Here is a 123,735-nt window from a genome sequence, read left to right on the forward strand (position 1 = left end):
AGCACACCACATCAGTGCCTCAGGGGCCACCCAGGTACCCAAGCCTTGGAGTTGGGGACCAGACCCCCCCTCTCACAACCAGGCACACCACCAGCACCAAGGAGCATGCCAAAAACATCACCTCCATGTGGGTGGACCACCATAGCTACCACAGTAACCACGGCTGCTGTGAAAGAGGCTAGATGCCACAACCTCCACGCAGATGGTCTGCCAGCCACTGGAGTGCATTTACACATGGGGAGTCACCAGTAGAGATAAAGAAAAAAAGAGGATGTCTCTTTCCATAAAGCCCATTTCAGAGTGATGGAAGAAGCATCTGTTCTGTGATAACATTGGGGGACCTGATCACACCTCTCAGCATTGGACAGATCATGAAGGCAACAAATCAACAGAGTAACCATTATTCTTTCAGAAGGAGAGAAGAAATGTAGGGTAATTGTGGGGGGAGGGGAAGGCAGATGGGGAGATATTAGACAAGGGGCATAAAGAATAATTATGATTTGTAACAATATATTTGCTAGTAATATTGATTTGATCAACATATCTCAATGTTGAACCCCCAAAATATGTATAATCAAGTTTGATTCAATTAAAAAAAAAAATCAGAGAAACAAAGCATAGCCAGGAGCCCTCCAGGGTGCACATACATAGTACAGATACAATCCAACCAAATAGCAGAAGAGGGCTCAGAAAATCAGAGAAAGGTAGAGAGAATTTTAGCAGCTTCCGGACTTCCAGTCACTGTGCAGCGTGGCAATGAATCTTACCACTCTTATGAATCCTCCGTCAGGGGCAACCTGCTCAAGCAAGGTCTTCACTGTGTAGGACTGGCCTTCCCACCTCTGCTAGTCACCATCAGGGCAAGCCGCTGCCAGCCAGAAAGAGCATGCTTCTCACAGGGTGAGAGGAGTTTAAGCTGTAGTTGTCTGGCAGTCTCTTCAAAGAGAAAGAAAAGGGGATAAAAGGAGAGTAAAAGAGAATAAAGCATTGCCTTGTCAGAATTTAGGCCGGGAGCTCCAGGAGAGACTGACCAGCAGCAGAGACATGGGAGCAAAATAGTCCCAATGGACACTTTCCTCTTGCAGCTAGAGTTTTCTCTGGCACCCAAAGCTTTCCAATTTTCTCTAGTGACTAAATTAGGCTCTTGGACTCCAAACTCATAGAAATGAACAATGTACCCAGCAGTAAGCAAGCAACGCTTTATTAAGAGAGGAGATAGACTTATGCATAAGGGGGATAGTGACAGTACCTAGCCCCCTGAGGGGAGCTGTTCAGGGTCTTTTATAGGGAAAGGAGTTAAGGGGTGCAGGCCAGCATCACTGGAGGTGGTCCATTCTGTTCTTCCTGGTTGCGTCATGGGTGCATGCTGAGTGGGTCCAAGATGGCAGTGGTGTTCATCATTGTCACACCAGGAGGGTCATTGTAGCAGTCACCTTGAAACTCTGTGCACAGTTGGGAATTCCTAAAGGGGTCTCAAGGTCAATCTGTAACTTTTACAATTACAGTAAGCAAGCATTGGGGAGGGGTTTTGCAACTCAGTAAATATCTGTTTCCTCTCTTATCTCAGTCTGTTTTGTCAGGGCAGCCCATGGGGTAATAATTTGCCCTGAGGGGTCTCATGACTGAGGAGTGGAAAAGTAACAAAGTGTCCTCTGCAGGGAAAATGGAGTCAGTTTGGTTCACAGGCCTAGCCTTACTCTGTTTCAATACCATGCTGCTGTAAAAAACAAAAGGAGGACATGCTCTATTGATGGCATCCAGGACATACCACTCCCATATGAGACTGTAGAGACAAGGATATGTCACCCCAAAATATGCCTCATTGGCATAAGAATTTGGGCCTGTTATTTTGAGAAACTGTAGACACAGGAGAAGCTCTGAAAAGTTACCCTTTTGTAAGAGAAATTTCCAGCTATAGAGGAAATCTCCATTTGTAAGTGTCTCCTTCTCTGCACCAGGAAGAGAAGGACAGCGGAATCACTAGAGACTCTCAGTCAGTGGAAAAAGCACAGAGACCTCACCCTTGTCTTACTGTGCTCTCCTGGCCATTTTGCCACACCAGGCCTTTCCCCACCCCTTCTTTCCTTGTTTCAGCAAACAATGGTATTTACACCAGATGTCTAAAACAACTCTTTTAAGATCTATTCTAGAGATTTACTCATTTCTCTGGTTATCTCCATGTATACAGGAGGCACGTATGTTAATAAACTTCTATTCGTTTCTCTCTTATTAATCTGTCTTTCATTAAAGGGCCTGTCACAACTAAGAACTATAGAGGGTAGAGAGAACATTATTTTTCCTCCTCTACATTATATACTGAAATGAAAATATTTTTAAGCCATATTGTTAAATTTAAAAAGCAAATTGCAGAACAATGTGTATAATATGCCACTTTTTGTGAAAAGGAGGGGGAGGAATAAATATGTTTGTGTAAAGAAACTCTTAAATGATAAACTGCAAAAGTTTTTTCTTTTGGACAGGGATAGAGGAGAGGGCTGTTTAAGTAGATAGTATGGGAGCCAGACTTGCCACTGTATACTCTACATTGTTAAGTTCCAAATCACACGAGTGCAATACCTACTCAAGAGACTGACAAACAAAATAAAAAACAAAACTCTCAAGCAGCACCTCTGCTCCTCTGCCTGCCTGTGAGAGGAAGTGCAATGTGTTGGCCAGGAGCAAAGCTCAGCCTCAGGCAGGCCTGGGTTGATCCCAAGCCTCCACTTAACAGCTTTTTGACTCTAGGAAAGTTACATATCCTCTGAGTCTCAATTCCTCCTCTGTAATTTGGGAATGACAACTCTCAAACCAACCTTTCTGGATGCATATTAAGTGTGATAATGTTTGTAATGGTCTTTGTCTGGCTAGGCTAAGCCTGGAATCCTCACAGTGCCAATTGTCTAGCTCTTTTTCCCTGTTCATGACGCCAATTGTAAAGCTAGGCGACCACGCTAGTTGTCGGGCTCTTTTGCTTGCTAGTAATCCTGCACTGACTGGGCCGATGGTTGAGCTAGGGCTGGGTCTGGACCTCCCAGACCCCTCAAGCCCATTCACAGACTGGGTCACAAACCCTTCACATGCCAGGCTGGGTCACCAGACCCCTTCACAAAGGTCTATGAGCTAGGTAACTGGCCAAAAGGTCCTTGGAAGCCATAGGTTTGGAAAAACATGGCCACACTTACTGTGGCTGCCCCAGGCAGTAAATGCCAGCCAACGTGGTGGTGCCATGCAGGTGCACTTACACCCCCGCCCATGCACAATGTTTACTGAACCACCCCCAACCGGCCCTGAGGCGAGGGGAGCCTGATTAAATTATTCTATTTTCCCAACAGTCTTAATGCAGTATTTTTCATAAAATGAGCTGCTGGTATTTTATACATACATGCATACACACATATTCATCTGTATTGTTAACACCCATGAATATGTATCTACATGTGTGCGTATAATTAACACACTGTATTGAAATGATCAAATGATCTGTTTGTATCTATTTCTCTCTGCCTCAACTCTCCCTACCTGCATCCCCAAACAGTAGGTTCCTATGATTTATTCATATTTTTATCTCTGGTACTGGTACGTTGTGGGTGCTCAAGAAGTTTGTTAAACTGTTGATGAACTAAGCATGACCAATTTGAAGGCTGAATGAAGGTCAAGGTCTGTGCCCATGGCCTTCTCAGTGCTCTTCCTAGTAAGCAGTTCCTCTAAGTGTTTGCACTTAGGAAGCTTCAGATCCAAACTACACAGAAATTTGCCTCTCACACTTGGCTTATATCTTGGGGGAGCCCAGATTTTGATAAACAGCACAAATAGACAAGGCTCAGAGGTTTCTTTGGATTCGTTTTAAAGGAAAAATCCAGCTTCAACTAGGCAGAAATCTATTCCTTATCTCCTTCCAGTAGCATTTTAGTTTAACATTGAAGCTGGGTCTTCTGAGTCCTTTGTGGTACAGTAAAGCCTGATTATCTCAGCAGGACAAAATCACTTGCTCCTGAGAGCTTGCCTTTGACATCCATTGCCAGGCAGTGCAAATACCCCTTCCTTCTGGGCACTAAAATGACAAAGTTTTAGATGTTGCTACCAGTTTCTGGCCCACTTTGCCTCTCTGCATTAAGGTGTGATGCACTGGCCTCTTGTGTGCTGCCTCGGACAAAGCTGCCTTTTAAAACATATTTTGGGTTTATAATTTTTCTGTGTGCTTGATTTAGCCATCAGACTGATCTCCAGATACTGGGGTATTATTTTATATAGAAATAGATTTATTTTATACAGAAATAGAAATTGATAAAGACCCTTTACATATCCATTTGATATGTTTAAAAGAATTCTTTACTAAAGAATATATTTACAATAAGATTCCCTAAAAAAAGAAAACTGCCCACTTGAAATGTCTTATTAACCTGAATTTTAATCTTGTTGATGTATCTGATACTAAAGCAGAATCTCTGATGTGTTTACATGTGTTGGTGTGTGAGTGATACCCTGGGGGATGATTCTCTAGTGAACATGTAAATCTTTATGTGAATTTTGTTGCCATCAGCACTGTCATTGAGAAGTCATCTGATCCATTCCTTTACTGCTCCTCTAATTCTTAAGAACATGTTCTCTTAGTTTTGCCAATATGCATAGCATAAGATGGGAAAAATGTTCAGACACAAGCAGCCCACCTTTTCCTGTTATGACAGGGACACTTGAATTCACGTTAAAGAACGTAGAGATCTTTTCTAAAGGAGGGTCTTGTTCACAGCCGCTCTGGGAAAATCCATGATCTTACCTTGATTAGAAGTGGTGTTTGTCTTCCAGACATCTGCCACGCCTACGGCCTGGACTCCTGGAAGATTTTTAAACATGTCTAAGAGAAGTATAGTGCATACCACACAGCATTGTCTGCCAGGTCTCAGATATCCTTTCTCTAGCCAGGATTAAGCCAGTAAGAAATAACTTGTGACTTTCAAAACGGGTGTTGCACACTAGAGGCTGGTAGGACAAATCTTGCCCTTAAAACACATGTTGTCTGGCCCACATGATGGTTTAAAAACCAGGACTTTTAACATACAAATCAGGATTTCTGGCTTCTCAGAAAAATCAAGCCATATGTCAATAAAGGCTCATATTTCTGCACGTCACCAAGAGGCAGGAGCTGAGTACCATCGCTGACTCCCACCTCCCTTTAAATGGAACAAGTTCTCCTCAGTTCACCAAAGGCCCCCAACTCCTAATCACCCCTGCCCCTCCACCAGGCCCACGTTGCTTGTCTATGCCATGAGGGCATTTGAATTAGTGACTTCTTTAAAATGCTGTTTACTCACATTTAAGCTTCTATGTCTCATATTTAAATATAGGTCTGCTGGTAACGATTTCATATATGTACTATGTACTGGATTTGTACATAGTTTTATCCTTACAAAATCTATTATGTAAATGGCAATACTCTCCTCGAATCCTATTTGATTAAGTTCTTGGGGTGATAAATATTCTATTATGTACAAATATTCATTTCTCCTCGAAGTCATTTCCTCATCTTAGAGATACTAGTTACTGGCTACTTGATAGGTGTCTTAGAGGAGGTGTCAATGTATTATGAAAATCAGTTTTTAGTAAATATTCATTTAGGTTTTATTTGGTTGTTTATTCTTTTAGGTTTGCTTGTTGATTTACTTCTTTGAATTTTAGATTCTCCTGCAGCTTCTGACCTCCAGGCAAAGGTGTATATACAGAGTGAATATGTGAAAGATATCAGATAAATATGTGAAGAAGATAAAGGTCTCATTAGAACTCATCCAAGAGACAGACTGGCTCAGCTGCTCCAGGAAGAGCCACCATCATTAGCAATGAGGGGGAAAAAAGTACTGGCTTCTCTTCCTGGAGCAACGAGGTGCTTTTTTCCTTTCTCTCTCTCTCTCTTTTGCTTTTCTTCTAGACCTCCCACACTATAACTACAAATGACTCTTTTCTTTTCTGAACTAAAGGATAAGAACAGAAGATTCTTTCTACTTCCATATCCAGGAACAGAAACTTGTCATATTTATCCCCAAACATCTCCTTCCATTCTTCTTCCAAGTTTGGCTAATGTCACATAAAAGGAAATTAAACTACTTTTCATGGGCTTTTTATTGAGACAATATGACCTGCTAATAACATTTGAATCTCATTAGGTGTTTACATTTTCAGTGGATTTGAAGACACAACAAGTTATCCCACAAGAGCTTGTTTTGCTTGGTTGTGAAAGGACATTATCAATGTGCCTGAGTGTGCATATGTATTCATTTAAGTTTTTAATACATCAAGAGCAAACCTATTTTTAAACAGTACATTTGCGAAATTTTCAAATAATACCCAGGAGGATGAAAGTCATCAGGTGGGAAATAGCCTGGGTCTTGAAGGGGCAAAAAATTCCTCCCTCTGGCAGTTTTCTTTTTCCAAAGGCAGGAAAGAAAAAGAAAGATGGTGCAGGGACACAGTGGCACCCCTAAACAAGACACACTTTCATTTATTGCAGTATAAACCATGCTTTGCAAACTCTCTACAGCTTTGTCTATGTTTGACTCCTCTCTGCTGTCACTTAGAACAAGACATTTGATTCTGTAACCTAAAGAAATAATAAGATCTGAGAATTGTGAAATTTCTTAAAAGAACATGGGGATCCTCCAGGAAGGAAATCATGTCAAAAGTTGACAACAATGGTCCATGACAGAAGAGTAGCCCCTATTTCTCTCCTTCCCCAGCAATACTTGACACCTTTGAGGAAACAGCCTTTACTCCTGGTTCTTAGTATACCATGGAAATTTTTTCCCAAGGGGGGAAAAATAAAAAAAGAATTCCACTCCTTGTGGACTCATTTGAAGCTCCTTAGCCATCTTCTCCCAAGCATGAAAATTATGGAATTGACAGCGATATCTCAGTCACTTCCAGGGAAAGGGCAGGACCATGATTGGCCTGCACTTCAACCCTTCCTTGAGACACAGGCTTGTCTCTGCCTTGTCCTGTGCCTCTTGGAAGGGACTCAGGCCAGGGAATAAACCTGGAGGTTCTGTGAGTCTTGTGAACTTTGGTTTATCCAGTAATGGTGGGGCCAGCGGTCTCTGCTCTGCTGGACTGCTACACAGGTCTTTGCTTCTTTCCCGTCATAAGGCATGGATAAGACCCATTCTCCTCACATTGTCATCAGTCAAGTGTTTCACATCCATGTGCATTTCCTCTGAAGGAAATTCTTCACCACAGTGATTATGGAACCTTGGGAGGTATCTCTGGTCAATTTCCCTGCTACTGATCCCAACTTTTTCAGGACCTTGGATCCCAAGTATTTTGAGGCTCTTTCCTACTCCTGGGGCCTTAACCTCTTCTGTAGCACAGTCCATGGCAGTTTTTGTTTTCAGTGAGTCTCCCTTTCTCAACTCTAGAGGGAAAGATGACACACTGGTCTTCATTGTTCTTTAATTCATAAGAGAACATTTGCTCTTCTGCATGGTGTGGCCTGTTACATTGTCCTTCCTTCTGGGGAGAGCGTGGATATTGTTAATAGGGGTTCTCTAGTCTTACTGGCGGTGTGGTGGGAGGTAGGTATGAGGAAGTAAAGTGGGGATACGGCTGCAGAGGGAAGATGAAGCTCCCTCGGTAGGGTCTGGGCTGCTTCACGTCTCTTTTAGGGGCTGAAATCAGTCTGTCGATGTGGATGAGGACGTTTCCTCATCAAAGTGTTCTTCCCTGTTGTGTACAGATGTTGTCACCTTGATTTTGTTCTTCTTCCCTTTCCGGTTCCTTTTGTTCTTTAGCCGGGCGAAGGCAAGATGGAAAGTGCGGCAGCTAAAGCCCTCGTGGACCCCGTGCTCCACGTGCATCTGCAGGACCTCCAAACTGGGGTAGACCCGGCAGCAGGCCACGCACTTGAAGCCACTGTCCAGCGTCTCCGGTGTCCTGGCCCTGGAACTCTCCTCCGGAGCTGGAGGCTCTGCTGGGCTGTCAGCCTCCTCCTTTCTTTCCTCATGGGCTTTGCTGTCCACGGGGCACTCACTGTCAGCTAAGAGATCCTTCGTAGACATGTCAGAGATGGTGGCCTTTGTACTGACATTCTCAGGAAAGGGCATTTCTTCTACTCTTGTCTTCTTTTGTCAGGGCTCCAGTCCTTCCTCTGTATCTGACAAGACAGCCACACCCCTTTTCATTGGGACACACATGTAGTAAATTTTCATGGCCCTTTTCTTTTCCTTATCATCTGAGGACATAAAGGGCATATTGGTTAAGTGTGAATGAACAGAGGTATGTGGTAAGGAGGAGTAAGTCTCCCTTTGTTCCAAATCCTGTGGTCGAGACATCTCAGAGGATCCAAGGCAGGAGACATCTTGAGGTAATTGATGGATTCCTAGGAAATAAAATTTCAAACATAAGAAAACTGCAATAAGTATGTGTGAAATCTGCAGCAGTTAAGATGGCCATGAGAATATCCCATGCGGGGACATGGGGAACAGAAGCGCATGCATCTGTCTCAGAATTCTGCATGTGCTATGTGCTATTTGAGGTGTGAACTCAGTGCCCCTATGTAGAGAACGAGTGTGTGGTGTGTCTCATGGAGTTGTGTGTATGTTCTGGAACATATCTGGGGAGTGTTTCCAGAGCTGGTAAGAGGGGATGGTGATGAGCGTGTGTAAGTGTCATGGGGTGTGACAGTACATGTGGACAAGTGCAGGAGTGGCACCTGCTCCTGTCAGCACGTGCTGCTCTGTGAGGTGCTGGGGGCCTGTGGATAGAGTGACATGGGTGAGAAGCACTACATGAAAGTGCTTTCTCTTCAGGGCATATGGGTTTTCTAGAGCCTGGTCTAGCATGGGGGAATTAAAACAGGTTGTCTGTGTGAGGGAATGTGAAGTATTTATAGGATTAGTGCATAGAGGGGTGAGTGTGAGAATGATTGGGGGCAGGAACGAGGAGCTGAGGGTGTACCTCTGTAACTCTACTAGAGAATGAGAAAGATGGAGAGTGAAGGGATGTGTATTTGACAGAATAAGTAAAAGGGAAGGAGAAATGGGGCCATACTTGGTATGAAGAAGTGTGTGTGAGTGTGTGTGTGTGAGCTTGAGTCTGTGCCAATCTGAGGCAGAAGGTTCTGATTGAGTTCCCGTGCACTTGTCAGCCCTGTCTGCTGCCTCACCCACAGCTGTCCCAGTGTTCACATGTGGGAAGTTTGTGCCGAGGACCTTTGTCTTATTCTTGAAGGCACATTCCCTCTGTATTTGTCCCTCCTCGGAGGCTTCAGTCCTAGTCCCTCTGCCCCAAAGCTCTTTCCTGTTTTTAATGGGGAAAGTGAAGTAGGAGTGGGCTGAGCAGCTCAGGTCATCTCCTGCCCAAGCCCAGATCCCACCTTTGCATCTCCCTTACCGTCCTCATCAACAAGTACAAGCTTGCTTGCCAAGGAGACATGGGAGAAATGTTCAGAAGCAGAGGAATTTTCTCCTGCTTTCTGACCCTGGGCTGGGACCACCACACTTATCTCAGGAGCATTCTCTTGAGACTTGCAGAATTCTGGGGAATAAAGTTTAAAAAGTAGAAAACAACATTGAGATATGGATAATCTGGGGTCTTTGTACATTCATAAAAAGATATGTTGAGTGGATATATTGTGTAGGGCATCATTACTGCCCATGGGACTTGCTTTCACAGAAATTTAGGTGACTTTCCCATTCAAAACTCCAAAATACAAGTGAATAACAGTTATTAAAAATGTGTGTGTGGTGGATGTCAGTGGGATTGGATATCTTGTATGTGATATTTTTGGAGATGTGTACAGAGTACTGGGAACCATGAACCTTGCCTAAAATACAATATGCAGTAACTAAAGCTTAGCTGTTATTATTGGCTCAATTTTCTTCATGGGAAATGATGCAAATAAAGGATATGAAGTGCAAACTTATGAAGAATTATGTATGTGTATCTATTTATACTGATACCTACCCTGATAGAAAGGTATATATATATATAGAGAGAGGTGCAGATATAAATATAGTTGGATGGTAGCTAGTTAGATATATAGATGCAAAGATAAAAATTTTTTAAGGGTTCCCTAGAAAATGGACATGATGCTAGAGGTGTTCAAATGAAGACTTCACAGACTTGCTCCAGACTCCTCTTTTGGAAATATGCTTCCGATTTCACTTGAGTTTCTAATCTTCCTGTCCATATCATTTAGGAGTCTTTTCCAAAAGAGAAAGAGTACATGGTACATTTTTGCCCATTGATTGGAAAAAGAGACCCTAGGCAGTCCTTGAGAGAAGGGGTTGCTGAGCAAAGGAGCTTAGCTCCAATTCTAGGTCATTATTCTGTCCTCTTTCTACATGATTCCTTCTTAGCTTCCCATCTTCTTTACTCCCATACCATTGTGATCAAGCTTGTCTTCAAAAGAGGCAGAGGATAAGTATTTTGAGTCTGAATCCTCTGCTGTCTGGATGTGGGCCTGGGTCAACCCAGAGGGTCCAGGCTGTGGACTGTTTTCATCTGAGTCTATGATTCCTGTGAAAGAGAGGGAAAATCAGATATATGGTACTTTTTTGCATTCAACAAACATTCAAGAAGTACTATGTACAATAACACACATGGTACTTATCCTCATGAAGGTTATAATCTAGTTACCGTTCAAAGTTCTAAAATCTAGGTATACAAAAATATTTGTTGGAATGATGTGCCTGGGTGGGCTGGATCACCCATGAGTGGTGCATTTGTTCTGTGCAGTGAATCAGAGGCTCACAATCTTGTCCAGCACATGGGAAGGTGCACATATTATATGTTATTACTACTTCTGTTTACATGAAGAATAATTTTGTTGTACGTTGTAGGTAAAATGCTTCAGTTTATTACCTGAGATTATCTTATGAAAGTCCTGCTGCTTTCTCAAATAGAATTTGCAGGGGAAAAAAACCCACTGGCTTTCATTTCTTGCCTGCAGTATCCTCTTCCAGATATCTATTTTGGCCTCTGTTGCTAGAGCTCTGTAGGACCTGGGCCTTGTGATAACTCATTACTTCTGAGCTTGAGCAGAAGACTCCTTTGGGATCTCTGGGGCAGCTCCAGAATGTATCTCCCAACGTTGGTCACAGCTCTTTTCTCCGATGCTTACTTCTTAACTGGCACAGCTACCACTCCTAGATTGTGTGATTATGTGAAGGGACTAAGGAATTGGGAAGAGAGAGGAGTTTGAGAAGCGGGTGTAAGATTGTGATAGCTTCATGCTTTGTTAATGTGAAATCAAGAGTTCTACAAGTGTGAATTATTTGTGTGAGTTAGAGATTGTGATATTGTAAAAATGAGGTTACGAGAAAGCGAATTTGAGGAATACAGTACATGTGCTGAGAAATGAGGGCACGATGGCTTACTGTGTGAGGACATGAGTATCCAAGTATATCTGGGAGTATAAAGACATGGGAGTAAGGAAAGGAGAATGAAGGGATGAAAGTTTACAGAAATAAACCAGAGGTCATATGTTCTGGATTTCTGGGTATGCTCAGACTCCTACTGTGCTGATGTGCCTAGAGATAAACCTGAGGTCATATGGTCTTGAAGATAATTGGGCATGATGGGGTAAAAATTCATGTGTGTTTATGAAGGTAGGAGGTTGTAAGAGGCCAGAGGTTAAGGTCCCTTTTCAAATCTTCTGCCTTATGAGGGGAGATGGGCTAGGGAGCTTTGCCCCCCTTTTGAAGGCAAATGTAGAATCCACTGTTTCCTCATTAGATACTTCAGTCTCTACCTTTCTCTTTGTCAGAGACCTGCCCACACTTGTGACCTACAGTGTTGTACTTCCGAGATTCAGACTGAGCAAGTCTTCCCTGTTTCTCTGACAAGAACTGTCATTCTGGTAGGTTTCTGTCTTCTCAAATGCATAGCTGCTCTGACACCCTTGCACTTTTGGACACTCTTCATTTCCAGATTTCCCTTGAATCTCAAGACTTTGTTTTATGTAGATGTAATGAGCATCTCCCAGAGAAGAAGGAGAAGAATGTGTATTTTTGCTGTGGTCTGGGCATGGGCTGTATCTCCCATCTATCAGGTTGTAGAGAGGAGATCTCAGCCAGACCTCACAGCCATGCTTCCATCTCCTCTCCCTGCTCTCCAACCCTAGCTCCAGTTTAGACATCTCCACTTACGAATATTCTTGGACTCCCAGGAGAAGAAGGAAAAATAAGTTGAGCTACGACTGGTTTTCTGCTTTTTCTGTGGAATACAACCAGGCTGTGTATCTTCCATCTGCGTCTGCACGATTTCTGTCAAATCAAATGCAAATTAAAGACATATGTACAATATTTTAACCATTTGTCCAATCTTAATAGCTCACTATGTACCAGACATTCATGGGGACCACAGTCTATTTCCTGGCTGAAACTCAAAAAAATAGGTATGTAATAATTTTTCGTATTACCCAGGTGTCCGTGTCTGGACGGACACAATGTCCGTATGTTGTTTATATGAAGCTGCTTGTAGTGTATGTCTTGGATCTATGAAGTCACACAGAGTGCTCTTAATATCATATTTTGATATTTGTTTAGCTGATTGTACATACGTCATTGTGTTTAACATATTTCATGAAAGTTATGGAAAGTTGAAGAATGGCCCCCCACCAAGTTGTTCATATCTTAATCACTAGAGCCTGTGAATATTACTTGATATGCCTAAGGGACTTTGTGAATGTGATTACATTAAGAATGTTGTGATGGGGAGATCATCTGGGATTATATGGGTAGCTCTGAAATGTAATCCCAAGAATACTTATAAGAGGGGGGGAAGTAGGCCAAAGGCAGGAAAACAGATGTGACATGGAGCAATAGGTTTAAGTAAAGAGACAAAGGGGCTGCAAACCAAAGAGTGCAAGAAGCTCCCACAGATGGAAGAGGTAGGGAAGCTCTGGAGCATCCAGAAGAAACCAGCCCTACCAATACCATGATCTTAGCCACGTAAAATGTATTTTGGAATTTTGACCTCCAACACTGTAAGAGAATAAGTTCGTGTTGTTTTAAGCTACTAAGTTGGTGGTGATTTGTTACAGCATTTAATAGCAAATAGGTAAATACATCAACCTTAAATTAAGGATTGCCACATACTCTGTATTGAGCCATGGGTTTTCTTATGAGTAGGCCCTACTGACCTAATTTCCCTACTTTCCTGAGTGCAGAATTGCTTATTTGAGTCAATGGCTTTACCCTTTGTTTGAGCAATTTGAACAGCTTAGAATACTTTAACTTCCATTCACTGTCTCATGTTATTTTCATCTAATATATATATATATACATTTTTTAAAGATGACCAGTAAAGGGATCTTAACCCTTGACTTGGTGTTGTCAGCACCACACTCACCCAGTGAGCTAACTGGCCATCCCTATATGGGATCCGAACCCGTGGCCTTGGTGTTATCAGCACCACACTCTCCCAAGTGAGCCACGGGCAGGCCCCATCCCATATTTTAATTACACCTCTTTTATCAGTTCTAAGGTAGTGATCATTATTTTTTGGTGCTTAAGTCATGAATGCTTGTTTATATTCAGTTACAGACTTACCAGTTGTTTAGCTCACCAATTTCTCCTGGCTGTCATGCTGCTTCTGTGTTCAGTTTAATTTTTCTGAGTAGGTTCTTTCCATTAGTGTTTTTTATACTTTTCCGTGGTTTTTATCTTAAAATGTTTTTATTTCACCCTTATTCATGTATCAGCGAGACTGTCCTTCATTGTCAGCACAGTATTTCATACTGTTGTCATTAGGTTTCTGTGATTGTCTTTGAATAGTTTACTGTGTGACAAATCACTCTTTAGAAGATATTCTGTGTTACTCTGTAGTTGCTTTAATGTCTTTGTTATTAGGGTTTCATATTTTTGGTATACCATACTTAGGTGTGGATTTATTGTGTCTTTCTCACAGTGAGCTTATGATGTTTCATAATTCTAAAAATTTTAACAGTTCTGAAAAGTTCTCAACCATTATTTCTTTGATCATCTCTGTCTGACTATTTTGTTTTATTTTTCAGAAACCTCAATTCGATATACATCGTACCTTCACATTTTATCCTCATTTATTTTAATTCCTCATTCAAATTTTTCAGCTAGGAGGAGAGCAGGAGATTATGACTATGTCCAAAGTACACCTTCCTTTGTATCAGTGGCCGAGCAGAGATTTTCTGCTGGATTTCTGTGTTTGCTCAGATTCCTACTCTGCTGATCTGCCTAGACTTTTCCATTCTACCTTTCTCCTTACTAGTATAAGAAGGCATGTGTAAAGAGGAGTCACAAGAGAAATGTTCTGATGGAAAATTTTTATCTCTTGCATCATGGACCAGTGTATTGTCCTCAAAAGAGTACCCAAGTTGAGGGTCATTTTCGTGTATGTTTGAGATTCCCAGAAAATGAAAGAACAGTTATAAAGATTAGTGGGTGTCTGTTTCATTCATTTGTTCAACTGACAAATATTCTGAATTATGTGCTTAGCTCTAAGAACAGACATGACCTATGAGTTCTTTGAAAATAAAATCTACATCATGCTAGAAATCCTCACACACATGTACAGAAAACCTTTGTATCATCATTGGGTGTTGGGGTTTTGATTAGACGTCCTCCATTTGGATTAGACTGCATACCGTCCACTAATGCTGTGTCTCCGATTGTGTCAGAACTCGTGAAGTGATAGAACTGTTGACTTCCATTATTTCGCCATACTTTTCTTCTGAAAATCCACTCATATGGAGCCTAGACCTTCTCACAATCTAGTTCTTTGCTCCCAGGGTATAATTCTATACACTGAGGAACCAAAATTCCTGAGGAAACTACAGAGTTCCATGTAGGGACAAGAGCTTACAGCTAAAACAGCAGTTTCCATTCTGCTCTCCTCCTACCACTCTTCTCTCCAACATACGACTGCCTCCTCCCAACACACACAGGAATACTGATTTGGTCCTGAACAGTTATCTCTCGCTTGGGCAGGGAACTGGTATACTTCAGTATGCTGCTCTTATATCTTGATCTTGCCCTCAAGTCTCCTCATTCCCACCAGCTTTGGTTAAGAGTTTGGGTACAGTTTGCCTTCCTCTACATTTTTCACACTTTCACTCTCTGCATCCCACATCCTAGAGATTCACAACCTCAAACAAAACAAGTGGTATTTTTTTTGAAGAAACTAAATATTCATAATTTTATTATGTTACTGTCCCCGTTTTAAATGTTAATGAAGCCCACCAATATCATTTAACTTTTCAAAATAATCAAGTATCGAGAATATGTCTGGCATGTGTATTATGCACACATTGCAGTACAATTGTGTGTTGTGAATGCAGTGTGCTTGGTGTGTATAAATTCATAACATGTTTAAAATTGGGTTAGAGTTTAATGTGTGATTGATTTGGTGTTTGCAAACGGGAATATAGGGTGAGTTTTGTTTGAGTGGGAATGGTATATGTGTTTTATGTCTGTGTTTTAGTTGGAAACATATCTATGCATGTCCATTGCATGTCCTGTGATTATGGATTTGTGTATTTTGTTGTTTATTGTTATATGGTTTTGCTGTGCAATGTAATCAGTGGGAATATTCTCTTTTAGACTAGAGGAATTAGCGTATTGTGGAATTTAAGGGAATAAGGCAAGAACATAAGGATGTGAAAATCAAAGGGTATAATAAAATAGTATGAGTTTTCAAAATGCAAGGCTGTGTGAAGAGCTAAAAATAGATGAGTGTGCAGAGAAGAATGTGTAAGAGTAAGTGGATAGTAATATATGACTGCTTTAGAAAATAAAAGTATGACAGATTGAGTTCCAAAAGAGTTAAGACAGAAATATAGGAACTCAACAGTTAGACAGGAAGAATAATTTTTGGTGCCCTAGGGTGACAATAGCTAATGATATTGTATTGTTTGTTTCATGATAGCCAGAAAAGAGGCCTTGAATGTTATAACCACAAAGAAATGATAAATGTTTAGGTGATAGATATGCTAACTATTCTGATTAGATCATTATACAATATATGCATGTATTGAAATAACAAACTCTACCCCATAAACATGTACGATCCAAAATAAATTAAAAATTTTTAAAAAGTTGGGGTTTAGTGTGTTTTTGAGAGGCAAATAATCAGACCTGGTACATAGTAAGTGGGCAATTATGTTAGATATTAGTGTTTATCTTCCTCTGGCTTATTTATGTCTTATGTGTGTATACACAAACAGGTGTGAGTATGTGTTTTGCATGTCTGATAGTTTACACTCAATGACATCTTTGAATATTCACTAATGTTATTGATGGCAGAATGAAGACAGCCTCGCTCTCTAGACCTTTCTCCAAGTGACTGTCCAAATATGCAGAGGCCCCAAACTTTGCTGGAAATATCAGATTCTCCTCAGGAACGTAAGCCTTTATTTTGAACTTTGGGGCTGGCTCGAGTCTCCCCCTCCCACCACAGAGCAATTGTCTTCCCTCATGAAAGTAACTTTAACTTGTTTACTGTTAATCTCCATGGCAACCACAGCTATCTGATTTCTTACTTTCCAGAAAGAGCCAAACCCCATCTCCTTGATTCAACCATCACAGCTAAATGGTGTTGTGTGTGTGTGTGTTTCTTTCTTACATTTTACATAGGAGCCTCACATTTACATCTTTATAGTCTGAAACAAAACAATTCTTTTTCACTACTGAGTAAATTCTTTATGACTATATATTCCCATCCTTGCACAAGTAGTATTTAAGTGCTCAAACTTGCTTTTTCAATGTTTCCCTCACCTCTATGAGCCACACATTCTTCATTAAAAGGAGAAAACTTATCATAACATTATTTACTTCCTCAATACCCTCCGAAGTCAAATAAAGAGAAAAGAATTTTTTAAGAAAAATTAGTCTAGACTAACCAATCACTGAGTCTGTGTCAGCGTCACGCAGAATGACTTTGTGAAGGTAGCATGGGTCCTAAGACACCGAGACAAGTGCCTGTGTCATCTGAACCTTCTCTTTACTCTCAGACTACCTGGGCCCTGAGGGAGGGCAGCGTACACACGTACATCTCCCTCCCTCCTGCAGTCAGTTCCACTCTCCCTCTTTTTCTCTCTCTCCTCTCCTCCTCTACCACATCTAGGAAGCCTAGATTCCTCCTTTTTTGGAGGCAACTCCTGCTTATCCTATTCCCAGAGAATAAACTATTTCATACCTGTTGCCATCTCTGCAGTTTGGAGGGAATATGTGCTTTCCAGATGTTTCCTTTTTTCTTTCCACTTCATTATACAACTCTTTGGAGAGTTACTCAAATCAGGTACCTTCTTTCTGAATCTCTTCTCTCAGAGAGACACCTGATGATGGCAAAGAATGAAATTTGTCCATTCAAGAATAACAAATCACTCAATAGGCTATCTTCACCAAATCACTGTCCTGACTAGTGTTCAGTATGTTGTCAGGTCTGTTACAAGTCATCAGTAAGGCCTCAGCAGTACATTGTGACCTATGGATGACATCACTGCATTCTAAAGACTCAGCTAGTGGTCACAGGACTGCAGGATTGCTACAACCCACTGCCTGTGGTGATTCCTTTTATACATTGCAAACTCTATCTTTAACTTGAATTTCTATATTTTGCACATCACACCAAAACTACAAGATAGATGACTTGTATTAAACAAAGGAAATTCTTTAATGTGTCTGGGAATACTGCATTACAAAATCTCTCTGGTGGAAATGATATGGCAGTAACCGACAGGATTGGTATTTGAACCATGCTCATCTCATACAAATAATAAATAGTGTATCTTATTTGTACTATTTTACTTACATATAAACATAAATATGTGAAATGTATGTTGGTATACAGATGTGTATTTGAGAACATGTCATAAATTCATACAATAACATTTATTGAATTTCCTCTGCTATTGAGAATAATCTATATCTTCATAAAGAGACATGTCTCTTTTGCCACTCTTTCTCATCACATTCCCATTGGTTTGGAAGAAGCGGTGACCTTTGGCTTTACAACTCCTGGCCCTTGTCAGGAATTCTGCTTTTCTCAAGCCCGAAGGCCTCACTCTGCAGGCTTCTATTTTAGGCCCCATACTATGTCTTCTGAAAACACCTGGGTCTTGTATAGGACTTGAACTCTGGGGCAGCTCCATTCTTCATCCCACCCACCACAGACCACACCTCATTTCTTAGGGTCAATATGTTTACTTTCTTTTTTTTTTTTTTTTCTTTTTTCGTGACCGGCGCTCAGCCAGGGAGTGCACCGGTCATTCTTATATAGGATCCGAACCCGCGGCGGGGGAGCGTCGCCGCGCTGCCAGCGCAGCACGCTACCGAGTGCGCCACGGGCTCAGCCCAATATGTTTACTTTCAATGTTAGTAATTATCATAAGGAACCAGGCCATGACCTAGCCCCCTTCAGTGTCCTTTACCTGCAATAGGCCCTGCCTCTGGATGTTCCCTTCACACATCATGGCCACTGAATGACAGGCACATTTACCAAGAAATTCTCAGCTTTTTTAGCTATCAGAAAAAAGTAAAATTAAAGCAAAAAATAGATACTATCTTTCATGTATCAAATTGGTAAAAATTAGAGGGTCAAACTATATTAAATAAATGATTGTAGAGATTATGGATGAAAAGAGGAATCTTTATAAACTAAAATCAAGTATTGACCTATGTAGCCATATTGGGGAACAATTAGGCAACATTTTGTAAAATGTAATAAGCATGTAACCTATGGCTTTATAATAGTACTCTATAAGGGATATTTACAAGGATGATATCCCCAGTATTATTTATGCTATGAGGGAGTTGGAATTTTCAGTTTCTAACTCAAGAAGAAAGGATAAATTATGGTAGGTACAAAGTATAGAATTAATCTCCAAGAAGAAGTCAAGTCAACTAAAATACATGCCTGTGGGAAGAGCATCAGATTAGAGATAAAGAGAAAATATAACTCAATGAAGTAATCAAAAGTGGTTTCTTTAATAGGCTCATGACTGAGGGTATTATTAATTCAATAGTCTAAAAATTTTAAGCTGGAAAAAAATGAAGAATTTCCCCCAAAGTAAAAATGGCTCTGATTAGGTCTAGATCTAAGAGAACAGATTGTTCTTACTGTATTGGTTTTCTGTTGCTGCTATAGCAAATTACTGCAAATTGAGTGGCTTAAAATACAAATTTATTATACCATGGAAAGTAACATATTCATAGGTTCCAGGGATTAGGAAGTTGACATTTTGGGGGGAAGAGAGGGAGTGTGCATTTTTCAGCCCACCTCACCAAGACAAAAACAGAGAGTATGAGAATTCACCTATAGTAAAATATAGTGATCTGAGAATAGAAATCCCAAATTAAGCAAAATCAATAGACGATGGTGCAGCAACTATGTGAACATATTGACTAAAACAAAGCAGTATGAAATAAAAAAACAAAAACTCCAGTTTGTGATGAAACATATCCAAAGGAACAGAAAGACAACTACATGAGAATTACTTGTGCTGTAGAACTTTGGCAACTAGATTCAATAAACAAGAACACCAAGTCAAGACAACAAGTTAATTCACAAACATAAAAATGAAGAATTTAGGGTGGAAGAAAGAATGGAGATTCTAAACAAGGGCCTAATAGAATAAATAAACTAATTAGAACCATAAACAGAATAAAGCTTAAACTTTAATAATTGGTATTATATTTAAGATAAGGTAAGGGTGAAGAGAGGAGACAAAGATATAATTAATTAGAAGATAATAGATTAAAAAAAGAAAGGCCAAATGGTACCATGTAACAACAATTAGGGGTTCTGAAGTAGAAATTAAGAAGTAAACCAGACAATTATTCCAGGTATAATACAATAAAAGATCCATATAATGTGGGAAAAACTGAAACCACAAATGAAAAGGGTGCATAGTTTCTTGGGAATTTAGATAATGTTGGTGCACGTGGAAGACAGAAGAGTCTGCACCAGTAGATCTAGAGCCTACCTGAAGGCCCTGCAGCCTCAACCTTATTCATTGGATCAATTGGGTTGATCAGTTCCCACCCATCCCACTTCTACCTCCACCCCAGATGTATGCTGTCAATCTACTATCTTCTGGCATTGAAGGTTGCACTCACCTTTTTCATGACATTTCCATTTATTTTTGAGTTGGCTGTATTACAGAGTTAAGTGACTTTTTAAAGAAGGGCTCCTGTGATACACAGATTCCCTGAATAACTTTTGACACACATTTGGTGATGCCTGCCAGTTGCTTTTTACATTTGAATAACAACTTGGCTGCAAATAATATTTCAGAATTACACCTTCTTTCTTTCAACACCTGCAGACATTACTCAACTATTTTCAAGCAATAGATATTGCTTTACAGAACTGTAAGGATAGCTTAATGTTTAGCACTTATAAGTTACTTGCTGCTTCTACTGGGATGCCTGAAGAATTTTGTTTATCATCTAATGTCAAGAATGTAACTGGCATTATGAATTTCTATAACTTGTCCTCTATCATTTTCTGAAATTAGATCAGTATGTTTCATGTTTTAATCAAGCCTGTGACCAAAGATTTAACCTTGTAGAACACACGAGACCCAGAGGCTTTACCAGAGACTTCAATGAATAAGGAAATCAGATAGATTACTTATTTAAATAGCACCCAAACAAAGCAATGCCTTGACAAGAAATTGTATTATAATCAAGCAAGGCTTATTAATAAATTTTCCATTAAGTCTATGCAGAAACATTTCAGAGTAAAAAAGACTCACATAGATATAAGACAAAACACACACTGGGCACAGTTAATATTAGTAAGAATTGATAAGTTTAGAGAATCAAAGAATTATATTTTGTGTGAACTACAGATTTATGTAGCAAATTACAACATTCAAACTGAGAATACAGCAGAAATTTAATTCTATAGAGGAGAAAATTAAAAATGTCAGTATACATTTGTTACTGTTATAGAACCTTATTTCTTGACTCCCCCACAGACATCAAGCCTCACAAGTCCTATTCAGCTATCAGTGGGAATTGGTCCATGTTTAAGGGAGAGATAGTGAGGTGTATTCAATACTCAAATTAATTTTTAAAAAATATGATACGTAAAATTTTATTTGATTATAGAAGCTATAAGCCCTTCTACGCATTCTATTTTAAAATAGAAAATATGGTTTCAACTTTATATAAACTTACATTATTCTATATATTTGACTGAGAATTCCTTGTGTCTTTCCTTGTCTCTGCTTCTCCCAGCCCCTAACTTTATTTTGCATGCCTCATTATATCTAATAAAAAATTATAGCAGCAAAATGTTTCAGTGGATTAGATAACATTTTACTGAAGAAATCCATTAATGTTGATAGATTTAATGTTTGTATAATGTTCAGAAGCAATAATTTTATTATGACTTTAAGTTTTTCTCTTGTGGAAGTAGAAATGTGCTTGTCTTTATTTTTATGTCTGTATTCTCTGCTAAATACATAAGGCACTGAAATAGTGTATTATAGTATCTCAAAAAAAAAATTGTAAACTAAACATCACATTTTTGTGTTTGAAAGAAATGTTGGTGCCCTCCATAATGTAAAGACATTAAGTAGTGTTAAGAGATAAACTGTTGTCTATGGAAATGCAGCCTGTAAATGTGCTGCTGTCTACCTCCTAGGGAACGAGTGACTATTTATGCCAGGCAAGTACTGCATTAATCTTACTTCCTATGCACGTCCTGAGAAGTGAGTGGCAAACTATCACATTTTTAAAAAGGGATATATAAATTACCTCTGATCCATAGCCTTTCTTGTTTACAGACATTTTTTTCAGAATGTCAAATTTAAAAACAGAGCAACTAGAATCTGAGATATGCATGGTCAATTAAATAAAAATAGATGGAGTGAACTGAAAGATGAAAGCTACTCATATTGTCACAATATCAATAGGACAGTTATGGTTTCATGCATTTTTGTTCATCAAGGAACAGTTTTCAGTGATACCCTTTAGAATGGAGAAGTTCTGAAAGCGTTTCCTTCCATTTGCAATGTTTATATCCACGGCTTAACAGTATGTTACTTCACTTTTGAAACTAAGTTTTTGAATATGTAAAATGTGCTATATTTACATATGCCCTTTTAGGTTGTTATGAAACATAATGCTATTTAATATAAAGAATCCTGTAGAATTCCTGATAGATGCTAGATATTTAATAAATAGTTGATATGAGTATTCAGCATGGCTCAAGATATCTATTTACTTGATGGCAGAATTCAGAAGATTATTGTAGTGTATTAAAGATTTTCTTGAATTATTGTGGTTTGTGTTAGAGAAATTATTTCTAAAAATAAGCTAACAGGATAAGTGACAAGTTCCAATAAATGAAAAGAGGGTGTGATGAAAACTCATTTTTTAATTTTTTTTTTTTTTTTTTTTGCTTTGCACTGGGTTGAAATCCTTTCCCCATTCTCCTGCTAGTAATCATGAGTTAAAATAAAATAACATACGGTGATAAAAATGAGTCGCTGAATCATCCCTGATTATGCTACCAGATGAGACTAGATAAACTAACATTGCTTTATATGTGACTAAGGCACTACAATTCTTTGTTCGAAAAAGGAATCCAAAAGTGTAGTGTATTGAAATATACCTTTAAGTTAAAAAAAAAAAAAAGATAGAAAGTGAAGTCTAAAGCTCTTTTTCCAGCTTAACAAAGTAATTGCACAATGATTTAGAGCTTTAGGAAATATAACTTCAATATAAATATAACAAATATAAAATGATCAATTTAAATTAAAATTATTACAGTTATATATTATGCATCAGGAGACATAATTTCTGAATTCTGATTCAGGATGGCTTAAAAGAATATTGTGTACAAATAACTTTTCTGAGAATGTTTTTTTCCAGAACAGGAATACTCATATAAATTTTCTCATTATTTCCCATGCTGGACAGATGATAGGATTAATAAATTGGGGAATATGGTCAAATCACCACTAATCCACAAAATGATTTATCTCTGAGATTTGGTTCATATTTTTTTAACTTAACCAAATTATTTTTTGTCTTTTATTGGGGGGAGAGGGGGTGCAGAAAGTGTCTCACTAAATCTAATTCAACCTTTAATACCAAGTACATACAATAGCTTCTCCAGAATTCTTAAATCTTTAGATTAGTGTACTATATTCTTTCTCTTTGCTCACAAAGCATATTGTTTCAGTCTTCCACAGTAAAATCCTCAAAAGCAGTAAACATACCACATTCATAGGATACAGAGTAGTATCTCATGTAATACACATTAAAATATAGTTCCTGGGCCTGGTTTGTGGCTCACTCGGGAGAGTGTGGTGCTGATAACACCAAGGCCACGGGTTCGGATCCTATATAGGGATGGCCGGTTGGCTCACTGGCTGAGCATGGTGCTGACAATACCAAGCCAGGGGTTAAGATCCCCTTACCGGTCATCTTTAAAAAAAAAAAAAAAAAAAAAAAAAAAAAAAAATATATATATATATATATATATATATATATATATATATATATATATAGTTCCGTGTCTGTAACCGGTGACTTTTTCATTGAAATGTATTCCCTGTTTAAATTGCTCATATTTTCATAACATTTTCATAACTGGTCTCTTATTCCATTTCTTTCTATATGCCTTTTAAGATAACATCTCAGGTGCAGGAGTCACAAAAGTTGTGTGCCTAAGATGTTTTGCAGAACTGTTAGAGCAAGCTTGGCTCAATGCAAACTGATCTAAATTGGTTAAGCCCAAAGATCTCTCCACTGAGCCTGCATGAATGTCTGATGGGTGACCATATGTTATCAGAGGGCCAAAAACTCCACTTGTAGATCCTGCTGACACTGCCATTTTCTGAATATGCAGAGGCATGCAGATAGCTCATGCCCGGGCAGATCACTGAAGAAATTCCTTAAACCCTTTAACCAATCAAGATCCCCCATGCCTCACTCTATCCCTAAGTCCTTCCCCATAAAGATCCCTTCTTTCCTGAGGTAGACAAGGTGGATCTGAGACATATTTCTCCTGTTTTCTTGCTTGGCTGCCTTGTGAATAAACCTTTCTTCAGCTGCAAAGACAGGTGTTTCAGTGTTTGGCTTTCCTTTGCACATGGGCAAATGAACTTCATTCAGTTTGGTCATGAAAATCTGTAATTGTGCATTTAGATTATTTAGTATTTTTAAATAAACTTAAACCCATTGTTTGTGATACAGTAGAAAAGGACAAAATGTTTGTGATCACTCTAAATCAAAAAGTGGACTCCTTGATTAATCACCTGCAAAATATAATGAATAGAATAGAATAAAGAATACTTAAAAAAAAAACTAGTTAAGGGAATTAGTAATAAACTAATGTATGATAACATCTAAAGAAGATAAGTTGGAGAATTGAAAAGAACGTAGAATAACTGGAACAAATAGAAATAAATCTAAGATGGTAGTTTTAAAATCATATATATTTTAAAAATCATGCATGTACTTAAAATATATATATATAAATATATACATATATATCAGTAATTTCACTACATGTGATTAGAAGAACATGCCAAATAAAATTCAAAATTGATGATCTGGATTAAAAATTACAACTATATATGTCTTAAAAGAGTAATTTAAATATAAATAAATAGAAATTAAAGTGTTATGGAAAAATTACATGCCAAAAAACATTAAACAAAATAGAAGAGTTTTTCTAATTAGATTTTTAAAAAAGAAATAAAGAGAAAACAAGAAAAAAAAATATTACTTTTAAAATACCAGCCCACCAGGAAGATATAAAAATCAATTTTCAATCACATTGCAAAAAAGAGCTTCAAAATATATGAAATAAAAATTGACAAAACAAAAAGAGAAATACACAAAACCATAATCATATAAGTAGATTTTAATGCACTTTATACAGTAACCAATAGGATATGCAGACAAAATATCAATTTAGAAATATGTAAGTTGGACATTTAGAAACATACCCACCCCATGACTTCAGAATACAAATTATTTTCATGAGCAATTTTGTTTGGGGTTTTTTATTATATACATTTAATGTTTTGATATACACATAAATAGTGAAATGATTACTACAGTCAACCAACATATGTCAAGTTAGCATATCCATCTCTTCATATAGCTAAGCTCAATATTTAAAAGCTAAAATAAACAAAAAGTAACTTTCCCAAATATAAAGAATTAGGGTCTCTGTATTTCATCTTGATCAAACCAAGTATTTGTTTAAAAAAGAAAACTGATGTATATAACAGCACATATTAGTAGTTTGGAAAATAAATTTAAAATACAATTAAAATAATCTTTGGATATTTTATGAAGTGAAAAAAATAAAAGCTACATTTTAAATGGGTATTTTAAATAAACTCTAAACATACTCTTTATTTCCTTCCATTAGAACTTGAACAATAAACTGTAGTATGACCGATATTTTCATCCAAAATGATTCTATTTATAAAAATATGACATACATACTGTAGTTTGTCATATTTTGTAAAAAGTGAGATAATTCTACCCATGTCAACCTGGTAAAAAAATATATATCTTCCTCAAATATTTTCTACTCAGAAGATGAAAACAAATTAACCAATTCCCGGATGATAATTGTATGTTTCAATAAAAATAATTTACACTTTTGTTCCAAACAGAGTCATTAAAGAGAGGTTTAAAAAAAAAGTAGTGCCACATTTTAGAACCAAACTTAAGTATAAAGTTTTTGGTATAAAGTGGGAATGTTGGTCATGTGCTTGATTATAATTGAGGGTTCTGCCTCATATGGCGTAAGTAGTTTTCTTATATGTAACATAACGGTGCTCTCTGAAGCACATATACGGCTGACATTTACTCATAAGTACAATCATTAAGTGTTTAAGTATCTTCAGTTTGATCACATCCCTCTTTCTCACTAATATATAAAATAAGATGAAAAGATTAGTGATTCTCAGGATTTTTCAAAGTCACTTAAAGGAACAACACTACACACACACACACACACACAGAGAGAGAGAGAAACCAACATTTTAATAAAAAACGACTGTGTTTTAACAACAAAGCAAATACTTTAAAAATTTTTTGTCTAATGAGTAAAGCTATAATAGAATGGTTTAATAATCTCATGCAATATAAAAATACTTTGTTAGTACTCTTCCAAAACGTAAAAGGAAGCTTCCACAACCTCTTATATGACCTCTAAATTCATATTTTCAGTCCATATCTTTCTTCTAAGACATCAGTTCTAGACATAATTTCTTGTCTTGCACAAAATTTGTTCTTCCCCTACTGCTCCCTATCTCAAGAAATGGAACCATCATCCATGCACCTCTTGAATCCAAACCCTAGAAAAAGACATTCTTGATATGATCCTTTTCCTCATTCACCACAGCCAATCAGTAAACAAATATACTACATTTAAAAACATATTTTTTTCATATCTCTCTCTGCTTTAATCTGTGTCTAATGCCACTGGCCTATTACAAGCATATATCTTTTGCCTGAAATAAATAAAACAACTTTCTAATTTGTCTCCCAGCAACCTTTCTTACACTGTCCATTCTCCACGTAAGAGCCAAAGTGACTTTTTAAGATGAAATTCTGATTATTTCATTGCTTCACACTAGGATCCTTTGATGGCTTCCCATTGTTCTTAGAATAAAATCTAGAACTGCAAAAAAATTTACAATGGCCAGCCTGAGCTCATCAGTCCCATTCCACTCCACCTCCCAAATTTTGCCCTCATCACCCTCTTTGTTCAGTGCATTCTATACCACAACACTCTTGTAAAGCTACTTCTCCCACCAGAATCTTTGCAGGTGTTGTTCCCACTGTGAAACATACTCATCTCGCATTCTTTCAGGCTTAGCTCAAACATCATTTCTTCAGGATATGCTCCCTGAATCTGCAGACTAAGTTAGATTGTCCTATAGTTTTCTTACTGTATTTTCTACAACTTGTATTATATTTTAATATTATAGTTAAATACTTATTAGTGAAACTACGTATTTTTCCTGACCATCTTGCTCCCTCTAACATCCATCAGGGCAGCAGGGACCTAGTCATTTTCATCCCTTTCTTTCCCACTTCTTTTCCCTTAAAGTGCTCATCCACTTCTTTGTTTAAATCCACAGTGACTATTACAGTCGGGATGAATGGGGAAAAAGTTGAAGAACTAGTTTTTCTTAGTAAGCGACTTGATGGAAAGGTACAGACAAATCATGATTCTTTTTTTTTTTTTTTTTTTTTTTTTTTAAGATTAAGCCTTACACAGCTTCAGATTTCAGCAAACTTCTAGAGTGGAAAAGAATTTTGTTATGCTTAGCCCCGTATGATCACCAAAAACTCTTCCAGTTTGCTTGTCCTCCAGTAGTGACTCTCTACTTGAGCTTGGTTCAGATTGTCAGCATCTAGCCTGTGTTAAGAATTGGCGAATACCTCATGGACAGCTTTAGATGCCCAGCTCACATCCAAAAGATTCTGCTCTCTCTGGATTTTAGTCATTCTAGTCCTTTGCCTTTTTATGACTTTAAATATATGATTTTTATCATTTAACCCAGCTTTTCCGGCTAACCTCTATAGGAGCCTTGTCCTGCTGCAAACTACTTTATTGTACCCGATTTCCATGGCTTTAATGACAAATATTTAGATAATTATTTCATAATTTATATTTTTGGTTTTGACTTTTATTGAGTGTTTTGAAATTAAGCTTTATTTGTTGAATTTTTAATATAATTATACGCATTGGAAAGCAAAAGTATATAAAGAGGGCACACTGGAGAAACTTGCTTCCTTATTCCCCTGCCCTCATCTACCCCTATTTCTACCCCACCTCTTAAAGGCAACCTTTAAATTACTTTCTTGTTTATACCTCCGGTGTTTCTTTATGCAAATACAGATAACTATAAATACATATCTCTATATTCCCCCCTTTCTTCAAAGGAGGCAGCATGCTATGTTTACTGTTCTGTACTTTCTATATGAACATACAGATCTTCTCTATTCATTTTTACAGGTGAGTAATATTGCTTTGTTCAGAAGTGCAATCATTTATTCAATAACCTGTTGTTCCTTCTCACTTAGTTTTTTCCCAGTGTTTTGATTATCTCTATCATATGTTATCTATATCATATTACATGTATTATATTATATATATGTTATATGTAATATGATATATGATATAGATAACCTTACAGATATAAATTGATTAGTTTTCAGAATATCAGAGATTAGAAATTTAAGAAGTGAAAATGCTCGTATAAAGGGTAAAAACATTTGTAATTTAGTTAGGTTTTACAGATAGCACTTCATCGGAGTTGTACAAATTTGTACTCCCTCAAGCAATATTTGAGAATACTTCTTTCTACACAGTTCTATAAAGGTATTCTATTATCAGTTTTATTCCTATAAGTGTGATACATAATAAATATTATCACATTAAAATTTTAATTTATATCTTTCTTATTGTGGGTGTGGATAAACATCCTTTCATATTTGTATTTGCAATTTTTTCTTTGATGTTTTCCTACTTTTCTATTTGGTTATTAATCTTAGGAGCATTTTACATTTTAGAAGGATTAGTCTTTTTATAGGATATGAGTTGCAAATATTAATTGTTGTTTGACTTTTGACTTTGCTTATTATTTTTAATTTTATGGAGTAAAATTTATCCCTCTTTCTCTCTTGACTTCTAGACTGAATCATAATTAGAAATACCCCCTTTTATTTTTTTTATTTTTATTTTTTTTAAAGATGACCGGTAAGGGGATCTCAACCCTTGACTTGGTGTTGTCAGCACCACGCTCAGCCAGTGAGCCAACCAGCCATCCCTATATGGGATCCAAACCCGTGGCCTTAGTGTAATCAGCACTGCACTCTCCCGAGTGGGCCATGCGGTGGCTCTTGAAGATAATAAAGAAATTAGCCATTATTAACATTAAATCTTTGTTCCATTAGTTTTTGCAATATATGATATGAGCTCTAGATATATTTTTTTCCTCCAGAATCTATCCAGTTATACCAAAACCAATTTCCAAATTAAGTTTCCATATCAGTTAGGGTCTATTTCTAGACTTATTGTCAATCTGTTTGTAAGTTGATACTATATTTTTAATTATTGAGATTTTAAGGTGCATTAGCTTATGCGGCTAAGTTTCCACTGTTGTGCTTCTTTTTTCAGACTCTAAAGCGAATCTTACTGTTATTTTTCCATAAGAACTTTAGAATCAGGTTGTTTAAATCAAAAATTCTATTGGCATTTTCATTATCATATTAAAATTATCAATTAACTTAAAGAGAACTAATATATGTTTGGTACTTGTTTCCTATCCATAATACAAGATATGTCTTTCCTATTTGTTCAAGTCGATCTGCTTTTGTGACATTCAAATGTGTGTGTACCTGCATGAGTGTGTATGTCTTTTGCCTTGATTTTTACTTTTTATTTTGAAAGCATTATAGCCTCACAGGAAGTTGTAAAAATAGTACAAAGTGTTCTGTGTGCCTTCACCCAACTTCCCTCAATGGTGACATATCATATGACTGTAATACAATATCAAAACCAGATGATTAATATTGGCACATTACTGTTGACTAGACTGTAGACTTTATTCTGTTTTCATTGTTCATTTAATGTAGGTGAAAAAATTTTAAATTGAATTTATCTGTGTGTATGTGTAGCTCTAATTATATTCTATGTATTGATTCATGTAACCAGCACCAAAAACAAGATACAGAATGTTCCATCTCCTCAAAAAAGTTAAGAAAGCAACCCCATTTATAATAGCTACCAAAAAAAATAAAATACCTATGAATAAATCTAACAAAGGAGCATCTCTACAGTGAAAACTACAAAACACTGAAGAAATAAAAAGAATATAAAAAAGAAAAAATGGAAAGATATTCAATGCTTATGGATTGGTAAAATTAATGTGTGAATGTCCATACTACTCAAAGCAATCTACAGATTCAATGCAATCTCTATCAAATTACCAAAGACATTCTTCACAGAAATAGAAAAAGCAATCTTTACATTCATATGGGACAACAAAAGACTTCAAATAGCCAAAGCTATCCTCAATAAAAGTGGGGAGCATTACACAACCTGACTTCAAATCATACTACAAAACTACAGTAACCAAAACAGCATGGTACTGGCATAAACACAGACATTCGGACCAATGGAACAGAATAGAAAGCCTGGAAATAACCCCACATACTTACAACCAATTAATCTTTGATAAAGGTGCTAAAAACACAAATTGGGGGAAGGACAGCCTCTTCAAGAAATGGTGCTGGGCACCATGGGGCCTGTCCAGGGTCCTGAGGTATGGATCTGGGGACTGGACCCTCCACCCACAACCAGGCACACTGCCAGCACTGCAGGGCCTGCCTGGGGTCTTGAGGCATGGAGCCAGACACTGGACCCTCCGCCCACAACCAGGCATATACTGCCAGGACCATGGGGCCCATCCAGGGTCCTGAGGCATGGATCCAGGTACTGGATCCTCCTCTCACAACCAGGCACACCACCGTTATCACCACCAACTAAGTAAGGAGCATGCCAAAAACATCATCTCCATGTGGGTGACCCACCACAGCCACCACAATAAACTCAGATGCTGCAAAAGTGGCTAGATGCCACAACCACCATACAGAAGGTCCACCAGCCACTGGAGTGCATTGGCACAAGGAGAGTCACCAGCAGAGACCAAAGAAAAGAAGAGGATGTCTGTCTCCACAAAGCTCATTCCTGAGTGACAGAAGAAGCATCTGCTCTATGATAATATTGGGGGACCTAAACACACCTTTGAGCTTTGGACAGATCATCTAGGCAACAAATCAACAGAGTAACCATTACCATTTCAGAAGGAGAGAAGAAATCTAGGGTAATTAGAGAGGCGGGGGGAGATGGAGATGGGGAGAGATTGGACAAGGAGCATAAAGAACAAGTACAATTTGTAACAGTATATGTGCTAGTAATATTGATTTGATCAACACATGTCAACATTGAATCCCCAAAATATGTATAATCAAGTATGATTCAATAAAAATTAAAACAAACAAAAAATAAATAAATAAAAATAAATAAATGGTGCTGGGGAAACTGGATATCCATATGTAGAAGAATGAAATTAGACAAGTACCTCTCTCCATATACCAAAATCAATTCAAAATGGATTAAAGATTTAAATGTAAGGCCCAAAACTATACAACTTCCAGAAGAAAAACAGGAGAAATGGTCTAGGAGTTAGGACAAGCCAATGATTTTACGAATGAGATCTCAAAAGCACAGGCAACAAAAGTAAAAATAAATAAATGGGATTATGTCAAATTAAAAAGCTTCTGCACAGCAAAGAGAACAATCAGCAGAACAAAAAGACAACCTACAGAATGGGAGAAAATATTTGCAAATTATGCATCCAACAAGGGGTTAATTTCCAGACTATACAAGCAATGCAAATAACTCAATAATACAAAATCAAACAACCTAATTTAAAAATGGGCAAGGGAACTCAATAGATATTTCTCAAAAGAAGACATACAAAAGGCCGACAGGTACATGAAAGAATGCTCAACATTACTAATCCTCAGATTAATACAAATCGAAGCCAACTTAAGACACTATCTCACCCCAGTCAAACTGGCCCTGATCAAAACGACAGAAAAAGACAAATGCTGGCAAGGGTGGTGGTGCTTTAAAGGAGTGGGGCTTTAAAGGAGTACTGTTGGTGGGGCTTTAAAGGAGTACAGTCATTATGGAAGACAGTATAAAGTTTCCTCAGACAACTACAGAAAGTACTACCACGTGACCCAGCAATCCCACTACTGAGTATATACCCCAAAAATGGAAAGCGTCATGTTGAAGGGATACCTGCACTGCAGTTTATTGCAGTTGATTGCAGTTCTTTGCACAGTAGCCAAGATATGCAACCAACTTAAATATCCATGGACAGATGATTGAATAAAGAAAATATACTATGTATACATAATGGAATACTACTCAGCTATAAAAAAAGAATGAAATTCTGCTATTTGCAGCAACATAGATGAGCTTGGAGAAAATTATGTTAAGTGAAATAAACCAGGCACAGAAAGAAAAATGTTGCATGTTCTCCCTAATATGTGGGAGCTGAAAAAAGAGAACAAAACATAACAAGCAAGCAAACAAACAAAAACAAATAAATAATAAGTTGGTGTTAAAAGGAGGGAGAAGAACTATGGTTATGAGAGGCAGGAAAGGAGAGGGGAGGAGGGATAGTGAGAGGCTGATTAATGCACCCAAAAGCACAGCAAGACAAGTAAAATAAGCAACAAAATGTCAAAAAGTGAGGAAAATGATGCCAAAGTATAGAGTTGGCTTTGATTTTTTCCTTTTTTTTTTTTTTAGAAATCAAAGGTGTCAATAGCCTAAAGTAATTTTTTATAATATGTGTTTTGTACGCTTCATAGTAACACATAAACTTATGAGACATACTAAAAATAGCAAGAAAGCAAAATATAAAGCCAGAGAAAACCACTCCACCACAAAGACAGTAACATGGGGAAAAGGAAAAAAAGAATCTACAAAACAACCAGAAAAAAAAAGAAAAAAAGTAAAATGGCAGTAATGAGTATATATCCACAATAATCCTAGATGTAAAATGATTAAGCACCCCAATTAAAAGAAACAGAGTGGCTGAATTGATTATAAGACAAGAACCAACAATATGCTGCCTACAAGAACACTTAATTGGTCAAGACACACATCAGATGAAAGTGAAGGGATGGAAAAAGATATTTCATGCAAATGGAAACCAAAAAGGAGAAGGAGTAGCTATACTGATATCAGGTAAAATAGACTCCAAGCCAAGGAAAGTAAAAATAGATAAGGAAGTCATTATATAATGATAAAGGGATCAGTTCAACAAGAGGATATAAAAATTCTATATAAATATGTGCCCAATTCCAAAGCACACAGTTATATAAAGCAATCACTGTTGGACCTAATGGAAGAGGTAGACACCAACACAACAATAGTTGAGGACTTTAATACCCCACTTTCAGAAAAGGACAGATCATCCAGACAGAAAATTAAACAGGAAACATGAACATTAATCTCTACTTTAGGCCAACTTGACCTAATGGACATTTATAGAACATTTCATCCAACAGCTGCAGAATATACATTATTTTCAGTGGCACACGGAACATTTTCTAGGATAGAATGTATGTCAAGACACAAAACAAGTCTCAAAAAATTTCTAAAAATCAAAATCACATCAATTACCTTGTCTAACCACAATGAAATAAAACTAGAAATCAACAAAAAAAAGGAGCACTATAAACCATACAAATACATGGAAATTAAACAAAATGCTCCTAAACAACAAATGAACAAAATAAAAAATTAAGAAGAAAGTTTAAAAATTCCTGGAGAAAAATGAAAATGAAAACACAACATTCCAAAACTTATGGATACAGCAAAAGCAGTTACAAGATGGAACTTTATAGAAATAAATGCCTGCATCAAAAAAGAATAAAAACTCTAAAGAAACAACTTAATGTTAAAACTCAAGGAGCTGGAAAAACATGAATAAATCAAACCTGAAATCAGTAGAAGGAGAGAAATAACAAAGATTAGAGCAGAAATAAATGAATTAGAGATTTAAAGAAAAATGCAAAATATCAGTGAAACAAAGAGTTTTCTGAAAAGATAAAATCGATCAAACTTTAGTTAGACTAATGAAGAGGTAAAGAGAGAAGACTCAAATAAATAAAATCAGAAATGAAAAAGGAGACATTATAACTGATACCACAGAAATACCAAAGATCATAAGAGACTACTACAAACAACTATACGCGAGCTAACTGGACAACCTAGAAGAAATAAATAAATTTCTGGACACATGCAACTTACCAAAGTTGAATCACAAAGAACTAGAAAACCTAAACAGACCAGTAATGAGCAATGAGATCAAAGCAGTAATAAAAAGTCTTCCAAGAAAGAAAACCTCAGGAGCAAATGGTTCACCGCCATGTTCTACCAAACATTTAAAGAACTAACACCAGTTCTTCTCAAACTCTCCCCCAAAACTGAAGAGGATGGAATACTTTCAAACTCATTCTATGAGGCCAGCACTACCCTCATACCTAAACTGGAAAAAAGACACGATGAAAAAGAAAACTACAGACCAATATCCCTAATGAACACAGATGTGAAGATCCTCAACAAAATACTAGCAAACAGAATCCAGCAACACATTAAAAAGATCATACACCATGATCAAGTGGAATTCATCTCAGGGATGCAAGGATGGTTCAACATATGCAAATCTATAAACATGATACATCACATCAACAGAATGAAGGAAAAAATACATATGATCATTTCAATAGCTGTAGGAAAAGTATTTGATAAGAACAAACACTGCTTCATGATAAAAACACTCAACAAATTAGGTACAGAACGAATGTAACTCAACACAACAAAGGCCATATATGACAAATCCATAGCCAATATCATACTGAATGGACAAAAATTGTAGGCCTTTCTTCTTAGATCACTCATATGTGGAATCTAAAAAAAGAAAAATGGTTTTCATAGAATTACAGAGTAGAATAATGGTACCAGGGTGGGGGTGTGGGGAGGACAGTGGTGGCCTAATGGGTACAAAACTATGCTATCTACCCAAAGTGAATCATTGTGCAGTATATCCATGTATTAAAATAAGATACCGTACCCCTGACAAATATGTACAAGTAAATGTTAAAATATTTTGAATTTTAAAAATGGGACCAAAAAAAGAAACTAATAATAGTCTATATACTCCAATTAAAAAACAAAGTTGTTACTCTGGATTTAAAAACAACAAAGATGACAACTATATCATGCTTAGGAGAGGTACACCTTAAACATATATAGTCACAGAAAGATTGAAAGTAGAAGGATAGAAAACTATATATTATGCAAATGCTAATAAAAAATAGCTGATAAAACTATACTAAAGTGAGAAAAAGTGGAATTTAAGACTAAGTGTGTTACTAGAGATGAAGAAGGATATTTCATAAGGGTAAAGGCATCAATAAAGCAAAGAGTTGCAGCAATTCTCAATTTGTATTTAACTAATATAACCTCAACATATATACAGCAAAAATAATAGAAACAAAAGAATAGACAAGTCCAAAACAATAAAGAAATATTTTAAATCATTTATAAGTCTAATGAAATTTTCAATCAAAGAAAACATAAAAATATGTTCTTCAAACACAGTTGACTTAATCTAGAGATAAAATAAAAATATTACAAGAAAATTTCTAAGTGTTCATAAATTAAACTATACCCTTCTAAATTAACCATGGCTTAAAGAAAAAAAGACACTGAAAGACATATATGAACTGAAAGAATGAGAAAAACTATATCAAGACTTTTGAGATGTAGCTAAATTTATCTCTGGACAGAAACAATTATATATACAGCAACAACTATATATACCAATATATAGAAGATATATATGGTATTGGCACATGGACCAGTGGAACAGGATAGAGAACCTAGAAAACAAACCAGGTACTTACAGCCAACTGATCTTTGACACAGGCACCAAGAACACGTATTAGGGAAAGGACAGCATCTTCAGTAAATGGTTGAGAAAACTGGATATCCACATGAAGAAGAATGAAACTAGACCCATACCTCTTGCCTTATATCAAAATCAATTCAAAATGGATTAAAGACTTATGTATGAGACCTGAAACTATAAAACTTCTAGAAGAAAACGGGAAACACATCAGAACGTAGGACTGGGCAAAGACTTTATGAAAAAGACCCCCAAAGCACAAGCAACAAAAGAAAAAACAAACAAAAGAAATTATATCAAACTAAAAAGCTTCTGCACAGCAAAGGAAACAATCAACAGAGTGAAAAAAATGGGAGAAAATATTTGCAAACTATACATCTGACAAGGGATTAATAACCAGAATAAAGAAGGATCTCAAATGACTTCACTATAAAAAAACAACAACAACCCCACAAATAATCCAATTTAAAAATGGGTGAGGGAGCTCAATAGACATTTTTCAAATGAAGATACAAATGGCCAACAGGTACGTGAAAAAAATGCTCGGCATCACTAAACATCAGGGAAATGTAAATCAAAACCACATTGAAATATCATCTCACCCCAGTTAGACAGGCTATTATCAAAATGACCGAGAATAACAAATGTTGGTGAGGATAGGGAGAAAAGGGAGCTCTCCTACACTGTTGGTGGGACTGTAAATTAGTACAGCCATTATGGAACAGAGTATGGAGGCTTCTCAAACAACTACAGATAGAACTGCCATCCAATCCAGCAATCCCACTTCTAGGTATGTACCCAAAGGAATGGAAATCCTTATGTCAAAGGGACACCTGCACTCTGATGCTCATCACAGCTCTATTTACAATAGCCAAGATTTGGAACCAACCTAAATGTCCATCGACTGGATGAGGAAAATGTAGTATATATACACAATGGGATACTACTCAGCTACTATTCTTCCATTTGTAGCAACATGGATGAGCTTGGAGAAAATTATGTTAAGTCAGCCAGGCACAGAAAGAGAAAGACCATATGTCCTAACTCATAAGTGGGAGCTGAGAAAGAAATGGAAGGAAGGAAGGAAGGAAGGAAGGAAGGAAGGAAGGAAGGAAGGAAGGAAGGAAGGAAGGAAGGAAGGAAGGAAGGAAGGAAGGAAGGAAGGAAGGAAGGAAGGAAGGAAGGAAGGAGGGAGGGAGGGAGGCAGGGAGGAAGGAAGAAAGAGAGAGAGAGAAAGAAAAAAAGAGAGAAAGAAAAGACCACAATAAAAATGTAAACTTTCAGAAGGAGAGAACAGACCTATATTACTAGAGGCGGGAATGGGGGAGGGGGAGGAGGATTAGGGAGTAATTGGGTAAGGGACACAGAGTAATCACAGTTTGCAATGATGAACATGCTAACAATATCAATCATTATATACTGTACACAAAATACCAGTCAACTCTGTACCCATAAATATGTATAACCAAAAGTAAATAAATAAATAATAATCATAAAAGAAATTAAACTATACCCTTCTAAATAACCCATGGCTTAAAGAAAAAAAAATGCTGAAAGACATATTTGAATTGAAAGAATGATAAAAAATGACAAAAGCAGAAAGATTTATTGTCCTATACCTATACACACATAGACACACACACACTCAAACACACACACACACAGACATTTATTTTAAAAGATAAAACCTTCTCATAAAATATTTTCAGGCCCTTCGATATCACAAGTAATTTTTTTCAAAGATTTAATTTTAAAAAAATTATACTTTTATAAAATAGCCCAGAGATTAGGAAAAAAGGAAATATTTTCCAGCTTTTTTTATGAGGCCAGCATAACATTGATGCCAAAACCGGAAAATCACATTGATAAAAGGGAAATCATAAGCCAAGCTTATTCGTGAATGTAGATGCAGATGTCTACACAAAATAACAGCAAAACAAATTAAGCAAGTAACCAAATTAAATTTACTTCTAGAATAATTCAGAAATATTATATTGCGATAATCTCAATAGATGCTTCAAATACATCTGATAAAGTTCAAAAATCATTAATTAAAAAAAGTCTTAGTGAACTAGGAATGGAAGCCAACTGCCTTATTCTGATAGATGGTGTCAAATACCACACTTACTGGCAATACTTACAGCAAATTTTGCACCTACCAATAAAATATCAAAAGCCTTTTTCCTAAGGGACAAAAAAGCAAGGATGGTACACTGCAGTGGAGAAAGGATAGCCTTTAAATAAACGGTGATGAGTCTATTCAGTATCCATATAAAAAAGAATAAAACTGAATCCCTACCCTATAAAAAATCATTTCCAGCTGCTTTGTAACTTTTCTAATCTTTTATTAAAATGGTAATATAGGAAATGTCCTCATCATTTTGAATCAGGCAAAGGTTTCTTAAACTGAACATTAAAATCAAAAAGTTTATTTTACTCAAAAGATGCCATTAGCAGTGTGAAAAGGTAAGCCATAAAGTGGGAGAAGATATTTGTCATGAACATATACGACAAATGACCTCCCACTTAGAATATATAAAGAACTCCTACAGATCAAATAATAATAAAAAGATACACAGCCCAATGTAAAAATGAACAAAAGATTCGATCACACATATTTAACAACACTTCATATTCATATGGCTAATAAACGCAGGAAACTATGTTCAATACCATTAGTCATCTGAACAAGAAAATTAAAATCACAATAAAATATCAAAACACACCCACCCATCAAAAATGCTAGTATTTAAAAACAATTAACAATAGAATGACAGAAGAATAAATTTGTTCAAATGCATTTTAAATGTATTAAAAATCTTAACATATTAAATCATATCTATTACAGCTTAATTTATATATACCCTACAACCCAGCAATTCCACTGCAATATGTGTACTTAACAGAAATGTATTCATACATTCTCCCAAAAGACAACTGCAAGAATGTTCATAGAAACAACAGTTATAATAGCCCCAAATTGGAAACAAAATTAACTGTAGAATGAATGAACAAATTTTGGTATATTCATACAATGGATGTGCTGTGCTGTACAATACAGTGACCACTTGCCATATATGTTCTTTAAATTTAAATTGATTAAAACTAAATAAAATTAAATTTCAGTGTCTTATTTACGCTAAACATATTTCAAGTGCACAACAGCACATGTGATTAGAGGCTACTATGTTGGACAGCAGAGATATATATAGAACATTTCCAGCATTACAGAAAATCTGATTGGACAGCACTGCTATATAGAGCAATGAAAATGAATTTGTTACGTACAACAATATGAATGACTCATACTCACATAGTTGAGTAAAACAATGCAGACACAAATGACTATATGCTGCATCATCCTGTGTATGCGTTAAGTTCAAACAGAACAAATGAACCTACTTCTTACAGTACTCAGGAGAGTGGTAACCACAGGGGGTGAGGCAGTTAGTGATAAGAAGAGAGTTGAGTGGATGGTGGTGGGGAGGGGCGTCTGGAATTCTTGTAATTATCAATTTCTTGAACTGGATCGTGGTTACACAGGTGTGCTCACTTTGTAAAAATTCGTCAATCTGTATACTTGCAGTTAGTATGCGCTTCTGAATATATGCTATGCTTCAATAAAAGTATCTGTAAAAATGATGTCTCTTGACTCTCTCCATTCACTATCTGTAAGGCAGTCAGCTGGCAATCTCATCCTTCCTTTGAGCTCTACCCCACCTTTTTCTCCCAGTTTTGTTAATTGAGTAATTTCTATTTTTTCAGAGTATGTAGTAGGTAGAATGTCACCTCAGACTCATTGAAGCTTGAATTGTGTACGCTAAGTTTTATGTATTAGAAACTTGGCCCCCACTGTGACTGTTGAGAGGGTGGAAAATCCTATCTTCCTAATTGAAAGGTGGGGTCTTGAAGAGGTGATTAGATTGCAGGACCATGCCACAGTGAATAGATTAATAAAGGTGGTCAGGGCGTGGTTCTCAGACCTTTAAAAGGAGAGTGCATGAGGAACTATCGCTCTCTCTGCTATGCCATTTTCTGCCATGTGAGTCCCCTGGGTCACTGTCACCACCACCAAGACCCTCACCAGATGTGTTCCCTAGACTTTGGATTTCCTAGTCCCTGAAACATAAACAATAAGTTTTATTTTCTTTATACATTACACAGTTCCATGTATTTTGTTATAAGCAACAGAAAAAGACTAATACAAAGAATTTTTATTCTATTTTGTCACCCTTATGTTCAGTTTAGTATTGGTCTTAATTCTAATACAAATTAATTATATTTATTTAAATATATTAGTTATATAAGTAATTCAATCTGTTTAAACATTTTCAGTATTCACCACCAGTCCTTTTACCAAAGTTTTCCCAATCATATCTTGGCTGGTTATAACTTCCCTTGCTGTTGATTCTTAAGGAATATCTCTGTACTAGTCCACTTTTGTTGTTAATAACAGAATACCTGAGACTGGGTAATTTATAAAGAAAATAAATTTATTTTTTACAGTTCTGGAGGTTGGGAAGTCTAAGATCAAGGGTGTGCATTTGGTGAGTGTCTTTTTGCTGGTGAGGACTCTCTGCTGAGTCCTGAGGCAGCACCGGGCACAACATGGCAAGGAGTCTCAGAGTGTTAGCTCAGATCTCTATTTCTTCTCTTACTATACCACTAACGCCCCACCCTCCTCACCTCATCTAATCCCCAAAGTCCCACCTCTCAAATATATATATATTTTTAAAGATGACTGGTAAGGGGATCTCAACCCTTGACTTGGTATTGCCAGTATCACGCTCTCCCAAGTGAGCCACAGGCCGGCCCCCACCTCTCAAATATAAGAGTGGAATTTCCCACTCTCTTAACTACTGTTACAGTGGGGATTAAGTTTCAACATGAATTTTGAAGGGGAAAAACATTCAAACAATAGCAATCTCATAAAACAATATCTACTGGATTCTTCCACATTAAAACCGTTTATAATTATAGGGCAGTTTGTTGACAAAATAATTAGTCAACATTTTATTTCCTTGAGAATTCTTTGTTTCTCCACAGTCTTCTGCAGACAAATATTTCCGTTGAGAAATCTGACTGCAAACTTTTTTTGCTTTCCCTTTTTTTAGGTAACAAAAGGATTTGTTTCTTCATCTTTAAATCCTATAATTTTACTGATATATCTCAGTGTTAATTATTCTGGGTCAATTTCCCTAGACATTAGTGTGCTATTTCAATATGTAGATTTAAGTCTTATTTTATTTCAGTATTTATTTTTTATTTTTATTTATTATTTCAGTAATTAACTTAGCTAGAGATTTAAATAAATATTTATTGTTTGTTTGGGTTTTCTCTTTGGAAACTTCAAGTATGTGTGTGCTGGATTTTCTTTTCCTGTTTATATTGTCACTTTTTTGTAATACTTTATTTATTTTCATTTTATATTCTCAATTTTTTCTTTCTTGTTTTGTTTCCTATGCCCCTTACTATGCTTTCCAAATTCTTCATTGTGTGCTTTATAACAGTGCTGAATTTTTTCCCTTTTATTTCTTTTCTAAGTTCTGTCAATTCTTATTCCATAACCTCCCTTATCTAGCTATTTTCTCCTGTTTTGTGGCCATGATTGTTTCTTTTTATCTTTTGAGCTTAAATTTACATGTAGTTATGTTTATATTTTTATCTGATTCAGGGTAACATTTTGGGGAGTGAGTTTTCATTGCCTATAGTAAAGTAACATTTGATAATTTTCACTTGTTTTGCCACAATTATTTTGTATGTCAGCAGAATTTCTTCCTTTTCTACTTACTCATATTTGAATAAAATCAATTTTCTCAAACTAAAGATGGAAGATTGCAGGGGTAGAACATTGGCCAGGGTTTCCAAGCTCCAAAACTGAAGGATTCTCTACTCTGCTGATGCAGAAGACTTAAATATGGTTCCTATGGGTGGCAACACTTCCTCTGCCTCTCCAAACCTGTCCTACTTTAAAAGAACTTCTATGATCAGCTCCAAAATCTGAGATTTCTTCGCATTTCTTGCTTTCAAAAGTAATGCATTCATTTGTAGAAGGTCTATTTTCCGGCACTTTTTAAGATTTGCAATGTCTGGACCTCCTGTGTACTTTTTAAGTCTTCTCTCTTATTCTTCCCACAGAGATTCTGCCTTGACCTATCTACCTAAGTTCTGTTCCTGTAATAACCATCTCAAGGTTAGGCCCTCTCCTTCTGAGCAGGAATATATTCTGGAGATATCTTGAGGTTAATCATGAGGTCCTCTCCACATTTCCTGTTCTTTATAACATCTTTGTAAATCTACAAACTGGCTTCAAGTCCTGCTTCAAGTTTGGCAATACTTACGTGCAGTTTCATAAGTCATTTTTTCTCTATCTCATAATTGTATTGAAACTATAGTATAACGTGCATGCATGTGTGTGTGCGTGTGTGTTTTATTTCCTTTATTGCTCTGTTCAGTTACCAAGAGAAGTGAGAAGATACAGAACTAAACTTCAGGAATACTATTATCTCTCTTATCTCACTGCTGGGAACATTTTCTTGGATGTTTCACATGAATTTTAAATGAGGCATGTTAAAAACTGTACTGATCTTCAGTCTAAGATTTTTCTTCTCCTTGAATTTCCTGTCTTGGTTAATGAAACTGTTATTCGTTCAGTTCCCCAAACTGGAAGTCTAGATATAATAGTAGATTTACTCTTTACTCTTTATCCAAACTAAATATTTCTCAAATGTTCTATCAACTTTATCTCTAAATATCACTACTAAATTCTATGTACTTTCCTTTTTTTCCAGTTTTTCCCTTCAGCCCCATCTTCCACACTATCTTCAAAGTATGCTATCTAAAATGCATATCTGGGATAACATCATTCACATTGACACGGCAAAGAAAGCTTTCCATAATCCAGGCTTTTACCTACCTCAGTCTCTTTGTCTCATTCACCATTGTGTTATTCCTATCATAATAAACTCCTGGCCAGGATATTTCAAAAACATTTTGCTTCTACTTTTACTACTCACTTTTCCTATTAAGGTCTTGTTCCCAGTCTGCTTGCATTATAAGAAATCACTTATCTTTATAACTCAGTTCAAGTCATACCTTGTGTAGCATTTCCAAATCATCCCAGATAGATATTACTATTTTTCTCACTTTGTTACCTGGTCAGCCTGTACAAGCTCTTCTTGACTTAAAGACTTTTGTAGGCCTCTTGAAAAAAACAATTTGAAAATAATGACAAATTATTCTCTTACTATGGTAAAAATGAGTTTTAAGTGGATTTCATATATTTAGGAAGAACACCTGAATAACAAATGTTGATTCTATTTATAATAATAATAAACTTACATACTGAAATTCTAAAGGTTATTAGGTTCTTTTGTTGAGGACACTCAAAATATAACCATAATTAAATCAGCCAATATAAAAGCAAATAGTCATAAATTCCTGTGAGCCATAAATGAATATTATCATCACTTATGTGTTATTATAATTAAAATTTTTCTAAATTCATTAAGTAAATATGTTAAGCTTTAAGTTAAACTAAGAGTAATATCTAAACTATGCAAATAAATTAGTTAAAAGAGAGAATTAAACATTTTTTTGACAATGTAACAATTCTAGCTATATGAATTTTCCATGTGTTAAATTTAATTAATTACTTAATTAAAACTAAATGTGATATCTACACACTTTATGCAAATAAATTAGTTAAAAGAGAATTATGTATATGCATACATTTTGACAATGTAACAATTTTTCCCTTTGCATTTGCTACCATGAAACATAGTAAATCATTTGCCACACTATTCCAAAATCTTCCTAACTTTACTTTTCTTGGGAATTAAATGAATAATGATTATGAATCATCTATACATACTGAAAGATGGCCAGTGTGATTGGTACAGCAGAAAAAACAGAAAATACAAGTGCAGAAAAGATAAAAGCAATGAACAAAGGTAATTTATAGCACTTTGTATCACATTTCCCAGGTCCGGCATCAATAGAATCACCTTGCTCATCTGTAGTCATTAATCCCTCTTTAATGCAAGAACAATTGTAGTACACCTAAGAATAATGAAGAAGAAGAAACAATCTTTCAGAAATATAGTCATGAAAAAAACCCCTCTTTTTATCATGAAATAAAAATTAAATCAATAAATGCAGGGAGACTGTTTTATTAATAAATAAACTTTAATTTATTAATAAATATCTTTACCTTAAATCTTATGTTAGTTTCCATGCTACTAATATAGGCCCACAATCCTCTGTTAACAATTTTTAAGTCCAGAGAACTCTGAAAACCAAAGAAAAGTTTTTTTGTATAACTAATTTTGTGACAAACTACGACCTAGAATATTGTAGAGCTACTTAATGTTTTCTCTTTATCTCTCTAAATGAGAATGTGTTGGTTCATAAATACTAACCCGTTTGATTACAGTTGCTGCTCTACTGAGTGTGACATGTAATAGGCAGATAATTTACTATATTTTCTTTTTAAATCCAATAATTGAGACATTCGAATCCAAAAGTTTTGGAGAAAGGCTTGTGAGCCTTTGCTATAAGCATTTCTCTGCCCAAATGTACTGCCCAAACTGAGAGAACATGATTAGTCTCCATGCAGTTACAAGTGCATAGCAATGGTAATGAAGGACACAGTGCTATCTTTAATCTTTATTGCTATTTAATATTTAATCTTTAGTGCTATCGTTATTTTTGTTACTTTTTGCTATAAAAATAACTCATTATCACTGAAAAAATAAGATATAGAAAATTGTAAAAAAATTAAATAGTCAAGATCCCAAATGCTGGCGTTATTTTAGGGTATTTTTTTAAAAAAATATATATTATGTTAAAAAAAAGAACAAGGCACATGAAAATGTGTATACCATGCTCCCAATTGTATACAAAAGTCTCTATACGCTTTTGTAAATATTTCTATTTCTGCAACGATGCACGAGAAAAGAAAGTAAAATTAGATGCTTCTGAATACGAACAGGGTATAGAGGGCTTGGAATAGAAAGGAAACACATTTAACAGTAAAGTTTGGAATGTTTGAATTACTTACCATGTACATTACTTCATTAAATAATGAGGTAAATTTAAAATAACATTTTAATGATTATTCATTCAACAAATATTTATTGAGCATCTGCAAAGTAACAGGCAGTAATCTAGATGCTGTAAATAACAGTGAATCAAAAGAGAAAAGTTCCTGACCTCATGGAGCATATAATCAAGTTTTTAACATACTTTTATGTTACACATATGCTTTTTTCTTATTTTTCTACTTTGAATAGTCATTTATAAAACTTCATACTACCCTTTCAAGTATAAATGTCACTATTTAGATCAACTCATTCCTTTAATTTGCCAATTTATTTCCTTTTTACTTTTTAAAGATTATTTAGATGTGTTATTTTCTTGGAATTGAGACTCATTATTGGAAACATTGCATCTAAAGGCATTAACATCTTAAAGTTTGTTATATATATATTTCTGAATTGCTTAAAAATATATTGGAAAAGTTAATAACACCAGTAAAATACAAGAGTATCTCTGTTAATTTGAGATATCAACATTTCTTTTAAAATTTATCAAATTTAAAAAGAGGAGTATCTCATTGTTGCTTTTATTTACATGTTTTAATTTTAGAGTTGAATGTTATTTTCATATTCTTATTGACTATTACTGTAATGGATTTATGTACACAATTTTAGTATAAAAATGTTAGACAAACAGTGGCATAACAAATCCAAGCTAGGGTCGGCCCGTGGCTCACTCGGGAGAGTGTGGTGCTGATAACACCAAAGCCACGGGTTCGGATCCCATATAGGGATGGCTGGTTGCTCACTGGCTGAGCGTGGTGCTGACAACACCAAGTCAAGGGTTAAGATCCCCTTACCGGTCATCTTTTAAAAAAAAAAAAAAAAAAAACAAATCCAAGCTATATGGGAGAACACTAAGAAAGTATACCTACAAGCCATTACCTACAGAGTGAAGAGGCGACTACTCAACTGCCATCACTGAAATTAAACAAAACAACAAATAAAGAAGAAAAGAAGCTCTATATTTGGTGGAATAATAAAACAACCTCAATCTTGATTAAAAATTTATGAGAAATGGTGTCAATGTAGTAAAATGTATTCCAAATGAAAAGATACAAATAAAATACACATACCTCTGTAGACTGAAGGTGTCTTGCAGAGTTCTCCAATAGGGGAACATGAATTCAAAAGCCAAGATATTCATTGAATCACTCCAGTGTGCTAGACATCTATAACTAACAATAATTTATTGCATGTTCTCAATTGGTTAGAAGAGGGGAGCTCAAATGTTCTCATCACAAAGAAATGATAAATTTTTATGATGATGGATATGCTAATTATCCTGAGAGGAGAATGGAAAGGTATTGGGACAGAAAAAGACATTTTAATAAAAAATTGTTGAAAACTTAAATTTGGTGAAAATGTAAATTCATTGATTCAAGAAGTTCTGTGAACTCCGAACAGGATAAATTCAAAGAAAACTGAAACTATATAGATCATAATCACACTGATAAAAAGCAAAATTGAAGAAAAAAATATTAAAAGCAGCTAAATAAAAAAATACATATTATATAAAAGTGAAATCAATTATTTAAATCACTACAGATTTTGCATCAGAATCCATGGAGGCCAGAAGACAGAAGCAGCATTTTTCAAGTGCTGAAAGAAAATAACTATCAGTCCAGAATTTGATGTCCAGTGAAAAGAGCCTTCAGGAATTAAGGAAAAATAATGATATTTTAAATTGAAGAAATACTAAGAGAATGTCACCAACTGACCTGCTTTACAAGAAATGTCAAAATAAGTTCTTCAAACTTAAGGCAAATGTTGATACTGGGGGAAACCAGGATCTTCATGAATGATGAATATTAAATAAAAGAGTGCTTTTATTTTCTTAAGATATTTAGAATATGTCATTGTTTCTTAAACAAATCATAACACTATCTACCAGAAATTTCAATGCATATAGCTGTAAAAGATATTACAGTGACAACATAAAGGTTACTGGGGAGGTGTAAAGGTACTTATACTGTACAAGATTTTTGCATTACTTGATGTGGCACAATATTAGCTCTAAATAGACTGAGGTATGCATATTGTAATCCCAAGAGTCATCAATTAAAAAATTTTTTAAAGATATAACAAAATGCTAAAAGTTATATTGAAATAAAACAGCAAAATATATTCAATTCTAATAATAAAAATGGCAGGTAGATATAAATCCAGCCATATCAATGATTAAATTAAATGTTAGTAGTCTAAGATGGTACTCTGAGATTCCCTCCCGCTATTACACAAAGCCTGCATAATCCCTGGGATTATGAATTGATGGATTTTACTTTTGTTACTAAGTCACGTTATATGGCATAGTTGACTTTAGGAAAGAGAGATTATTTTGGGTAAACCTTCCCTAATTAGATGAGCCTTAAAATGTACTGGGTTCTTCCTGAAGTCAGAGTTCAAAGCATGAGACATAAGAAAGATTCTCTATTTGTTAGCCTTGAAGATGAAGGAGACGATTTGCAAAATTTATTAAGCATCAAATGTTACCACGCAATTTGAGCAACTATTTTGTAGCTTATTCCTATCACTGTTATTCATTATAAATCAATTATTTCTCAGGGAAATGTAAGAAAATTCTAGACAGTTTCGTAAAACAAAAAGAAAGTCCCGAAAAGCGATTCCCCAGAAAAGAAAAGAGGGTTGAAGCCATACGGCGAATGGCCTGTTTAGCTCTTGAAAATATTATGGGATCAAAACATCAAGGTCAAATAGTTCTGCTTTAGACTGTGATAACATGGTGAGCATTTTTAAAAATTGTTTATTTATTTCGAAATAAAATGGAGGAGAGGAAGTAGGTAAGATATAGATAAAGCAAGATTTTCCGTAAGTTAATAAATTGTTGCAGATGGTAGTTGGTACATGGGAGTTCATTATACTTTTCTATTTCATTTAAAACATTCCACACTAACATATTTAAAAGATTTTAAGCATAATTTTCAATATATAATATAACATTTGAGAAGAAAGAATTTTTAAGAAGATATTACCTTTTTTATATTAATGTTCTATTAAAATCTAAATATATATTGTTAAATTATAGACCAGGGAACACATTACTATGAGGAACTAAATTAAAGTTGGTCAGATGTTCTAATTTCTTATGATGAAATGATCTGTGTATAATAGAGAAAAATATTGGGGCTGGCCCGTTAGCTCAGTTGGTTACAGCATGGTGCTGATGACACCAAGGTCCAGGGTTTGATCCCTGCACCTGCCAGTCGCAAAAAAAAAAAAAAAAAAAAAAAGAACAGTATTATGTAGGTGTATAACTAATAAAGGATTTTATCACCTATTAAGGGAGGTGGCATAATGTCTGTCTATGAATCAGGAAACATACCCTTTTGTTGCTCTCTCCACTTCACAAAGACTAGCCAGGGAAAGTCAAACAGAATTTTTAAAGTGTGGTCCATTCTTCTATACCACTTAAAAGATAAAATCTGGAGTAGATAGTCCATTATCTAGTTAAAAGTTTATGTATGCAACTTTGGATAAAAAAAAAAAAATTAATTCAGAGCCAAACAAGTAGTAAAGTGATCGGCTACTGGTCATGAAAAAATAAAAATTGTTCGGAGCATAGTAGAAGGCCCAGGGAAACGAGATTTCTGATGGTAATGGTCCCAAAGATGAGCAAATAGAGTTTCAAAATGGTCCCAATTCATGTAAATGCCAGAGGACAAACAGAAATGATATATATACAATTTCACATCACTTTTATTACTGCCATATGAATCGTCTCTAACTTTCTTACTTTTCTGTAATGTCCAATATGCTTATAAAGGCTTTGTGTGCTTATAAAGGCCTTGTGTGTATGGTGAGTTCTGGTGAAAAATGAAAAGACTAACTTCTATGACCGAGTTAATGTGGGGCAGAAAACAAGAGACAGCAAGAAGGTATAGAGTAGACATTTTGAATTTCACAGAAGGAAAAAACTAAATGAAAAGTGACGAGAGTGTAGTACTGTGTGTGAAATATTGTGGTTCAAGGTTTTGGGAGATTGGGTGCTGCTGAAAAGTAGCATAGAACTAAGACAAACTACATAAATGAAAGACAACTTTCAACTTTGCTATGGCAAGAGCTAGATGGTAGTTACCTACTACTTTAAAACCAGGAAATCGGGATGATATAATATTTGTAGGCATGTCTGAATATAGGATATCTCTTCCACTCCCAGTTCCCATAAGCCCTTTGTATTGTAACAACATAAAATAAATTTTCTTTTCTTGTTTTTAAAATTAAAAGAGGAAAGAAAAAGAACCTGGTATAAAGACAGGAGTAAAATATAAACACCATCTATAAGTTGAACATCTTACTAGAAAGGAACACATTAAAAATTAATTACCTTTTGTCCATGCAATGTTTTAGAATGTTTGCAGCCTGCAAAGCAGGGAGAAAAATATTCAATATCATCTCTTCCACATATAGAAGAATATAATGAAGATGAGCATTTACATTTCTCATTGCAAGGAGCTGTGAGGTTTCCCAACTGCCCTGTTCTGTAAAACCAAGATTGAATGTAATTACAATTGTTTTATAATAAATAATGTGTACATCAAGAAATTAATGAGATCCATAAAAATATGCTTATTGAAATAAGTTCTTTTATAACAGCTTTACTGAGGTATAACTCATATACAATAAAGAGTACATATTTAGATTGTGCCAGAATTTTAGGCTCCAAAAAGACAAATTTCCATTGAGGTATTTTATGTAAGTTGAGTGCAATTAAAACTAGGTTGATTCATACTAAATGGCAGCCAGGCAAAACCCAAATGCCTGATTCTTAATGATTCAGGTTCTTATTCTGTATCTAAACTTTATTTATAGACTCATAAATAAATAATTTTAAAATGTTAGAATTTGGAGTGGGTTATTGCTCTAGAATTATAGAATATGACAGGCAAATAAATCCAATAATGAATGGCTTTTATCATTATTTTAGGAATGTAACGGATATCTACATAGGGTGACAATATTCTTTTGTTTGCCTGGGACAGTCCCAGTTGATGCCTTGTGTGCTGTCATAATTATTAGTAGAATGTTTAACTCTCAAAAATGTCCAGGATTGAATGATGAATAATACGTTTCCATTTGTTTTAAATTTAGTCACTAACCATTGTAGTAACGTAATCACTTGACTTTGTGATAAACTGTCATACAAAAAATAAATAAATAAATCACAAACATTTAAGAAGAGATATAGTGAAAAGAACTCTAGACCAAGAATCAATAAACTCTAGATTTTAGTCTTGGATACACCCACTAAATAGTTATTTTCTTGATTTTTCATTTATTATGTAAAGAAATTGGACTAAATAATTAGAAATGTTCTTTTCTAGAACTGGAGATCACACTATTACAAGTCTTTAATTCAAGTTTATGGGAAAACATTAGCAAGCAAGGAATTCAAAATCATAATAAGGATTTCATAGTCACTTTAACTACAGTCTAGGTATATTGTCTCCAACCCCATATATAAATACTATGAACTTTGTCCTTTGTGTTCATGCTTTGATAACAATTTTAATGAAAAGGAATAAGTAAAATGAAATTGCTGTGTATCTTGCTTTTGACATCAGACAGAGTAAAAAGAATTTTGGAAAAAGATGGTGAATAAATGTTTGTAGCAAATCTACTTCAAACTCTGTTCTTTCCTCTTCCATACTAGAGATACCTGCTTTTTCACTTGGTACATGGCTGCCTAGAAAAAGTACTTTTCCATACTAAACATATAGTGTGGCCATATGTCTAAGACCTGGTCAACTATGTAAAGCAGAGTGTACTAGCTCTTAATGATTTCTTTCTTGTTATATAATAGCTGGAGAGGAGAAATAATGCTTTGATCTCTAACAGCCAGCCATCTTAAGTCATGAAGTGATGGTAGTAATTAAAACAACACATGGTACAGCCATAAGACTGAAAGAACATGGTTCTTTGATACCACACATGCTCCAGCCTCTAACTCTGATACTCCAGCCTCTAACTTTCTGCAGCTTTCATGAAGAGAGAGAAAAGCAAAATGAAATTCTATGTTATTCAAGCCATTCTTTTTTATTTCTGTTACTTGTAGCCAAGCTAAATATGTTATACCTCTGAGAGTAGGAAAGATTGGTTATATCTAAGTGTATTAGGATTCTCTAGAGAGACAGAGTCAGTAGGATACATTATAACTATATGAGAGGGATTTATTAGGGAGATTAGCTCACATGACTATGAAGGAAAGTTCCACAATAGGCTGTCTATAAACTGTATGCCAGTAGCGTGGCTCAGTCCAAGTCCAAGGCCTCAAAACCAGGGAAGCTGATGGTGTAAGAAGAAGCTTGGTGTAAGCTCTGGAACCCAAAAGCTGAAGTCTCAAGCTCTGATGTCCATGGACAGGAGAGAAGAGTGTACCCCAGCTCCAGCAGATCAAGAGAGAGCTTCACCTCTTTCCTGTCTTTTGTTTTCTCTGAACCCCCAGTGGGTTGGATGGTTCCCATCCACATTGAGGGTGGGTATTTCCCACCCAATCCAATCAGACTCTCATACTGATCTCTGCTGGAAACACCCTCACGGACACACCTAAAAAGATTGCTTTACCAGGTTTCTCAGCATTCCTTCATCTAACCAAGTTGAAACCTAAAATTAACCTTCACACTAAGTATTACAACCTTTTTGTTCTAATGATGAAATATTGCAAGCATTCACAAAAGAATAGAGAATACAGAACACCCATATATCCAACCCTCAATTTTCTTAGATCTTAAGTAGAAAACCCCTGTGTACCTCTCCCTATCCCTTTTTTTGCTCTTCCACTCAACAGTAAATATTCTTCTGAATTTAATGTTATAGATTTGAATTTATGGTGCAAATTTAATGTAATCAAATATATCGATCTTTTCATTTAAAAATTTTAGTGTTTTGTGTCTTTAAGAAATCTCATCCTACAGTAAGGTCAAAAAACAATTTTTCCTCTGTTTTTTCCTGAACGTTTAAAGTTTCATTTTCACTCTTAGGTCTTTTATAAGCTGCAGTGAAATTGTTGTGTACTGTGGGTGGCTGAAATCTGTTGTTGTTATTGTTTTTCCTGTTGGATTAGTCAATGCCCTGGTACTATTTTTTGAAAAACTCAGGCTTCCTCACAGATTTCTAAATTTTTTATTCTAAATTATTTTTTCTAAATTTTTCATAAATCAAATTTCCAAGTTTTCATGGATGTATTTCTGGGCTCTTTATTTTGAAGTCTTTGTTCATCTCTGCAATTAAGAATATACTGCCTTAATTGTTGTGTATTTACAATAAATTTTAATATCAAGTAGGGAATTGCTCCACGTTGGTCTTCTTTTTAGGAAGTGTATTATTCATTCTTGGTCTTTTGCCCTTCCAAATGACTGTGGAAAATAAGCTTTCAAGATCCATGAAAAATTCTATTAAGATTTTCATTAGAATTGCAAGAAATTTATGTTAATTTATAGGAAAGTGACAGCTTTATAATAGTCTTCCAATATATGAGTATCCTATAGCTTTCGATTTATTTAGGTATCATTTTATGCATATCAGTGAAGTTTTACTTTCTTTCATAAAGATTTTGTACATCTTTGATAGTTTTATTTCTAGATACTTTATCATTATGTTAATTTTCCATCAAAATTATTTTATAAATATTATATTTTGTTTCCTTTGTTTGTTGCTAGAGTGAAGGAACAGTTCATGCTTATTTTGTGTTTTTGTATCCAGAGATTTTCAACTGATGTATTATTAATTCTCCAATTGTAGATTCTCATGAATTTTTTACAAGCAAAATTATATTTTTGAAGAATAATGAAAGTTTTCTCTTTCCAATATTTATAACTTTTATGAACAATACGTGTGTTACTGCAATGACTAAGCATTCAATATAAGGTTGAATAAAAGTAATAAAACTCATCTTCTTCCTATCATTGAGTTAGAAAGACTATGTTAAATAGAAGTGATGAAAGTGGGCATTCTCATCTTGTTCCAGATCTTAAAGGAAAAGCTTTTACCCATCATTGAGTGTGATGTTGGCTATGGGATTGTTGTAAATGGCCTTTATTGTCTAGAGGTACATTTCTTCTATGCCTAATTTGTTGAGTTTTTTTTCATAAAATAATTTTATCAAATAATTTTTCTGCATCCATAGAGATAATTTTATGGTTTTTGTCCTTCATTCTGTTAATATGGTGTATCACATTTACTGATTTACATATATTAAACCATCCTTGCATTTCAGAGATATATTCCACTTGATCATAGAGAATGATACTTTTAATGTGCTGTTGAATTTAGTTTGCTAGTACTTTGTTAAGGATTTTTGCATAAGTTCATAAGGGATACTGGCCAGTAATTTTCTTTTCTTGTAGTGTCCTTTACTTGCTTTGGCATCAGGATTATGCTAGCCTTATAAAATGAGTTCGAAAGTATTCCCTCTTCTTCAATTTTTTGACAGAGTTTGAGAATAATTGGTATTTGTTCTTTTTTAAATATTTGGTAGAATTCTGGTGTGAAGCCATCTGATCCTGGGCTTTTCTTTGACAGGAGATTTTTTATTGTTGATTCAGTTTCCTTACTCTTTATTGGTCTGTTCAGATATTCTATTTGTTGATAAATTGTATGTATCAAAGAATTCATCCATTTCTTCTAGGTTATCAGTTTTTTTGGTGTGTAATTGTTCATTATAGTCACTTATGATCCTTTGTATTTCTGTGGTACCAGTTGTAACAACTCTTTCACTTCTGACTTAATTTGACTCTTCTGTCTTTCCTTCTTAGTCTGGCTAAAGGTTTGTCAATTTTGTTTATCTTTTCAAAGATCCAAGTCTTAGTTTTGCTGATTTTAGTTTAGTTTCTACTGTCTTTCTATTCTGTATTTCTGCTCTGATCTTTATTTCCTTCCTTCTACATACTTTGAGCTTAGTTTGTTCTTCCGTTTCTAGTTCCTTGAGGTGTAATGTTAAGTTGCTTATTTGATACAGGCACTTATTGCTATAAACTTGCCTCTTAGAACTTCTTTTGCTGCATCTCATAAGTTTTGGTATGCTGTGTTTCCACTTTCATTTGTCTGAAGATATTTTTTAATTCCCTCTTCAATTTCTTCTTTGACCCTTAGTTGTTCAAGAACATGTTACTTAATTTCCATGTATTTGTAAACTTTCCAGAGTTCCTCCTGTTATTGATTTCTAGTTTTGTTCCATTATGGTTATAAAAATACTTGATGTGATTTCAGTCTTAAAATTGTCAAGACTTGTTTTGTGGCCTAACAAATGACCTGTCCTGGAGAATGTTCTGTGAGCACTTAAGAAGAACATGTATTCTATTGCTGTTGGGCCAATTTTGTTGCATCTGTTAGGTCCATTTGGTCTAAGGTGTTGTTCAAGTTCACTGTTTCCTTACTGATTTTCTGTATGAATAATCTATCCATTGTTGAAAGTGGAGTATTTAAATTCTCTATCATTATTGTATTTTGATCTATCTCACCTTTCATATCTGTTAATATTTGCTTTATACATTTAGGTGCTCCAATGTTGGGTGTACATATATTTAAAATTGTTATATTCTCTTGATAAATTGACCATTTTATTATTATAGAAAGACCTTCTTTGTATCTTTTCACCATTTTGTCTGATATAAGTATAGCCACCCTTGCTCTGTTTTGCTTATCATTTGCTTGGAATACCTTTTTCCATCCCTCACTCTACGTGTGCCCTTAAAGTTAAAGTAAGTCTCTTGTAGGCAGTTTATGAGTTGGATCTTGTTTTTTCTTTTTTCATCCATTTAGCTACTCTGTGTTTTTGATTGGAGACTTTAAACCATTTGTATTTAGAGTAATTATTGATAGGTAAGGACTTACTACTGGCATTTTGTTGATTTTTATTTGGCATATTGTTAAGTAATATTTTAATTTTTGTTAAGTTTTTGACTATTTTGTACTTTTTTTGTTCCTTTCTTCCAATCTTGTTATCTTTCTTTGTGATTTTTGTATTTTTCTGTCTCTTTTTCTTTTAGTATGTCTACTAAAGGTTTTTTCTTTATGGTTACCATGAAGCTTACATAAAACTTCTTATAGTCATAATATCCTAGTTTAAGCTAATAGCACCTTAACTTCAATTCCATCAAAAGATTCTACACTTACACTTCTCTCCCACAAACACATTTTTTGCTGTTGATTTTGTACCTTACATCTACTTATATTGTGTATCTGTTAACCAATTTTTTATAGTTATAGTTGTTTTTAATATTTACTTGTCTTTTAACTCTTATACTAGATTTAGAGTTACACACCATCTTTACAGTATTAGACCATTCTCAATTTGACTTTTTATTTGCCTTAAGCAGTAAATTTTACACTTTTATATGTTTTCTTATTGTTACTAATTGTCCTTTCATTTCAACTCAAAGAATTTCCTTTAGCATTTCTTATAAGTCTGGTCTCATGGTGATGAACTCCCTCAGTTTTCCTTTGCCTTGTAATGTCTTTATCTCTCCTCCATTACCAAAGAACAGCTTTGAAGTGTGTGGTATCCTTGCTTGGAATTTTATTTTTTCCTTTAGCACTTTGAATGTTATCCCTCCCTCCTGGCTAGCCAAGTTTCCATTGAGCAGTCTGATGATAGCCTTATTCTCTCTTGCTGCTTTCAGGACTCTGATTTTAGACAATTTCATTATAATGTGTCTTGTACTATTCCTCTTTGAATTGATCTTGCTTGGAGTTCTTTCTGATTCCTGAAACTGTATGAACATAACTCTCCCAAGATTTGGGAAGGTTTCAGACAGCATTTCTTTAAATAAGCTTTCTGCCCCATCTCTCTCTTCTCCATCTGGTACTCCCATAATGTATATATTCATACATTTGATGTTGTTCCATATGTCCCTTGTGCTTTCTTTATTCTTTTTCAGTCTTTTTTCTTTTTGCTCCTCTAATTGGGTAATTTTAAAAGATCTGTCTCTGAATTGACTAATTCTTCTGTATGATTAAGTCTACTGTTAAAATTCTCTATTGGGTTTTTCATTTCTGTCATTATATTCTTCTGCTCCAGTTTTTTAATGGTTTCTATTCCTTTATTTATATTATATAATAATAATAATTTCTTATATATATAAAATCTCTGGTATATCACCTAGAAGTAGATAGATTTATATATATATATGGATATATATAAAAATATACAGTGATATATGTGTGTATATATACATATACATATATATATAGTGTGTGTGTGATATTTTACCACTTCTCTTAAAGTGTAGAAACCTTACAACCATATAGGTGATTTTACTTCCCCCTTTAAGTTATAGTTGTCATATGTATTATATTTGCATTCTTTGAAAACCACACCAGAAAATGTTATAACTTTTGCTTTCAACATTCATATATATCTTAAACTTAAGGTGAATCAGCCTATTTACTCATATATTTATCATTTCTTTTATTCTTCCCTCATCCTTTAAGTTCTAAGTTTTCCTTTTATATCATCTCTCTTCAGACTGAAGAGATCCCTTTATCATTTCTTTTAGAGCTCTGTTTTGTCTCACAGTTTGAGAGCATGTTCTTGGTCTGCCTTGTAATTTTTTAAAAAACCAAACTAACAAAAAAAACAAACAAAACCCCCCCCAAAAAACAAAAACAAAACAACAACAACAAAAAAAAAACAAGGCCTCTTCCTAAGACATTTTACAGCTTTGGGTGATATTATTTTTCTCTACCAGAAAGAGTGTTGTATGTATGACCCCTCTGATCCAGTTAGAGACCAAATTAACTCTTGGCTAGGCTATAGTACTTTAGGAAAAACTTTATACTTAAGTCTTAGCCTTACATAGATACCAGTTGAGATCATGTAGTGTTCACTAGGGTTCCTCCACCCAGTACATTCTAACTCCTATCTACAGAGCATCACAATACTGCTGAAAGTCTTCTCTGCCTTATATGAGTTTCTGCTTGATTTTACCTTCCTAGCTTCATAATTCAAAAAATATATTGAATACAAACCTAACAGACTGTTTTATCATTGTTATATTTTTCTTTTCTCTGATATTCTGGCATCTCTGTATCCTAATTTTTGTTTCTTTAGGCTCATACATCTGTCAAAATATTAAAATATTTTGTTGGTTTCCTGTCATATTACTAGATGCTTTTTGCCCAAACCCTTTGCCCAATGGAGTTTGCCCTTCTCCAGGATTTTGGCCTTTAAATTCCTAGTTGCCTGAACAATTCTCTGATACCTTTGAAGAACTTTAAACTTTATTCAGCTTTTCTAATTGTTATAAGTGGGAGCGCCAGTCTGCCATAAGCTCCTTGGTTGTAGCTGGAAGTAGAAGTCTTATTCTCTTTACTTATTTTACTAGCTCAGTCCTTTGGTTTCCAATTCCCGTTTTGTCCCTGGTTTTTAATATCAATCTCTGCCCAGTTCTTTGAATTTTTGCACATTTTGCTTAAGGGAGATATTACCCATGTATACTTTCATGTGTATTAGAAGGAAAACAAACTCATTCAGGGACACAAGGTAAGACTGACTTTGTACAGACCAGTAATACCATCTTCAGTCAGTATCCAGTGTAATACAGAATTTTACTTCTAGTTTCTGAATCATTTCAATGTGTTTTTTCTTTAGTACTTTATGAATGTATGAACAGCAAGATATTATTATAATATTTGTGCCCTTAAAATGAAAGGTGAAACTATGCCTTATATATATTTAACATGTCCAGTAATTTGAAGAATGATAAAAACATATAAAGGCTATTGCAAAAATAATTACTAATTGACTAAGAAATATGCTGTCCAATTTTGGTGTAAAAATCTATTATACAAGATTATATTTACCTATCATAATTTTCATTGATCCCAGCAAATATCACTGGATCACAGTGTACAAAAATTACAAACCAAAGCAGTATAAGTGATACAGTTGATGTAACTATTATACATTTCATAAGGCCTTTAGAAGACAATTCTAACTGGAAACGATGACACCTTCCAGAATCTGGCCAAGTGCTTCTCCTGGAATTAAAATGAGTCCTAAAAAAAAAAAAAAGAGAGAGAGAGAGAGAGAGAGAAACACAGTTAAAAAATAATCATCTGATTGTATGGAAGATTCATACATTGATGCAATTCCCTCTGCTCTAAACATATAGCAAACGTAGATTTAAGAGACAGAGAGAAATTTAAAGTCATGATAATTATCTCAACAAACCTGAACAATAGGTTCAAAAGCAATTCAAACCTATGGAGTAGGGCTAACACCATAGGCCTACTGGACTCCAAGGCAGTGATGAAGTGTTGCTACTACACAGTAATGGCACCTCAGACAAACCAGGAACTTAATCCACACAAAACAGAAGATGGAAGCTGTCTTATTGAGAGAATATTATTAGCTAGCTTCCTGGATTTATAACCCATCACTAGAGGCATGATTATAGTGACAAGAGTTCATAGAGACTTGTTAACAAGAATTGAACCCACCCATTGGGTTTGTGAATGGATGTGCAATATTTAAATCTCACAACAAAGTGGGACTCCAGAGTAGCTATTATGAGACATGATTTTCCTAGAACTATTGCACAATAGTCTCTCAGTCATCACTTATTGGATTGACTTGTCATTGTCATCTAGTTATCCTTAGGGATCCTTTATAGCTAATGACCCTAAACAGGTCTGTCCTGGGAAGGCTCTACAGTTCTCTCAGTGTTACTTCCTTTCTGAAGACAAAAAAATCATTTTGAGATGTCTGGCTGTTGGCTTTTTCCAGGTTCCGATACAGGCAGAATTCTGCCCCCACCCCACATCCCTAAAGCATTTTAGCCATTAACTGAATTTATTGTTTGGTATTCTCCTCTCATTGCTATCTTCTAATCACTTATTCCTAAGGTGAAAACTTGGATGTCCTGTTACATGCAGTAGGTACTGTGTGGTAAACGCCAGGGCTCTTCTGAGTCTGTCTACCTGCGCTCGAATGCTGACTCCTTTGCTTACCAGCTGTATGACCTTAGACACCATTTCCTTACTTGTTAAACTGGGGAAATAATGATACCTGGCTTGTGGGATTGTCATGAGGATTAGTTGGGATAATTCATGTTACAAGTTTCGCATAGTATCTGGCATATAGTAAACGTTCTACATTTGAAAAGAAAAAAAGACGTGATTTTCTATTCAAGCATGAGGGATGACAAAGGGACAAGCACAAGAAGAAGCGAAAGGAGGAGAAAAAGGACGAGAAGGATGCTGTGGATTTGATGTCCCCACAGAGCTAACTGAGACTTAATCCCCACTGTCACAGTGTTAAGAGGGTGGGAAATCCTGATATGGTAATTGAAAGGTGGGGCCTTTAAGAGGTGATCAGATTGTGAGGACCATTTTGAGTGGATTAATCTATTGATGGTTCAATGTTGGTCATGGGTATGGTCTGATGGCTTTAAAAGAAGAGGTCATGAGAAGCTCTCTCCCTCTCCAGCTCCACCATCTGCCATGGGAGATCCTGCACTGCTGTCACCACCAACAAGGCCCTCACTAGATATGTTCTCTAGATTTTGGACCTCCCAGCCTCTGAAACTGTGAATAATAAATATTGTTTCTTTACAAATTTACCAGTTTTACAAATTTTACCCAGTTGCAGGTATTTCTGCTATAAGAGAAACAAACTAATACAGAGGAAAAGAAGAAATGTAGGTAGAAAGTAATCAGATGGAGCTAGCACAGTAAATTCATACATTGTTGCAATCACCTCTGTTCCAAATATATATCAACGGTAGACTTACACAGGAATACAGCAAGAGAAATATAAGACAAAAACCAAAAAGAAACCCCATCGACATCAGATTAAATTTATATAATAGAAGCACCTGACAAAGACTTGAAAAGAAGCAACTTTAGAATGCTCAAAAAGATAAATGACAAAAATGAAGTGTGCCATAAATGAAGAAGAAAAAATGAAAAGAGAAAGGATTAATTTATGCAGATTAAAAAATAATGAAAGAAGATCTGGATATTAAAAATATAATCGTTGAAATAAAAACTCAAATCTCAGAATAATCTTTAGACTAGAGGCAGTTGAAAGTAAATTAATGAATTGGCACTGTGTTATTCACACAGTATGTAATATAAAAAAGAGTAAAAGAAGAATTATTAAAATAAGAAGTTAAAAGACAATAAGTACAGTGAAAACACCTGGTAAACACTACCTCAGCCAGGTGATCAAGTTCAAATTGAAAAATAGTCAGTCATGTAGTAGTATGTCCCTTTTGATGTGATGTGATGAAAATGGCACTTTACTTCTCTGGTCTTCCTTCCAATACCCATAGCCCCAGTCTTATCATGATAAAAACATCAGATATTTTCTGACAGAGAAACATCCTACAAAATACCTGAGCAGTAGTCATCAAAACTGTAAGGTCACAAAAAAAAAAAAAAAAGGAAAAACTGAGAAAACGTCATAGCCCATAGGAGCCTAAGGAGACATGACAATTAAATATAATGTGGTATCTTGAATATTTGAATAAGTTCCTGGAACAGAAAGACAGTAGGTAAAAATGAGAAAATCTGAATTAACTATTGACTTTAGTTAGTAATAATGTATTAATATTGGTTCACTTATTGCAACAAATCTACCATATTAACATAAGATGTTAATAAGAGGGGAAACTGAGTGTGCAGTATATGGGAACTCTCTGTACTCTCTGCAAAATATTTCTGTAAATCTAAAACTGTTTTTTAAAAAGTTTTTTTAAAGAAGAAAAATATAATGAGAATGGAATAATAGGATCCACAAAAAGTTTTATAACAGTTGAGTAAAATATAATGGAAGGAATACCAGAAAATAAATATTTGAAAAATTACAGCTGATAAGAAATTTACACAATTTAAGAAATATTAGTCATGGGAATAAAAATACACTGCAACTACTGAGAAGTATTTTTAAAAATTCATCTTTACACATAAGGAAACAAGGTAGGAAAATTGCATAATATCAAGAATAAAGCAAAAATTGTGAAAGCTACTAGAGAACATTTTACTTGCAAAAGAATGATAATTATACTGAGAGCTAGTGTTTCAAAACATATAAATTTAATAAACTAGACCAAACACATACACACACATATACACTATCCTGAGGAGTTAGAGTAGTGGACTGTCAGTGGATAGTTGAAATCTCCTAAATCAACCAAGGGAGAAAGAATGAACAAAAAATTAGTACATTAAGAGAAGACAGGATTGGGGGAGGGCAGGGAGAGGAACAGAAGCAAAATAAAAGTATAAAGTGTAGTAAACAGAAAATACAAAAAAGAAGTTAAATATTATTTAAATATATCAGAATTCCCAATAATGGTAAATGAACAAAGCTCAACTATTTTTTTAAAAAATCAAGTTGGATATTTTTTAAAAGGAAAGATTGAAAATTAAATAGTGAAAAAATATGAAGCACAATATTGTGTATCATAAATTATATCTAGTGACAGTGTATAAAATAAATCATATAAAAACTGTCCAGATTTCAAGGAGAAAATTTAAAATCCATAAACGGGGTATTTTAACTCAGCTTTCTCAGGAACATAAACTTATCTTACAACGCTATTACACATATGGAAAGTATTAACAGATTTGAATGCTCATGTATTTTAAAAGAGAAACAAAAGCATATATTTTAGAAACTCAAAATCTCTTCCCAATTCATGGCTTTAAGAATACTGTGGTTATGAGAATTAAAGATACTTAGAATTGAATAATAATTAAAATAATTATAAAAATTATATCTAAATATATAGGATGCTACTAAAGAAAATCTTTTTTTTTTTTTTTTTTTAATTTTATTTTGTCAATATACATTGTGGCTGATTATTGCTCCCCATCACCAAAACCTCCCTCCCTTCTCCCTCCCCCCCTCCCCCCCAACAATGTCCTTTCTGTTTGCTTGTCGTATCAACTTCAAATAATTGTGGTCGTTATATCTTCTTCCCCCCCCCCCCGGTTTGTGTGTGTGTGTGTGTGAATTTATATATTAATTTTTAGCTCCCACCAATAAGTGAGAACATGTGGTATTTCTCTTTCTGTGCCTGACTTGTTTCACTTAATATAATTCTCTCAAGGTCCATCCATGTTGTTGCAAATGGCAGTATTTCATTCGTTTTTATAGCTGAGTAGTATTCCATTGTGTAGATGTACCACATTTTCCGTATCCACTCATCCGATGATGGACATTTGGGCTGGTTCCAACTCTTGGCTATTGTAAAGAGTGCTGCGATAAACATTGGGAAACAGGTATACCTTCGACTTGATGATTTCCATTCCTCTGGGTATATACCCAACAGTGGGATAGCTGGGTCGTATGGTAGATCTATCTGCAATTGTTTGAGGAACTTCCATACCATTTTCCATAGAGGCTGCACCATTTTGCAGTCCCACCAACAATGTATGAGAGTTCCTTTTTCTCTGCAGCCTCGCCAGCATTTATCGTTCATAGTCTTTTGGATTTTAGCCATCCTAACTGAGGTTAGATGGTATCTCAATGTGGTTTTGATTTGCATTTCCTGGATGCTGAGTGATGTTGAGCATTTTTTCATATGTCTGTTGGCCATTTGCATATCTTCCTTAGAGAAATGCCTACTTAGCTCTTTTGCCCATTTTTTAATCGGGTTGCTTGTTTTCTTCTTGTACAGTTGTTTGAGTTCCTTATATATTCTGGATATTAATCCTTTGTCAGATATATATTTTGCAAATATTTTCTCCCACTCTATTGGTTGTCTTTTAACTCTTTTAATTGTTTCTTTTGCTGTGCAGAAGCTTTTTAGTTTGATATAATCCCATTTGTTTATTTTTCCTTTGGTTGCCCGTGCTTTTGGGGTCACATTCATGAAGTCAGTGCCCAGTCCTATTTCCTGAAGTGTTTCTCCTATGTTTTCTTTAGGAAGTTTTATTGTTTCAGGGTGTATATTTAAATCCTTAATCCATTTTGAGTTGATTTTAGTATATGGCGAGAGGTATGGATCTAGTTTCATTCTCCTGCATATGGATATCCAGTTATCCCAGCACCATTTGCTGAAGAGGCAGTCCCTTCGCCACTGAATAGGCTTGGTGCCTTTGTCAAAGATCAGCTGACAGTAAGTGTGTGGGTTGATTTCTGGATTCTCTATTCTATTCCATTGGTCAGTGTGTCTGTTTTTATGCCAGTACCATACTGTTTTGGTTATTATAGCTTTGTAGTATAGCTTAAAGTCAGGTAGTGTTATGCCTCCAGCTTTATTTATTTTGCACAGCATTGCTTTGGCTATGCGTGGTCTTTTATTGTTCCATATAAATGTCTGGATAGTTTTTTCCATTTCTGAGAAAAATGTCTTTGGAATTTTGATGGGGATTGCATTGAATTTGTATATCACTTTGGGTAGTATGGACATTTTCACTATGTTGATTCTTCCAATCCAAGAGCATGGGATATCTTTCCATCTTCTTGTATCCTCTCTAATTTCTCTCAGCAGTGGTTTGTAGTTCTCATTATAGAGATTTTTCACCTCCTTGGTTAACTCAATTCCTAAGTATTTTATTTTTTTGGTGGCTATTGTAAATGGGCAAGCTTTCTTGACTTCTCTTTCTGCATGTTCACTATTGGAGAAAAGAAATGCTACTGATTTTTGTGTGTTGATTTTGTATCCTGCTACTGTGCTGAAATCATTTATCAATTCCAGCAGTTTTTTTGTAGAGGTTTTAGGCTGTTCGATATATAGGATCATGTCATCTGCAAACAGGGACAGTTTTACTTCATCTTTTCCAATCTGGATGCCCTTTATTTCCTTCTCTTCTCTGATTGCTCTGGCTAGTACCTCCAACACTATGTTGAATAAGAGTGGTGAGAGTGGGCATCCTTGTCTAGTTCCTGTTCTTAAAGGAAAAGCTTTCAGCTTTTCCCCATTCAGGATGATATTGGCTGTGGGTTTGGCATATATGGCTTTAATTATGTTGAGATACTTTCCCTCTATACCTAACTTATAGAGGGTCTTTGTCATGAATGAGTGCTGAACTTTATCAAATGCTTTTTCAGCATCTATAGAGATGATCATATGGTCCTTGTGTTTGAGTTTATTAATATGGTGTATCACATTTATTGATTTGCGTATGTTGAACCAACCTTGCATCCCTGGGATGAATCCCACTTGATTGTGATGAATAATTTTACGTATGTGTTGCTGTATTCTGTTTGCTAGTAATTTAGTGAGGATTTTTGCATCTATATTCATCAAGGATATTGGCCTGTAGTTTTCTTTTTTGGTTATATCTTTACCTGGTTTTGGTATCAGGATGATGTTTGCTTCATAGAATGAGTTTGGGAGATTTGCGTCTGTTTCAATCTTTTGGAATAGTTTGTAAAGAATTGGTGTCAATTCCTGTTTGAATGTTTGGTAAAATTCTGCTGTGAATCCATCTGGTCCTGGGCTTTTCTTTGTTGGGAGCCTACTGATAACAGCTTCAATCTCCTTTATTGTTATTGGTCTGTTCAAATTTTCTACGTCTTCACGGTTCAGTTTTGGGAGCTTGTGTGTGTCCAGAAATTTATCCATTTCCTCCAGATTTTCAAATTTGTTGGCATATAGTTGTTTATAGTAGTCTCGAATGATTCCTTGTATTTCAGATGAATCAGTTGTAATATCGCCTTTTTCATTTCTAATTTTTGTTATTTGAGTCTTCTCTCTTCTTTTTTTTGTTAGCCATGCTAATGGTTTGTCTGTTTTATTTATCTTTTCAAAAAACCAACTTTTTGATTCGTTGATCTTTTGAATTGTTTTTTGGTTTTCAATTTCATTCAGTTCTGCTCTGATCTTAATGATTTCTTTCCGTCTGCTAACTTTAGGTTTGGATTGTTCTTGTTTTTCTAGTTCTTTAAGGTGAAGTGTTAGGTTGTTCACTTGCCATCTTTCTATTCTTCTGAAGTGAGCGTTTAATGCAATAAATTTTCCCCTCAATACTGCTTTTGCAGTATCCCACAGGGTTTGGTATGATGTATCATTGTTTTCATTAGTTTCAATAAATTTTTTGATTTCCTGCTTGATTTCTTCTTGGACCCATATGTCATTAAGTAGAATGCTGTTTAATTTCTATGTGTTTGTATAGTTTCCAGAGTTTCGTTTGTTATTAATTTCTAGTTTTAATCCATTGTGGTCTGAGAAGATACATGGGATAATTCCAAATTTTTTTGAATTTATTGAGACTTGATTTGTGACCTAATATGTGATCTATCCTGGAGAATGATCCATGTGCTGATGAGAAGAATGAATATTCTGAGGTTGTTGGGTGGAATGTTCTGTAGATATCTGCCAATTCCAATTGGTCTAGAGTCTTGTTTAGATCTTGTGTTTCTCTACTGATTCTTTGCCTAGATGATCTGTCTAATATTGACAGTGGGGTGTTCAGGTCCCCTGCTATTATGGTATTAGTGTCTATTTCCTTCTTTAGGTCTAATAGAGTTTGTTTTATAAATCTGGCTGCTCCAACATTGGGTGCATACATATTTATGATTGTTATGTCTTCTTGATGGATCAGTCCTTTTATCATTAAGTAGTGTCCCTCATTGTCTCTTTTTATGGTTTTTAGTTTAAAGTCTATTTTGTCAGATATAAGAATAGCTACTCCAGCTCGTTTTTCTTTTCTGTTTGCATGGTAAATCTTTTTCCATCCTTTCACTCTTAGTCTGTGTGAATCTTTATGGGTGAGGTGGGTCTCTTGTAGGCAGCATATAGTTGGGTCCTGCTTTTTGATCCAGTCAGCCAGTCTGTGTCTTTTAATTGGGGAATTTAAGCCTTTAACATTAAGAGTTGTTATTGAAAGGTGTTGATTTATTCCTAGCATTTTATTGGTTGTTTGGTTGTCTTAGGTGTCTTTTGTTCCTTGCTTTCTGATTTACTGTTTGGTTTCTGTGTTTGTTGGTTCCTTAGGTTGTAGATAGTGTTTTTGTTAGCTTGTTTTCTCTTCATGAATGCCATTTTTATTATACTAGCGGGTTTAGATTTTTCTTGGGTTTTTATGGCAGTGGTAGTTATTTTTCAGGAACCAAACCCAGTACTCCCTTGAGGATTTCTTGTAAGGGTGGTCTTGTGGTAGTGAACTCCCGCAGTTTTTGTTTGTCTGAGAAATATACTATTTGCCCCTCATTTCGGAAGGATAGCCTTGCAGGGTAGAGTATTCTTGGCTGGCAATCTTTGTCTTTTAGTATTTTGAAAATATCATCCCATTCCTTTCTAGCTTTTAGGGTTTGTGATGAAAAGTCTGATGTTAACCTGATTGGGGCTCCCTTATAGGTGATTTGACGCTTCTCTCTTGCAGCTTTTAAGATTCTGTCTTTATCTCTGAGTTTTGCCAATTTGACTATGACATGTCTTGGAGAAGGTCTTTTTGGGTTGAATACATTTGGAGATCGTTGAGCTTCCTGGATCTGAAGATCTGTGATTTTTCCTATACCTGGGAAGTTTTCTGCCACTATTTTGTTGAATATGTTTTCAATGGAATCTCCATTTTCCTCCCCTTCTGGAATACCCATGACTCGGATATTTGATCGCTTATGGTTGTCTGATATCTCTCTCAGATTTTCTTCCATGTCCTTGATTCTTTTTTCTTTCTTTTTGTCTGCTTGTGTTATTTCAAACAGCCCATCTTCAAGTTCAGAGGTTCTCTCTTCAACTTCGACAAGCCTGCTGGTTAAACTCTCCGTTGTGTTTTTTATTTCATTGAATAACTTCTTCAGTTCAGCAAGTTCTGCTACATTTTTTTTCAGGACATTGATTTCCTTGTACATTTCCTCTTTCAGATCCTGTATACTTTTCCTCATTTCATCATGATGTCTAGCTGAGTTTTCTTGTATCTCATTCAGTTTCCTTAGAATTATCACTCGAAATTCCTTGTCAGTCATTTCAAGGGCTTCTTGTTCTATAGGATCTAGAGTTTGAGATTTATTAACTTTTGGTGGTGTACTTTCTTGATTTTTTGTATTTCTGGTATCTTTTTTTTGGTGTTTATTCATTGTGGCCGGGGGTTTCACAGTTCACCGGTTTAAGACTAATGACTAACTAGGATGTTGCTGTGGTTGCCAATTTCGTATGGCTCCCTCCGTGACTGCTCAGTTGGCCTCTAGTGCCTTGTGTGTGTGGTTGCCTCGGGTCTTGGGCTTCTCCGGGGAGCCACCTTTCTGGTCAGCTTGGACTCTGCTGGGCTGGTGGATCACGTACCACAGGGTGTGTGATCTCTGTTGAGCCTTCACTTCCCGTGCAGGACTTCTCCCTGTTCCGTGTGCTCTGGCCCAGGCTGTTAGATCGTGCAGTGGCGACCCCACCGGGTGTGTGGTTTCTGTCGAGTCTCCGCCTCCCTGGCCGCACGTCTCCCCACTCTGTGCGCACTGTGCTGGGCTGGGGCGTGTCTTCTGCACCCCTCGTCTATCAGCTGGGCCTTCAAGACCCTGCTCGGCACCGCCTTGCCCAGGAAGTCTACCAGGTTTCTGCTGGGCACAGACGACCGGTCTCTCTGGGTGCCTTTGTAGTACTATGTAGATCTTTCTCGGGTCTTGTTCACATTTGTATCCCCCCAGTATAAACCGAGTCTAGCGCCCACCTGCAGCCTGGTCTCCGGCCGGTTCAAGCGGACCTGGGAACTCTCCTACCACACTATTCCCAACCAGAAATTCGTTAGGCTTTTTTCCAAACTGGTGGCCGCAGAAATGGTGTCTGCCTCCCAGTAACAGGGAGTTTACCTGGGGCCGGAGTCCAGGGTATGGTGGAGTGACGGGTACTTCCTTGCCCTCCCGACACTGGAACGGGACACCCCCGCCACCAGCCCCGCCAGAGAACCACGGAGGGAGTTGGAGCCGAGGCCGGTCCACAGGCTCCGGATAGCCCGGCGCCAGGCCAAGCAAGTGGGAGAGCTCAGTGATGGCCGAGCAGGGCGGAGCTGCCCGCACCTGGGAAAATGGAGGCAGCACCGGGCGGTGAGTGGCCTGGTGGTGCAGGCGGGAGCCGCGTGGGCATGCACCCCCCGAACAGAGCTATGCCAGGGATCACTCACAGTGCTGTGCTAGGTCGGGTGCTTGCTCTCTGTCTCTGGTTTGCCGCCTTTCCCAGTTCTCGGCCGCTGCCGCCTCGGGCTGTTCAGTCGCGGCGTGGCTCGGGCGCTCCCAGGAATCTTCTTTAATGCCGGCCTGAAACCTCGAATCCTGAATAGGGCAGCTGGCCGCCTTCAGCGCGGCCCCGGCCTCCGGGATCCTGGCTGCATCCACAGCAGCCCTGGCGCCGTGTTCCCTGTTTCGAGACTCGCTTTTGCAGCTAAGAAACAGTTCTTTTCCTGCTCCACACTTCAAAGCTGTTGCCTGTAAATGAGGCAGCCTCTCCTGCCGGGGGGCAAAGTGGCGGTCACCCCCCACGACCGGTCAGCAGCAGCAGTCCTCCCTTAAGAGATGGCGAGAGGAAGGTCCACAAGTTTCCTGGCTGCCTGAGGCCCAGTGGCCACCTTTTTCACCTCAGCTACTCCGCGCCAGCCGCGGCAGCCGCCGCCATCTTGAAAAAGCCGAAAATCTTTAAATAATGATACCTCCATCATAAAGTTGTTAGGAAAATTAAATGAGTTAATATTTAAGTGCTTGAACAGCATCTGGGCACAGAGTAAACACATGAATGTGCATAAAAGGTAGACATTTATAGACAAAATAATTTATTAGAAAGCAAAAAAGGATAGAGTGTCTCAGGAAGTATATATCCTAGAAAGGGATTGCTAGGGCTTTGGGATTTAACATACTTTAGTCTACTCTTTCTCTCGGTTCTTCTCCAGAATCTATCAGGTTACATGACCACCACAATGTAAGAGAGTTCCATTTTCTTCATGTAGCAGCTTATACTTTCTAGCATTCATCAGACTAATTTCTCTGGTTCAGTGTGTCCTTCCAGAACTATAGAATTCCCTTATCAAGAGTCATAAACTTGAAAAGGCCTTATAACTGCCTCATCATAGCAAGTGATGCTGCATGACTTCTGAAGCTGGGTCATAAAATGTGAATTTGGCTTCTTCTGGGATCTCTCACTCTTTCAGAATGCTTGCCTTCAAACTCAGTCACCATGTTGTGAGAAAGCACAGGCCAGATGGAGAGGCCATGTGTGGGTGTTCTAGCAAACAGCCAGTATCAAAAGCTAATATTTGAGTTAACAAGCCTTCAGTTGATTCCATCCTCCATACTTTGACCACTGTGAGAGGAGCAAGCCCTGCCCAAATTGCATGTCCATAAGCAAAATAAATTTTCTTGTCATGCAGCAATAGATAATTGGTACACCTCACATAACCACAAACACTTGATATTATCAGCTGGCTTTCAAAATTTTGCCATGATGGCAAACATAAAGTAGTACCATAATGCTTTATTTTGTATTTCTCTAATTTCAAATGTAACTGAGCATTTCTTCACATAATTCTTAGCTATTTGGGATACTTTTTCTGTGTGTGTGAACTGCCTATTATTTCTGTTAGGCTTCCTGAAATTTTTGTGTAGATTTTCCAAGAATTTCTTATTTATTCTAAATATTAATCTCTTGGATTTAGATATGTTACTTACCTATTAATGCTTTCTACAGTTTCCTTCATAAAACAGAAATACTTGACTTGATATAATCTAATCCGTAAATTTTCGTTTCATGGTTTATACTGTTGCAATCTTGTTTAAGAAACATTTTTCCAACTCTCTGTCACAAAAATATTCTTTCATTTTTAACATCAACTGTTAATCTAATCACATTTTATTAACCCGGAAATCACCTTTCTACATAATATGAGATAGAAATCCAAATTCATTTTTCACAAATAGAGAACGAAATTTGCCATCACATCGACTGAGCAATTATCCTTGCAGTGCCTCTTTTATCGCATAGTAAGTTCCTATATATAATCTGTTGGTGAGTTCTCTATTCTGTTACACTGGTCTATTTATCTGTACTGAGGAAATGCTATGCTCTTTTACAACTATGGTTTTTGTAGCCTGTCTTAATGTGTACCCCAATGCTCTTTGTTTTAGCTATCCATGCCTTATTCTCAAATGTAAATTTTAGAATCAATTTGTAATTTACTAAAAAAAATAAAAATTACTGCCATACTATTGATTATACTTGCATTGAATTCATAGATTATTTGAGAAAGAAATCACATATATGAAGATAGTCATTTCATCCATTAACATGGTACATCTTTCAATTTATTCAGTCTTTCTTAATACTGTTGTATAGAGTTTTAAATTTTTTCATGAAGTTCTTGAGCATCTCTGTTAAATGAGTTCTTGAATTATTTAGTTTTGTGATTACTTTTTACTTTATTATTTAATTTTAAATGTAGATTATTTTTCTTGAATATTTGCATTTATTCTAACAGTTTAGTTGTTTTACTTTTTGTTTCATCTTTGTTTATTTTATATTTATTTATTTTATGCTATTCATTTAGATATAATTTAATTAGTGGATAATAGCTCTTTTGTAGGCCCTTCCAGTGCACGAATGTTTATTTACTCATTCATTAAAAAAATTGAGGACTGAATATGAAGCACAGTTCTTACTCCAATGAAAGTTATAGTCATATTCTATTATTTTGTATGAAAATGTCAGTCTGTACTAACTGCAAAAGGCAGAACAAGGGACAGAAAATCTAGTTTTTGTAGTTTTTTCTTGGTTCTGCAACTGATTTTCAGAGCAACGATAAGAAAATTACAATCTCTTCATATCTACTTATTAAGAAATATTATATTGTAGTAGACAGGTCAATGGTTTTAGAGTCACGTACAACAGATATTATACTCAACCTCAATTCAGCCACCTGTATGTATACGTATGTGTGTGTGTGTATTTAGCACACATGTCTCTGGAAAAGTTACTCATTCTCTTTAATCATCTTCTGTAAAATAAAACAATAATATCTATATTTTGGGTGGTTGTGGAAATTGAATATATGTACAATTTCTGGTACATAATAGGTGCCCAGTAGAGAACACACATTGGTTTCATAATTTATAAAATGAGAGGATTGCACTAGATTGTTGTTTGCAAACTTTACTATGCCTTGCATAAGCTGCAGTGTGTAAAACATAGATTGCTTGTGCAGAGTTTCTGATTCAGTAGGTCTGGAGGTAAACTGGATATCCACATGCAAAAGAATAAAGTTGGACCCTTATCTTACACCATATACAAAAATTAACTGCAAAATGAATAAAGATCTAAAGGTAAAGCCTGAAACTATAAAACTCCTAGAGGAAAAAAGCATAAGGAGAATGCCTCATGACACTGGATTTGACAATTATTTCTTGGAATGACACCAAAAGCATAGGCAATAAAGCAAAAATAAGGCTGGCCCGTGGCTCACTTGGTAGAGTGCGGTGTTGATAACACCAAGGCCACGGGTTCGGATCCTATATAAGGATGGCCGGTTTGCTCACTGGCTGAGCGTGGTGCTAACAACACCAAGCCAAGGGTTGAGATCCCCTTACCGGTCATCTTCTTTAAAAAAATAAATAAATAAATAAAAAATTAAAGCAAAAATAGATAAATGGACTACATTGAACTTAAAACCTTTGGTACACTAAAGGAAACAATCAACAAAGTGAAAAGGAGTATCATCCACCCTAAAGAAAGATGGAAACCCTGTCATATGCTACAATATGCAAGAGACTTGAGGATATTATGCTAAGTGAAATAAGCCACTCACAGAAAGACAGATAGTGAAAGATTCCAATTTTATGAGGAATCTCAAGTAGTCAAAACTCAGAAATGAAAGTAGAATGATGGTTGCCAGGGGCTGGGGAGAAGGGAAAAAGGAGAGTCGTTAAATGGACATAGAGTTTCAGTTCCTCAAGATAAAAAGTTCTAGATACTTGTTGCAAAACAATGTGCATATAGTTAACACTACTGTACTGTACACTTAAAAATGTTTAAGATGTATATTTTAGATGTATTTGTGTGTACATATAGGTGCATATGCCACATTTGCATACATTTTTCTAAAAAAATGGTTATTACAGATTAAATATACATATTTATTTATAAGCTATAGTATCTATTCAATAAATATTTTATACAATGTAAACCAAAAAAAGGAAAGAAAATGGCTTGCTTTTTCTCCGAAGTGCTATTCTCAGAGGCCTTAAGAAATGGTGCCGCTATCACATAACCCAGAGAATATCCAACCACTCCTGAAGCTTCTGCAAGACCTATAAATGAATACTGAATATCAAACAACTTCTTAAGCCAGCTTGTCATAAGATGATAAACATTGACTGAAATAAACTACCTCTGAAATCTTTTTGTAGCATTCTGTATCAGAGTTCTCCAGAGAAAGAGAACCAATATTATATATGTATAATACCAATATTATATACACACACACCCCTATGGATTTTAAGAAACCATTTCAAACAATTGTGGGACCTAACAAGTTCTAAATTTGTAGGGCAGGCCAGCAGTTTGGAAATTCAAGTAAGAGTTGATGTTACAGAATTGAGCAGAATTGCTTCTTCTTTGGGAAACCTGAGGCTTGGCCCTTAGGACCTTCAACTGATTGGATAAGGCCTGCCTACATTATGGAGGTGATCTGCTTTACTCAAAGTCTACTGATTGTAAATGTTAATCACATCAAAAAAAAAAAAATAGCATCACAGAAATATCTAGATTAGTGTTTGGCCAAATAACTGGGTGCCATAAGTTAGTCAAGCTGTCACGTAAAATTAACCATCATGCATATTGACCAATGCGTGTATTAGAGAAACTCAGATAATTTAATTATATAATTCATTATACCTTATTTAATCAATGTATCTATGTACTATAAATAAATATGTTTATCTTTAATATAAATATGCACCTTATTTCACTTTAATTTGTGGTACTACAGTAAGATGATACTTTAACATTATGATAACCTTTCCATCCTTCACCTTAGCTGCCAGCATGGCAAGATGTGGCAATACAGTACACTTTTCTCTGCAGTATATAGATATGTGTTTTAATTGTTATTAAGTGGAACCAAAAGTAAAACCGGCAGATTTTCTGCCACTTTTGACCAATGCTAATAAATTGTTGCAATTTTTTTCCTAAAAGCAAACACAAATATGAATATTATCTACTTTAGTTTATTGGCATGACTTTTCTTATTTCTGCTGGAAAATAATTATTTTTCGTGCAAAATTCTATTTTCTTTTAAGTAACTTTCACAATAAATATATAGAAACAACTTTATTATTTTTTTCAGAAATGGTAATTAGATAATCCTGAACAGATAGAGGATCTATCAGGACCAGAATCTACTGCAATATTAGAAAGTACACATTATTCTGAGGTATATCCAGGATTACTTACTGTAGGATATAGTAGCAGAAGACATTGTAAATAGGGGATACTATACTGTGTTCATTTAAATAACATATCATTTCTCTCCTTCATAGGATGAACATTATGTTTTCAATTAACTTCAAAATATCGGAGACCCAAAAAAGATCGAGTTAATATATGTAAAGAGCTTAGCATGATGATAATTGTTTCAGTACCACACTGACTGTAGTACTGAAGAGGTATAAAACAATGTCCTATTCCTCTTATGGACATGATGGCAGCAGCTGCCCACCTGCATCCCCAAAGTTCAAACATGCAATTTACTCAATCAATTCAATCCAGTAATTTTACATTTTTTCCTAGAGAAATGAACATCAGCCTACATAGCTTAATATGACTATATATACGTATAATTTTTATTACTTATTTTCTCTATTGCTCTATATATTTTCAGTGACCTTCAGATGACTTGTCTCATCTCAAGCACCTCCTCAGAATTCGACGGCTCAACATGATTTTAAAGTTAAGCATACCAGTTACCATTTATTACCATGTTATCAAAAGGCTTAATAATTAGCACTTCTATATCAGTTTAAATATGCACACCAATATATAAAAGCTTAATGAAAATTCAAAGTGGGTCAATTGTATTAGAGGGGGAAAAAGCTTGCCTAAATACGTACCAGATGAATGTGTGGCAACGCTGTCATCAATATAGGTTAATCCAAGAATATAAATAGGCATTCCTGCTATTCCCTGCACAGTCTGCCCAAGGATGAAGAAAGATACATATTTTGATTGGAATGATAATGCGCTTCTCTGGCAAGTTTTGATAACCATTGATTCTTGGCAAATATCTTTTGAAAAGAGGATAATTATTTTTGTAAATAGAATTCAGAAGTTAAACATACAACAAACATGCAGTACTCTTTTTAAAAATTTTTCTTCTGTTTATTTTCATTTTCAAATTATTCAAACTATTTCAAATTATATTACTTATGTAATTTTATTAAGTTATATATATATTTTTATTGTAGTATTCTTCATCAGATATTTTACTTCTTAAAAACTCTTTCCATCATTACGCTTTTTTCTTTTAGTTAATATTTCATTTACATTAAATGTAGTAGTACTGTACACAATTATCATGTTCTCAGAAAAATGCAGTGATAAAAGAAAATTTGTGGGAATACTGGAAAAGATACATGTATAAACCAAAATATAAATGTGCATGCACAATTGTATACACACACTTAAGTGTGCATAGATATGTTTGTATACATATATGTTTACACACTCACAACACATATACATACATAAGTCTTCTTAAATTTGGCATCTGGTTGACCTGACTTTGGACCCCAAGATAAAATTATTTCTAATGTTCTGGATTACCTGAATTATCAAAGATTACCTTCTGAGTTTAGTTCTGTGTCCTCTTTATATTAACTTTATATCACTCTAATTAAATAATTTCTCATTTTAGACTCACTAACTTCTAGAACACAGATTCATAAGCACAAGGCATTACACAAAACCAATTTCTTTCTGTTAGAGTTAGTTATTATATGGTCATCCACTAGATTTTAAATTCCTTTAGGTCACAGTATATGGACATTTCTTATGCTTTTTTATTCACATGGTTATAGAACAGTAGTAAATAAATGTGTAATTACATTTATTATTAGATCGGTAGATACAGGCAATACTATTAGACCATGTTGATTGTGACCATTTTGGTTGAAATTTAACAAATGCTCTTAAAATATTAGGGTGGAAAGCTTATTAAAGTGCAGATTGCAAAATAGTACACGAATGGAAATTTTCAACTGGCTTAGTATCCATATGGGACAATATGTTACTCCATATCAAATGGGAGGAAGTCTCTAGAATTGTGATTCAAATGCTGATGGTTCAATTTTATATAGACATACATATTAACTTGTGGTGAGATCAGTATCAGTGTGATATTTCCAACAACCTGCCCTCTTAATTCCTTGAACTCCTCTCCTCTCACACATTGTACTCCACCCACCTCAGCTACTCATTTTAAATGTCAAAATAATAACTACAAATCTTCCCTAATTGCAATTTCAAGCATCTACTCTAACCACCACTGTCTTTCCAGCTCACTCTTTCTAGTAACCCAATTCCAACAATCATTAAAACTCACCGAGGCTTATAATCCATTTACTCTGTTCCTTTTCACTGTCCTAATGTTCCCTTCATGTCCTTACTTCTCTCATTATCATAAGAACACTTTTAATTTTCTTGCTCTCTTTCAGGTCATGCCCCTGGTAAAACTGCAGCCCTAGTCAAATTAACTCTTTCCCCCACTCTATACCTACACACTTTTAAAGCTGAATGTGGCTGAAGAAAAACACACAACCTTGCAAATCCTACTTAGAATTCAAGATTAATAAACTCAAGGAGGTCCTGCATGCTCCTGACAGTCAAAAAATATATCCCTAGTCTATTTACCCTTCTGCTTACCCAGAAAATGTAACTTGTTTGATTTCCTTCTCCTAGGGATAACAGTCCTAAGCTTCCTAGCTTCCTGTTGACCAATATCTGAAAGCAAATATTTTTGACCAATAGACCCAAACAAATCTTTTGGTGCTCTCTTGCATACTAAAAGCATCTCTCTTTTGGACTATAAATTATATAGTCATACTAAGTAGCAATCAAGAGAGTAGAGAATTTCAAGATGGAGAGAGTTGCCAGTATTACTAAATGCTGGTGATTGTTCAAGAAATACAACAATAAAAAGTTTTCATTGTATTAAATAGCATGAATTGCATTAATAACTTGGTGAAAATAATTCTGTTGCAGCATTTAGGGTGAAAGGCATATTAAAGTGGGCTGAAGAAAGAATAGCAGATAAAATCAGGAAGTATGGACAATTCTTTCAAAAATTTTGTCCATTAAAATTAGGAAGATATGTGAAGTTCTAAAAAGAGAACTGCAGAACATGTCAATTATTGCTTCTATTGTTTAAGAATGGGAAGAACTTGAGCACATTTAAGTGCCAGTGATAGGAGAATGTGCAGAAAGAGGAGGGAGAAAATCACAGTGGAACGAAGTCCCCAGGGAAGCACAGAATACAGAATGTTTAGCAGGGGACATCTCTTCCATTTTAACAGGAAGGAAGAAGCAAAGAATATCAACCTGCAAATATGGGTGGAATTATAAATTCTATGTAAAGAAGTGAAGGAAATTTTCTTTTATGACATGTATTTCCCATCCAATGCAAAAGATAAGAATTAAATGAGGAAAATCTGAAATCCTTGTTGTGAATTATGGAAGAGAGTAGACTAAAAAGAAAAACTGTTTTCAGGAGAACAGATCCATCATAGAACACAACTGACAAATGAGGTCGACAGCAACAAATTCATTATAGGACTAATCAGCAGGCTATGTGTAACAGGTAAAGGAAAGATGTGTGGTTGGATCAAAAGTTTTACAGGGTGGGACAAGAAAGGACAGTGGGACAACATAGCTTAGGATAATGATTAGAGTGTGTTTGAAAAATGCTAGTATTTCATATTAAGGAACATAGAATCAGCTATAAATGAAGAGAAGTAAAAACAAGGAAAATCTGATAAAGGGAGAAAGTAGGTACTACTGTACTGGAGGTTCCATTGAAAAGAAAGAACTTTTCTGTCTTTGTTATATGAGTAACTTGGAAGAATTGGTGGGTATAGTCAGAGAGCTGGGTAATAGACATTTAGGAAGTCCTCAGTAAAGTGAAAGTGTGCTGAAACCATGGGTGTGTGTGGTGGTCACTTATATGTAGATCTCCAGGAAATAAAGATCAGAATGTGATGGAGGTGTTTTCATGAACTTGTGGAGAAAACTCAATTTTAATGTCTTGAAGATGTGAGTATGATACCTATCTGTTATCTGAGTTACAGGGGCTGGAGATTAACAGGTCATGAGTACAGATAACTAGGATGGGGTTTGGGGAGGAGAGAAAGAGAGTAGGAAGTGGTTGTAAATGGACTGTAGCAGAGAGGTTCAGACCACTCATAAGAGAAGATGAGCATAACAGCTGACTGGAGATTATAGAAGGAGGACAGAGTCAGAGAGACATGCAGAAAAGAAAAAGAGAAGGATAAGAGAAAAAAGGATAAAATAAGAGAATATAGAAACTGTGTGTGTGTGTTTGTGTGTGTGTGTATAAACTAAGACATGAACATAGAGTAGAAAAGTCATTATGTAAGAACTAAACTTTCAAGCACAATGAGTAAAATATCTGCATAGATAGATGTATGAAATGAGCACTTGTACTATAAAGACTGTTTACTTTATTTCTACTTCTCTAATACTAAGTGCAGTCACCCTGTAAATGCCCTACAATTCATCTAACACCTATTTAGATCCAGCAATCCCACTTCAAAAGAATGGAAATCATTATGTTGAAGGGATACCTAAACTCCCATGTTCGTCACAGAATGAAACCAACCTGAATGTCCATCCACAGACTACTGGATGAGGAAAATGTGGTATATACACACAGTGGAATACTACTCTACCATTAGAAAGAATGAAATTCTGCCATTTGCAGCAACATGGATGAGCTTGGAGAAAATGATGTTAAGTAAAATAAGCCAGACACGAGAGAGAAACACTGCATAATACCACATGTCCTCACTAATAAGTGGATGCAAAGAAAGAAAGAAAGAAAAAAAGAGAGACAGAAAGAAAGAGAGATAAAGAGAGAAAGAAAGAGAGAAAAGACCACAAAAGTATGTTGAACTTCCAGGAGAGAATGAGTCTGTGCTTACTAGAGGTCGGTGGGGGAGAGGGTGAGGGGGATTGGGGAGAGATAGGTTTGGGGCATGAAGAATAATTACTATTTGTAATAATAAATATGCTAATAATATTGACTTGACCATCTCATGTTATACACAGCTGATGGTAGTCAATGCTGTACTCCAAAAATATGTATAATCAATTATGCTTCAACAAAAAAAATAAATAAAAGTTTGAAAACTACTCTCTTTAAGTATATTAGTATCCAAAGGAGGATCAATAAATCAGTAGCTTTCTAAGAAACACATACACAAAAATATAGTTCTGTGAAATTTCAAACAGCCTTTATCTAGTAAGAATAGTGAAAAGATTGTGGAATAAATTGAAAATAAAAAACAAATTGAAGAATCACCAATCTTTTTAGATTCAAATACTATGTCAAAGAGCAGCTCCCATTTTGGCATGGTAGGAGTAGCGAGAAAAGGAGTCTGACCCTTTTTTGTATGTGTCTTCCACAATGTGTTTTAATTAATCCCTTTATTCTCACCTCAACACACAAGGCGAGAATAAAGGGATTAAGACACATTGTGGAAGACATAAGGAATTACTGAAATTCTCAAGAGAGTCATAATATATATAAATTGATGAAAGAAAAACAATTTCACAAAATAAGTATCCCAGAATATTCTTTCACCTCCTCCCTGGGCTCATCTCTTATATGCAAGGGTGTATGATTATGACATATAAGTTCACTAGGGAGCTACAATTAATTAGTAATCTTGGTCATGTAAATTGATATGCATGGATGGATATGCAGAGAGACAGGAATCACAGTCTATTGAAGTTCCTTGAGCCAATGGTTTAAGTAAATACTGATTGAATGTATGACAGTATATTTAAAAATTTTACCTTCAATTTCTACCTTAAATTCATAATTTCTATTATTAAAGAATGGAAAGGCAAAGAAAAGTGACCCAACTCCAATTAAAAAGGAGGAAACTGCCATCCCTGTTGTTCTTTTTGCTCTCCCTCCACAGTGTGCTACAAATATTGCTATCAGGCCAGATGAAATATCGTAACTAGATTGCAATACTGACTCCTCAATGATTTTCAGATAATAACCCTTATGAAAATTGGCAATGATCACATCTACAAGACCAAATACCATACCCGAAATGTAAAAAGAAAAAAGAAAGCAAGAATATGCATTTAAGAGACAAAATAGATCACAATTAAAATTATTACAAAGCAAAACGATTTACATTGATATAAGTTTATTTTACATTATTCTGATGTTTAAACACTGTAGGCATATGAGGATTCCCTTTCTAAAATAAGCCAGGCACAGAAAGAGATATACCACATGTCCTCACTCGTAAGTGGGGGGAAAGAAAGAAAAGAGAGCGAGAGAGAGAGAGGGAGAGAGAGAGAGAGAGAGACAGACCACAATAAAACACTGAACTTTCAGAAGGAGAGAAAAGACCTACAGTCAACAGAGGTGGAAAGTGGGGAGGGGGAGGGGTTAGAGAGTAATTAGATAAGGGATACAAAGAGCAATTATGATATGTAATAATGAACATGCTAATACTGTTGATTTGATTATCACATACTATATACAAATACAGATAGTCAACTCTGTACCCCATAGATATGTATAATCAAAAGAAATTAAATAATTTTTTAGGAATAAATAAATAAAAATAAAGCACAAATAGGCCTTAACCTCTATGAAATATTTGCTAATTAAATTTGTGAAGCTATTTTTTAACTACCTTGATGAGTAATTTACTGAAGAATACTGACTATTGTATCATCTCAGTACTGATCCTTATTTTAATGTATTATATTTCAATTATAAAAAATTAATAAGTAACCTAATAAATGTTTATTTACCATCTAGAATAGGAAATAAAACATTATCAAAGTATTTGAAGCCCAGCATGTCCTTCCCAAACACATTCTTCTCCCTCCCCTCCATACCCAGTATCCTGTATTTGAAGTTTCCCATTTTTGAGCCTTTCAGATAATGTATAAATCCTTAAACAATATAGAATATTGTTTTTCATGTTCTTGAACATTAAATAAATGCTATCATACTATATGCATGTCTATCTCTAAGAATCCAACTAGAAAAAAAAATCATAGTAAGTGTTTGAAACAAAAATAAACTGATATAGGGATTGGTTACAAAAGCAGTACATTTATTGGAGCGAAAAGGAAAATGGTTACTAATCAAAACTCATGATATCTATATAACCAAAGTTTCTGAAGCACGGGCTGCTGCTACTACTGTTGGAACTGCAATTGCTACCTCTTTTTGCAGGAAGCTACGAGCCCATACCCTTCATGATGCTATGAGAGGCAGCTCACAGTCACCTGCTATTTCTGCTGCTCCTGCAGTTGCCAGAGCCAGAGCCCAGAAGCACTGCAATGCTGAGTCATCCACTGTTGCTGCTGCTGATGGAACCACATTTATTCCTGAGCATATATACAGGAGCTTTCAGTCACCCAGCATTGCTCCTGCTGCCAAAAATGCCACTAGAAACAGAGAGAGAAAAAATAGAGGCTTCCCTTTGCCTCTTTTCAAATCTACTGTCAGTCTGTCGCTGGCAACACCTAAGTGGAAACCAGCTGGCAAGGAACGCTGGGAAGTGTAGTTTACAGTCCAGAAGGGAAGCAATGGAGTTAATGGTCAACAGACACATAACTTGAAAAGTTCACCCTTTAGACTACTCAGGATACATTTTCATCCTTCTTTCCATATTTAGACTTCCACAACAAACAAATAGCAACATCATCATACTTCTGCCTAATATATTGCAAGTATCATTCTTACAAGGATGCTCTTACTCTTTCCCAAAAAAGAGAGACACAGTCCAATCAGTCACCAAATTCATCTCAGGGTGATGTTAATCCTTTTAGTTTAGTCACAAACCTGAATAGATTTTCTTTAACCTAAAAACTAAATTGCAAAGGTAACTGCCAATAATTAAGCAAACATATAGCAAGCCTAAATAAACTTGAGAGAATTGTATTGCCGAAGAAACCACAAGCTAGACTAGGAGCCACAACTAGTTTAACAGACCAATATTATCGAGAAACAAGATATAAAAACTTTGCTGCACCCAGGAGAAGAATTTTCTTCAACTCTCACTTGAGATGTGGCCAAGGAGGATAATGGCTAAGGCAGGAATTAAGTCCTGTCAATAACTTAGTCTATCTGCAGGATGGAGGTATTAATTTCCCTTCTAACTGAGGCATATTCTGTAATCTAGAGACAAATTTTCAAGGATATCTACCTGACATATAGTATGAATAGAAAAATAAAATAGGAAGGGAAAGAGAAAGGGAAAAAATAAAGAATTGGAATACATATATATAAATAAGCACACACAAATATATGTATGTTTATGTGCGTACACATGAAACAAAGAGAAAGTATGTAGCTGCTACAATTTTTATTACTCTAAATGTTTATGAGACTGCACTTAATATATAAAACTTCCTTCTTCTACTACTCACCCTCTCATCTACTCCTTGATCTCAGATAACAAATACACAGGTTGCTACCTCAAAGCATATTCCCCATCCTATAGGACAACACCCAATACTTGTTTATTATTGTCTACTAGCTAGAGTCTTATCTGAGTCTTCAACAGGACATCGTAATTATCTACAAGGCCGAGCTTCTGGTTATTGAGATACGTAGTAAGATCAGTGAATTCCATGAGCATGAACCTCCTGCTGTACTTCTTTTGCTGTAAATTGAGTTTCTTGGTTAGAAGCAATGTGCTGGTAAATATGATCAGGTAAATGAAGCATAAGGCATTCATTAAGACCAATTATTATAGTGCTGCCAGACCACGGTGACAGAAGAAGAACCCATACTCAATATAAATAACTATTTCAGTGAGGAGAAATTACTGTCCACTCCATAACAGAAGTAGAACTATGTGATCAGCCTCCCTTGAGGTAACTGGTTGAATTCACTAAGGAATGGAGCCATTTCTTAGATAATGTTGACTTTTCCTGGTAGCAAGACAGGCCCTCAACAGTACAATAGCCAGATCAGCCCTGGTGAAGTTAAGGCTGTGCATTCGGCTCTTGTATAAACTCCATCCTTGATGCAATTGTCACTATAAACAAGAGCCTATTGAACAAGAGAAAGAATGGCTTAGGGAAAGAGGCTAATGTTCACAGTGTGTTTATCTACCTCATTATTGAGTGTCTCCTATGCAATGGATTTCTTTTGGTGAACATTCACATAGAATAACTCTGCCCATTTGGAGAGACACACTCTTTACTCAGTCTTCCTAATCACCAAATGGCAAACCATTAGGCAATGGTCAGTGTGGTATCCAGGCAATATGGACAATCAGATATACTGCTCAAAGCTCTGTCCACTGGGAGGATTCTTTTTTTTTCTGTTTTTCATGGCTTTCCCTGAGTGGGGCTATAATGTTACCACCACACACTTCCACCTTTGAAAAACCATAGAGGCCCACCAGAAGCAATGTATCTTTCTTAACAGTGAGTGGTGCAAATGAAGAAACATTCCCTCCATTTTAAGAGATAGCCCTGCAAACTTCGAAGCAGTTCATCCCTAGAAGCATTACTGAAGTGGCAAACAAATTTTTGGTATGAAAGATATTTCCTCCCCAGGACAGACTTTATGTTAGTTATTCCAGGAAGTCTAAATCTGATTCTAACTAGGGGTAGTGGGATGGGTCATGAGGGGAATCAGCATTCCCTTAACTCAGGCAAGGTCAATTTAGTGTCTTCAAGCAAAGGATTGTCTTCTCTTTAGATATAGGTGTAATAGTTGCTCCTACTGGCAAAGGAGGTTCAGGATCTGGTGGTTCGTGGTTCTCAGATTAACCAAATTCCACCCAAATGCCTTTATCCCAGTTTTCAGGGTTCTACTTCATTCCAATCAACGTCCCTAATCTCACGTAAGTGGTGAGTCTGTGAGTTCAACTTATGTTACAGTTCTGCAACCTGTGAATAAGGATTGGTATTGCTCAAAATAAACTGTTTGTGGCTAAAAAAGATAAAAAATTCTTATAGAACCATCAGAGAAGCTCACATGTTTCCTAACCATGCCGCAAACTTCTCATTTTCTTTCTGTAAACCCTCCAGTGCAGTCAGAGGCAGTCAGGCAAACCCAGAACCTTTGCAGTCAGATGTCCCATCATTGGAGTCAATGGCAGTAGTTATTTGGTCTCCCAAAGCCTTGTCCTCAATAAGAACTCTGTCCTAAGCAATATTTTAAATAACTCTTTTCTCACTACATGCCAAGGACTTCTAGTGAACCACAGGTACAAATATCACTGTTTTCATTGCTTTCAAGACAAATCAGGTCAGATAACCAATTCCAGATTCCCATCTTTGAATGTTTGTTTTATTTTGTTCTTCCTGGTTGTAGTAGTCCATTTTTGTTGCTTATAACAAAATGCACGGGACTGGGTGATTTATAAAGAAAAATGAAATTTATTGCTTACAGTTTCTGAGGCTGGGAAGTCCAAAGTCCATCTGGTGGTGGCAATAATGACCCACGGGTCTCACATTGCAAAACAGCAGAAGCAGAGAGAGCAGAGAAAGAGCAAGACAAACTCCCTTCTCCTTTTAAAGCCCTCAGAACCACGCCTCTGGCCACCATTTTTAATCCATTCACTACTGCACAATCCTACAATCCAATAATCTTTTCAAAGGCTCCACCTTTCAATTACCATAATAGGATTTCCCACCCTCTTAACAGTTACAGTGGGGGCTAAGTTTCTAATACAAAAAACTTGGGGGACACAATTCAAGTTCCAGTGAGTTTTGGGGGACATAATTCAATCCACTATACTGGTTCAATGCATGGTATAGAGTACTGTATCAAAAATCATGACTTTTGTAACTTATAGACAAATTACTTTGATTACATTGGTGAAACTAAAAAAGTTTATTCAAAATCTTTTCAAACATTTTTATATTATACATCAGAACATTTTTCAAAAAATAAAAGAATAATTATTCTTAATGCACACTTATACACTTTAACCAGTCTTAGCCATCCTTATCTCTAATAAAATGTTATTCATATTTTTCCTGAAGAATATACTCTAATATTTTCTTATTTCTAATAGTTTTCATAAAATTAGCTGCAATTCACTGAAGTTGCTTTTTACAGTTTTGCTGTAGAGGGTTAACTCAGCAAGCCTGGGTTGTTAAAAAGGCCTGTATTCAGGGCTGGCCATTGACTGGCTCCTGGAAGATGAGCTCTAAGCTCTTGGAATACTCTGCCTGATAAGAATGCTTTCATATATCTGAAGTCTTGGACCACATTGTACCAGTCTGATCACAAAGTTTATACTAACCATGTGATTTATAGTGAACACCTTTTTTTTGTGAGGTGTGGGGAGTTTGAGTAACTGAGGTTAGTCATACAGGTGCTGCATACCTATGTGACTGATCCCCGAAAAAACCCTGGACACCAAGGCTCAGGTAAGCTTCCCTGGTTAGCAGCTCTTTGCACGTGTTGTCACATATTGTTGCTGTGTGAATTAAGCATGTCCATGTGACTACACTGAGAGAGGACAATAGAAGCTTGGGTCTGTTTTTTTTCCAAACTTCATCTCATGGGCCTTTTCCCCTTGCTGATTTTAATCTGTATTTTTTCACTGTGATAAACCATAATCATGAGTATAATAGCTTTTTCTGAGTCCTGTGAAGTCCTCAGTCTAGTGAATCATTGAATCTGAGTGTAGTCTTAGGGACTCCCAAAACAATAGTTAATAAATTTGAGGTTGCTACAGCCTCGAATTGACATGTCACTATATATCATGATATTTTAATTAAGAAAACACTCTCTACAAATGTGTACATAGCTAGTAAGCACAAAGAAAACACTACTAAATGGAGGATGTTTTCAATTATATTTTCGTGTTGAAATATTTCAACCCAAATATTCCATTCAGAGAATCTTTCTTTGACAAATACTTTTCAAGACAAAACTCTTCAAATAAGTTGTCTCAGTTTTAATGTTTCACCAAATTTAGCTATGCAAAGCTATAGGCCTACGTAAGTTCATTCAGTTCTTATAAGGAATATAAGTTTACCTAATTAAGAATAAAGACACTATCCAAATATCCTTCCCCAAAACAGAAATCTTTATAAAGCACAGTTAAAGACTTTTTAAAATAAGTTTTGTATGTTACTCAAATCATATATTTTAATTTGTTTAGTTCCTCTGTTGGTTTTGGAAGGATGAATTTTAATATCTTCCCATTGTTAAGCTTTGTTTTCAATAATTGTCATTTAACAGAATCTTCTAATATTTAAGAAGTATGAGGCTTCATTCATTGAATACTTTATTTATTTATTTATTTTTTTTTTTTTAATTTTATTTTGTCGATATACATTGTAGCTGATTAATGCTCCCCATCACCAAAACCTCCCTCCCTTCTCCCTCCCCCCCTCCCCCCCAACCATGTCCTTTCTGTTTGTTTGTTGTATCAACTTCAAATAATTGTGGTTGTTATATCTTCTTACCCCCCCCCCGTTTGTGTGTGTATGTGTGTATGTGTGTGTGTGAATTTATATATTAATTTTTAGCTACCACCAATAAGTGAGAACATGTGGTATTTCTCTTTCTGTGCCTGACTTGTTTCACTTAATATAATTCTCTCGAGGTCCATCCATGTTGTTGCAAATGGCAGTATTTCATTCGTTTTTATAGCTGAGTAGTATTCCATTGTGTAGATGTACCACATTTTCCGTATCCACTCATCTGATGATGGGCATTTGGGCTGGTTCCAACTCTTGGCTATTGTAAAGAGTGCTGCGATGAACATTGGGGAACAGGTATACCTTCGACTTGATGATTTCCATTCCTCTGGGTATATTCCCAACAGTGGGATGGCTGGGTCGTATGGTAGATCTATTTGCAATTGTTTAAGGAACCTCCATACCATTTTCCATAGAGGCTGCACCATTTTGCAGTCCCACCAACAATGTATGAGAGTTCCTTTTTCTCCGCAGCCTCGCCAGCATTTATCGTTCATAGTCTTTTGGATTTTAGCCATCCTAACTGGGGTTAGATGGTATCTCAATGTGGTTTTGATTTGCATTTCCCGGATGCTGAGTGATGTTGAGCATTTTTTCATATGTCTGTTGGCCATTTGGATATCTTCCTTAGAGAAATGCCTACTTAGCTCTCTTGCCCATTTTTTAATTGGGTTGCTTGTTTTCTTCTTGTAAAGTTGTTTGAGTTCCTTATATATTCTGGATATTAATCCTTTGTCAGATGTATATTTTGCAAATATTTTCTCCCACTCTGTTGGTTGTCTTTTAACTCTTTTAATTGTTTCTTTTGCTGTGCAGAAGCTTTTTAGTTTGATATAATCCCATTTGTTTATTTTTCCTTTGGTTGCCCGTGCTTTTGGGGTCGTATTCATGAAGTCTGTGCCCAGTCCTATTTCCTGAAGTGTTTCCCCTATGTTTTCTTTAAGAAGTTTTATTGTCTCAGGGTGTATATTTAAATCCTTAATCCATTTTGAGTTGATTTTAGTATATGGTGAGAGGTATGGATCTAGTTTCATTCTCCTGCATAACGATATCCAGTTATCCCAGCACCACTTGCTGAAGAGGCAGTCCCTTCCCCAGTGAATAGGCTTGGTGCCTTTGTCAAAGATCAGATGGCAGTAAGTGTGAGGGTTGATTTCTGGATTCTCTATTCTATTCCATTGGTCAGTGTGTCTGTTTTTATGCCAGTACCATACTGTTTTGGTTATTATAGCTTTGTAGTATAGCTTAAAGTCAGGTAGTGTTATGCCTCCAGCTTTATTTTTTTTGCTGAGCATTGCTTTGGCTATTCGTGGTCTTTTATTGTTCCATATAAATGTCTGAATAGTTTTTTCCATTTCTGAGAAAAATGTCTTTGGAATTTTGATGGGGATTGCATTGAATTTGTATATCACTTTGGGTAGTATGGACATTTTCACTATGTTGATTCTTCCAATCCAAGAGCATGGGATATCTTTCCATCTTCTTGTATCCTCTCTAATTTCTCTCAGCAGTGGTTTGTAGTTCTCATTATAGAGATTTTTCACCTCCTTGGTTAACTCAATTCCTAAGTATTTTATTTTTTTGGTGGCTATTGTAAATGGGCAGGCTTTCTTGATTTCTCCTTCTGCATGTTCACTATTGGAGAAAAGAAATGCTACTGATTTTTGTGTGTTGATTTTGTATCCTGCTACTGTGCTGAAATCATTTATCAATTCCAACAGTTTTTTTGTAGAGGTTTTAGGCTGTTCGATATATAGGATCATGTCATCTGCAAACAGGGACAGTTTGACTTCATCTTTTCCAATCTGGATGCCCTTTATTTCCTTCTCTTCTCTGATTGCTCTGGCTAGTACTTCCAACACTATGTTGAATAGGAGTGGTGAGAGTGGGCATCCTTGTCTAGTGCCTGTTCTTAAAGGAAAAGCTTTCAGCTTTTCCCCATTCAGGATGATATTGGCAGTGGGTTTGGCATATATGGCTTTAATTATGTTGAGATACTTTCCCTCTATACCTAACTTATAGAGGGTCTTTGTCATGAATGAGTGCTGAACTTTATCAAATGCTTTTTCAGCATCTATAGAGATGATCATATGGTCCTTGTGTTTGAGTTTATTAATATGGTGTATCACATTTATTGATTTGCGTATGTTGAACCAACCTTGCATCCCTGGGATGAATCCCACTTGATCGTGATGAATAATTTTTCGTATGTGTTGCTGTATTCTGTTTGCTAGTATTTTAGTGAGGATTTTTGCATCTATATTCATCAAGGATATCGGCCTGTAGTTTTCTTTTTTGGTTATATCTTTACCTGGTTTTGGTATCAGGATGATGTTTGCTTCATAGAATGAGTTTGGGAGATTTGCGTCCGTTTCAATCTTTTGGAATAGTTTGTAAAGAATCGGTGTCAATTCCTCTTTGAATGTTTGGTAAAATTCTGCTGTGAATCCATCTGGTCCTGGGCTTTTCTTTGTTGGGAGCCTTCTGATAACAGCTTCAATCTCCTTTATTGTTATTGGTCTGTTCAAATTTTCTACGTCTTCACGGTTCAGTTTTGGGAGCTTGTGTGTGTCCAGAAATTTATCCATTTCCTCCAGATTTTCAAATTTGTTGGCGTATAGTTGTTTATAGTAGTCTCGAATGATTCCTTGTATTTCAGATGAATCAGTTGTAATATCGCCTTTTTCATTTCTAATTTTTGTTATTTGAGTCTTCTCTCTTCTTTTTTTTGTTAGCCATGCTAATGGTTTGTCAATTTTATTTATCTTTTCAAAAAACCAACTTTTTGATTCGTTGATCTTTTGAATTGTTTTTTGGTTTTCAATTTCATTCAGTTCTGCTCTGATCTTAATGATTTCTTTCCGTCTGCTAACTTTAGGATTGGATTGTTCTTGTTTTTCTAGTTCTTTAAGGTGAAGTGTTAGGTTGTTCACTTGCCATCTTTCCATTCTTCTGAAGTGAGCATTTAATGCAATAAATTTTCCCCTCAATACTGCTTTTGCAGTATCCCACAGGTTTTGGTATGATGTATCATTGTTTTCATTAGTTTCAATAAACTTTTTGATTTCCTGCTTGATTTCTTCTTGGACCCATATGTCATTAAGTAGAATGCTGTTTAATTTCCATGTGTTTGTATAGTTTCCAGAGTTTTGTTTGTTATTAATTTCTAATTTTAATCCATTGTGGTCTGAGAAGATACATGGGATAATTCCAATTTTTTTGAATTTATTGAGACTTGATTTGTGACCTAATATGTGATCTATCTTGGAGAATGATCCATGTGCTGATGAGAAGAATGAATATTCTGAGGTTGTTGGGTGGAATGTTCTGTAGATATCTGCCAATTCCAATTGGTCTAGAGTCTTGTTTAGATCTTGTGTTTCTCTACTGATTCTTTGCCTAGATGATCTGTCTAATATTGACAGTGGAGTGTTCAGGTCCCCTGCTATTATGGTATTAGTGTCTATTTCCTTCTTTAGGTCTAATAGAGTTTGTTTTATAAATCTGGCTGCTCCAACATTGGGTGCGTACATATTTATGATTGTTATGTCTTCTTGATGGATCAGTCCTTTTATCATTAAGTAGTGTCCCTCATTGTCTCTTTTTATGGTTTTTAGTTTAAAGTCTATTTTGTCAGATATAAGAATAGCCACTCCAGCTCGTTTTTCTTTTCTGTTTGCATGGTAAATCTTTTTCCATCCTTTTACTCTTAGTCTGTGTGAATCTTTATGGGTGAGGTGGGTCTCTTGTAGGCAGCATATAGTTGGGTCCTGCTTTTTGATCCAGTCAGCCAGTCTGTGTCTTTTAATTGGGGAATTTAAGCCTTTAACATTAAGAGTTGTTATTGAAAGGTGTTGATTTATTCTTAGCATTTTATTGGTTGTTTGGTTGTCTTAGGTGTCTTTTGTTCCTTGCTTTCTGATTTACTGTTTGGTTTCTTTGTTTGTTGGTTCCTTAGGTTGTAGATAGTGTTTTTGTTAGCTTGTTTTCTCTTCATGAATGCCATTTTTATTGTACTAGCGGGTTTAGATTTTTCTTAGGTTTTTATGGCAGTGGTAGTTATTTTTCAGGAACCAAACCCAGTACTCCCTTGAGGATTTCTTGTAAGGGTGGTCTTGTGGTAGTGAACTCCCGCAGTTTTTGTTTGTCTGAGAAATATACTATTTGCCCCTCATTTCGGAAGGATAGCCTTGCAGGGTAGAGTATTCTTGGCTGGCAATCTTTGTCTTTTAGTATTTTGAAAATATCATCCCATTCCTTTCTAGCTTTTAGGGTTTGTGATGAGAAGTCTGATGTTAACCTGATTGGGGCTCCCTTATAGGTGATTTGACGCTTCTCTCTTGCAGCTTTTAAGATTCTCTCTTTGTCTCTGAGTTTTGCCAATTTGACTATGACATGTCTTGGAGAAGGCCTTTTTGGGTTGAATACGTTTGGAGATCGTTGAGCTTCCTGGATCTGAAGATCTGTGATTTTTCCTATACCTGGGAAGTTTTCTGCCACTATTTTGTTGAATATGTTTTCAATGGAATCTCCATTTTCCTCCCCTTCTGGAATACCCATGACTCGGATATTTGAGCGCTTGAGGTTGTCTGATATCTCTCTCAGATTTTCTTCCATGTCCTTGATTCTTTTTTCTTTCTTTTTGTCTGCTTGTGTTATTTCAAACAGCCCATCTTCAAGTTCAGAGGTTCTCTCTTCAACTTCGACAAGCCTGCTGGTTAAACTCTCCGTTGTGTTTTTTATTTCGCTGAATAACTTCTTCAGTTCAGCAAGTTCTGCTACATTTTTTTTCAGGACATTGATTTCCTTGTATATTTCCTCTTTCAGATCCTGTATACTTTTCCTCATTTCATCATGATGTCTAGCTGAGTTTTCTTGTATCTCATTCAGTTTCCTTAGAATTATCACTCGAAATTCCTTATCAGTTATTTCAAGGGCTTCTTGTTCTATAGGATCTAGAGTATGAGATTTATTAACTTTTGGTGGTGTACTTTCTTGATTTTTTGTATTTCTGGTGTCTTTTTTTTGGTGTTTATTCATTGTGGCAGGGGGTTTCACAGTCCACCGGTTTAAGACTAATGACTAACTAGGATGTTGCTGTGGTTGCCTATTTGGTATGGCTCCCGCGGTGACTGCTCAGTTGGCCTCTAGTGTCTTGTGTGTGTGGTTGCCTCGGGTCTTGGGCTTCTCCGGGGATCCACCTTTCTGGTCAGCTTGTACTCTGCTGGGCTGGTGGATCACGTACCACAGGGTGTGTGATCTCTGTTGAGCTTTCACTTTCTGTACAGGACTTCTCCCCGTTCCGTGTGCTCTGGCCCAGGCTGTTAGATTGTGCAGTGGCGACCCCACCGGGTGTGTGGTTTCTGTCGAGTCTCCGCCTCCCTGGCCGCACGTCTCCCCCCTCTGTGCACACTGTGCTGGGTTGGGGCGTGTCTTCTGCACCCCTCGTCTATCAGCTGGGCCTTCAAGACCCTGCTCAGCACCGCCTCGCCCAGGAAGTCTACCAGGTTTCTGCTAGGCACAGACGACCAGTCTCTCTGGGTGCCTTTGTAGCACTGTGTAGATCTTTCTCGGGTCTTGTTCACCTTTGTATCCCCCCGGTATAAACCGAATCTAGTGCCCGCCTGCAGCCTGCTCTCCGGCAGGTTCAAGCAGACCTGGGAACTCTCCTACCACACTATTCCCAACCAGAAATTCATTAGGCTTTTTTCCAAACTGGTGGTCGCAGAGATGGTATCTGCCTCCCAGTAACAGGAAGTTTACCGGGGCCGGAGTCCAGGGTGTGGTGGAGTGACAGTCGGCCCGCCCGTACTTCCTAGCCCTCCCAAAACTGGTCGGGACGCCCCACACCCCCAGCCCTGCCAGAGAACCGTGGAGGGAGTGGGAGAGGAGGTCGGCCCGCAGGGTCCGGAAAGCCCCGCGCCAGGCCAAGCAAATGGGCTCAGTGATGGCCGAGCAGGGCGGAGCTGCCCGCACCTGGGAAAATGGAGGCAGCACCGGGGCAATGAGTGGCCTGGTGGTGCAGGCGGGGAGCCGCGTGGGCATGCACCCCCCGAACAGAGCTTTGCCAGGGATCACTCACAGTGCTGTGCCAGGTCGGGCGCTCGCTCTGTCTCTGGTTTGTTGCCTTCCGTGTTCTCGGCGCTGCTGCCTCGGGCTGTTCAGTCGCGGCGCCGCTCGGGCGCTCCCAGGAGTCTTCTTTAATGCCGGCCTGAAACCTCGAATCCTGGATAGGGCAGCTGGCCGCCTTCAGTGCGGCCCCAGCCTCCGGGATCCTGGCTGCATCCACAGCAGCCCTGGCGCCGTGTTCCCTGTTTCAAGACTCGCTTTTGCAGCTAAGAATCAGTTCTTTTCCTGCTCCACACTTCAAAGCTGTTGCCTGTAAATGAGGCAGCCTCTCCTGCCGGGGGCAAAGTGGCGTTGAGCCCCCACGACCGGCCAGCAGCAGCAGTCCTCCCTTAAGAGATGGCCAGAGAAAGGTCCACAAGTTTCCCGGCTGCCTGAGGCCCAGTGGCCACCTTTTCCACCTCAGCTACTCCGCGCCAGCCGCCGCAGCCGCCGCCATCTTGAAACTCCCCATTGAATGCTTTAATGAAAGATTTCCAACTGCTTTTAAACAAAAATGCAACCAAAAATTAGAGAACTTATTTATAAAACAGTTCAAAACTATTATAGGACTCTGAAGTTGATTTATGAAATAGTTATTCAAAAGCCCAACATTGTAAAATCTATTGTATCTAGGAGGCAAAGAGAGGCAATGCATGCTAGCAAGATGTAGTATTAATACATATAAACTTGAATGTAGATAAATATTTGTAAATTTAAAAATATTATAGCTTGTTAGGATGCAATTGTGAATTATTTGTTTACCTATTCCAAGCACATTTCTGCTCCACAGCTTTCTTAGTTCCATAAGAACATTGTCTTTACAATGGTACTGTGCACCAAAATTTGTATTACTATTATTGCCACAGAAATAAATAATCTTATCTTTGATGTTGAAAATTTAAAAGAATAGCATTTACAGCAAAGTCAGATGTTTATCTTCAGCAAAATGAACTTTCAAAGTTTTCCTTTAATTACATAAAAAACAAACAATTATTGAAATTAATTAAGTCCCTGATGGCATGATATAAAACTGGTATTATTTAACAGTTTGAAAAATTATTCTTCTGCTAATGGGGCCAATTCATTAAAAGCCATCACTTTAATTTTCATATGTGGATAGAAAAATTCGTAATTGAAAATGAGCAAAATTAAATTAGAACAGTCATTGAATCTAAATAAAAGTCATGCTTCACATTATTTGGTAAATAAACCTTCTGCAGCTGCATGTGTTAAATCATCCTCTTTAGCCACAGTCTTCTAAAATAACCAGTAACTTCAGCAGATGTATGTCTTTTGGTTTTCATGTTGTCAGTAACAGCATCATGGCCCTTTCATAAATAGTAAATGTCAACAGTGTGCAAGTCTTCGTCAACTTTCTCAAGAATAGCATATACCATTTTTGAGTTCATTATTCCAAAATGGCTTATTAGAAAATTAAAAAGTATTGCCAAGTAATAAAATCAATAAATGATGGTGATATATGCCATATAATAAATGAAAACACCATGGCAGCAAGGGTGCTTAGACTATTCTCTATACACTCTATGACTTTATTGTTCAGCCTCTGTTTCCTACAGATATTTTGAGTACAACTAATCTATAATTTCTAATGCTTCCCACTAACCCTACCAACAGGCAGCCTGGTGACACACATTCACACATTTTGCAGGTTACAGCATCGGCCATGGGCCACAGCAAATCCGGCTAACACACCGAGTGAGTGGCAGAACCAGCAGCACTAAAAATTTGCCCAATCACCCACTACTGGAAAGAATTAATATCATCACTTGATCCAAGATTATTTAATTTGTCAGGTAATGCTCTTTACACTGTCCTTGAAAAGAAAGTTTCGTTAACATTATATATAGACAGGGTCTAGAAAGAAAGATGGGTTATTGCTGGTTATCTTTTATTTTTTATTATTTATTTATTTTTTATTTTTTTTTAAAAGATGACTGGCAAGGGGATCTTAACCCTTGACTTGGTGTTGTCAGCACCACGCTCTCCCAAGTGAGAAAACTGGCCATCCCTACATGGGATCCGAACCCGGGGCCTTGGTGTTATCAGCACCGCACTCTCCCGAGTGAACCACGGGCCGGCCCCTGGTTATCTTTTAGATTTAACTATGTGTCAGAGTAAGGACTCTATTCACCATGTGACTTTTACCCACAGTAAAACAAGACCAGAGCACAATCAAGAAGTACAAAGTTGAGGCCAACTAAATCCATCCCAGCTTCTTTAAATAAACTATTAATAATAAATCTTAGCAAAAAAAGGAAGGGAGAGGAATTATGATGAAAAAGTGGGACAGCAGGCATAAAATGGACTGTCCCAGGATAATTGGAATGTATGGTCAACCTATTTAAATTGTAAAATAAAACAAGTTCCCTTACAATAAGGCAATTAAGTAAATATAGCTATACATATTGCAGGAGCCTATGACACAAGCATGCTGGAACCAAAAAGTAAAATCTTTTCTATGTAATGGTTCTCCAGCTTCTTCTACTGACAGTTTAACATTATGACAGCTGGCAAAGAAAAATATATAAAGGGCCTGGGTACATTTTCACAGAGCAGTCATAAGGATAGAGTTTTAGCATCAATAAACTGATATCGATATTGACAGGCAATGAATTGACGAATTGATTCTGAAAGAATTTGCGTTAGGTGCACAATCGTACACAAACTCTTCCATAAAAGAGAAGGAACATATCCAAATTAATTTAATAAATCCACTATTATCTGTTACTAAAGACAGACAAAAACATTCCAAGAAAACTATAAACCAATACTCTCACAGAAACAAAAATTATTAACAAAATTTTGGAAAATTTAATCCAGCAATATATAAAAAAAGATAATAATCCAGTTAGAAGAGTTTATCCCAGGATTGCAAGGTAGGTTAAATATCTGAAAACCAAAAAAAAAAAAAAAAAAAAAAGCAATATATAGTCTTCATAGAATAAGTTTTAGAAACAGTATGATCACCTCAATAGATGCAGATAAAAGCACTTGATAAAATTCAACCCCAATTCATGATAAAAAAAAAAAAAATTCTCAGCAAACTAAGAAGAGAAGGGAACATGCTCAAATTGATGAAGGGCATCTGAAAAAAACCTACAGTTAGCATATTCAATTATGAAACGCTCAATGCTTTCTATCTAAAAATCAGGAAAAATCAATATCTCTACAATTTCTATTCAGCATTGTACTGGAGAGGTCCTACCCAGGGCAATAAGATAATAAAAAAGTAATAAAAAAGTTTACAGGTTGGGAAGAAAAAGTAGAACTATCCATATTCATAGATGACATGATCATGTGTGTAAAAAATCCTAAGGAATCTGCATTTTTCAAAAAGCTTCTGTATTAGTTTCTGTTGCTTATAACAACATACCTGGAGAACTGGGTGATTTATAAAGAAAATGAAATTTATTGCTTATAGCTCCTGAAGCTGGGAAGTCCAAAGTCCAAGGAACATATTTGGTGAAGGCCATGATGGTGGCAACAGTGTTGGCAGGGGATTACATTGAGAAATGGTGGAGCAAAGAGAGCAGAGAGAGACCAACCTCCTCATTCACTCTATTCACTCTCCTTGTAAAGCCCTCAGAACAATGCCCTTGACCACTGTTATTAATCCATTCACTACTGCACAGCCCTACAATCTAATCACCTCTTCAAGACCCCATCTTTCAATTACCATAATAGGATTTCCCTTCCTCAACAGTTACAGTGGGGATTAAGCCTCAGTGAGGTTGTGGGGGGGCATACAATCTATAGCACATCTACAACTAATATGTTAATTTGGCAAACTTACAGAATAGAAGATCCAAATAAAGAGATTGTGTCCAGTCATCAGAACACTCAAAGTAGTAAAGATGTCAGTTCTCTCCAAATCTATAAAATCAACCACATCCATATTAAAATTGCAGTAAGTCTTTTAATAGAAATAGGCAAATTGATTCTAAAATTTATATGGAAAGGCAAATGATCTAGAATAGCCAAAACAGCTGTATACATTTTAAAGGGGGTATTTTATTGTATGTAAATTATACCTAAATAAAGTGGAAGTATGAAAGGAAGGAAGGGAGGGAGGAAAGCATGGCCTGAGTCTGGACATTTTAGTATCCTTTCAAAATTCTGTCTGGTATTTAAAGGCCTTCACAATCAGGCCACAATCTGTCTTTTTCTTCTTTTTTAATTCATTTATGCATTCAATACATATTTATTGAATATCTTCTCTGCTTCAGTCCCTATATTAGGTCCTGGGAAGATGCAATGAATAATATAAAAATAATTTCCCCCTTATGGTGCTCAAATGAAAACATCATCCAGCCAAACTTGTCATTAACCGTTCTGAAACAAGCCTTTCTGAAACAAAGCACTCATTCATTCATTCGTTTCCTTATTCAATAAATACTCCTAATACTCCTTAATTATATCTCTGACTATCAGAACTGTGCCTAACTATTAACGCATGGTTCAAATGCTTCTTCCTCCAAGAAACTTCTTGGATGGTCTCAGGACAAACCGATGTGTCCTTCTCGTGTGGTTCTTACCACATACAGACTTTTTATTGCACTTACTTAGACATAGCATTTCAGTACAAAATGAAATCAGATCTGGCAAATTCCAATGCCATCGGTGTAAAGAGGCTAGTAAAAAACCTAGATACAACGGGAGCGGTGGGAGTTGTGATCAAGTAAAGAATGCACGCCCGCTCTATAGGCGGTCAAATGCACTTTCTTCTGCAAACTTTGTAAGCAAAAATAAACAGCCTGGAGTTTCAGTTCTCTAATACAGATTATTTGAAGTCCCAACCCCCACTCCTTCAATTGACAGATGAGGAAACCAGATCCAGTAGAAAGTGGCTTAGCCATAATATCTCAAAACTGTGGACAAAATAGGAACAATCTGGTAATCACAGACAGTTTTCAACCTTATTTTAAGCTCCAAGTGATTCAACGCAGAACTTCTCAGAGTTGGTGACCAAATAAGGTTAAATGACTCCACAACACCGTCTCTCCAGCCCGCTGTCTGAAGGCCAGGCCCCTGTCACCCACACTGTGTGGGATGGACTGTGTCAATCAGGTGCTGCAGGTGAGCAATGACAGGAGCCTGTCATTGCAGCGCGTCCTCCACACACCACACCTCCCCGTCCCGCCTCTCCACGCGGGCAACCCGGGGCGGCCGCGCCGCTGCCCTCCCAGGACGAGCCCGCGCCTCAGGCTCACCTTGACATATGGTGGGTGCAGCAGACAAACAAGCAGCGAACGTTGTTAAAACGCTGGCAGCAGGGGATGACCATGCAGCACAAGCCACGAAGCCGCTCCAAACTGTCGTTCAGTTGTGGTTCCGGCGGCTTCTTGAAAATGGGGGACTTGGCCCTTTTTTTCTTTTGGAATCTGCGGAACCTTATCAGGGCCGCTGGCAACGTTGTCAGATACGCGGGTCTTCCCCCGGCCTCCCCGGCCTCAGTGCCCTCGCTGCGCGGCCCCAGGCTGCTCGTCCACTCGGGCTTCCTCCACGGCCCCGCCAGGCCCTGCCGCGGCTCACCCCGCGCTGCTCCGGTCGTCGCTACTGGCGCTCTCCAGGGCCGCGGGCGGCCGACCCTTCCTGAGCCAACCCCAAAGCCCGCCGGGCGAGGGCGTCCGAGGACTGGGGAGCAGAAAGGGCGCCCGCAGCCCAAGCCTCCACAGGGAACGTTCCTCCTCCGCGGGAGGCCAACGTCCCCGCAGGGGGGTTGACAGTTGCCCTGGGAGAACGTCCAAGGCTGTTTTCCTTCTTTGCTTCCACCTGGGGAAGGAAAATTTAAAAAGCTAGAGTAATGGAAGTCAAAGAAAGCTACTACATATTCAATACTTTGTCAGTAGGAAGCAAGGAAAGAGAAATATGCAGAAATGGGATAGTGGAACTGTCCCCCAATTTCTTCAGATTACTCTATTGTGGTGTCTTTTCCAACTGGACAATCTCACTAGAAACAGCCTGAAAAATTGTTGAAGGACCAGGAGAGATCAGAAGACACGGAAAAGACACTTCCACCACAATGAAAGATTTGGAAGAAGAACGGAGATCAGAAAATAATGACCCAGAGATTGCCCTTAAGTGGTTTACACATAAAAATTATTGTCTTGAAACTCTATCCCTGTCCAAGAACAGAAAGGATTATTGTTTTCTTCACTAAATTAGGGCATGAGACCCAGAGGATGATTTATTTCCCCAGGTATACAAATCTTAACGGGAGAGAAAGAATGTAGGAGAACAGTATCAGGATATGAAACGTGTTTTATATGAAAATGCTACTTCATACTGGTTTTCTTTTCTAAGCTGAAATATAAACTATTAAGGTCACATGTATGGGGAGGGTTACTTTCCAGGTGAGATGAAACTATCTTCCCTCCGCTGGATTAGACATTGTGTTGTCAAAAACAATCCAGCTTTTGAACAAGTTCTTGTGTTGCTCTGAAAGTGCTGGGGCTGGTAGACTAGGGGCAAACCACTAAGAAGAACTGGAGAAGAGGGAACCAAAGACCCCACCATTGACCGGAGGCCTGAGCTTGCCTCAACAGAGCTACATGCACATTGGGGAGTGGAAATGTTATTTTTGCCTATACTGTATAGTCACTACATTAGTAAGAGCAATATCCTGGTTTCCATGTGCATCATACTCATTTGAGATGGCTCCTCACATTGCTTCATGACATGGATAAGCATAAAAGAAACACAGGATTTCTAGGAGGTAGGAAAGAGGAGTGTGGATTCGTATCATTGGGCTTTGGTGCTAGGCTGGGCACTGCCAGGAAGTGAAGAGGAAAAGACAACTCTGTTAAAAACAAATGATACTGGGAATTTTGCTTCTACTCAGGATATAGAGAGCCAAAGAGAATGTTAACCCCACTCCACAGTAACAACAAAAAAATCTAGATAATATAGAAATTATACTTTTTTGAGCCCATCAAAGAGCTACATTTGCAAAGCAACCAAGTGAATTGATTCCAAAAGGTAACAAGCCCCTTGGAAGAAGGGTGGAACACACAACCATTCTACCTTTGAAAGAGCACAGAAGGAGGAAAGAGCAATTATAAAAGAATATAGGAACACTTGAAATTTTAATGAATTCTTAAAGGCCAAGTGAGAGCTAGCTTAACAGTTTAGAAATCCTAAAAGCCTCTGAAACAAGGGGAATCCACATCCACTTGCCATGTCTTTGCTTCAGTGAAGAAAACATTTGGTGGTGATAAGACTGCCACTGAGGAGGAAGCAGGAACGTTTACCCACCCTCCTCACCCAGGGCTGTGTCCCTGACCCTTTCGGCATACAAAGCAAAAGCAATTTTGTCTCTGGGACGGACACAGGAAATTCTCATGCCCTTTAGTCCCTGGCAAAAGTTAGCTGTTAGAGGAGAAGGAACAGAGCAAGAGCCATTTGCCATTGCAGAAGGAGCAGGAAACCATTCTGTCCTATGTTGCATCCAAAGGTTGGCTGTCACTAGAGGGAGGGATAGAAATAAAAACAATGTGCAGAAAGGAGAAGGGCAGGAACTTCATTCCTTCCCAAGAACCCCACCAAAACAAGGCAAAGTCCAACTCTTGAAGCTCAGGTCCTGTCTAAAATTGAGGCTAGACCAGGAGAAACACAGCCCCACCTCCGTTATGAGCTTTGCATAAGTAAAAACAGTAGCCCTCCACCAACAAAAGTGGTGTCAAAAAAGCAGAAAGAGACTCTATCTGTGGTGCAAGCATACAGAACAATACCCTAATCCAGGGGGCACATCTGGTGAAGAACTTCTTCTTAGTGGGACTCTCTCCAAGGTCCTGTGGTGACCAGGGTGTCACATAGCAAGAACAAGCTAAGCAAAAGAGAGCTAAACTCCTCACTTGCTCTCTTTTTAAAGCCATCAGAACCAAGCCCATTACTCCATGAATGGATGAGTCTATCACCAGGGCACAGTTCTCATATTCTTATCACCTATTAAAGGCCCCACATTTCAAATACCACAATAGGATTTCCCATCCTCTTAACACTGTTACAATGGGAGCCAAGTTTCCAATGCACGAACTTTTGGGGGATACATTTAATCCATAGCAATGCCTCCTATAATTACATAGTAGAATTTATTACATATTCTACACAAAATATAAAGCCTGCAGGTTGTAAGCTGAAAGTGATATTAAATATGTGGGTGCTATAAGTACTATTTTTCTCGATCACTTCTGGCTTTTTATTTTACTTTTATTTTTTGGCTTTCTATAAATCTCTTCGGTTTATTGAGATTAGAAATCTAACTTCTCGATAAATGAAATGCTACGTAATTTTTAAAACCCAGAGGAAAACAAAGGTGGGGGGCGGGCATGAAGGAGGCATCATATATACTGAATAAAGCACAGGCTTTAGATCCAGCTCATCTGCTTAGTTACTTGCATGTGTTTCAAACATTCTTCCCTTAGTTATTCATCTGTAAAATTAGGATTATAATTAACCCATTTGAAAGATTATTATGAGGATTAGAAGCAATACATTAAAAGTGTCTAGCCCCATTACTGGCATATAGTAGACACTCAAACAAAGACAGTTATTTTCCAAATTATTAGAGTTATGAACCTCCACATTCAAAAACAACTACTATGTGTAGCTCTCTACAAGTTAGATCCTAAATCAGTAGATTGAAGTTTACTCAATTGAGGGGGAAATTTTATCAGCAGATGTTCTCACAAAAGATTATAGTAAAAGAGCACCGGTTAAGATTATCCTTATTAAACTGGTAAAATTTGAATAAGTAATAAAGTTTGTAGGAAGCATAAGAGCCTAAATCAATGTTTGTTATGAGATACATTAGAGATAATATTTAAATCACTTAGAAAGAAAAATAACTTCTGGTTTAAAGCCTGACTGAATGATTGCTAGACTACATGCTGAGATTTGAAAAATAAGTAAAATGTTAAAAACTAAACATGTACTGCTAAAAAGAAATTATTCTAGCACTTGTTAAAACAGTAAGGAAGATTTTATTTAAGGCTGTTACCATAGGGGAGAGAAAGTGTGTTCAACTTAAGTGGGAATTTATAGCTAAAGAGCAAATTGAGGATGTCAGCTGATGGAAAATTACTAAAGGGAGACATCAAGGGTAGGGATTCTTGCTAAAGTGACCTAACAGGATTCTTGCTAAAGGCAGGCCAAGGACTTATTCATCAATGGGGTGGGGTGTGGGGGTGGGGTGAGGAACTTGGTCAGACACCAAGGGTCTGATGACTTAGCAGGATTCTTCGGTGAGAGTGGCTTAGGCAGGCTGAGGACAGTACCCAAGAATAAGGCCTAGTTAAAAAGAAGGCTCAGTAGAGCCTGCGTAAAATTTGGTGAAGGAGAGAGTCTTTGTCAGTATGCATATTTAATGGTTTGCTTTTCGCACTATTGATAACATCTGGCTCATATCACCTGAAATAAATCTATTTCAATATGTAGGCAATTTTGAAGATAAGTCCTTAGTAAGTTTTGAAAACAGCATGTCTCATTGATGTGTAACATAAAACTTATCAGCCAATAAATAAGTGTATTCAATAAAAACCATCAGCCAGTACCACTGGGAGCACCTCTATAGCAGCTTGGACACCGGAGAGGGAGTTAGGGAAGGGTGCTTAAAGGGTTTGGGTGCTAGAATTAGTCACAGAGTGGTTTCGGCAGGGATTGGTCAGAATTTGTGAACTAATTTCTGTCACAATCAGTGATTGGATTTTCAGAACACATAAGAATGGGAAGAGTTACTGTTGGATGAATTTGTCTATGGTATTATATTAGAATGCATGGGTCCGAAGGAATTGGTGTTAGAAGAGTTTGACTTTAGGAGATCAATATAGTTAGTCTGTAATCATGATTCGTTTGATACAGTTTATCTGATTTTCCAGCGCATTTTGCAAGTTGTTGTTTCCATCTAAACTCCTGGTTCCCCCCTTACAATTTAGCTGCCAGTAGGGAACACTTTCCCCTCTGCTTTATCAGAGGTACTAACGTTTTAAAAGATTTAATTTGGTTAAATCTTCTGTTGTTACTTACATTTTCTTTCAGAAAAGTATTTTCGATTTTTTCCAATCACAAAATTAACATTCCCAATCACGCTTCTAATACTCCATCTATGAGAGCCAGATTAGGATTACTGATTATGCTCAGTGTATAGCAATATATTTTTGTTTATATTGTGCTAATTTTTTAACAGCACATAATATCTTTGTAAAACTTGAGTTTTAAGGCAAAAATTTTAAAAACAAATAGTTTTAACTCTTTTAATTAGGATTTTAAAATTCTTTCAATTAGGAATGCCTGATTTGCAAAAAGCAGGGATTGATTATATACAAATTGGTAGCCAGTAGGCCTAAACTGGCCCAAAATATTTACTTTTGTAATGTGTTCAGAACACAAAGGGAGTGTAATCAGTACCACCATAAAACAGAGTATTTTGAATATGTAGGTGGGAGGATAGCAATTGAATTAGGGGAAATGGCATAAATGAGAAAAGATCTCTCTTTCGCAAGATTTAGGGATGAGTCATAAATAGATAAAGATCTTTGGAAGACAAAACAAAAGAGAGATACTGAGAAAGTATTAATGTAAATACAGCAGCTGAGAAAGTGACCAATTATTTAACTTGACCAAGTTGATTATCTTCAAATAGAGACAGTTTCAAGAAATTCAGAGCAGGATGGCCCTTTATGTTCTCAGAAAGTTGGGTTTTTTTTGTGTGTTTGTTTGTTTTTTACCTGATTCAAGGTCCTGGAGCATACCATTGAAAGTTCTTTTCTTTACATCTCTTAGTGGTAAGATAAAGAACCTAAATGGCCAATGGAACTGAAAACTGGGAAAAATGGGAATTTAACATTTATTGATTAAATAATACACTGGTGCTTGATCCATTTCCTCTCATTGCCCTCATTCACCCTTGCGCTGTTCTGCTCTCATCTCAAAGGGGCTAATCCTGGAAGTTGAAGTTCTCAACCACTCCCTGCTAGGTTTGGCCAGTGGGAAGGTTCAGCAAAGAAGGAAACCCGTGTACTTTTCTCCCTCTCTCTCTGCCTTGGCAGTTTCTCTGGCAACAGCTACATCTTCCCCATGTATCCACTTTGTGCTGTGTAGCATCAGCCCTTGACCTTCAGCATCATTGCCTTCTCCCTCTCTCCCTCCAGCATAGGGGTAGTAGCAGCTTCCTGTTGCTGCTAATCTCCGGATTGTCTCACTGTCCCCTATTAGTTTCTCAGTCTTGCCATCACCTATTTGACCAATTCTTGGTATTAACTCCTCTTTTCAAAAAAGCATATGGAGTGCTCTCTGGTTTCTGTTTTCCTGCAAGGAACCTGGCAGTATATACAATCCACACACACACACATGTTTGTTTGTATAGTTTAGCTCTAATTCTGATTCCATGACTCCAAGTCTTTCCTAGGAAAGCATCTTTGATGAGACTAAGGAAAGCAACAGAGACTCTTTAGGATCATAATGTGGTATAATTAAGCTTTAAGAAGAGATCCATATTGGCAAAAAAAAGGTCTGACTTGTAGATGTTTCAGTTTGAGGGCTCTGAAGAACCTACACCACACACACGCGCACACAGACGCACGCACACACACACACACACTATGACTTCATTGATGGACTGACTCCATTGACTAAGAGGCGGGACTCTGCAAGCAGGGTAGAAGAAAGAAAACTGGGGAAGATTGTTAGTAAAAATGAAGGAAGGACAGAAAGATGTCTGAATGCCAACTGCAGTTGAACTAGACTGATACATAATATGATAGAAAAAGAAAACAAGTATTTTCAGAATTCTGTAGGCGTACACTGTATAAAGGGCCAAGTAGTAAATATTTTAGGCCTTGCAGACCATATGATCACTACCACAAGTATTCAACTCTGCTACTGTCGTAACAGAAAGCAGCTGTAGACAATATGTAAATGATGAACAAGACTGTGTTCCAATAAAACATTATTTGCAAAAACAGCCAGCAAACTGAATTTGTCCTATAGACGATGGTTGGTCAAGTCCTGTTTTAATAGAAAAAACAGACATATAACAAATAATCACAGGATCCAAAGATTATTTAACTGCTACTGTAAAATTTCTAGGAGATCTGCCCTAGAGTAGATGATTAAAAAGGATTCCCTCAGAAATCACTTAAGATAAGAAATGAAGAATGAGTAAGAAATTTCTAAGGCAAAGATTAGGTGTAAGAAGAATATTCTGGCACAAGGAACAGCTTATACTAAGGCCCCATGGCAGGAAGGAAAATGACACCTTCAAGGAATTGAGAAAAGGCCAGTGTGGTTAAAGTTTAAATGTGCATGACTATTGGCCATGTAAAGATTAAAGACTTCAATCCACAGAGCAATGGGAATTCACCAGTGAAAAATGACAGAATCACATCAAATATGTATGTCACCTGTATTAGTCTGGCTAGAGTGAGCAACCAGTAAGTGGACTGACATGGGATCCAGAGAATATGTGAGGTCATATGGTTGTTTTACTAGGATCTCATAGCACATTCTATGAACAAAACTCACTCCAGTAACACTCAGATCTCTTCCTTGCATTCATTGTCCCTTCCTTCATCCCTAGGAGGGAGACAAAATGTATCTTTCTCTAAATGGTCTCAGAGGCACTGATGTTTACCTTTGCATAATAGTGTCACCTTGCATTATTGTGCTGGCTTCCTCTGAGACAATGAGCAAAGAGCAACCTTTTTTGCTTTTATTGGTGGGGTGTGGGGGGAGAGATAAAGGAAGCAAGAAAGGGAGAAAAAAATACCAGTATTTATTAATTATCTCAAAACTGTCATCTGACCATAGATAATTCTATATATTCCACAAACTTTTCTTTTTTGTTGAAGCATAATTGATTGTACATCTCTGTGGGGTACCTCGTTGGTTATCAATACCTGTGCACAATATGTGATGCTCATATAAACAGCATGGGGTGAGAATGAATTCCAATTCTTTCATATTTAAATAACTGATCGAGTCTTAAGACAAATGTAGATGTATGAAGCACATAAAATTCCTGTTATGCAACTTTTGTGATCTAAAAAAATGTCATTTACTTATAGTTTGACCCATCGTTTAGAATTTCCATATTTTCTATCTTGTACTTTTTTCTGAATTCACATTTTAAGAACTGAGGCATTATCGAATATATTTCAGTAGCGCTAGCTCCATAAACATACCTGTGCTATGGGTTCAATGTGCCCCCAAAGTTTCATGCACTGTAAACAATCTCCACTGTGCAGTATTAAGAGGGTGGAAAATCCTATCATAGTAATTGAAAGGTAGGGCATTTAAGAGGTGATTATATTGTGAGGACTATACTCTTGTGAATGGATTGATTCACTCATGGAGTAATGGGCATGGTTCTGATTTCTTTATAAGGAGAGTGAATGAGCAGGTTAGCTCTCTCTTGCTCATGACATTCATGTGACACCTTGCGTTGCTGTAAAGAGCCACCACCCACCAACAAGTCTCTCACCAGATTTGTCCCCTGAACTTAGAACTTCCCAGTCTCCAAAACTGTAAGAGTTAAATTTTATTTCTTTATAAATTACCCAGTTTCAGTTCAGGTATTCTGTTATAAGCAACAGAGATGGACTCATATGCCTGTCTCAAGTCTTTGAAAAGCTAGATATTATGAAAGTCATCTTCCTTAAGATACATTTTGAAAAATGTTTTCTCATTGCAGTGGAAGAGTATTGTAGCCATGTTTTTTAGGAATAGTGACTACAACTTTTTATTGGATATAATCAGAAAAATCTCCTTCACTGTGTAGAAATCATTGACTATAGATGTTTCTTGTGCTACAAAATGTAAATCTAATATTCCCTCTTCCCTCCCTACTGTGTAGTGGCCCATTATATAAAGTCTGCACACATCTCTAGTCTTCAATATAAGCAATACAAGACTCCATCCTGCTTGAATGTAGAAAACCCAGACCTTTATGAGGTTTACCTCCACCATGACTTTCTGGGATGTTTCTGAAGAATATTAACACATTTCATAAATCTCCAATGTGAAAGTATGATTTTCAAAAAGATATTAACATCACTCATACAAATTGTCAGTAGTGTCCAATATTTATTTACCTTGTGGCTACGGGTCAAATGTGTCTCTCAAAAGTTTATGCATTGGACATTTGAACAGTGTTAAGAAGGTGGGAAATCTGATTACGGTATTTAAAAGGTAGGGCCTTTAAGAGGTGATTGGATCCTGAGGCCTATGATCTCATGCATGGATTAATCCATTCATAGGTTGAGGAGTTGTCACGGGTGTGGACTGGAGGCTTTATAAGGAGAGCACAGGAGAAAGCTCTTGCCATCATCACCATGGGATTGCCTGTGTCACCACAGGATCCTGTAGAGAGCTCCCATCCAGAAGTCCCTCACCAAATGCACACCTGGACTGTGGACTTCCCAGCATCAGAAACTGTAAGAAATAAATTTAATTTTATAAATTTTATGTATTTCTTTATACATTACCCAGTTTCAGGTATTCTCTTATAATTGTCAGAAAAATGGATTAATATAACTATTAATGAGAGAACCAGGAAGAGGGCGAGGCTGGTTCAAGAACAATTGGAAAAAGCAAAGTGTGTACAAGTACAGTGGCTTTAAGAAAGAATAGTTTAGTAAAAATGTTAATTTAGGGGCCGAGCCGTGGCGCACTCGGGAGAGTATGGCGCTGGGAGCGCAGTGACGCTCCCGCCGCGGGTTCGGATCCTATATAGGAATGGCTGGTGCACTCACTGGCTGAGTACCGGTCACGAAAAAGACCAAAAAAAAAAAAAATAATAATAATAATAAATAAATTTTAAAAAAATAAATAAAATGTTAATTTAAATACAAAATTGGTTGATATCCTACAGGACAATAAAATTGTAACTTTCAGTGATCATCTTTATTTTTAAAGGAAATCATTTGCATATCTTGAATAAAATTCATTTATATCCCTATCCAAAAAAATCATTTGCATCAGTTTTTAAAACTATCTACCTTTACAGAAATATAAGAATAAAATATCCTATTCATTTCTAAACAGAAAGTTAACAAAAGTACTTGCCTCTAGAGAATCAGATAATACCACTTGGGCTTGGCTAGACAATACCCAGCACGAAACTGAAATGTTACCAAGTAATCTTGTTTGCTTATTTCCAAGGTTTGCATACTTTTTCTCGATTTTCTTGATCTGAGCTGCTAACTGATTCTAGTAAAGAAGACATGGCAGACTTCTTCTGAAGGTTGCCACTAATTGACCTCAAACAAGATTTCCCTATGCTGTTACCCTTGTCTCCCAACATTAATCCCAAGTGTAGACTCCAGCTAAAGTAACTAACTGCCTTGGTTTAACCCGATCTGAGGGATTTCCTGGGACACGATTTTCAGTACTAAAGTGTGAAATCCCAAGCAAACCAAGACAAATTGGTCATTTTAATATAAGCCCATTCCTTAATTCCACAAAAAAATCCAATAACCTCAAAATATAATGTAATATAAACCAAAATTTTACTTAAAATATTGGGGACATCACAAACAGAATTACCAAATCAAAAAAAGAAAAAGTCGAAACCAAACATTACATATAGCTACTACCTCCCGAAGCCTCCAGCTAAACCATTCCAGGGGAAATCCGTGTGGACATCTCCACCTTATTCCCCAATCTCCTGCCATGTTAGACTTAGCTCCTCCACACGTGAGTGTCCCTCAGCAAAATTGTATAGCTCAGAATTCAGAACAAGGACTCCCCCAAAGACTCCAGAAAGGGAGAAAATGGGGAGTTTTTCATTCTGAAGAGAAACAAATTGCAAAGATTTGGTTCCGTTTCTAAGTAGGAAAAACATTTATTTATGATGCAGAATAATTTCACTCTTTCTTATGGTATGTCTCTTCATTCCAGAAGAAGATATTAGCTTACCTTAGGAAAAGCTCTATTTAAATATTTATATTTCTTCCCTAAATCAAAGGAGATAACTGATCTCAAAGATAAATGCAAACTTCTTCATTTAGAGAAGAAAAAAACTCCTTGTGACTTTGAAGTTCCAGGATTTTCCCCTTCATAATATGTGGCAATTTGTATTTCTCAAAGATTGCTTCAATAATACATCCTGCCCCTCATGCTCTCTCAAGATGTGACATTGACAGCTCTCCAACAAAAGGTGGTGTGTATGTGTCTTCCCCTTGAATCTGGGCAGCTTTGTGACTACAGCCAGAGTGATGCTTTCTGCCTTCTAGGGCTGGGTCATTGCATTAGTTTGTTTCTGTTGCTTTGCCTACCAAGCAAGTATTTTTACTGATTACAATGCCACTTCAACCAGTCAGCTGCTATTCTTCAGAATAAATTGACTACTAGGGGATAAGTCTCCTAAATACAAAAGGTCGTGATAAAGAGAAGGTATTGAGATTGAAATACCTGGATTTCTTATATCAGTGAGATATATTTTAAAAGTGAAAATCCATCACTGTAGTTATCCGATTCATATTAATTGATTCTAAGTATTTTTAATTTGGAGAATAATGCCCTCTGATAGAAAACATTCATGGTATAATGATTTGAGTTTAAGGCACATCTTTAGAATCTTGGAATGTATCAATACATGATGGTAGTTCACTATTTTCTGCAATCATATATTGTTTACTGTTTCAAAAAGATGAATTGTAGAAATATAGCCTTTCTAATTCCTTTAGGGGGCTAATCAACAGAAGGAAGTTCATTTAGATATTCTAACCTCTTTATCTCCATTTAATTTCCACTTTCAAAGGAAAGATGTATATAATTAGTAGTTTTAGCAATATAAAAATAATCTTTTGTCAATTCACATTAGCCAAAGTCCATTTAAAACACACTCTATACTCAACAAAGTTAACTTTATTCACTTGCAGCAAAGAAGACTGCACACCATAGCAGAATGAGTATATCAGAAGTGGGATTTTAGAGAAGAAATTCATAGGGCTTGAGGCCTGGAATGAGAAATAAGATGGTCTCAGTGAGATTGTCAGAGTTTGTAAACTAAGGAATTGCTAGAGCAGTCAGTGGTCTCTTCTTTAGAGAATCCCTGATGGGTTACTGTTAGATCAGTTTATCTGTGGTCTTACCTTTAAATGTATGGATCTGAACAAAGTGGGGCTATAAGTGTACAATGGACAGCATTCAGTACAATTTACCTGTTTTGCAAGGTGTGCTTTGAGAAGTTGTGGTTTCTGTTTCAATTCTCAGTTCCCACCATCACAGACTAGTTGTCAGCAGGGTCATGTTTCACTATAAATAGAACTAAGTCATATAACTACCTTGCTTGTTGATTTATAAATGGTAGATCTTTAATTACATTTCTGACCTTCTTTATGGATATTGGCATTGTACTTTTCAAAACATTAATGAAAGACCTACATTAAGTGCTTCCTGAGCGTGTTAACACTTCAGAAAGGCCTTGCCTAACTCTTCTACCTAAAGTAACTCGTTTCCCACATGAGGCTCAAACATGAGTGCACACTATCCTATTACTCAATTTTGTTGTCTGTATAGCATTCATCATTATTTGAAATTATCTTATTGATTATCTGCCATCTTGAAAAGTAAGATCCAAGAGAACAGATACTCATGCCTGAAACCCCAGTGCTTAGAATAGCACCTACCACACAATAGGTGCTCAATGAATATTTGTTGAATGGATAAATAAAATATTTACATAATCTGATAACTTGTTTTAACTTATTGGTTAGAAAGACTTTTTGCAATGAGTTGATAGATGGTTATATGTTTTATGGAACCTTAAAAAGGTCTTCAGAATTCAACTAAATGTCAATTTTATTTTTGGAAAGTATAATTTTTAGGCAGCACTTAAAAAAATTTTTTTCCTGTATTATTCCTTAGGAATAAGAATATTTGAAAAGATCTCATGAAGTCATTAGAAAAAAATAACTTCTAGATCAATAGATTAATCGTGGATATTTAAGAAATATATTTATAATATTGTTAGGTATATCTAGAAGCATCACTAAGATAAAGCAATTTTTAAAAGTTTATGTGACTACAGAAGCACATTTATGTATTCTGAAGAGTTTTCTTAAGTAGGAAACATATGCTTTAATAGCACTAGTGTTCATTATAAATGTGAATTCTAGGTAGTTTTATTTTATCTATGTCAAATGTGAAACTGAGAATATTAGGTTATGCAGTTGTCAGTTTTCACTTTCCTTTTCATGGGTTTTGTTTGCTTTTTGTTTTGTTTTGTTTCATTTTCATGGATTTAGAGGAGTAAGAAGGAAGAGAGTTTGAGCTTTCCTTTCTCTCTGTCACTTTCTCTCTCTTAACTCACAAATTAGTTTTCAATTAGAATTAGTTATCCAGAGAAGGTAGAATGTTCTTTCCAGACTTTCAGAATAAGTTGCCATAAAACATTTCGCCATTTCAAAAATCTCTGCTGAATCTGGATATTTATTTATCTCCAGTTCACTAATGTGAATATCTTTTTTTTTTTTTTTTTTTTTGTGACCGGTAAGGGGATCGCAACCCTTGGCTTGGTGTCGTCCGCACCGCGCTCAGCCAGTGAGCTCACAGCCCATCCCTATTATAGGATCCGAACCCGTGGCAGGAGCGCTGCTGCGCTCCCAGGGCTTCACTCTCCCGAGTGAGCCATGGGATCAGCCCATGTGAATATCTTTTAAATTAACATCAGCAAACTTTGTACAAAGTTTGAATTTATTGTAATCATTAACTTCTAGATGTCATTGCTAGAAATTACTTCTTCCACAGTTGAGGATTGGTAATAGCTACTGAGAATGGCAAGTACATGAACTAGCAATACTATATGTTGTATACGATCTTGCTATAAAATCTTTGAAAAAGTTTAATCAATTTATTAACTTAATATTGCATAATTAAACATTACAACACCTATAAATGGAAGATGTCAAATCTATGTATATACAGATAGAAAATCTGTTTTTTAAAAAATAACTTTATTTATTATTAAGTTAACCACATGTAGATTTTAAAGAAAAATTTCTGCCAAGAGAAATTACCTTCATTTTGTGCATCCTACTGCTATAATCAGTTTAATGTCAGCATATTGTTTTCTGACTGAACATGAGTGTACCGTACCAGTCATTAACCTTCTGCTATGACAACTTTATTTATGTTTCTGCCACTCAAGCCAGAGTTAATTTAAATTATCATACTTTTCTTTCAGTGCCATCTGCCTGTAAAACTTGCAAATATAATTAGTTACATTCATATAGTTTTCATTTTTCAACTGCTTAAAATTTGTAAAGAAGATTGAACATGAAGAACATTAATTCTGACAAGTAAGCTATACCTGCTTTCTATTTTACCTATAATTATAAAGCATATTTCTATGGTATTTTGCCAGTAAAGTGGTTTCACTTGAATTTCTTTTTATCAATGCTCATAAATGATTTTGTTCATCACTCCCAATTAAAAATATCACCCCAGTAGGGGGGACTTCTATTGGTTTGCCGGCTTGGTATTTCTTCTCCCTTCTGTGGTAACAGCACTAAGTTTTCTCACCTGTGTTCTGGTTTTGGACTATTCACATAGTATCCAGAACGTCTTCCCTAGTATCCAGACTTCAGGGTGGTCACATGACCCAGCCTAAATCAATCATAGTACCTCACATCCTGGCACAGTAATTGGACCTGGTCTCATGACTCAAGCAGGAACAATTAGAATCATCACTGAGACTGATCTAAAGATATTATGACATTTTCCACTAAGGTTCCAAGTTAGTGCATGTAAATTTGAGCTAACAACAATCTTCTGTCATATGAAAAGTGCCTGTCTCCAGAATGAAGCCAACATAGAGACAGAAGCAAGAATGGAGACAGAGAGACAGAATTCTGCTGAAATTCTGCTGAAATCAGATCTCTTCAATTCCAGTAATGTGTGCCAGTGAATCCCTTTGTTTTTGCTTTTTGGGTTTCTTTGTTTTATTTATTTATTTTTAGCTAGTTTGATTTGTGCTTTTATCCCTTACAACTTAAGGAGGTAACATTTTTGAGTAAATCATTCTATTTAAGTTTCATCAGTAAACTCTATTTTTTTACTCCTTTGAGTGGGTTTAGAATTCATGTGCTACTAACATTGTGGTGCAACTAACTTGGAGGAGTTTTAGCAAAACGTTTTATTTCCTTACTATTATGAAGTGTAAGTATATATATATATAATCCTTGTTTAACTACTTTTTCTTAATTTGTCCTTTAGTATGCCCTATTTTGTTCTGCTTAAAGTAACCAGTTGTTATCTTTGTTTGTTGTAGTAAATCCTCTGCTGCAATTTCTTCATCATTAGATTTTATTCACGTTCCCCTACACAGACATTCACAATATAGAGCGAGTACTTGATTCTTGAAAACCTTCTTCCTTTGCTCAGTTCCTTTCAAGTACAATTTCCTCTCTTTTATCTGGGTCTTCTCATCTCCGTGGAATCCTTAAACCAGGTTCGATAGAACTACATTATATGGTGGAGAAGAGGAGAAGGAGGGAACCAGTGGGTCTCGGTCATTGACAGGGGAGGGTTTTAAGCTCCCTACGCCCAATCTGAGGAAGGGTGAAAAGCAGGTTGCTGGCTCGTTGCTACTCCTGGGCTCTCTGGTAAGAACAGATGTTCTCAGACAGAGTGACACAGTGAAACCTCCCTATCTGACTGTAGTTGGTATGCCTTATTGCGTTGGTCAGCACTGTGGAGAGAGAGGGCATGAATTATCTCCCAGAAGAAGGTACAAAGGGCTGAGCTAAACTCTGATTAACTGCACTGAGTCTGCCAGAGCGTATCTCTTGGGCAAGGAAAACAACAGGCCAACAGGGGCTGCCTGACTCTTATTTTCAAAACAAGATAATTAAGGATGTTTACTGAATGGCTACCATGTGTTATTTTAGATAGTCTACATATTATGCCCCAAACCAAATAATTTTGTGCCTTATGACAAATTACTTTGTCAAGCTATGGAACTTAAAGATTAGCTTATTTTCTCTCTAAACTTCCACAGTGATGCTGATGTTGGCCTCTTGCTTCCTGAAAAAAGGGAGCAAACTGTACTGATGGACTTCATGGCTACTATTCCTCACGAGAACTGAGAATAGAACTTTTTGGGATTTTGCCACATTCTTTGGCACTTCATACTCTTCGTTATACTGTAGATTGTGCCTCAAGGGAACAAATTTTGATGAGGCTACTTTTGTTTTTGTTTTTCTGTTTTTCTTTTTGCAAAAGCAAATGTCTGTAGCACAGAAGCTGTGATGACCCCTAGGAAATTACAGTGAAAATACACAGACTAAAATTTGTGGATTAAAAGAAGTATTCAATTTGGCCTGACTTAATGGGGTAAAGAGAAGAGATTAAGCTGAAATAGGTACCATGGAACACCAACTAGGAAAAAAACAGAAAGAGAAAAGACTACCTAGAACATCACAGAAATAAGTAAAAATAAAACCACAACAAATTTATATTTTAATAGCCTTTAAATTAAGTGCACCCAGAGAATTTCTCCTAGATATTTCTAAAATCATGATATAACTTCTGTGTCTTCCATTTGTCACTGTATTTTTGCTACAGCCCTCACTAGCTAAAACCTGAGTTCTGTGTAAGATGCACAGTCTATAACTCAGGGAAAAGTTGCTAGGCAGCTGCAAAGCTGAAATCCACTATTTAAATAGGAAAGAAAAGTAACAACTGATACATAAAATAAAAAATTGTCTACGCCTCTACATATCTGATTTAATTGAATTAATCAGAATTAAAATTCTGACAATTGAGGATGTGCTTACACACAAGACCCTGTTTAACTTTTCCTGAAAATAACCTATCAATTCAGTCAGCCAACTGGTTAATTCATTTTTAAAAGAGAGAGAGAGAAAGAACGAAAGATTTCCTGATTATAAGGTTCAATAAATTGGTTGTTTGAACTGACTGACAATTTTGGCCAAAAATAATCAAATCAGAACTGCATGAATCTGGATGAAGTTATTCAAATAGCTTAATAATCTTATCGCTTCACCCAAGCTATTAGGTCAATGGCTTAAATGTGTTGGTGTCCTCTAAATGCTTGTTCAATATTGACGCAAAGACTTCATATTTCATCATACAATACCTGGCCAGTATCAAGATCTATTTTGGATGACAGTGAGGGAAAAAAGTCAGAAGTTGTTTTAAGTTCTGGAATAAAACAGACCAAATTTAATCATTCTGACACGTACATAATATTCAGATAGTTTCAAACTAGTAATCGCTCAGTAATTTATTATAATCAAATATTTTTAAATGAGAGAGAAATTATTAAAGGGCACTTTGGGTGACTAGACCAACAGCTCCTTATAAAACAAGTATACATGTGTTAAGTCTAATAGGAATTGCCCATGAAATTGTTCCTTTCATGACAGGCTTACACCAAGCTAATGCTTGCAAAAGTGCTGCATAGCCTTTTTGCCTGGTATTCCTGGTTTGGACTAAATGTTTTTTTAGTGCTTTAATGTGGGGCTTTTGGAATAACAACAAAGGACTTATATTTACAGCAAGACCTTAACATCTTAAATTTCACAACATATTTGCTTTAATAGGCCTGAAGTAAATTATAGTTGTATAATGTATAACTTGGTATTCATTTCTAATCTCTCCTTCCTCAAAGAAAGCCTCAGTCATGAACAGCTAAAGAATTGCCTTCATCCTGGTCTTGGTACAGATTTAGATTCTTTTATCTTCTGTTTCTATCTTTGAAACATGATGCCCTCTTCTGGAGAACCAGAAATGGATCATGTCTGCTGAGCTGTTTTCTCCCTATTAGTACAGAACCTTCCAGTCTCTCAGTCAGGTACCAGTCAGAGTTCAGGTTTTTTGCTTTAACCACAAAGAGTTAACATCTGTCTGCAAACTTCTTTATCAGTTCCTATTGCTATTGTACTAATCAGTGCAATTAGGAACCTCTCTTTAGACAAGAAGTATCCCACTCAAGCCATCTAGGATGATATCCTTCCTCTGTCACTGGCAGAAAAAAAGCAGATGATCATTTTGATGATCAAGCAGACACAAATAAAAAGAAAAGTCATATTTAGCAAGAGTAATTTAAGCATAAAGCTTTAGGGAAATGCTGATTACCTGTATGCACTATAAAACATGCAGAAAACTCAGTCTCTTCAGCAGCAGCATCTTTATTGCACATAACTAGTAGAATTAAAATAGAAACTCTGGGACTATGGAGATATAGATAGCTTGAAGAATGTGGTCTGAGTTAATGTAAAGGAAACAGAGGTAAGAGAGTCAGATTGGCACCTGGGAATGACTTCTGTTCAATTATTTAACTTCGACAAACATCAGTTTCGACAAACATCATTATTAAGTTGTGGAAAGTAACTTCTGCCTCCTACATCACCAGAATTCTGTAAGAGTGTTGAAATGGAATGTACACTGACTTCCTTTGAGGGAAGAAATTTGTAAAACAAATTCATTAAACAAACCCCTTTCCATTAGAAGAGTTGAAACAGGATACAGTCCTGACTAAACCACAATTCCAAAGAGCAGAGATCTCTGACACAGCCACACAGGAAGCATGGGTTTATATATACAGAATTTTGACCACAAAATGGACACAAATTATTATATAAAATAGGGTAAAGGTTAATGGTTAAAATCTCCTGTAATTTATAGCTAACCAAGCTTAATGTATACGGAAAGTTTCTTCTATAAATAGGTTATAGAAATTATTCTCTAAAAAGCTTAGAACTGCATCTTTTTATTTAGTTGTCTTAAGAGTTGAGTCAAAACTGCACTGAGTCGTTTATTATATAAATTGACATACTGTAGAAAAGAAATATTCTATAAATTAATAAACAAGTTAAATTTTCATCATCTGCTATAAATAGTTGCTATTCTGAAACATTAAACATAGGCAATTGAACAAAATGAGAAACAATTTAACCCTTGAATACTCATGCCCACAGTGAAAATGACATTATAATCTTGGCCAGTACTACCAGGAAACATGAGAAACATGAAGCTTTCTAACCATTTGGAATGACCATTCTAGATTGAGTAAAATCAGTTCATGGTTGCCGCATGTCTTAAAACAGTATAAGAGCTGGCCACTGATACGAGCATGCCCAAACCCAGGAATGGCTTTCCAAAGTCTTATATGAATGATTTTCTCTTTGGAATCCAGTATTTACATGAGAGAATTTTGTGTCCTGTTCCTCTTGGAAAGCATTTAGTCCAATTTATAAAACCCACTGAATTTTTAAAAATATCCTGGTGCATAATACAGAATTCAGAATGTCATGATTTGTCAAAGACGGATACCCAGTAAAATGTACTTTTCATAAAACAAGTACGGAAGAAAAGTAATGACATGGTCTTGAACAAACCAATTTCCTAGTATTTTCTACTGCCCAAATGATTCCATCTTATTGTGTAATTCAGTTTATCTGGCCACTTGAAAAAAATATCCTTTATTCATTGGGTGGAAGATGCTTTTATCAAATGAATCAAAGAAGCACATTAAGATCAACTGTATTTCTAGTTCTTAACATTGCTAGTTTAGAATAACTTAAAATATTAAAGTCCTATTTTAGGTTTTTTAAAAAAATTATTTTTTACCCTTAAATTGCATTTAGCTTCTTATAGTAAGTGCTAAGTGCTAAAAGTACCTAGTGCCTTGCATGCTACAGTAAATGTGTTGAAACTGATCCTACTAAATTATTTGAAAATAATAGGTTCTTCAGGTAATTTAAGAATTCTTATAATTGCACAAAGAAAAACTTTATCCCTCTTCCAAATTAATGTAGGCTTTCCTGTAATTGCACATTTGAGTTGAGATATAAATTTCATGTAAAATAAATAAAATTTTACCAGGAAATTAACTTTGAAAAAATTAATGTATCTACGATTGCACCACTGTTTGTGCAAAGAGATTTCACCATTTGTGCTTTTATTTATTTTTTAAGACAGTGTCAGAATATATGTGAACTCCTAGAAGATAGGAACTGTGCTTTATTCTTCTTTGCATCTGCTGGGCCTACTATTGTGTTTGGCACATGTTGAGTGCTGAATTAATGTTTGAAGGATAAATCAATAGATGAATGAATGATCTAAAGTCAGAGAGCTACATAATCATCTCCCCATATATTCGTTTTATATACTACTACTACTACTAACATACAAAATTTAAAACATTTTTAAATTTAGAAGCATAAGGGTTTCTTGCATTGCCAGTACTATTTTTCAACTCATCATTTTACCTTTGAAAAAACAGGGTTTTTACTATTCAGTGACTGGGATTTACCCAAGATTTTCCAGCACTTTCCAACCTTACTGTATCTTTTATTAAGAAAATACCGTGTTGATTTTGTTTTACACATTTGATTATTCTCTGGAATTTTCTTACCTTGAGCTCAAAAACTACCATTCAGAAATAAGATTCAAAATAAAATTAAAATGTCTAAATAAAAAGTAGGGTGAAAATTGACATGTTGCAATTTTTCCAGTTCAAATGTAAATGTAAATTTTATAAACATTTCTTCTCATACATACACTAGGTGGAGCCATTTGCTTAAGCTGATTGTAAAAAAATCGACTGAGTGGATGCTTACTTTCATAAGAACCTGCAAAACTGTTTTCCAAAGGAGCTGTACCATTTCACATCCCCACCGGCAACATATGAAAGTTCAAGTCTCTTCACATCCTTATTGGCACTTGGCCACGCTCTTATTTTAATCACTCTAATAGCAGTATAGCGGTATCTCATTGTAGTTTTAATTTGCATTTCCTTAATGATGAATGATGCCAAATATTTTTCATGTGCTTATTTGCCTGCTTTATATCTTCTTCGCTGAAATGTCTATTCAAATCTTTTGCACAATGTTTTTTGGGTTATTTGTTTTCTTAATGTTGAGTCGTGAGAGTTCTTTATATTACTATACTACCCAGAAATCCCACTTCTTTATACTTACCCAAGATAAATGAAGACATATGTCCATACAAAGATCAATATGCAAATGTTAATAGCAGGTTTATTTCATGTTCACCAACATGGAAAATAGCCTGTCAGCTGGGGAATGGGTGAATAAACTGCGGTACACCCATACCATGGAATGGTACTTTGCCCTAAAGTGGAATAAACTACATACACGTAACAACACAGATGACCTTTGAAGTGTAAAGCTGAGTAAAAGAAGCCAGCCACAAAAGGCTATACACTATATGATTGTGTTCACGAGACATTTTTGAAAAGGAAAAACTGCAGAGACAGGAGTTGGATCACTGGTTGCCAGGGACTAAGTGTAGGGAGAAGGAACTGAACGTAAAAGGGCACTGTGTACTTTTTGGGGAGATTAAAGTATTCTATATCTTATTTATAGTAATGATTACACAATTACGTACATTTGTCAAAAGTCATTGACTATACACCTGAAAGACTGACTTTTATTGTCCAATCCTTCATCCAATTATTATTGGATTTTTGTTTTCTTAATACTGAATATCATAATATTCAATAACATGGCATACCAAAAATTGCCTGAGAGGAAACAATTACAATTATGAACACTGAAGAAATTTGATAGCTTTTGTAAAAAGTATCTATTAGCATGCAAATCTTTTTTAAGTTTTTTTTTCAATGCTCAAATCGGGATAACTAGTATATTCAACATTACACAATGTAATTATTTTTTGTGGCCCTTTACCAATTTTTTGCTAACCCCTTTGAACTTTCCCCCTTACCCATCTCTGGTGGCCTCCATTCTGTTCAATCCTTTTGAAAATTCAAAGAATTATTGTGATGGATGTCTTTCTTTCTTTCTTTTTTATTTGTTTATTTTTTTTAGCTCCCACTTACAAGTGAGGACATGCTCTTTCTCTTTCTGTGCCTGGCTTATTTCACTTAACATAATTTTCTCTAAGTTCATCAATGTTGCTGTGAATGGCAGAATTTGATTCTTTTATATGGTAGAGTTGTATTCCATTGTGTATATAAACCACATTTTCCTTATCCAGTCATCCACTGATGGACATTTAGGTTGGTTCCAACTCTTGGCTATTATAAATAGAACTGCGATAAATATGGGAGTGCAGGTGTCCCTTTGACATGATGATTTCCATTCCTTTGGGTATATACCAAGCTGGATAGTTTAGTAGTTCTATCTGTAGTTGTTTGAGGAAACTCCATAGTGTCTTCCATAATGGCTGCACTAATATACGGTTCCACCAATAGTGTTCCCCTTTCTCTGCATTCTTGCCAGCATTTGTTATTCTTTTTCATAATGGCCAGTCTAAATGGCATGAGATGATATCTCAGTTTGGTTTTATTTGCATTTCACTGATGCTGAGTGACACTGAACAGTTTTTCATGTGTCTGTTGGCCATTTGTATATCTTCCTATGAGAAATGCCTATTCAGTTCCTTTGCCCATTTTTTAATTGGGATACTTGTTTTTTTACTAAGTTGTTTGAGTTCCTTGTGTATTCTAGATATTAATCCTTTCTTGGATGCATAGTTTGCAAATATTTTCTCCCATTCTATAAGTTGTCTTTTTGCTCTGTTAATCATTTCTTTCACTGTGCAGAAGCATTTTACTTCGATATAATATCACTTGTTTATTTTTCTTTTGTTGCCTGTGCTACAGGGATCTTACTCATAAAGACTTTGCCCAGTCCTACTTTCTGAAGTGTTTCCCCTATGTTTTCAGACCTTATATTTAAGTCTTTAATCCATTTTGAATTGATTTTATTATATACTAAGAGGTAGAAGTCTAGTTTCATTCTTCTACATAGGGATGCCCAGTTTCCCCAGCATCGTTTATTGAAGAGGCAGTCTTTTCCGCAATGCATGTACATGGTGCCTTTGTGAAAGATCAGTTAGCTGTAAGTATGTGGGTTGATTTCTGGCTTCTCTATTCTGTTCCATTAGTCTGAGTGGCTATTTTTATGCCAGTATCATTGTGTTTTGGTATGATAGCTTTGTAGTATAATTTGAAATCAGGAAGTGTTATGCCTCCAGCTTTATTATTTTTTTTGCTCAGGATTGCTTTGGTTATTCAGAGTCTTTTGTTGTTCCATATTAATATAAGGATTTTTTCTATTTCTGTGAAGAATTTCATTGGTATTTTGATGGAGATTGCTTTGAGTATGTAGATCACTTTGGGTAGTATGGACATATGGATTTTCACAATGTTAGTTCTCCAATCCGTGAGCATAGGATGTCTTTCCATCTTTTTGTGCATTCTTTAATTATTTAGCACTGATTTGTAGTTCCTGTTGTAGAGATCTTTCACCTCCTTGGTTAAATTGATTCCCAGGGCTGTAAATGGGATTGTTTTCTTGATCTATTTTTCTGCTAATTCATTACTGGAGTATAAAAACGCTACTAATTTTTGTGTGTTGATTTTTCCTGCAACTTTACTGAAATCATTTATCAGCTCTAAGAGTTTTTTGGGAGAGTCCTTAGGTTTTTCTATATTTAGGATCATGTCATCTGCAAACACGGACAGTTTGACTTCATCTTTTCCAGACTGGATGCCCTTTATTTCTTTCTCTTGCCTGATTGCTCTAGCTAGTAATTCCAATACTGTGGCAAATAGGAGTGGGGAGAGTGGGCATCCTTGTCTTGTTCCTGTTCTTGAGGGAAAAGCTTTCAGTTTTTCTTCATTAAGAGTGATATTGGCAGTGGATTTGTCCTATAAGGCTTTTATTGCATTGAGACATTTTCCCTGTATATCTAATTTGCTGACAGTCTTTATCACAAAATGATGTTGAATTTCAAGTGCTTTTTCTGCTTCTATTGAGATAATCATATGGTTTTTGTCCTTGATTTTGATGATGTGGTGCATCACATTTATTGACTTGCATGTATTGAACCATCCTTGCATGCCTGGGATGAATCCCACCCAATCATGGTGTATAATTTTTTTGATGTGTTGCTCTGTCCTGCTTACTAATATTTTACTGAGGATTTTTATGTCTATGCTCATCAGAGATATTGGCCTGTAGTTTTCTTTTTTTGTTGGAGTGACCATGACTGACGCCATGTTGGGACTTAAACCATATGCGCTCTAAAAGATTTCACAAAGACAGTATTTTTCTTGGCATGCATTTCTCTGAGTTCTCTTTTTCCCATGTTTGTTTGATATTTTGAACCTTGGTTATGGGGCAAAATGACATTATTTGCATGAATGTAAAGTTCTTTTCCAGTCATCCTGAAGCTGCAGGCTCACACATACTACCCAGACCCTGAGATAACAGCAAAGATGAGAGCAGAAACCAGACAAGGCTTTGGCGAGACCTTGTACCTGACACATAGACACAGACCCCTCATAGTTCATGTGCCCCTCCATCCTGCTTTTCGTTTCCCACGTTCCATTCCCTAATCCCCCTCTTAAAAAAACCCTTAGTAAACCTGAGTCTTTGAGATGGCCCAGCCATTTTTCCTTCAGGTTTACCAGTGAGATAGGTTAGCCTAACACCTCTCCTGAGGTCACTGGCATTCCTAAATAAAAGCAGGATTCCATTTTCACTAATATTTGACTTTTGAGTGGTTTTCTTTTGTCTGGGGGCAGGTAGCCAGACCTGTGAGTTTGATTTCAAAATTTGGGAAGGCTCAGCCAAGAGCTGAATTGGCCTGGTAACATTTTTGTTGTATTTTTGTCTGACGTTGGTATCAGGGTGATGCTAGCCTCATAGAATGTTTGGGAGAATGGCCTCTGTTTCAATTTTTTGGAATAGTCTGAAGAGAATTGGTAATAATTCCTCTTTAAAGGTGAGGTAGAATTCAGCAGTAAAGCCATCCAGTCGTGAGCTTTTCTTTGCTGGGAGACTTCTGATTACTGCTTCAATCTTATTGCTTGTTGCTTGTTACCAGTTATTCGGGTTTTCTATTTCTTCTTGGTTTAGTCTTGATAGTTTGTATCTGTCCAGAAATTTAGCCATTTCCTCCAGTTTTCAAATTTGTTGGCATATAGTTGTTTATAGTCTCCAATGATTCTTTGTACTTCTGTGGTATCATTTGTACTGTCTTCTTATTCATTTCTGATTTTTATTGTTTGGGTCTTCTCTTCTTTTTGAAGTTAGCCTTGCTAATGGTTTGTCTTTCATTTGTTTTCTCAAAAAACCAACTTTTTGTTTCATTGATCTTTTGAAGTTTTTTTTTTTTATCTCTATGTCATTTAGTTCTCTGATCTTAATTATTTCTTTCCATCTACTAATTTTGGGATTGGATTGTTCTTGTTGGTCTCATTGTTTGAGATGTAGCATTAGGGTTTTTACCAGAAATTTTTCTATTCTTTTGATGTATTTATTGCAGTAAATTTCCCTCTTGGTACTGCTTTTGCAGTATCCCACAGGTTTTAGTATGATATGTCTTTATTTTCATTAGTTTCAAGAAATTTTTTGATTTCTTGTTTAATTTCTTCTTAGATTCATAGTCCATTCATGTCATTTAATTTCCATATATTTGTATAGTATCCAGAGTTTCACATGTTATTGATTTCTAGTTTCACATGTTATTGATTTCTAGTTTTAATCTATTGTGGTCTGAAAAGATATTTGAAATAATTTCAATTTTTAAAAATTTGTTGAGATTTGATTTGTGAACTAACATGTGGTCTATCTTGTAGAATGTTCCATGTGCTGATGAGAAGCATATATATTCTGCAGTTGTTGGATGAAATCTTCTGTAAATATCCACCAGATACAATTGATCTAAAGTGTAGTTTAAAACCTGTGTTTTTGAGGGCCAACCTGTGGCCCACTTGGGAGAGTGTGGTGCTGATAACACCAAGGCCATGGGTTCGGATCCCTATATAGGGATGGCCGGTTAGCTCACTTCAGAGAGCGTGGTGCTGACAACACCAAGTCAAGGGTTAAGATCCCCTTACTTGTCATCTTTTAAGAAAAAAAAGCAAAAAAAACCCCCGTGTGTTTTTCTGTTGATTTGTTGCCTAGATGATTCGTCCAATGCTGAGAGAGCACCAACTATTACCATATTCAGGTCTATTTCTATAGGTCTAATAGTGTTTACTTTATATATCTGGGTGCTCTGGTATTGGGTCTATATATATTTATGATTTTTATGTCTTCTTGTGGACAGATCCCTTTATCATTTTAAAGTGGCCTTCTTTGTTTCTTTTAATGGTTTAAAGTATATCTTATCTCACATAAAAATAAATACTCTTGCTTGTTTTTGGTTTCCATGTGCATGGTATATATGTTTCTGTCCCTTCAATATTAGTCTGTGTGTGTATTTACGGGTGAGAGGAGTCTCTTGAAGACAGCATATAGTTGGGTTGAACTTTTTAATCCAGTCACTCAGTCTGTGTCTTCTGAGTGGGGAGTTTAATTCATTTACATTCTGGGTTGTTATTGAAAGGTATTGTCTTACTCTTGGCGTTTTACCAATTTTTGTTTGCATGTTTTAAGTACTTTTTGTTCCTTTCTTCCCCTTTTCTTGTTTGTCTTTGGTGTTTTTTGTTCTTTTGAGATGGTAAGATATAGTTTATTTCTTATTGTCATTTGCATTTTTGTTCTACCAGTGGGTTTTGTTCTTTCTCGTGTCATTACATATGAATGCAGAACCCCAATTAGAGGTGTCTTCAAAGGAATAATTAGGCGTGACTTAATAAGAGGTGATTATGAGAAGAAAGAACTTTGGGCAAATTATACACTGAAGGAAAAGAAGACACAAAACAAGGTAGCTATAGGAGATTGGAGTTGATTAATATTTCAAGTGATTTTTGATCTACTTATCTTAAAAATAATATAAATATAGTGAGACATGGAGATGACTAGAGAAGCATGGTCATTGATCTCAGACTAAGAGTAGGGGTGTGAACATTGCGATCCTTCCTGGCGCATACACCCCGCAACTGGAATTTTGAGACCCCTATTCTTTTTATAAAAGAGGCCAGTGATTTTATTTTCCCAAATAACAATAACAGCAGCAATAGCAGCAGTAAACACTTAAACTGTGCTTATCATGTAGTGTCTGCCATATATTAATGTTTCATTCTCCTCTCCTGTAAAACAGGGATTTTATTACTGTTGAGTCCCCACAACAACTCTAGGAAATAGGTACAATAAAGTGATTTGCTCAAGGTGACACAGCTAGCTAGTGTCAGAACACGTACTGGAACCCAGCAAGCAGCCTGGCTCTGAAGTCTAAACTCTCACTCACTGCGCCACAGACCTCCTAGGGAGGAGAGGGGACACGTGCAAAATGCTGGCTCTCTAAGAGCACTAAATTTATTGGAAACTCTCCACGCCTCCCTCCCTACACCGCCCTTCTTTTGTCAAACACAACATCTTCTCTAGCCCATACTTTGCTCTTGTCAATCTCCTCCCTTCCTTGCCGAAAAGCTCCAGGGAGTTGAAGAGAGAAGGGAGCTGCTCCATCAGTGAAC

General features: G+C 36.3%; 1 protein-coding gene across 1 annotated transcript; it reads right to left on the reverse strand.

Moving 5' to 3' along the window:
• Positions 1 to 8,108: 8,108 nt before the first annotated feature.
• Positions 8,109 to 98,760, reverse strand: LOC134370492 (uncharacterized). Its single transcript, XM_063087593.1, has 11 exons — positions 98,616 to 98,760; positions 96,593 to 97,124; positions 79,117 to 79,133; positions 78,582 to 78,860; positions 71,704 to 71,800; positions 48,956 to 49,109; positions 43,386 to 43,573; positions 37,641 to 37,696; positions 10,366 to 10,500; positions 9,373 to 9,516; positions 8,109 to 8,359 (listed from the first exon to the last, which is right to left on the reverse strand). Exons 1-11 carry the CDS (start codon positions 98,758 to 98,760, stop codon positions 8,109 to 8,111), a joined length of 1,998 nt encoding a protein of 665 aa, XP_062943663.1.
• Between the last annotated feature and the right edge of the window lie 24,975 nt (positions 98,761 to 123,735).

The sequence above is a fragment of the Cynocephalus volans genome, chromosome 2 (assembly GCF_027409185.1).
Source record: "Cynocephalus volans isolate mCynVol1 chromosome 2, mCynVol1.pri, whole genome shotgun sequence".
Taxonomy (NCBI): Eukaryota; Metazoa; Chordata; class Mammalia; order Dermoptera; family Cynocephalidae; genus Cynocephalus; species Cynocephalus volans.

Excerpts from the sequence above, each read along its gene's own strand:
- LOC134370492 (XM_063087593.1), bottom strand. The coding sequence starts at position 98,760 with ATGGCAAATGGCTCTTGCTCTGTTCCTTCTCCTCTAACAGCTAACTTT. Across the intron at positions 9,517-10,365 it reads AGACAAGCTTGATCACAATG|AATTCTGCAAGTCTCAAGAG; the intron begins GTATGGGAGTAA and ends TTTATTCCCCAG. Across the intron at positions 8,360-9,372 it reads TGTACTTGTTGATGAGGACG|GAATCCATCAATTACCTCAA; the intron begins GTAAGGGAGATG and ends TTTATTTCCTAG.